The sequence below is a fragment of the Ochotona princeps genome, chromosome 12 (genome assembly GCF_030435755.1).
Source record: "Ochotona princeps isolate mOchPri1 chromosome 12, mOchPri1.hap1, whole genome shotgun sequence".
NCBI lineage: Eukaryota > Metazoa > Chordata > Mammalia > Lagomorpha > Ochotonidae > Ochotona > Ochotona princeps.
The window spans coordinates 603,672-746,694 of record NC_080843.1 but is presented as its reverse complement, the minus strand read 5'-3'; the positions used below and the strand labels follow the sequence as shown (position 1 = coordinate 746,694).

At 57.1% G+C, this 143,023-nt stretch overlaps 2 protein-coding genes across 2 annotated transcripts; one reads left to right on the top strand and one right to left on the bottom strand.

Annotated features, from left to right (window-relative positions):
* The first annotated feature begins 58,201 nt into the window (after positions 1-58,201).
* Positions 58,202-76,439, top strand: SPACA7 (sperm acrosome associated 7). The gene is made up of 5 exons (XM_058670838.1): positions 58,202-58,418; positions 67,989-68,096; positions 68,784-68,858; positions 75,444-75,524; positions 76,375-76,439. Exons 1-5 carry the CDS (start codon positions 58,328-58,330, stop codon positions 76,389-76,391), a joined length of 372 nt encoding a protein of 123 aa, XP_058526821.1. The 5' UTR covers positions 58,202-58,327; the 3' UTR covers positions 76,392-76,439.
* A 1,633-nt stretch (positions 76,440-78,072) lies between these two features.
* On the bottom strand, positions 78,073-125,712 carry TUBGCP3 (tubulin gamma complex component 3). The gene is made up of 22 exons (XM_058670837.1): positions 125,568-125,712; positions 122,286-122,393; positions 118,667-118,734; positions 111,929-112,006; positions 111,077-111,312; positions 109,401-109,573; positions 107,833-107,951; positions 106,153-106,278; positions 103,616-103,684; positions 103,172-103,304; positions 100,790-100,956; positions 92,275-92,385; positions 91,938-92,046; positions 89,916-90,105; positions 87,659-87,794; positions 86,964-87,032; positions 86,170-86,305; positions 83,621-83,709; positions 83,388-83,519; positions 82,313-82,453; positions 81,151-81,267; positions 78,073-78,689 (listed from the first exon to the last, which is right to left on the bottom strand). Exons 1-22 carry the CDS (start codon positions 125,641-125,643, stop codon positions 78,531-78,533), a joined length of 2,742 nt encoding a protein of 913 aa, XP_058526820.1. The 5' UTR covers positions 125,644-125,712; the 3' UTR covers positions 78,073-78,530.
* Between the last annotated feature and the right edge of the window lie 17,311 nt (positions 125,713-143,023).

Genomic DNA, 143,023 nt, shown 5'->3' with positions numbered 1-143,023 from the left:
TGCCAGCAGGACATGTGTCACCCAGTCCCTCTCACTGCCCAGCTGCCAGGGAACACATGGGAAGGCCCTCATAACCACCATGACTCGAGGGGTTCCGAGTTCACTGCTGGGGGTTTGGGGCTGCGGCTCCTTTACCATGGAGAGTAACACCTTGCTGCTATCTGGGCACAGCCATCGTGGGATGGGCACCATCAAGCTAGTAACAGGTGATGACTTTGTTGTAACATCTGGTTTTTGTTCCATAGTTCTGTCCAACATTAACATTACCTTTTTCTTTCTGTTTTCATGGGTTGCTGTTTTCCTATGCCTCCATTTTCAACTTGCCCTCAATGCTTTGCTAAGATGTTTTAAAAATAGGTGGTTAGATTATTTTTGAAGACTCAGTCTGACAATCCGATTTAAATAGGGAAATTTATACCATTCATGTTTAGTGTAGTAAGTGACTGCTTGGCTTGTGCTCCTCTCTTACCTTACGATTACTGCCTGTTCAACTTAGCTCGTTTTGCTTTGTTTTGTCTTCCTCATTCTGTAAAGTCTGACTGAAGAAAGTGCATTCCCTTTTCCCTGTTAACCTGGGATTTCTGCGTGTCTCTGCTTAGTGGTAGCAGTTCCCATCTCTCCCTCTTGTAATTCACTCTCATTTTTCTGTAACTGTTGTGTGAGGGCTGAACTTCAACTTGCTGCATTCCACACCCTTCCACACCCTTCCCTTCACACTAAGCAAATAAGACACACAGCTGGGTTCCTCTGCTCTGCTCCCGCCTTAAGGTAAGTTCAAGCAAACTGGAGTTTTGTTCCCTTTGAAACATGTCGCTGTCTCTTAAAGCACCACAATGTCCTCTTGTTCTGTTTTCATTTCTATCCTGTTGTGGGAGTCAAAGTTAACCACAATCTGCTGTCTTCCCCCATTTCCCTCACTCCAGCTCTCTCTCTCTCGTCATCTTCCGACTGTGGGTAAGGGAGCAGCTGACCAGAGATGACCCGAGACCACAGCCCACTGCCTCAACACAACAGAACTCAGCAGCCGCCATCACGGGCAGCTCTGCAAGTCTCTTCCCACCTCAGCTCGTTGTGCAAACCCACTTACAAATCCTTTGTCCACTGGTCTGAGTGTTCACACACATGCTCATGGGTGTGTGCACACATGTGTGTCACAGGTAAGGAGACTGGTGCAGCCCAGGCACAGGCCTTCACACACGTGCTCATGGGTGTGTGCACACATGTGTGTCACAGGTCAACAGAGGGCTAGTAAAATTGTATAGTCACGCAGACTGCCTGTGCAATAGCTGGGGCTGTTTGACTCACTCTGAATTTGCCTGTTTCTGGTCAGCTCTCGGCTTTGTCCCTGTCACCACACCTGTTGCTGCTCCTACAGCCTCTCGTCCCAGTCTGCCGGTGTGAGGGTTGAGGCATGCCTGTGTTTCACAGCTGACTTGAAATGCCAGATGGGTGAGGAGGAGGAGGAGGTGGACCCCCCAAGGCTGACCCCAAGCCCCTGGACCCTCCAAGGAGACAGGAGGCATTCTGTTTGCACACAGTCAGGGTCCAGCTTGGCTGTCGCCTGGAGGCAGCAGTTCCTCAGGCTGTCTCGGCCATGCCAAGCGCTGTTAGGGGCCAAGGTGGGGATCCCGTGCGGGGTAGGCTGAGCCCTTCTGAAGTCACAGTGCACCCTAGCCTTCCTGCACTCGCCACAAGGTGCCCCCCCCCAGACACCCTCAGCAGCCAGGGCTGGGTCAGTCTGGAGCCAAGAGCCTCTTCCAGGTGTCTCAGCTGGGTGCAGAGGCCCAAGCCCTTTCCTAGGCTTTTAGCAGGGAGCTAGATGGGAAGTGGAACCGCTGGAACTTGAACCTGTGTCTGAATGGAATGTGGGCATGCTCCCAGTGCCTGGATTTCCGAGTGGGGCACGGATCCTGTGTTGGGGCTCAGATTTCTGCGAGGGCAGCTGTCTAGGCGGAAGCACAGGTGCACAGGTGCCCCTGCCTCTGGCTGCCCCATCCCTCCCACCACCCTGCCAGCCTGCTCGGCCTTCCTGGGCTTCGCTTGCCTGTCACCTGTTGTGGGGTTCACATGTAAGGAATCCTCTCCCAAGCCTTGTGCTGGTGCCTAAAGAAGCCATCCGCTCACAGCAGCCAATGCCTCAAGACGCTGGAAACTTCCAGAAGCCACGATGGGAACACTGCCCTACCCCCGCCAGCCCCTACTTACACAGCAGCCAAGGCCAGTCGTGTGCCCACGGGGTCCTCCCAGAGCTGCGAGACACATGGGCCGTAAACTCTGGGCTGCCCTCTCCTTTCAGGGTATTCGGGGTGACCCCGAATGTGACCCCTGCCGCTCCTGCTCGCGCTGGAATCCCTCTCCCCAGGTGAGAGCTCCGTGGAGCACCCACCTGCAAGGCTAGTGGTCTGAAGGCCCACGCAGGCCAGGGCGGCTGCCAGAGCCTGCCTCACCTGCCTTCAGAACCCTCCTTAACCCCCTCCACCTGCTAGAATATTCATCTTTGCCTTGGAAATGGTAGCAGCTCCGTGACTCTGCAGCTTTACAAAACGGGTTTCTATGGTAACCGGAGCCGATACAAAGCCAAAAAGGGGCCTGGAGCCCTGCGCGGCTCAGCCCGGGCTCAGCCCCGCGCAGGGCGCACAAGCCGCGCGCCCTGCTGGAGCCGCGCGCACGGAGCCTCGGCCGCGCCTGCACCTGCCCAGCGGGCGGCCTGCGCCCCGGGCACTCCGGGCACCCCCCTCCGGGCCTCCCCGGAGCCGGCCTCCTGCCACCCGCCGGCTGCACGGGGCTGGCTCTTTCTGGAGTCGCCCCACCCCCCTGGCTGCAGGGGAACGATTCCCCAGCTGTGGCGACAATGGGCTCCCACGGCGCCTTTCTGCTCGGCCGCAGCTGCCGCCAAAGTGGAAACTGGGACGGCCCGTTTCTATGGGCAGGGAGGCCTCCCACGGCTATGGGGCATTTTCTATGCTAAACTGCCGAAGAAGTGACATTTTAAAAGTTTTGACCTTTGTTATTTTTTTTCTCCCCCTGAACCGCGGCATACATTTTTTAAACCTCCTCTGACGGGGCGTCTGTCAGCGACAGCAGCAGCCATTACCGTGATAATAAAATGTTTCGAAATTCGAAAACTCGTTATTGAATCCACCGCACAGATAACCTTTGTCTGGTAACTGATAGTGACGTGCGGCTTGTGGCGGCAGCCGATTGTTCTAGAAGGCAGAGGCTGACGGATCCCGGGCCTGCTTATTTAGGCAACTGAATCGCCGTCCGTGGCGCTCCCTCGCTGAATGAGACATTTGTGATGTGTTAGCCCCTCCCCTGAAAAAGAGCTGGACGCCTTCTCAATTCTGCCATAAACTGTTGGTGCTCAATATTCATACTCAGGTTATTATCATTATTAAAAGTTCTTTGCATCACATACACACAAAAAAGTTGTTTAGGAAATAAATCAGTTTTATATAGCAGCACACTGAGGGGATTTCTGTTTCGCGAGAAGTTGAACTCTTGTTGGAATCCAAACCCGCATTAGCAGCCCCGAGTTTCTACTGAAGACCTTCCAATTAGCGGCATGCCAGCGGGGGAGGGGCGGCTCAGACAAAGCTGGAGAGAAAGGAGGGCCGGGAGCTGTGGGATTGCAACAAAACGGGAGGCGGGAGCAGTGACCACCCCTTGCCAAGGGGCCTCCCGGCTGCTGAGCCCCCAGACCCCGCCCGCTGCCCCCCAGATGTTCCGCAGCACACTTGACCCGACAGCCATGGCGCTCCAAGGCAGCTGGGCCTCCTCCTAGGAGACCTCGAAGCCACTGGGACCTGCCGTGGCAAGAGGCTGGCGCCCAGCTCAGTGGTCAGGCAGCTTGCATCCCATATCGGAAGCCTGAGTTCATGGTGGCTGTGCGTGCTGGCTGTGCGTACTGGCGTGCCACATGGGTGCTGCTCCACTTTTGACCCACCTCCCTGCTAATACACCCAATTACCAGGGAGAGCAGCAGAGCAAAAGGCTCAGGTCTTTGGGCCCCTGTACCCACAAGGGAAACCTGGAAGCAGCTCCTGGCTCCTGACTGCAGATGGGCTCAGCTGTAGCATCGCAACCATCTGGGGAGTGAACCAACAGATGGAAGATCTTCGTCTGTTTACTCCCTCCCTGTCCCTCCCTCTGTAATTCCCTGTATTGCAGCTGCTGTGAGCTGCTAACACAGGGAGGCAAGATCATGAGTGATGGTCACGGCCACAGTACAGGCCCCTCCGACGCCACGCCCCACCTGTCCAGGCCTCCATGCCCATTTGATCCATAGTGACGGCATCAGGACGATGGGGCTGTTGCAGCCGTCTGTGGCCAGCAGGCATGCTGACCATGGGCCTGCCCCTTCCTCAGCTGCCTGCTGGGCTCCTCCTTCCCCCGCCCGCCACAATAACCTGGAGCGCAGGGAACCTCTGCTGCCCACACCCCAAGAGCCACCAGTGGGGTTCCTGGGCAGACAGCAGGCACCAGGAGAGGTCCCTGGGTGTGTAAGGCACCTTCTCCATGGTGAGGTTCCCTGCATGGCTGTGTGCCTTCTGGAAGGTTCTAGAAGTGGATCAGGAGGATGGCAGTGAAGTGCAGTGTCCTGCGGTAGGCTTGGCCTCAAACCACTCCCTAGCTGGTGGCCGCCAGCAGGAGGCTGGGTTTCACCTATGTGTGTGGTCACTTCCCCATCCTCCAGGACCCATTCCCGGGGGAAGGCAGGCCGTCCAGCTGAGGCCACAGGGGCACACTCCAGGGGCCAAACCTGGTGTCATTGCCAGTGTTCCCTGGGGACTTCCCAACCAGGGCCTGCTCAGTCCTGCTGCAGGCAACAACCAGTGAGCGTCTCACCTGCCCAGGCCCACCACAAGGCCGTGTGCAAAGCTGCTGGTCGGCGCAAAGCGGCCCACATCCAGGCTTTGGCTGCACATCCTGGGCTGGAGCTCTTCCCGGAGCCACAGACAATGAGGGACCACACAGACGGGCCCCTTGGCTGACACCCGGCTCACCCCACGCTGCAGGAGCTGCTGGCCCAGCAACGGGCCTGCAGGACGTGGGCCGGCACACAGCTCCTGTGGCAGCTGCTCTCCCCCACGGGGACACGTCACCACCCACGTCTGCCTGCCTGACTCGGGCGTCCTCCCTGGGCCCACTCGAGGCCATTCTGAGTGCATGGCAGCCAGTGGTGTGCACCGAGTCCAGCCACCGGGGGCTGACAGAGGGGACAGAAGTCCAAGAATGTCTGAGTCAGGAGCTAGGACAGGAGCAGGCCCAGGGACAGTCCCCTGCCCTGCCACGTTCCGTCCACCACCAGTCCTCCGGGGGCAGTCCACCCTGAAACCATGGAGAAATGAGATGTGATGGGAGCTCCTGAGATCACACACCCGAGGATCTGCCACTGGCAAACACACTCACCCCCAACTCCCGGGACCCGGGCCACCTGCCCTGCACACAACCATGCGGCCAGCGGAGCGGTGAGCGGCAGGATCTTCCTCACCAGCCACTGCCTGAGGGGCACAGGTGTGCGAGGTGGCAGTGTCTGCCCATACAGCTGCTGTGTCCCCGTGGTGGGCAGAGGGCAGTTCAAAGAACACATTTTACGAACACATACTTACATGAGAGGCGCTTCATCTGCTGGTTCATTCCCCGCAAGCACACGGCAGCCAGGGCTGGCCAAGGCCAAAGGCAGCAGCTCCACCCGGGGCTCCCACAGGCAAGGTGGGCTCCCGCAGCATGCTGAGGCCACAGAGCCGCAGGGCGCCGTGGGGACATCCGCCAGCCTCTTGTGAGCAGGGCTTGCTTTACACCCATGGAGGCAGAGTGACCCCGCCCACAAAGTCCCACCTCCTGCAGCATGTAACCAGCCGTGCCTGCTGTGTGCTAAACACATCCACCAAGACCCTGCCCGACCTGAGCCTGGCAGCCAATACCCATGCCCCGTGCAGACTCCCACTGCCAGTTGAGCGCCTGTGACCATCTCTGGCAGGCAGCGGTGATGGGTGGCCGGGGGACACCTGCCCAGAGGCAGGCTGAATTTGACTGGGAGAGGCTGCCTCGCATGCAGCCACCGGAGCTCAGGAGGCAAGGCAGGGCCCGGGGCAGCGAACCACACTCAGCACCGTGCCATTTAGCATCAGGACGTCCTGTGCTGAAGTGACTGGAGGGTAACTCGCCTCACCCCTCAACCCCACCCCCATACCCCTGGACTGGGCTCTTGGCGCCTCAGGCCATGGTTGCTGGGCTGGGGGCGCTTCACTCCTCATCTCCCAAAACACACACACACACACACAACCTGGAGTGGGCTCTTGGCCCCACAGGCCGTGGGCACTGGGCTGGGGGCAACTCACCCCTAATGCCCTGGAGCTCTTGGTGCTTCAGGCCCTGGCGCAGGGCTGAGGGCTGCGGGCGCCTTCCTTCCCCACAGCGGCCCCCCAGCCTGGCCCCACAGGCCATGGACACTGGGCTGGGGACACCTCATTCCTCATCCCCCATACCCACACACAGTGCAGTGCACCCCTGGCTCACAGGCCCTAGGCACGCAGGGCTGGGGGTGCCTCCCCTCCCCGCAGCGGCCTGGCTGTACATCCCTGAGAGGGCTGCCTTACTGGCTTCCCGCAGACAGCGGGGGGCCCAGGCTTTCCACCCAGATTGCTGCTAAGTGGGTATTATCTCACTTGTCAGAGGAGACTCAAGGGAAGTGGCCCTGCTTGCCTTACATGGCCTCTTGAAGCCCCTGCAGGGACAGCCGGGGCCAGGCGCGCACGGCGGGAGAGCCAGGGGCGCAGGGTCTTGCAGAGAGCTGACGTGGGGACCCTGGGGAGCTGCCGCTGGCCCGTGAGCCAGGCAAGATGAGCAGTGTTCCCTCTCCAGCATGGAAAGCCCTCAGAAGAGAGAGCGGCGTTTCCAGTTCCAACGTGGAAAGCTTACCGATGACGGAGTGCAAACCTCACCTTCCACCTTCCCTGAGCTCTTCCCGCTTCATGACAGCTCTCTCTTCCATGCTCATCTATCCAGATGGCACCCCTTCTCCGCAGCAGGTCCCCGGAAGCTGGAGTCGTCCTGCTTGCAGCTCCCATGCTCCCACCACCCCAGCACCTGCCAAAGGACACAGGCACGCCGCCCACTGAACGCGAGCTCCGCCCCCTCCCTTTGCTGTCCACTTCCTTAGGGGGTATGCACACACACCCCTCTTTTCCTCGGCTCTTCTCTTCCAACACAGGGTGGGGGCGGAGGCAAACATCAGCACTAACTAGGGTCACTGCCTTCCAGCACTTGGCAAGAGAAACAAGCGGTCACCAGTGCTCCAGTGGGGTGAAGGAAACAGCATCAAAGCGAACTACGGACGGGCCACAGGAAGTCTTTGCGTGCTCCGTTCTAGGCTGGCAGGTGTTGCACGGCAGCCAGAGTCCACCCGGGGACCCCATTAGCCCATTGAAGAGAAGGTTGGGTGCCTGCAGCCACACCCTCAGACACCAGCCATGCCCTGCCACCTGGCCACAGTCAATGCCAGAGAGAGAGGGAGAGAGAGACGAAGGGAGAGGGGGAGGGAAGGAGAGAGAGGATGGGGCCCCAAGATCAAGGTGGTGGTGGACCTAGTGTGCCTTGAGGGCCCAGGCTCCGCTCGCAGGGTGGCCGGCTGGTGCCCACTGGAGCGCAGCCCCCATCCTCCTCAAAGGGCACCTGCTACTCACAAAGTATGCCCTCTCTCTCATCCTCCTCCCCAGACACCCCACCCCTCTGTACCCACCCTGGGAGGTACTGGCCACACATGGGCGGCGGCCCTAGGGGCAGCCCCAGTGGAGGTCTGGGGACCCTGCACATGCAGGCCGTGGCCTTAGCGGCAGCCCCAGTGGCCACTCTCGCTCTCTCAGCATCTCCCCAGGAGGACCAGGCTGGAGCTTCAGGGAGGCAGAGGCGGGACACACACAGACACAGGCGCACAGCGCAGCTTGGCTGTGGGGAAGAATGGTCATGTGTGTACATCCCCAGGATGCCCACGTGCACTCACGATCATCCCCTCGCTCACGCCACGTGGGGGTGACCACACCATGCCCACAAGGATGGCCACATCCTTACCTACACCACGCCCATCTCCGCACTCAACACAGGTCATAACCACATCCACAGCTGTGGCCAGACTGTACCATAACCGTGCCCCATGCCCCACCGTGCCCATAGCCCTGCACGCACCTACATGCATGACCACAGAAATACTCAAGGTCACACTCACACCCATGACCATCTCCAGGTGTGCAACAAACCTAGACGCACACTTCCACCCACACCCCTGACTGCCCATACACATACACGTGACTACATGCATGTGCAATTTCACACCTAGACACACGGCTCCACCCACACACATAAGCTCCCTTTTACTCATATCTTCAGTCACATTCTGTGATCACACCCACACTCACTTGTACGCTCACCGTCATATCCGCACGCAAGCTTCTCCCCACACACATGCCTGTACTTTCACACATGTTCACACTCATGGTCACATCCTGATGAGCTCAAGGCCACACCTGTGCTCATGGTTACACTCAGTCTATATCCACACTCATACTTATATTCATATTCATATGTATATCTGTGTCGTAACCGTGTCCATACCCACATCCCGTCCATAACACGTCTAGACCTACCTTGACTCCCTGTCATGCCACATGCACACCCACGTTTGTGCGTCCATATCCACACCCAATCCTCATACAATCTTATTTATACTTATTTATGCTTAAGACATGTATACCTACAGCATGTTTACATCCACACCCACAGCATATCCATGAGCAGGCCATACTTGTGTCTACAGCCATGTTCATACCATATTCATGATACCCTTTTCCATGTTCATATCCCTGTTGACATCCATTTACATGTTCAGATTTACATCCAGGCCCACACCCATGTCCACACCCCTGTTCAATTCATACCCCAAATCATTTACATGTCTACATTTATATGCATGTCCACACACATGCCATGCTACATACATATCACATGCATGCCATGCTTACATCCATGTCCAACACATACTTGGACATACATACCCACATACGTGTCATGTTTATGCCCATGTCCACACATGTGCCTGTGTTTACATGCATGCACACATGTGCCCATGTCCACACCCATGTCCACACATGTGCCTACGCTTACATTCATGTCCACATACATGCCTGGGTTTACAAGCATGTCCACTTGTGTGCCCGTATTTATATCCATGTCACACATGCCCATGTTTGTATCCACACCCACACACATGCCTGTTTACACACATGTCCACACACGTGCCTGGGTTTATAAGCATTACCACACGTGTGCCCGTGTTCACATCCATACACACATGTGCCTTGGCTTACATGCATGCCCACATGTGTGCCATGTTTACACCCATGTCCACATACATGCCAGTGTCTACATCCATGCCTACACACTTGCCCAGCACAGCTAAGGACGTCAAAGGCAGGGACACGCAGGTGCTTGTTTCTGTTACCGTGCGGTAAGCTGCTGAGTCAGGACCCTAAGACCAATGCTGGCTGGCCTCAACAGCCAGAGGGGCCCTCACCCCTAAGAGCATATAACTGGGCAAGCACAGGCTCCCCCACGGGCCCCATGTGCCCCAGCACAGCCATCATAATGGTTGGCAGCCACCTGTAAGCTGAGGGTTCGAGGAAGGACGCACTCTAGGGAAGAAGGAGGGGTCAGCTGCAAGCCACAGGGTCCTACAGCCAACACTGCGAGTGTGCAGCGTGTGGAGAAGGGTCCAGAGGACACCCCATCCAGGTCCAGACCAGGAAGGCCTTCTGAGGCTCACAGAGGAGCCATTGCAATCACCCTGGCCAACATCTAACAAGTCATGCACAGCTACTCCTCCCTCCGACATCACACAGTGTCAGGGTGTAGCCTACACACAGCCACTCCACCATCCACCTGTGTCACACAGTCAGGGTGTAACCTACACACAACTAGTCCTCCCTCCTGCGTCACACAGGGTGTAAGCTACACAGCCGCTCCTCCCTCCTCCATCACACGCACAGTCAGGGTGAAACCTACACACAGCCACTCCTCCCTCCATAGCGGCGGCTTCCTTCTGTCATGCTCTCTGTCCCCACAGGGTTGCCACAGCCAGCTCGCCCCGGCTCAGTCCTCTGGCCTGGTAACTCCCTCTGCACGAGCCAGCAATGGCCAGTGAGGCGGCACGGGCACGGCATCACTGCAGGTGGTCTGGCCAGGTGCACCTGCCATTCCCGACCCTCGGGGTACAGAGGCTGACAGTCCAGTTTTCTGGGCAGAGGCCTGAGGGGCCCTAGAAGCCACAGGCTGTGCCCACGGAGGCCCTGTCCTCAAAGCCAGGCTATCAGAGCCCGGGGCAGCACCACAGGCCTCACCAGCGTGGGGCACAGGTGGGAGTGACTGTGGGGGGAACTGGAAGCCGGTCACTCGCCAAATGCCCGTTCCCCATCTGCCCACGGATAAATGCCGACCCTTGGAAGCAGAGAGGAGTCCCCAGCTGTCGTCCACTTCCAAAGTCACAGCAGCGAAAACCTAGGTGGCTGTTACAAAAGGCTGCCCCCACGTCCCACCTGGGGCTGCCCCCACGTCCCACCCGGGCATCTCCACGCCTGAGCCAATTGCATCAGGCCATGGGACCCCCAGTGCCACACGGACAGCATGCACTGGGGGGAGGCTGACTCACCTGGGGCTGTGACACAGTGAGTTACAGCCTGCCCTCACTCAGCAGCCCTGCCTGCTCCACCTGACAGCTGCAGGGACCCTGACCCCAGGCACTGCCCTCCCACTGACAGGAAGACAGAACTGGCCTGGGACTCCACACGTGATGGGAGGTGGGCACAGCGGCCAGGCTCTGGCTGGGGCCTCCAGCTGGAGGTATGCCACCCAGGACATGCACTTGGGGTGGGAGAAGCTGCTCTCAGAGACAGCCTGGGGCACCTGCTTGGGAGAGGGGATCCCAGAGGGCAGGTGCTCCCAGCCTAGCTGTGCTAGAAAGTGAGGGGAAGGAGGAGCCTGGCAGAGAAGCAAGTAGCATCGACCCCCTCATCCCTAGCCTCACCCAGACAGCCCACCAGGACAGGTGCACCCATGAAGGGCTCCCCAATAGCAAACGGCAGGTGTCCTAGGCACTGGCCCAATCCAGTCCTAGTGTCAACCCCAGGACGAAGGAACTGCCCGCCGCTTTCGGTCTCTGTCACAAGGAAGCCTTGCTGAATCTCCACCCCCCCCCCCCCCGTCCCATTCCCAGAACTTGAGGCTAGCGTGCACCTGGCGCTGTCTAACGACCACCACTCCCAGTCGCAGGAGCCGGAGAAGTGTGCTGCTGTGTAACAGGGGACTCGGCCCATGGAGCCGCCGAGATGACCAGGCTGGGGAGCAGAGGCGTAAACCGGCCCGGCTGGGTCGGCCCGGGGACGGCCTGCCCGAGCCTGCGCCTGCCGTCCGGGGCTGCTGGCCTGATTAGCGGCCGCATTATGCAGGCGAGCGGAGCGCTGATGGCACACGGCAACCCGCTGTGCGGACGCCGATCACAGCTTCTTTTAAGCCCTTTCTCAATTGTCAGCAAAGTATTTTTTAAGGTTAAAAGGTGTAAAATTATTCTGAAAGGCTTTTCTGACCTGTCGCCTATCACCGCAAAGAGCTGCAGCTCATTTTTTTCACTCGCTAAAACCGTATTTTTTGAAATGCAGTAATATTACAAGAATATACTTTATATCAGGAAAATAGTCTCGTGAAATGTTCGCGGTCTTTCTACCTTTCCCCCACAAGCCTGCTTCTCTAGCGACTGCAATATTAACCATTGTTTCATGCTTAGGATCATAATTCCCAATGCGATTTTCCCCTTGGCAAGTCTGCGCGTCGGAGGTGAAATTGAGAGAAATGACCGCTGCTTCCTGCTTGTCTTTCTCTTCCCTTCTAACTATTCCAGATGCTTCAGTGTCAGGCTCGCCCTGTCACAGGAGGACGCATGGCCCTGCACCTGCGCAGGCCGAGCCCGGGCCGGTACCCCTGGGAATGGGGCGTCTGCAAACCCTTGGTCCTCCCGGCCAGCCCTGAGCTGGCCCAGTACACACCTGGACCCTCAGCCTGCACACGTGCACAGGAAATGCACCCCCAAGTGCTGGTCTTGCACCCTGGCCCCCATCTATGGACTCCAGGCCCACAAGGCTAGGGCTTCCTTGCTGGCACCTGGCTCACTTCCGGAGCCATTGCCAGCTGTGCGGCTCTGGGTCACCGGTTCACACCTGGTCTGCCGTTCACTGTGGGAAGATGCAGCAGCGGCCCTTACACTCTCAGCACACACCCTTCTTTACCTGGCTCAGTCGTGCAGGGCTGGGGCACAGGCAGCCCTGGGGGTCAGCTCCTGCTGTGGCCTGCTGTTGGTCAGGCTGTCGTGCCGAAGGTAAAGTTACACCTGCAGCATCAGCATCCCATATGGGCACCGGTTCGTGTCCCGGCTGCTCTACTTTCCATTCAGCTCCCTGCTTGTGGCCCGGGAAAGCTGCAGAGACGACCCCAGGGCTTGGGCCCTGCGCCTACACAGGAGACGTGGAGGAAACCCCGGCTCCAGCCTGGCCCAGCCTGGCCCAGCCTGGCCGTGGCAGCCATCTGGAGAGTGAAGCAGCGGGTGCTTTTGTGTCTGTCTCCTCTGTAACTCCGACTTTCTCAGTCAATCAAAACAAATGCTTGGAGGTGGAGCCCTGGGGGTCCCTAAGCTCAGCCCAGGACAACTGGGCAGTCACATGTCTGTGCTGGTCGCAGGAGGACAGGCAACGGCCACAGTGTTGGCCTTCATGTCTCCTCCCCCTCCTGGGACCCACGTGGCCACATCAGGCCTCATCCACTGGGTCCCTGGGAGGGCCCTGTGCCTCTGGGCCCAGGGCATGCTGGCTCTTGGTCTCCATGGCTCAGGATCACTCTGGGTTCCATGAGATCACACCGGGTCCACATGGACACACAGTGGGGGTCCTTGAAAGTGGCTGACCCCTTTGAGAGGTTACCAGGAAGATCCAGAAACCACAGTGATACCAAAAAAGATTGGGGAAAAGCAGCCAGGGACGGGAAACAGGTACCGGGGGGTCAGAGCAGACACTTTGAGGAGCCTGTGGGGTTAAAAATCCTGCAGAGGCCATGCACGCTTGCTGGTCCCAGACAAACCTCACTGCCCCTGCAGGACCAAGAAGCCCGAGACGGCCTTGGTCCCGAGGCCTGGTTCCTCTCTGCCCATGTCAGCCGTGGCACTGTGGGGACCCTGGAGCCTGGGGACTGTCCTGGCTCCGAGGCCTGGCTCCACCTGCCCATGTCAGCCTTGCAGGCTTCCTGTTAGCCATGGCAGTCAGGTGCTGCAGGGTTTGTGAGCAGCACACCTGTGCCTCCTCTGGCGGGGGTTGGGGGTCCTCCTACACTGCAAGTGTCCTGAGCTCACATAGGTGGATCTTTGCCCAACAGGGCCAGCTCTGCACATTGCACTAGCATGGCTGGCCAAATGCACGCATGGACATGCATGTATGTATCCAACAGTGGTGATGGTCACTTCCACAGCTGACCTCTGGCAACAGTGTCCAGACAGCGCCCTCCAGCAAGTCCCCCACCCCTGCAGACGCCCATGCAGAAGGTAACAGCAGTGCCACTTGCCATGTGCTTCCAGCAGGAGATGCCAGGCTCTGTTTCAGCCCGACAGTTACACTGGAGAAGCCAGCAGCCCACCTGGTGGTGGTGCACAGGGAAGCTCTTGATGTGGACACGAGTGCCACACACCTCTTAGCTCTGGCCGGAGGTGCTGAGGGCACAGCTGTGGTTCCCCGGCCTGCTGAGCGGTCACCAGGACCAGAGTTGGCAGGGTGACCTTGGGAGATAAGAGGCCAGCTCTCCCAGGCTGCACATGCCTCATGTGTCGGTCAGGGAACAAACTGGATTCACTGAGGTCCCTAGGGGGTAGCCAGAGCTCAGCTCCTTGGACATGGCTGCTGCCTTCCAGGTCCGCATCTACAGGAAACCAGAACCAGGAGCAGAGCCAGGCCCTGCGACATGGGACGCGGGACACAGGGCGTGGAGCACGGAGCGTGGGATGTGGAATGTTGGGCTTGGGGCATGGGGCACATGGGCAAGAAGCATGGGACTTGCGGCTTGAGGCGTGGGACGTGAGACGTGGGGTGAGGGGCGTGGGATGTGGGGTGTGGGATGTGGGGCATGAGGCATGGGGAGTGGGACATGGGACATGGGGCGTGAGACGTGGGGTGTGGGACGTGGGACCTGGGACGTGGGGTGTGGGACGTGGGGCATGAGGCGTGGGACGTGGGGCGTGAGAAGTGGGGCGTGAGGTATAGGGAGTAGGACATGGGGCGTGAGACGTGGGGTGTGGGACGTGAGACGTGGGGCACGGGGCGTGGGGCATGAGGCGTGGGACGTGGGATGCAGGGCGTGGGATGTAGGGTGTGATGTGTGGGACGTGAAGCTCAGCTAGTATGCTGGCCACCGTGCTAAGTGTCCTCCTGGGGATGTGAAAGGTTAAATCTCTGTTTTTTGATCCTAAGTTCAATCGTCAGTTTTAAATACAGCAAACATGTAAGCTGTCGTAAATGCACTGGGGCCTGGGTATCCCCAAAGCCATGGCAAGTCCCAGGTTCTCCCTGGAACACCCCCTATAACTCACACCTGTGCACACGGACACCAAGACTGTTTCCACCGAAACACCCTTATTGTTCAATTGTCAGAGGGAAGGCCCCTCATGAGGCCAGGGCAGCGACAGCTCAGCCACCTGCAGCACAGGCTGTGGGTTCCTCCCCTGGCCTTGCAGAGTGACTGTGACCACACGCCAAGAAGGGGGACATGAACCCATCAGGACACCTCCAGCATTGGAGGGGTGGGGGACAGGTGGCGTTGCCCCCAGGCCCTGCAACTCGTGGCTCTACACCACGGCAGGCATACCCCACGGCCCCCATAGCTCAGGGCTCTGCCCCACAGCCATGCAGAGCCCCAAGGCCATCCCCTCCTCCCGCAGCTTATGGCTCTGCCCCATGGCCAAGCCCAGCTTCCTTCCCAGTGGTAGACGCACTTTCTGCATGGGCCATCACTTTGCACCTCCACAGGTTGACAAAGACACACTAACATCAAAAACTCACTGATTCCACGGAGCCAGAGGCAGAGGCTCTGAGGGTGCAATGTGGGACCTGGAGGAGCCCTGTCTGTGCTAGGGACCCCAAGGTTGGGGGACCGTATGTGCATACGTGTGCAAGTGATGCCATGTGTGCGCATGTATGTCTTATGGGGGCAGCAAAGAGAGGTGGGTGACACTCCAGGGCCAGGTACTGCCACACATAGTACAGGAAGGAAGCCCTGCCCAGCACACACCCATGACGAGTGGTCGGGAAACAGGTTCACATGCATTTGACACACTCACAATTAATGGGGTCATGAAAGACACACATACAGAGCCTATAGGCATGGGTCCTAGGGCCCATGGAAGGCACCACACAGACGTACACATATGCTCCACGAGCAGGGTGTGGGGAAGACGCCCCACAGTCACACACGATGGATAGGCTCAGAGAAGAACCACACACAGTCACAGGTGTGAGTAGAAGGAGGGAAACCGACATGCAGGCACAAGTAGCATTACCACGCACAGACACGCATGGTGAGTGCACATCACACACGACATACATGGTACACATGGTATCCACATGAGACACAGCACAATGGCACACACGGTACCCATATGGTATGTGCAAGCATACATGGTACATACATGATGCACGCCACACATATGACACACCACACCATTCACATGGAACATACATGACACGCACAGCACATTGCACACAAACACGGCACACAGCACACATTCATGCTATGCACATGTCATGCACAGTACACACATGGTACCCACATGATACATGGCACACACTCATGGTACACACAGCACACCCAGTGAAGAACCTCAGTATCAAAATCCCAACCATTTGTTCATGGCTCATTGCTACTAAGAAACTGTGTGAGCTTGCAGGCCAAACGGTCTATGTGACCTTTCGTGGCCTATGTGACCTTTAGCACTGATGGGCCCCAATTCTTCTGAATCAAGGCCCACCTAAGTCTGGTTACCTCACAGGTGGCTCCAAGTAATTCAGCGGGTGCGTCCCTTAGTTGCTGGAGGCGTGGGCTGTCCGGCCGAGATAGGTAGGGAATGTGTGCTATTTGCCCTCACCTTGCAGGCTATTGTGGACTGTCCCTATAAAAACCCTATGAATGTGCTGTTCGGGGTCACACTCTGGTAAGGGGTGTCGGTTAGCCAGTTGCCTGCTCTCAACCAAGAACCCAGGCTCAGATGTGCTGTGCTTGAATAAACCATCCTTGTGCACTCGGATCGACTTCAGACTCCTGGGGATTTCTGGGGGTCCCCAAATCTGGGCACAACAAAGGGGGGCTCGTCCAGGATCCCCAAGATCACCAGGACTCCCCTCAAGGAGCATGTGTTGTGAGTCTCACCTCAATTCTTTGCTGGCTAATTGTTTTGTCTTGTTTTTCTTCTCTTTTTCTTTTTGGCTTTTTGTTGTTTTGGTTTCTGTTTTTCTTTTTTTGTACCCAGTAAGGGGGCAGGAAGCTCCCAACGGGTCAAGCGTTTTTTGCCTAAGGGGTGGGCGTGTCCCCTCTGGTTGGTTTTCTTTTATTAGGCCTAAGTTGTTTGTGCTTGTCTTGTCCTTATAGTGTTCTGTGTTGGCAGCTAAAGGTTAAATATTAAATTGGATAGTCGAATTAGGTGCTAAATTTTGATCCGTGAGGGACTGTGAGAGAGCCCCCTGCCTAGAATTAGTTTGAGCCTGTGAGGGCGCCCCTAAATTTTAGTGGGGACAGGGGCAGAAGGTCCCCGCCCCAAACTGAATCTCTAAATGGACAGAGTGGGGACAACGGCCGAGAGTCCCCGGACGTAGTCCCCTGAGAGTGAGGTGTTCCGGAACAAAAGCCAAGAGCTGACATACAGCCTAGGTGGACGCGCTGGTATTGGCTAGTCGGCTGGGATCTCTTAGGTGAGAGCCAGGGGTCCCCAGAAGTGGCGTTCCCAGGGGGCAAGTTAAAGAAACAGGGTCCCTGCCCATGTTCCAAACCTTGGACTCCAGGATTGTAGACCGCGTGTTCGACTAACGGATTATGAGACTGGATAATGGAGATGATTTTAAATTGTTTGGTCTATGTTTTGTTTGTTTCGTGGTGCCATTAATTTTATTGTCGCTGCCTCATTGTATGTGTGTGTATGTGGTTGAGACTAAATGATGAGGTCTCTGTTCTGAAGTGTCTGCTGATTGTGTGTTTGGTCATTATTGCTGGTGTTCTATTGCTTTTGTTAATATTGATGTGCATGTATGGACAAGATGAAATTTCTTTTTAACCCTCTCTCTCCAGTTCTATCTTTGTCTTGACTAGTTGTTATTCTTGTTTTGAATTGGGTGTGTGTGTGACTGAAAGATGAGACTGGACGGGCCATGACTATATGCTATTAAAGTAAATGAATACTTAAATGGTTACAAAGAATGTATATTGATGTTTATGTTCATTGGGCGAAATGTTTCCTAATCATGAAATTGATCCAGATTGTAAATTACTTGTGTTCTTATTTACAAGGAGGTATGTGAGATTTTGTGTGGCAGAAAAACAACAAATTCTTTAAAAATGTATAGTAAAATTGGTCATAATGTGTATATTTTCTGAATGTTTGCCTTTAAAACAATGGAATTGAAGTCTGATTCCTTGTGAAAAACAACAGTGGTTTTTTTTTTTTTAAAGATTTCTTTTCTTTTTATTGGAAAGGCAGATATACAGAGAGGAGAAGAGACAGAGAGGAAGATCTTCCATCCGATGATTCACTCCCCAAGTGGCTGCAACAGCCAGAGCTGTGCCGATCTGAAGCCAGGAGCCAGGAACTTCCTCCAGGTCTCCCACGCAGGTGCAGGGTTCCAAGCCTTGGGCCGTCCTCGACTGCTTTCCCAGGCCACAAGCAGGGAGCTGGATGGGAAGCAGAGCTGGCAGGATTAGAACCGGTGACTATATGGGATCCTGGTGCGTTCAAGGTGAGGCCTTTTAGCAGCTAGGCCACCGAGCCAGGCCCACAACAGTGTTTTAGCATCTCCTTTTAAGTTATTTTCATCTTATTGATAACTAAACCTGCTAACACTAGCTTCAGTAAATTCTTTGGTAATCTCTTGAGACAACAGCCAAGTTGAAGTTTTTCCGGCTCTCTTGACTTCAATAAAACGGAAGCTAATGTGATGCTCCAGCCCTACCAGCCATAGAAAAGGGAGGGGCATGCTTGGAGTCTGCCCTTTGTGAGGAATTTAGGACCTTGTCCTCACTGCGATTCTTATCTGCCCTCATTTGAGGAGGGGAAATTCCCAAATCACCTAGAAGAAGGTTATTTGAAAAACTTCCCATTCCCAGTTTTGAGGCAGGTTTGTGTTAAAATGTGTTTGCACGAATTAGAGAAATGGCTGAAAACTACTTACAGCAATTGCGTTTAAAATTTGATATGCTTTTATTTAGAAAATGCCTTAATTTGGAGTCTTACATGCTTGTTTCAAAATGTAAATCAAGAAAATTAGCAGATGGAAAATGGTTGTAAGCCTGAGGACGTGCTCTTGGTGAGAAGGTTACGGAAGGAGCATTGAGAGGAGCATTGCTTGTAGAATATTCTGTCCCACAGGAGAATGGAAAGGGAAAGCTAGGACAAAATACTTCAAGGTTTAAGCATGTTGAGAAAGAGGTGGGGAAGTCAGAAAAGTTTGAGGAATGCATCTTGTAAGTTTTATATATGATTGGCTATAATTTTTAAGATACTATTACAACATTGTTTAAGTTTTTAACATTAATGCCTAATGTATGCTGACATCAGAATTAATATCTGTTTGCAAAAAGGTTTTGCAGTGTGCACACTAGGGATGGTAGTAAATATCTGAAAATTTTAGAATCTCTAATTTTGAAAGCTGTTAAAAAATTGAAACATTGAACTTTAGACGGTCTCTGTTTGATTGGTGACTTTGTCAAATGTCTATCCTTGTTCCAAACTCTGATTTTATTAAATTCTTTAAAAGTTATGAGATGATTTTATGTGTTAATTCCTGTGTTTAAGGGTATATTTCCCTTCTGGTGACTAAGGAAATATACATTTTGCCTTCCAGCTAGGTAACCTCTTTGATCCTCTACATTGTCTTTGTTAAATGCTCACACTTTAAAAGAGCTGCGTTTTCAAGGGTGTTTTCTGATATGTATTTACTTTGAAATGTTTGTGTGGTCAATTTATAAGTGATAAAAAAAATTTATCTGTTACTGTTTGAATCCGTCTGATTAAATGAATGGATATCATAATGAGGAATCTTTGAACAGACCCTTTCCGGCCTCTTGGTGATCTGGGGCTTTTCCAGATGGGCCCCTTCTCCAAGTCAGAGGAACGTGTGTCAAACGTCTTGTCCTTCATTTGGTAAACTTAATTGTAGGACAAACAACTGATCAGATCTGAAGAAAAAAACTTTTTTAGATTGCAGAAACGACATTGGGAAACCTTGCCAGTGGGGAGCCAGGATTAGTTGCAATCCTGCTGGGAAGGCTCCAGGAATGGTTGATATGAAAACCTACAGGGGGGCCCGGCGGCGTGGCCTAGCGGCTAAAGTCCTCGCCTTGAAAGCCCCGGGATCCCATATGGGCGCCGGTTCTAATCCCGGCAGCTCCACTTCCGATCCAGCTCCCTGCTTGTGGCCTGGGAAAGCAGTTGAGGACGGCCCAAAGCTTTGGGACACTGCACCCGCGTGGGAGACCCGGAAGAGGTTCCTGGTTCCCGGCTTCGGATCGGCGCGTACCGGCCCGTTGCGGCTCACTTGGGGAGTGAAACATCGGATGGAAGATCTTCCTCTCTGTCTCTCCTCCTCTCTGTATATCCGGCTTTCCAATAATAATAAAATCTTTAAAAAAAAAAAAAAAAAAAAAAAAAAAAAGAAAACCTACAGGGGAGGAATTCCTTATCCTCAGGTTTGGATAACAGATCAAAAGGAGGTGCTTTCTCCCCCAGGTGGGGGACAGGGACTAACAGACCAAGGAAAGGCATCTTCGAGAGCAACAAACTGTTAGCTGGTACACTCCCGCTTGCTGTTGATATGTAAACCCTCAAGTCCTCCTCCTCCCTGGTCCCTGACCTCTGCAGTGTCACCAGTCAGGAACGTTAGGCTCCAAGGTCTAAAAGGTACAGGAGTGTGTAAAATCCTGCAGGTGGTCTCACAGTGTGATGTGAAACATAGATGCCTCTACTTGTTTAATGTTTGATAATTCTAAACATAGATACTTTGTTTTTTAGGTTCCAGCAGATCTATTGTATCCATTAAAGTTAAAATTTAATAGTAGCTGCCTGGATAAGAACCAGCGCTCATATGGGATCCAGCCTGTTCAATGCGAGGATTTTAGCCACTAGGTCACTGTGCTGGGCCCTAGAATTACATCTTGCTCTTAGTAACCCGAATTAAAGATGCTTTCAGTTGGAACCTGTAGTTTACTGCTTAACTTCAGCTCTATCTGCAATGGATACAATAGTATCTGTTGGAATACAGAAGATGAAGCATTCATTGTTAGAATTATAAAATATCAGCAAATATAAACATCTATTTACTTCTCACAGCGCACTGTGGAAACACCTGTAGGACTTTTCACACACACTTGTGATGTTTAGGTCTCTAGGCCTTGCTCATTAGGAGAACAATTGTGACTAATAATGCAATAACATCGTTAGATGTCAGTGATATTTTGACATTTGTACCACTAGCATTTGTACCAGGCAGCCCCGCACCCCATCCAGCTCCCTGTTTGTGGCCTAGGAAAGCAGTCGAGGGCGGCCCAAAGCCTTGGGACCCTGCACCCACGTGGAAGACCTGGAAGAAGCTCCTGGCTCCTGGCTTCAGATTGGTGCAGCACTGGCCATTGCAGATACTTTGGGAGTGAATCATCAGACGGAAGATCTTCCTCTCTGTCTCTCCTCCTGTCTGTATATCTGACTTTGAAATAAAAATAAAATAAATCTTTTAAAAAATAAATAAAATAAAATTTAATAGTAAACTATAGGTATGGTTTAATCAGATTACTATGAGCAAGATGTAACTCTAAACAATTGGTAACTTTAAAACACTTGAGAATTTTCAAGTAGCTGTTACGAAAGCTGTTTTGTTTTACAATGTGTTACCTGATATACATGTATATGTTTATGTGGCAAGCTATGCAGTCTATTTTAATTGGCTTCTAGGTGAAAATGTTCATAAATGAGAATTGCTAAGCTAAATCCTCTTTGAAAACTATGTATAAATGCATAATTAGGCTCTTGGGGAGCCATGTCTGTTTCCGTTTTCTCAACAGTTCTGCATGCATTCAAATGGACTTACTGCTCAGGGTACAGTTTCAAAACTGGCCACGGGAACCCAAATCCCCATGAGCTCAATGGAAAACATACAGGTAAATGTATGTAAGTGTGCAATGATAACTCAGATGTCAGGGAATGTTACAATGCTCCAACATGGGAAACGGTTCTTACAGCAGACTCATAGACTGACAATCTTGGGTAGCACTCAGTGGCCTCAGAATCAGCCCAAAGGCATTCTGGTCTGGCAGGAGAGCCAGCAAGAGAGCGGGCATATCAGGTGTGGAATGCCAGGACACTGCTGCGAAGACTGTCCCTCCGTGAAGGACCTCTGCGGTCCACGCCCAGTGCGAAGAAGCAGCCATCGAAGATGGTTGTGCTCTTCTCTCAGTGGAGGAGAGAACTTCCACTTTGTGTGTGGCCTTGTCTAAGAATCCTGGGGGTGTTGCGGACTCAAGAGGCTTCCACAGCCTAAGCATCGTGTGTCAGGAGCCTCAGGTGATCACTGACGTCACACACAAGAGTGCTAATTTGTTAAATCCACTGGAGTCGCTGTGTACTGAGTTCCCATGCAGGACCGTGTCTTCAGAGTCTTAGCAAGATTAATAGTATTAATCTTGCTGTATTTTAGTATATTAAGATTTATCATCTCAGTTTTGGTTATGTTTGAATATTTAACTCCTTTGCTCTGAGCCAATTGTTCAGAAGTTTTGCATACTCCTACAACCAGTAGTCTAACTGGCTCGATTTAGTTATGTGTAGCTTGTAAATAATATTCATTTAGAAATAGGAAGAACTTTAGTTATTATTAAAAATAAAATGGGCAGAATTTTATGTCTCTTGGGATTTACATTAATTGATATGAAAGTTCTTTAACTGCTGTTTAGACATTGGTACGAAGTCTCAATAGGAGTGCAATTGAAGACTAAAGTGTAGTGCCTCTCTGTGGTGTCTTAAATACTCCTGCACTTCACTGCACTTGAATTATATGCTATTAATGTTTATGGACTTTTCCAAGTAATGTCTTGTGGATCTGGAAAGTCTTAATCACAGGAAGAGCTTGGAACCCAGTGGCTCCTGGTGGCCTGTAAGCTGACTGACCTGTGACTGCTCGGCCAGCACCACTGACTAGGTCCCATACAGGGATGTTTGCCAGCTCCCTCTGTAACTTGTATTAGACTTCACTGGGGTAACACACCCTGAGTGCTCTGAAGCACAGCTCGCGCCTTCCTCACTTGTCAAATTGTTTGGGAGGGCATGGGTGGTTTCAGGAGCATCCCACCAGATGCCAGTCACTCAAGTGGGAAGGGGCGGGGGAGGTGAGGGGAAGGGACTGGCGTGGAGAGCAAAGCATTGGATTCTGCGGGAAGAGCTCTTTGCTGGGGAGGAGGACAGGCCGCCCTGGGACGCCAGACTTTCACAAAGTCACAAATTGTCCCTAATAAAGCACAAATTACGTCGGCTGTTGGCAGCAGTGGCAGTTGGTGGCACGTCCTCTTTCCCCGTGTCCCATGTGCAAGCGTGGTCATCAGCCATTTCCCCTCCAAGCAGGGCAGCCACTTAGCATAATGACGAGGTAGAGTCGACAGGAGAGGCCCTGCCTTGCTTGGTCTCAGTGCAGGTGAGCGCTGGGGGCAGCGGGGCAGGAGCCTGCCAGCAGCCCACACCCCGGGCGATACTGCTTAGCAGCCAGCATCAGCACCCCCAGAGGAAGCCCCAACCCCACCGGCTCTCTCCTAGAAGACTCCAAGTCTAGCCCAGGTGTGACAGACGGGGAGAAGCTTGCTTCTCACTGAGGAGGAGGAAAGGTGGGGAGGAAGGAGCGAGGGAGGGGAAGAGATGGCTGCTCAGGGACCAGGGTGGCCATCTGGAGAAACCTGGCGGAAAGCGGGACTTAGTGTGCCTGTCACAGCCTCCTGTGCCGCCCACGGTTACCTGCGCAGCATGGCCAGGGTCACCTGCCACAACTGCCGTGGGACCCCAGGCTTGAGGAGGGTGGCTCTAACCTCTCCCCTTCTGCAGCCCACCCCCACCCTGCCCTGTACCCCTCTGTCATGGGGTCTGAACATGAAGACAGGAGTGCATGGTCCTGCCAGGCCACAGGGTTGGTCCACTGAGGACTCGGCTGCACGCCTGACATGAGCAAAAGGCTAGGCAGGGCCTTGACACTACCACGCGGGCTCGCCTGTCCTAATGCCCAGTGAGGAGGGCAGTTTGGCAGCAGGGAGACAGGCATGGCTGCCCTATACCAGGACTGGGGAAAGTCCCTCTGGTGAGAGATTCCGAATGTCCAACTGAACAGGGCTGTGCCCTTAAGGCCTCATCCTGCAGCCCGCGGGCTGTTCTGCTCTGCTGTCCCTGGCATGCAAGGCCCCTTCAGGTGTCTCCAGCGCCTGGGACTCGTCCGCTCACAGCACTCAGCATCGCAAGCCTTCAGGACATCAGCGCTGGCCGCGGCACACACTGCAGTGGGGGTGGGGGGTGTGCAGCCCACCACCCCCAGAATAGAAGCAACCTCCCCGTGTCCTGATTTGATCTGGAAGTCCACAGCCTCACAGGACAAGTCACAGTCCAGGCCTCTGCACATAGAATCCCAACAGGCAGTGCTGTGTTGGCCTCTGCCAGGGACACAGAGGGAACCTTCTAGAAGTCATTGCTGGTCTCTGTGGCTGGGACAATCTCCGTGGCCACAATGGACAAGATTGTGCTGGTCCAAAACCAGAAACCAGAAACTCCTGGGTCTCCCATCTGGGTGCTGGGGCCCAAGCGTATGGGCCATCCTCCACTGCTTTCCCAGCATATTAGCAGGGAGCTGGGTCAGAAATGGAGCAGCTGGGACTTGAACCGGTACCCACACAGGATGCTGGCTTACCTACAGCACCTCTGCGCTGGCCCGTTTTCTCTTTAAATTGCTGGAGGGGTGGGATTCAAGTGGCATGCGCGAGATGACCATCCGCCCCGTGGGCCCCTTTTACTGGTTCCCCAGCACACACGGGCCTTGCCCCGGAGAACCTGCCGGATGTGCTGTCCCAGCTGGCTGGGCGGCTGGGGGCAGACCCAGCAACAGGTGTCACGCACAGCGCCAGCCCAGGATGTGTGCCGCAGGAGTGGACAAGCAGACTCCAGGTCCCCAGTGACAGAGGGGCCCCTGACCCATGGCTGTGCCAGGCTGTATGGCATGCAGGCAGTGCTGGGCACGCCTGGAATGGGATGCCACATGCCGACTCCAGGGAATTTTTTCCTGATTTTTTTTTTCTGCTAAACACTGCAGTGATGCGAGTCATCTTGAACGGGAGCCATCCAACCCTGTGGGCTCCCCATGTTGCCATGGTGACCCAACCCAAGCCAGCTGGCTCCCCAGGGCCCCTGGGGTGTGTTGTGGCCTGGGGTGTTTCAGCAAGACACCCTCCTGAGGCAGATGGCACAGCACAGCTGCACCCTGCTCCCCAGTGCCCGCCTCAAGGCAGGGGGTGCGAGAGGACTGTAGGCTCCCCAGGGTCCCCAGTGCGGGCTGCCTCAGTGGGCAGGGCAGGGGGCGGTGAGCTGTGGCGTTCATTCAAGGTGGCTCACAAGGTCAGGTGGGATGCTGGTGGGCTCCACCAGTGTGTTCTGGCTATCACCACCTCCCAGGACCACGAGGAATGTACTTCACAGCTGTGATCAAGAGGAACAGGGCCCAGCGCGATGGCTGAGTGGCTAATTCCTCTCCTTGCAAGCACCAGGATCCCATATAGGCATTGGTTTGTGTCCCAGCTGTTCCACTTCCCATCCAGCTCCCTGCTTGTAGCCTGGGAAAGCAGTCGAGGACAGCCCAAAGCCTTGGGACCCTGCACCTGCGTGGGAGACCTGGAGAAAGCTCCTGGCTCCTGGCTTCAGACTAGCCCAGTTCCAGCATTGCAGCCACTTGGGGAGTGAACCAGCAGATGGAAGATCCATCTCTCCTTCTCTAACTTTTTAAAATAAAAATGCATTTTAAAAAAATTATATAAAAAATACTAACCTGTGTCCTCTACAGTATGACTTCCTAGGTGCTGCTGCCACCTACACAATTTTGTTCAGTCCTAACACTTCTGGCTCCAGACCAACGGGTCCCATGAGTCGGAGAAGCTTCTCGGTGTTGGGCAGGGATGGCCCTCTCGGACCTGGCTCAGCGTGTGTGCCCTGCACCTCCCAGGGCATTTGCTGCTCACAGCCCCACATGAACAGTGCTGGAAGGCAGGGTCAGCTCAGTCGTCAGGGACCACGACTGGATCCTGGTGACCGCCCTGGGAGAGAGACAGAGGCCAAACCCTGACGACACACACACTGACTGATTCCCACGAGCTGCCCGTGCATTGGACTGAGCCACGTCCAGGCTTGACAGCACACAAACTGATGCCGTGGGCAGGGCTGATGCCTTGGGCTGGGCTGATACATGGGCAGGGCTGATGCCTTGGGCTGGGCTGATGCTGCGGGCAGGGATGCCTTGGGTGGGGCTGATGCCTTGGGCGGGTCTGATGCCGAGGGCAGGGATGCCTTGGGCAGGGCTGATGCCTTGGGCAGGGCTGAGCCACGGCCAGACCTGACAACATGCAGACTGGCGCCTGTGAGCAGGACAGAACCAACATCGGGTCCCTGAGCCAATGCTCTTCCTCCCATTGGCTGAGTCTGGCATTTCTGCCCACCAGTGCTGACCCGACCAGTGCAGACAGCTGTGTGCGCAGAGCCATATCTGCACAGCGACGTTAGGGTTCTTTTCACAATGTGCCTGTGACACGGCCCTGACATCATTTTGTCAACAATTATTTTTATTAGAAAAGCAAAGTTACAGAGAGACAGAAAGATCTTCCATTACCTGGTTCACTCCCCAAATGGCCACAACAGCCAGAGCTGAGTTGATCAGAAGCCAAGAGCCAGGAGCTTTTTCTGGATCTCAGGCGCAGGTTCCAAAGCCTTGGTCAGTCCTCAGCTGCCCTCCCAGGCCACAGCGGGAGCTGGAAGGGAAGTCGAGCAGCCGGCGCCCACTGGGATGCTGGCGCCGCAGGGAGGGCATTAGTGTACTGCACCGCCGCTCTTTCTAATGAGCGTTTGATAGAATCAGTGTGGCCTGTGTTCAGGACATGCGATGTCTTGCTGGTGACGATATTCGCAATGCCTTCTGGGGTAATTTTGGGTTTCCGTTTGGTCCCGTTGCTGTTCAGAGCTCTGTGGATTGCAGGCAATGTTCTTTGGTCGCTTTGGCGAGACTCTTGTTGAGAACGCATGCTGCCTTTTCCCGGAAAGCCTGCATCCTTGGGGAAGAACATGGCTGAGCTGGTGCTGAGCCTCCGCGGACGGCGTCGTGGGTGCCTGGATGTGTGGCTCTGTCGGGCTAGGAGGGAAGTTGGCCATACTCTCACACACAAGCACTGACGTGTGCGCTGCCCATGTGCGACTTCTCGGCATCCGGTTGACAGCCATGCTCTCTGCTCTGCTTGCACGTGGGTGTGCCCCGGCACCTCCCCCTCGGCAGCCACCACGTGGCCGCTCCTTCTTACCCGCACAGAGCACACGTAGGCACAGGGGGAGGAAGGTAGGACAGCAATGGGGCCAGGAGACGACACGAGCCGTGCGGGATGCAAGCAGATGGGTGAAGGTGGGGACCGAGCCAGCACCAGCCGGGCCGGCCTGTGGCTTGCTCTGTGCGTGTCCGTCGAGGGTGCCGGCCTGTGGCTTGCTCTGTGTGTGTCCGTCGAGGGTGCCGGCCTGTGGCTTGCTCTGTGCGTGTCCATTTTTTTTTATATATATATATTCATTTATTCATTAATTACATTGTATTATATGACACGATTTCATAGGTACTGGGATTCCCCCCACCCCCTTCACCCCAAACCCTTCCCCCATGGTGAATTCCTTCACCTTAATGCATAACCACAGCTCAAGTTCCGTTGAGATTCCCTAATTAAAAGTTCACACCATACAGAGTCCAGCATCCCACTTGTCCAGTTCAAGTTTGACGGCCTCTTAGGGAGGCCCTCTCAGGTTTGAAGGCAGAGCCAGCAGAGCGTCACCTAGATCAATTAGAAGCTCCAATATACCATCAGCAACAGTCCAGGTATGATGAGGCTGGTGCAGAGTCCACTGATTGACATAGTCCGTCTTACAGTTTCCCCTTGTCCAGTTTTCCGCTGGAAGCATATAGCTGAGGTGGTTGATTGATCCATTCCATTTTCCATCTTTTCTTGGTTAATGTTTTGATTCCTCCATTTTCTTCAGGGGAATCCCCTAAAAAAACTTTGAGGCATTCCCAGTCCAGGCTCCTACATGCACTACTAGTAAGCACGGTGCTCGCCACAGTCCATCACTCCGATCAGCTGATGGCTTTAACCCCGGGTTGGTTCTCTTCTGAGCCCCGACCTCCATTGGAACCAATGAGTATCGCAGCTCTCCCCGGCTCTGCCCATCACACTCTCATCCCTCATGTAAACCAGTGGGAGGAGTGCTGGTCGGGTGTTGCATTCCCTACTGGCACAGGCCATTTCACCTTGGCATTTTGTGTTTTGTATTGTTGTGTGTTTTTTTGTTTTTTTTTTTTTAATCGCGACCAAACCCGGCCAGGCCCCCACACAGTTTCAGCACTTGGGCTTGCCAGTGGATGACGTGAACTGACTCAGCCTGCTCTGCCCCAACCCGAGCCAAGTGTATGCCAGTGGGTCACATTCCAAAGCCTCTTCTGGGTTGTTTACCTCCATGCTTCCTGCGTTTATTTGTAGGGTCAGTGTCCTGTCAGAGGAACTGTTCAGATTCCTCCCTCTGACTCCTTCCTGGTGTCGGGCTTCACGCATACCAGCAGGTCCTTCGGCCAGCACTGCTCTTCAATCCATTCTGGTTCCTGCTGTTGAGTTTCAGCCCAGCCACGGCTCGTCCATACCCACGTATAGCTCACACAAGGCTCAGTTGGGGTTGAGGCCTAGCCGAGCCGTCCCGCATCTATCCTGGTCCTCCGGAGCACCAAACTGTGCTGCGGTCTAATCAGGCATGGTGCATCAAGTCCGAATCGATATTTGTGCCAAGGGATCACAACTGTGACCCGACCAGAACTCAGCCCCCTGCGTGTCCATTTTGATAATAGAGCCTCATGAAACAGTTTGGCAGAGTTCCATGGTTTTCGATAGTATGGAATCGCTTGAAAATGTTTCGTAGAATTCAAGGAGCAAGCCATCAGGCCCTGGCCTTTTTTCTGGGAGAGTCTTTCCTGCTGCTTATCTTTGATGGCAGATTTTTAATCCTCACTGCCTGTTACGGGACTGTTCAGATCTTATATATATTACTGATTTAATCTTTGTAGATGATAGGTGATCAATAGCTTGTTCATTTAATGGTGAAGTTTTCCAGTGTGTTCGCGTCCAGTTGTGCATAGTGGGTTTTATGGTTATTCCTGCTCCAATTCTTCTTCTTTTATTTCCTGCTGATTTGGGATTTTATCACTAGAAACGCCACTCTCGGTGCTGCTTTCGCTGTGTCGTACAGGTTCTGATATGCTGTCATTTCATTTTCATTTGTTTCAAAGGTCTTGCAGGGGTGTGTTATTTAATTTCCATATGTCTGTAAATTTTCTATCATTCATCTTATTGCTGATTTGTGGTTTTATTCTTGGTGATATGAAAAGACACATGGTATGATTTCAATCTTTTTAAAGCTGCTGAGACTTGCCTCATGGCCGTATATCTACCCGATCCTAGAAGGCGCAGCGTGGGCTGTGCGGCTGGGTGGTGAGCTCAGTAGGGAGGGCTAATTCTGGAGTGCCGGGGACTGTTTTCTGGACCACTGATGGTGGCGGGTGTTGAAAACTCCTCTTATTATTATCATGCCTGAGCCCATCTCTCCCTTTAGGTCTGGTAATGGCTGCTGTGTATCCTGCAGCTCTCCAATTCAATCCGCAGCTGGGGTGTGCTTCCCTACGGGCCCGGACGAGCTGGCGTCTGTCGAGGGCATTTCGTGACTGTTATCCATGGGGCGTATTTGTCTGTAGCAATCAGCCAGTCAGATCATCACCAGAAAACATTTTCTCCTCTAGCGTGTTCTGGTAGAGGGCTTGCAGAATTCATGTTATTTCCCCCTTAAGTGATGACAAAATTTGCCTGTGAAATAATCAAGGAAGGCCCACAGTTTTCAGATAAAGAAGGTCTTTATTTGGGGACTGGCCACCATGGCACAGCAAGCTAAGCCTCTGTCCGTGGCATTACCACAGGGGCCCAGTTCAAGTCCCCGCTGCTCCACTTCTGCTCCAGCAACCTGCTCATGCTCCTGGGAAAGCAGACAAGTCTCAGGTCCCCGGGCCGCTGCACCTGCGGGAGAGACCTGGGAGAAGCTCCTGGCTCCAGATCAGCTCGGATCTGCCACTGTGGTCATCGGGAGACTGACTGACGTGGAAGACCACCCTCTCTCACTCTTCCTCTCTGTAGCTCTGCCCTTCAAATATAAATGAAATAAACCTTTTTTTTTTTTTTTTTAATTTTACAGCCAATCCATTTGCTTCTTAGGGCAACCAATGTTGCCTTTTTCTGTGGATGCATTTTGGAAATTAGCTGGGCAGCCCAAGCCGTGGCCTTGCAGCTGCTTCTGCTGTTCGCGTCTGGCCCTTTCACTGCGGGAAGTGCGTCTTACCGCCAGCCTTATCCGCTTCCGCTTCTCCGGCAGCTCGCAGACGGCCACATGGATTTTATTTTGTCTCTCAAAGACGAGCGCTTTGGTTCACTGGTTTCCTCTTGTTTTTCTCTTTCACTGTAATTGAGCTGGTCCCTTCTTTTTATTATAATATTCCCTTTATTTACTTTGGGTTTCATTTTCTCTTACGAGTTTCTATATGTAAAATATTCATTGATTTGAGAGCCACATTATTTGGTAATAAAATACTTTATGATGTACATTTCTTAGGCAATGTTTTGCTATAGACTTTCCTCCAAGCTGTGTTTGTGCGCCCCTCACGTGTTAAGGTGACCATTTTCCATTTCCACTCAGCTCATGTTTTCTTCCTTCCTCTCACTTGAGACTTATTCTTTGATCTACGAGTTTTTACAAGTAAGTTCTTTAACTCTCGAATCTTTTAGACTCAGTATTACCATTTTGCAGACAGAATAACATTATTCTGTTAGTGGGGTCTACTTAGTGATCGATAGAGAATGTGTTTTGAATGCTTTCCACATTTTTCGAAGTTAGGAGGGGACTACGCGGACCTGCGTGCTTGGGAAGCGGGTGCTCGGCCGTGCAGCCCTTGGCTCTGTCGGGCGACTCTCCTCGGGCGCCACGCTCGGTGCAGCCCGCTGCATGTCCGCCTTCTCGCCGTGTGTCAGAGAGCTGGCTGGGCATTACATGCTTGCCGAGGCTGCCTGGTTTCTGACCTGTTTCCCTCGGTCCCTGCAGCTCTCCACGTTGGCAAGCAGAAGGAGCTGTCTTCCTGCCTCTCGGTGCCCTGTTCATCTGCTCCATGCCTTCCACTGCCACCCCAGCCCTTTGTCACATTCTTAGGGTGAGTTTCTTTCAGACAACCGGATGAGTCTGCTTCTAACCAAATATAAAATATTTTGTTCTTTTATGTATTTAATTTACACTTAATATAATCTGTGAAGTGCTTTTCAAAATACGTGCCCTGCTGCTTGGGCCGTCCCACAAGGCCTGCTGGGGAGCGGGCGGGCCTGGGGCTGGTTCACACCACAGCTCCCTCAGCGTCTCCTTTGTCCAAGATGGCACCAGGCCGCGCAGCTCGTTCCTCTCGCGATGCCGTCCTAGCGTTTTGTGTTCAGTACACTGGCACTTGATGGAGCTGCGTGGTGGCGTGACCCTGCTATGGGTGTGCCTCACACATGTGCAGCTCAGGAGAATTCAGCCAGGCATGTTGCTAAAGATCATCGGACGATAAACCAGACTTTAGATGTTTCTACAGCTCTCTCCTTCTCTCTTACTTTATGTCCTTCAATATTTAGGAAATATTAAAAATCCAGAAAATCCTCCTCTGAATTAGAATTCAGAGATCTAAATTTGAATTTCATGGCTTAATGGTTATATAAATTAGGGCAATTTAATGCCATCTGGGCCTCAATTCTAAATAGAGATCATACTACATGGTATATGAAATCTCTTCTCTCACACACATCTTATAGAAAATAGAAAAATATTTCAATTCAAAGTGAAAATGTGAATTTCCTTTGAGTTTAAGTAATGCACTTACCTGCAAGCGACACCTCCACCTGCTGGTTCACTTCCCAAATGTCCTCAGTAGCCAGGCTGGGAAGAGGACCAGGATCCCCGTCTCTGCATCCCACAGGGGTGCCAGGGCCCCCCAGCTGTCTCTCCGGGAAGCCCAGTGGGCTCAGAACTCAGCCCCTCGCTGGCATCCAGGCCCACTGCCCTGTCTCTGGCTTCTCGCGGTCAGCCAGCCAGTAGGCTCACGCCGAGCTCCTCCCGACCAGCACTGCACCAGGCGTGTGGTTTCCCCACACTAAGCCTTGAGCAGGCAGGGCCATTCCTTCTGAACAAAGCCACCCAGCACCAGGAACCCTCTGGGCGAGGGCTGCCCAGCACAATGCTGCTGCTCACGGATGGCGAGCCTGGGCAGACACAGCCCACAAGGGCCGCTCATCCCAGCCGGGATCCCTAGGGACGGGTCCAGCACCGACGGGCAGTGGACGTCTGCAGAACGGCAGGCCGCGGCACAGTGGCAGGTCCTTCGCCCGGGACAGCCACGACGCGTGGCACCTGCTAGTCTCTCCTGGCCAGCGGAGCAGCGGGCAGCCTCAGATGTCGCCCATGAGCCCTAAGGAGGGGAGCCGCAGTGTGTGTGAGATGCTGCAAGGGCCTGGGACGCCAGAGCCGGCTCAGAGCGCGTGCAAATACAAAAGGTGACATCGCTCGAGATAATGATGGTGCAATTTCCAGAGCATTATGGAAGAGGCAGGCTCAAGACAAATATTTTTGAACTTGTAATGGAAACATAGCATTTCTTTGACTTACTTCTATGTGTTTTTGAGCGTTAACAGATAGTTCTAGTGGTAATTAACATCTTTGTATATTTGTTGAAAACCACTAACTCCGGGTATTTACAGCAAACGCCTCAGACGTGGATAATAGCACAACTCCATGTTTGCGAACTGACAGCTTTCTCTAAACACAGAGTAGAAATTCAGCAATTATCACTACAGCTGTTTGTTAAAATTTGACAATAGATAAATAATGATGAGAAATCAATCTTTTCATCAAAATTCCAGAGACCCAGGCGGGCGTTCGGCCCAGCAGTGAGGACGCCCTGTGATGCCTGCAGCCCACAGCGAGCGCCTGGCTCCCAGCTCCAGCTTCCAGCTGCTGTGCACACCCTGGGGGGCAGCACGCCCACGTGGGGGGCCTGGATGGAGTTCTGGCTCCCAGGTTTGGGCCAGCTCGGCCCCAGTGCTTGCCAGCATCTGGAGAGTGATCCCGCAGGTGAGAACATCAAATCTCCCGCTCCGTCTGCCTCCCCCTGCCTCTCAGACGCAAGCAGATCTAAAGAGGCAGGCCCATCTTTAGGAGGGTCCTACACAGCCCTGCGTCCAACACAAACCCAGACCCGCAGTCCTGCCCAAGAGCTGCCGCTTGGTACTGCATGCTTCTCTCAACTCACTTTCCTTCTCGGGGTGTCTGTCAGCGCTCAGGAACCATGCCTCAGGAGTCAGGAAGTGCACACGTCACACACGCCATGCCTCAGGGCTCAGGAAGTGCACGTGACACACCGTTAGCCACACAGACACGTCACATGCACACACATCCCTGCTCATCCGTGAGGCCCCAGAGAGTCCCACGCACCCAAGTGCATCACTGTGTTCCCACACTCACCCAGGTAGATACGCCACACGCAACCCACACACCCATGCAGATGTCACACATGTCCTGCCATGGTCTAGGTTTGGGCCAAATATTTGTTTCCTAACTTCTTGCATTTTACTGAAGAAGCACCTTGGGCACAGGCATCAACACGGCTGAAACGAGTGGCCAGGTTTATCCAGGGGATGCGGAATACCGACACATGCGCGCCATGAGCCAGACAGCAAGAGGGTGGGGGAAGAGGCTGCTGGCATCTGTGCTCAGTGGGCCAGCAGGGAAGGGGCGGGCAGAGCCCAGGTGGGCGGAAGGAGAGAGCGCAAATGCCCGACAGAGGCAGCGCCAAAAGAACGACCCTGCTTAGCCCCCGCCTTCAGAGGGCTAGGGGCGTAGCTACGTAACAAGGCAACACACTACGACCCTCAGTCCAGGTAACAGTGGGCACCAACTCCTCGATACAGGGCGGGCAAAATATCACACAGGCCGAGGAGTAGAACTAACTGTGGCTTTGCACTCATGATGTAGAAGTGCCTGCCTGCCTGGGCCATATCGTCCAACACACTAACCCACACAGGCACGTCACACGCGTTCCCACACACTAACCCACACAGGCACGTCACACGCGTTACCACACACTAACCCACACAGGCACGTCACACGCGTTACCACACACTAACCCACGCAGGTACATCACACACGTTCCCACACACTAACCCATGCAGGTACATCACATGCGTTCCCACACACTAACCCACGCAGGCACATCACACGCGTCCCCACACACTAACCCATGCAGGTACGTTGCACGTGTTTCTACACGCATGCAGATATGCCACACATGTTCCTACACACTAACCCATGCAGGTATGTTGCATGTGTTTCTACACACATGCAGGCACATCACACATGCTCACTCACATATTCCACACGTGTTCCCACACACTCACACATGTACCTCCCATGTGCACACACACAGACACAGCAAACCACACTGGTTCGTGTTTAGACCTTAACTTGGTGGAAGCGCAGAGCCAGAGAACTCACCACATTGAGACAGGAAACCTGGGGAGCAGCTGGCCACATACAGACGCCTGCAGGTTGGACACTTCACACGACCTCAGTGAGGTGTGCACAGGTAGCAGGGCTGAGTCAGGGAGGCCGTCGGTGGAGCAGAGCCTGGCCCACAGCCCACAGTCCCCTCCGTTGGCCGTTGCTACAGCATCCGGGTTTCCCCACACAGGCGCCACCCGCATCCTCCCTTCCGGCCCAAGCAGCCCAGCATCAGAGCATCAGGTCAACAGAGCCATTGTGTTTGTCTGTCCCAGCCATGGGCTTCATGAAGACCCTCCACGTCCTGCTGGAGCCTGTGTTACGGATGAAGGTCGTGGACATGCCATCTTTCTGGAACCCCACGAGAGCCAGGGGCAGGGCACAGCCTCTGCCCAGACAGTCCCCTCTGCCCACCCACCATTCCCGTGGTGGCTGTCATTTGGATCTCTGTCCGGGGCATGTGGAAAAATAGGCCAGGGATGAGCCGAGTCACATTTCCTTAGAAAAGCAATCTTCCAAAACTCTGAGTGCACAAGGAGTGTTAAAACTTCAGAGAAATGGAATTCAAAACATGTTTGAAAACCATGTACAATTTTTCATAATACAGATTTCTTTGGAACTTTGGAAGACTCTTGCATGTACACACATACATGCAGGTACATGTATATCATGCATGTAGTGTCTATGTGTGCATTACACGTCAGTGTCTATATGTGATACACGTGTCTAGAAAATGCAGGTTTACGTGCAGGTGTGTATGTTGTATATGTGTGGTATATTACATGCTGCGCACATGTGAAATATTCATGCATATGTGTTTCTTAATGTGTAGGCATGAGTCCTACACACATGTTATGACAAACATGCATGCATGTATGTATATAGAGTGCATACATATGGTTGTTCACATGTGTTTATTGCATCCACATTACATACTTTTATGTCGCATGTATTGTGCATTGTCACATGCATTGCATTTGTGTGTCGTACACTTGTACTTATATGCTGCACACACATGTGTTGTGTATACACACGTGTGCTGTGTGCCCACGTGACATGTGCACCTACAATGTGCAGGATTTGCTCACGTGTGCATGTTACCGTGTTGTGCATGTGTGTGCTTGCTTACATGGCTGTGTGCCTATGCTGGTTACATGACTTTCATATGCATGCATCTCTGTGTGCCTTACATGTACATGCGCACAGGCCACGTACAGGTGTGTGTGTCACAGCACAGCAGCCTCACAGAAGACAAACAGCAGCTTCCGGGCTCCCTGCCCTCCAGAACCAAGGGAGCCCCTGTGGGAGTGACTGCCCCGGCCCAGGCAGCTGCCCACAGCCGGCCTCAGGTCACCCTGAATCCCCAGTGTTGGCTTTTCACCATGTTGGCTGTCCCTTCTGCTCGCCCCAGCACTGTCGGGATCCGCCCCTCTTCAATGTTAACAAAAGGAGTTAGTCTTCCTTGTTATTAAGGGGAACAATTAGAGTGGCCCCCCCTCCTTCTTCCCTTAAAAGGCCAGAAAAAGCACAGGCAGTTAGGTCGCTCTCGGCCCAGGAGATTCACAGCAAACAAAGACCACTTAGAAAGGAGTTGCTTTGAATTCAGGGGATGAGGCCAGACTCTTTCTTCCGGAACATTCTCCACCTGGGTGTATAGCTGTCAGCATTCCAGCTCAGTCCCGGCCTGACCAGCGTTAAGTCGCACTGAGCAGTCAGGAAGCTGGGGGTCTCTCACCATCCCTGGTATGCCTCCCCACACACAGGACGGGACCCTGAGCAGGCTCCCAGGGCTCCTGTGCTGTGGGCGGCCGCCAGGGAGCGTCTCTCCCACCCCGCAGGGCCCAGGCTCATGGGTCCTCTCCCAGGAGAGGAGGCTGTGGTGGTTGTGCTGTGCCACCCACCACCCTGGGCCCATGGCTGTGACCTGATGTGTAGACATGAGCAGTCTGATGAGGTCACGATGCAGCATCGCGGGGGGCACATGTGATAGCGACACGTCCACTCTCCCCAGAGGCCAAGCACTGCTGGCCACCATGAAGCTGGCGGTGTGGGGCTGAGAACTCAGACACGTGGCTCTGGGACAGGAGGGACAGATCACAGACATCACCCCAATCCCCATGAGCCTGGCAACTCACAACAATCTAGCCGCCGTGTGCAGCAGCCAGCGCCTCCCGGCAGGTGAGAACAGCAGGTCAATATGCAAGAAAAACATCCCATCCGGCAAACGGACCTTAGCTTCTGCCTTCAAAAGTGACAACAAGTCTGGTAGATTGGGGTTATTCTGTCCATATGTTCAGCTCCCTGTGAGCAGCCATTGCAATGACGTGCTAAGACCCAGCTCAAACCACATGACCTGGACATGTCAGAAAGTATCAACGTCACGCGGCATGCCAGGGGTCGCGAGTTGCCCGGCACCTCCAGCAGCACTGGGTCGGACGGAGAAACCCTCGAGCCTAAAGGCAAGCAGAATGGAAACAGCCTTCGTGGGCTAGCTTCATGAAGCATGGGCCACCACACCGTGGGGCCACCACACCCATGGGGCCACCACAGCATGGAGCCACCACACCCACAAGGCCACCACACCCACAGGGCCTGCCACACCCACAGGGCCACCACACTCACAGGGCCTGCCACACCCACGGGGCCACCACAGCATGGAGCCACCACACCCATGGGGCCACCACACCCACAGGGCCTGCCACACCCACAGGGCCACCACAGCATGGAGCCACCACACCCACAGGGCCACCACACCGTGGGGTCACCACACCCACAGGGCTACCACACCGTGGGGTCACCACACCCACAGGGCCACCACACCCACGGGGCCACCACAGCATGGAGCCACCACACCCACAGGGCCACCACACCCACAGGGCCACCACACCGTGGGGTCACCACACCAACAGGGCCACCACACCGTGGGGTCACCACACCAACAGGGCCACCACACCGTGGGGTCACCACACTCACAGGGCCACCACACCGTGGGCCACCACGTCCACATTCCCATCTGGCCTGCTGCCCCGCTGGCGTCCCCTGCCCCTGGCTCAGGCCCTGGGTAACAGCCGTGTCCTCACCATACAGCTCTGCTGAAAGGGCTTCACTTGGCAAGTTCAGCCTCCTTGTCAGACCGGCCTGTACCTCCCAGTAAATCCTTCTCCAGGTTTTCGCTTGTAGGACCCTCCTGCCACAGGATGTGGGTCGCACTGCTGAAGCCCGGCCCCCAGTCTTTCCTTCCTGGAGATGTCGGAGTGAAAGCAAAACGGACACGTCCTGCTGTTGAGGCGGCACAGGCACATTATCGCAGCGAGGCTGATTCGGGGCTGCGGTGCCTGCACTCAGCACAGCACGGAAGCAGGCAGGTGCAGAGCCACAGTGGGGAGCTGGCGTCAACAGAGGAGGCCTGGCCTGCGTTCAGACAACAGGGAAGGGGTCACGCCTCAGCTCGCCCACCCAGCCGGGCAGCCCCACCGGCGCTGCTCCAGCCTCAGTGCCAGCTCCTTGGAGGGCGGCAGCAAACGCAGGGGCCACAGCAGCCTTTCATGTGGAGGTCGGGTTGGTGACTGGGGCATGGGAGTTGCGAACACCTTAAAGAGACGTTCATCAAAACGCTGACTGACCTGGGAGCGGAGGAGTCCAGAGGGGCCGGGTCACCCTGCCCAGGTCCTAGGCCCGCCTGCGTGGTGAGTGCCGGGTCCGTGAGCCCTGTGGCCAGTGGGTCCAGAGGAGGCCGGGTCACCCTGCCCAGGTCCTAGGCCTGCCTACATGGTGGGTGCCAGGTCTGTGAGCCCCAGGGTGGAGGGTCCAGCAGGGCCACGTCACCTGGCCCAGGTCCTAGGCCCGCCTGTGTGGTGGGTGCCAGGTCTGTGAGCCCCAGGGTGGAGGGTCCAGCAGGGTTGGCCCCGGCCCTTAGGCCCTGCTGTGAGAACTGGTCCTTCTCAGTGGAGGAGGTGGAGTGGTGGACGGCACGCCTTGCTGCACATGGGGGACACACAGAGCAAGGACAGCTACCCAACGCTGACGGCAAATGTCCGGGCGAATGGAGACTCTAAGGTGGACTATGTCAGCCAGTGGACATTGAAAGTGCTCCCTCGTCTTTGGACTGGCAAGATGGACAACATCTCAGAACTATTGAAATCTCCTGGGCAGAATCCTTGGCGTGTGCACCACACCAGGCCCCTGGGTCGGCATCAGGCGGCCATCCGCCCGGGCACTGGGCAGCTGGGAGGCTGGGTATGGCTTCTCCTCTTAGCTCCCCCCTCCCTCCAGACACAGAAAGAGGAAATAGAAAATTTGGAAACAACGACCATACCCACTTTTCCCTAACCCTTGATCCCCCTACCCTAATCAGCTATGTAAACATCATCTAAAATAAATGTTTTAAATCAATTTTTCAAATGCCTGGCTGATCCTGAGTGCAGACACGCAGGCTGGACAGCCGGACAGCCCGGGACTCGGCACCTCACAGCCTTGGCCACGTAGTCTTTCTGTTGTCCACTTCTGCTTTATTAAATGGAGCATTCAGTCTGTGGCTAGAAAGTAAGTTGTTATTGCTAACATTTAAAAAAAATCTCCTCCTTCCGCACTTCTGCCCTGTTCTCTCTTTAGCTCTCCCCTTCCCTCCGCCCTGCCCCAAGCCCCGTCTCTTCGGGTTCCGTGGCTTCTGGGCAGCTGACGTGGGGGCCAGGGCACATGACACACACAGGGCCACAGCAGCCACAGCTCTCAGCTCACCCTCAGGACACGCTGGACCACTCTGTGCATATTCCAGGGCTCTGCTGTGACGGGCAAATGTGCTGGGGAGGCCACGCTCGGCACAGGCGCCTCAGGAAGCACCCTGAGAGGGAATTCAGACTCAGGCCAGCCAGGCCCCTGGGCAGCATCCACACCTGGCACTGCAGGTTTGCAGCTGCTGCATCCGCAGTAGGGCTATGGGCGCAAAGACGGCCCGGAACACCCCCCTGCCGCTCTCCCCTCTGCCTGACTCAGCCTGGCCTGGGTCTCCCCACCTCCCCCCGCCTGACAGGTGTCACTCCTGACCTTTTCCCGGGACCCCCACCTTGCCACACCCCCAGGAAACAGCAGCTCCATTGACCCTGCCACGCTTCCCGCCTTCCTCCTGGTGTGCAAAGACAGCCTAGGCCACAGCATCCTGGGTGCTGGCTGTCAGCATGCTGTTTGATGCCCGTCACCGGGCAGGAAAAAGAGGAGTCGGACACGCTGGGGATGTGCTGAGGCAGTGAAGGCGTCCAATGTCATCATCCCTTGCTCTCTGGCCATGCAGACTGCCCGGGCAGTGGCTGCCCAAGGTGGAATGCCCAGCCGGGCTGGCTCAGATGCTCCAGCCAGGGCCAGGGCTGAGTGGCCCACAAGGCTGGCCCCTGTAGGAGGGGCATCCTTTGCTGTTCTTGGTCACCCCATCCTGCAACTCACCAGCTAAACCAGCCACTCTCGCTTCTCTTGGCTTCTCCTCACACACAGCTCAGCCAGCGCTTCCCCCGAGTCAGCCGTGTGCCCCTGCCCTGCTGTCAGGAGTAAGTTGTGAGCTTCAAAAGCAAAAAGCTTTTCATGAGGGTCCTTCCACCCCCAGTGTAAGCTCTGAAGTTTGTCTGGAATGGTTTGTGTCACGTGAGCAGGTGTCACGTTCACAGCCCCAGCTGGCGCATGGGTGTGACATGGCACAGACCCCACGTGTGAAGCCGAAGATGCTGCGCCATCATGTTTCTGTTTAAGCATCGAATGGTGGGCTACACACACCAGGAAGGACCCTGAAAACGCTCCTCCCTTTCCCACTGTGTGACAGAACAGGACAAGGCAGCCGCTTTATGCTGCATGTGTTTCCACACAGCTGACCACTAGCCACACATGAGGGACTGCAGCCACAGGGGGAACAAAGACACATCTCATTCTGTTTCCGGGCTCAGAAGACATCACTGCGAGAGAAAGCCCATTTCTCGTGGTCATAGCTGATGTCTCATTACCAGCCACTAAGGAGAGAACAGCACCACAGCCACGGGGACACTGACACACGCGGACAGCACCACAGCCACGGGGACACTGACACACGCGGACAGCACCACAGCCACGGGGACACTGACACACATTGACAGCACCACAGCCACGGGGACACTGGCACACGCGGACAGCACCACAGCCACGGGAACACTAACACACGTGGACAGCACCACAGCCACGGGGACACTGACACACGTGGACAGCACCACAGCCACGGGGACACTGACACACGTGGACAGCACCACAGCCACGGGAACACTGACACACGCGGACAGCACCACAGCCACGGGGACACTGACACACGTGGACAACATTATAGACACAGGGAGGCTACATGGAAGGCAAATCCAGCAAGAACATGACCTTTTGGCAACCGAGATCCACTACAGTGAAGCCCCACAAGAAGAGTGTGGCTTTCCACAGCTCAGCATGGCCACACGGAGAGTGTGACCCTTCCTGCCTCCCATAGGATCTTACAGGGGGTGTTGGCGGTGAGGGAGTCAGAACCTCACCCAGCCAGCACCCACAGACACTCTGACGTCAGTGTATACTGGGAGATACCTGATTCTCCAGCCAGTGACCTGGGGGAGGGGTGGCACACAGCACAGTCCCGTGGAGACCTACAAAGGCAGAATTTGGATGGGAAGGGATGGTGCCTCCACCACAGCCATGGAGCCTCCCCAGTGAGGATGGGAGCAGCAGGGATACCACCCAGGGGCCAGGACCACCAGACAAGGGCGAGCCATGTCCACAGCCAGTCCCAAGGAAATGCATTGGCAGATAGCAGATGGAGAGCTTCCCAGATGGGGATTCAGAATTAAAAAGTACAGTCACCCCAGTATGCCAGCCCCCAGTAAGAAGCTCACCTGACAAGCTCAACAGCAGAACGCAGGGGACGCCCAGTGGGCTCGGCTGGACAAGGAACAACACTGCTCACCTAATCTGACCGGTGGACGGGAACGGGCATCGAGGGCCAGAAGACCTCAACCTGCAGTGTCCTCACGCACTGGCCAGCAGAGTCCTGGGAGCGGAGGAGTGTGGAAATCACACTTGAACAAACGGGAGTTGGGAGTTTTCCAAATCGTCGCCACCCTCCCCTGCACACAATTCAGTGTTGAGAGCCAATAAGCTGAGAAAGGGTGAACCCCAGGAGCTCATCCACCGCCAAGACCAACAGTGTGCCTGCATGCCCACCGTGAGCGAGCTGGGGAGGAAGCCAACCCCATTCTCAACAGTTGCAAACAATAAGCAGACAGCACTCAGGTACCAACCTCATCCAGGGCACACAGGCTCTGCCACAGAAGCCACGAGGCACCACACACTGAGAGACTTTCAGCTTCCATTGTGTGTTGCAAGATTGGGTGTGGAAACATCACGCCACCTGCAGCTCCCGACAGATTCAAGGCCAACTCCATCACGACACCAGTGGACTTTCCCACAGAAATAGGAGGGGGAAAACCTACAACTCACATGAGACCAAAAATTACTAAATACAGCTGTCAACAAGGGGGATGGTGGGGACAAAAAAGGACACAGCAGAGATGCCAAAACCTGACCCCAACAACACAAAACCGGGGTCAGTACAGTGGGTGAAGCCACCGTGTGTAGCACTGGCATCCCAGGCCATGTGGGCGTTGGGCCATGCAGTGGGTAAAGCTACCACGTGCAGCACTGGCATCCCAGGCCATGTGGGCACTGGGCCATGAAGTGGGTAAAGCTACCACGTCCAGCACTGGCATCCCAGGCCATGTATGTGGGCGTTGGGCCATGCAGTGGGTAAAGCTACCACGTGCGGCACTGGCGTCCCAGGCCATGTATGTGGGCGTTGGGCCATGCAGTGGGTAAAGCCACCGTGTGCAGTGCTGGCATCCCAGGCCATGTGGGCATTGGGCCATGCAGTGGGTAAAGCCACCGTGTGTAGTGCTGGCATCCCAGGCCATGTGGGTGCCAGTTCGTATCCCAGCCGCTTCACTTCCCATCCAGCTCTTGTGGTCTGGGAGAGCAGCAGAGGACGGCCCAAAGCCCTGGGACCCTGCACCTTCATGGGAGACCCAGAAGAAGCTCTTGGCTCCTGGCTTTGGATCATCTCAGCTCCAGCTGTTGTGGCAATTTGTGGAGTAAATCAGGGCATGGAAAATCTCTCTCTCTCTCTTTCTGTAATTCTTTCAAGTAAAACAAATAAAATATCCTTTTAAAATCACAAAGCAACAGTAACAAAAGCAGCATGATAGAACATATGCACATAAGGCAACAGAAGGCGACAGTGGGTGAGAAATAAATCCATGGATTTCCAGCCAGTCGGTTTCTGACCAAGTTGGCAAAAACGTACATCATAAAGGAGACAGTCTGGGTTATAACTGGTGCTGGAGAAACTGGATGGCCAGGTAAATAAGGCTGAAATTAGATTCTCCCACTCACCCCTCATTGTGTAAAAAGCCAACACAAAACTGATCGAAGAGCTGTATGTAACACAGGAAGCTACCAAACGGTGAAGCAGGAGCTAGGGTTAGGGCAAAGTGAGAAGACCCACTGCCTGTGCCACCAGCATCCCATGTGGGCACCTGTCCACACCCGCTGCTCCACTTCCCATCAGGCTCCCTGCTTGTGGCCTGGGAAAGCAGCAGAGGATGGCGAAAGGCTCCGGGACTTGCACCCGCGTGGGAGACCCGGAGGAGGCTCCTGGCTCCCGGCTTCAGCCTGGCCTAGCCTCAGCCATGGCAGCAAATTTAGGGAGTGAATTAGTAGAAGAGTTCTCCATCACTCCCCATCTCTCTAACTTTTTCAGATAAATACATCTTATTAGAAGGCAGCGGAAGGGCGGCACTTGCAGGCATCAGTCCAGACAAGGGTGTTTTAGATGAGGCCCAGAGTGGACACACAGGATTACACCAAGGTGAGAAACCGCTGCACAGCCAACAGAGAAGCCTGTGGAACACGGTGCGAGGTCGCCAGTTCTTAGAGCAAGAGGTGAGCGCCCGGAACGTTCAAGCAGCAGAGGCAATCCAACATGAAAAACCCAAATCTAAACGCACAAATGACCTAAAAAGGCTCACCCCATATGCACAAGTGGACGGCAGGTACAGGAAAACCACCAGAGTAGCTAACTCTGAGACAGGCAAATCAAGCGGGACAAAAACAGGGCTCTGTGGAGGGGGGAGCCAGGCCCTGGAGGCCCAGGCCGCGTGCCCTGGCTCAGCCGAGGCAGGAGTGGGAGCTGGGAGGTTCATTCCACCAGAACAATGTCCACAGGCAGTCACTAGCTCAGGGGGGCACCGAGGAGGGCTGCATAGAAGACGCCAAATACAGCGCAGCACCGTGGGCACAGTGGCCTGCACACACACACACTGACATGCAGGTGGGGCGGGCTGGCCTGCAGGCTTCGTGATGCTGTGATGCAGGGCCTTCTGCAGGTGGCACACACAGCATCCCAGCTCATGAGGCCTTTGAGAGACAAGTACTACCAAACTCCTCCTTGCCAACACAACAGTGACTGCTCCCTGTAGGGCTGCGGGGCAGGGGCTGACCTGGTCAGGTCTACAAGGCCTACAGCCCAGCCTCACCTCCACCTCCACACGGCCACACCCTGCGCTCACCTCCACACAGCCACACCCCACGCTCACCTGCACCTCCACACGGCCACACCCCACGCTCACCTCCACCTCCACACGGCCACACCCCACGCTCACCTCCACACGGCCACACCCCACACTCACCTCCACATGGCCACACCCCACACTCACCTCCACATGGCCACACCCCACACTCACCTCCACCTCCACACGGCCACACCCCACGCTCACCTCCACACGGCCACACCCCACACTCACCTGCACCTCCACACAGCCACACCCCACGCTCACCTCCACCTCCACACGGCCACACCCTGCGCTCACCTCCACACGGCCACACCCCACGCTCACCTGCACCTCCACACGGCCACACCCCACGCTCACCTGCACCTCCACAGGGCCACACCCCACGCTCACCTCCACACGGCCACACCCCACGCTCACCTCCACACGGCCACACCCCATACTCACCTGCACCTCCACACGGCCACACCCCACACTCACCTCCACACGGCCACACCCCACGCTCATCCCCAATCCTTGTTATAAGCTCACAGGAAGGCCCTCTCATTCCAGGTGCCCAGGAGGCTAGGAGAGTTCCCCCGGGGTCCCCTCTTGACCGTTCCTGCACATCCCGCCTGCATGGAGCCTGCACTTCCATCCCAAAGCTCTCCTGCCCCCTCCTCTCTGAGGGCTAGGACCCAGCAGGCTACATACCCTGGCCCACACGGCCTCCTGCCCTCTCAGTGGCACAAACTTAGACCCGAGAACAGACTACTTCCTCCTCGCCAGTGCATCTGGCGAGTGCTATGTGGGCGGCTCTCCTGCAGCCTTGGCAATTGGGCATCTCTCTTCAGCCTCTGCGTTCCTCCTGCCACCTCTGCCCATTCACATGACCCAGGGTGCCCAGGGGCCACCTCACAGAGACAGACCCCACGAAGCCTCGGGGCTGTCGCCTGCCAGTCCCACAGCCCCGCCCTGACTTCCTGGAGGCTGAGCTGGCCTACGTGGGACCTGGGGCTCACCCACAGCCCCTAAGGAGCTGACACTCCGTGGAGAAACTGAGTAGGCCAGCCTCCCAGGCCCCAAGTTGTGCATCCAAGACACTGGGGGACTCCAGGTGCAAGGCCACACATCAGCTAGCCCTCACTGCCACTGTCAGCTGCCACTCAGTGAGGCCCGGCTGGGGGACACCCAGCGATGCTCCAAGGTGTACAGGGTGGTCATGGGGGCTGACGCCTGCCTGGGGGACACCCAGCGATACTCCAAGGTGTGCAGGGTGACTGTGGGGCTGAGGCCTGCCTGGGGGACACCCAGCGATACTCCAAGGTGTGCAGGGTGACTGTGGGGCTGAGGCCCGGCTGGGGGACACCCAGCGATGCTCCAAGGTGTACAGGGTGGTCATGGGGGCTGAGGCCTGCCTGGGGGACACCCAGTGATACTCCAAGGTGTGCAGGGTGACTATGGGGGCTGAGGCTGGTGGGGGCTGGGGATCTCTGGGTTTCCTCCTCTGGCTCCACAGCTCAGACCCAGCCTTGGTGTGAAGTCCCTCACACCCATCTCACACACAGAATGGAGCAAATGCGAGTCCTGTTCCCACACACATTAGGCAAATGGAGCTACACACACACCGAGCTACAGCTCCGTGTCAACAGCTCTCCCAGGTGCAGTGACGCGTGGCTGCATCCATGGAGGAAGAACAAACTCCTGCCACGTGTGTGTGTGCCTGTGGGGTTAGAAATCCACACATGTGTGCCTGTGGGGTTAGACATCCACACATGTGTGCCTGTGGGGTTAGACATCCACACACATGTGTGCCTGCAGGGTTAGACATCCACACATGTGTGCCTGCAGGGTTAGACATCCACACATGTGTGCCTGTGGGGTTAGACATCCACACACATGTGTGCCTGCAGGGTTAGACATCCACACATGTGTGCCTGTGGGGTTAGACATCCACACACATGTGTGCCTGCGGGGTTAGACATCCACACATGTGTGCCTGTGGGGTTAGACATCCACACATGTGTGCCTGTGGGGTTAGACATCCACACATGTGTGCCTGTGGGGTTAGACATCCACACACATGTGTGCCTGTGGGGTTAGACATCCACACACATGTGCCTGTGGCGTTAGACATCCACACACATGTGTGCCTGTGGGGTTAGACATCCACACACATGTGTGCCTGTGGGGTTAGACATCCACACACATGTGTGCCTGTGGGGTTAGACATCCACACACATGTGCTTGCAGGGTTAGACATCCACACACATGTGCTTGCAGGGTTAGACATCCACACACGTGTGTGCCTGTGGGGTTAGACATCCACACACATGTGCCTGTGGGGTTAGACATCCACACACATGTGTGCCTGCAGAGTTAGACATCCACACACATGTGTGCCTGCAGGGTTAGACATCCACACATGTGTGCCTGTGGGGTTAGACATCCACACATGTGTGCCTGTGGGGTTAGACATCCACACACGTGTGCCTGTGGGGTTAGACATCCATACACATGTGCCTGTGGGGTTAGACATCCACACACATGTGTGCCTGTAGAGTTAGACATCTACACACGTGTGTGCCTACAGGGCTAGACATCCACATGTGTGTGTGCCTGCAGGGTTAAATGTTCACACACGTCTGTGCCTGTAGGGTTAGATGTCCACACACACGTGTGCCCGCAGGGTCCTTATACCCACACACGTGTGTGCCTACAGGGTTAGACATCCACATGTGTGTGCCCGCAGGGCTAGATATCCACACATGTGTGCCTGCAGGGTTAGACATCCACACACGTGTGTGTCTGCAGGGTTAGACATCCACACACATGTGTGGACACACCTCACGACACACCAAGGCAGGCCCATAGGGTGTAGAGTGGGCTCCTGGGGCAAGCTGTTCGTGGTGTGTCCCACCCACGCTCAGCACCCACGGCCCCCAACTCCTCCTCTCTGGGGTTCCTGGGAGCTACCTGGAGCAGGTGTGTGGTGTGCCCGGGGTCTCCTACACCTCTCAGCCCTACTGAAGCCAAGGCCTTCGAATTCCTGCACCTTCCGCTAAGACAAGACCCATGTCCACCGCGTGTGCCACAGTCTGCAGGGACATCTCTGCTCTCCCGGCTCAGGCCAGTGGCAGGCGAGGCTTCCCTCCTGCAGACACACGGAGCACGTGGGACCTGCAGCCTTGTCACCAGGTGGGAATCTGTCCTGGGTGGCAGCTGCCTCCTGTCCCTGGAATGGTCCCTGTGTATAGTGCCACCTCTGAATTCAAGGGTTTTGGCTTTACTTGCATGAAAGGCAGAGTTACAGGGGACCTTCCACCTGCTGGTTCACTCCCCATATGGCCACCACATTGGCAGGACTGGGCCAGGGCAAAGCCTCGAGTCTCCCCTGTGGGTGCAGTCACCTTTAGAAGAAAAAGCACGGAGAGAGAGCTGAGATCCTGGCCATGGGGGCTGGGGGCTGCAAGCAGGGGCAGTGGGCACTGTGGGAAGGGCAGCACCCAGTGTGAGCACTTGTCCGGGCCTCTGCGGGTGCGTTGGCAGCTGTGTGCCAGGCTACACACCCTGCCTCCTGGAGTGTTCACCCTGGGTCAGGGCCCTCCTGCCTCGTGCCCACATTCACCACCATACCTGAGCAGCCCTCACTAGGCAGGACACTCGGTCCTTCACGTCCACTGGGGTACCCAGCACTCAGGCGAGATTGCTGCCCCTGGCGGGAAGCACCCTCCCCTGCCCTGTGGTTGTAAGTGCATCCCTCAGAGGGGATGGTCTCCCAGGCCGGGGTCTCCACTCACAGCTGAGAGGCAGGCAGTGATGCTGGTCCACAATGCCCATCGCGCCAGGCCCTTCCTCCATCCACCTGGGACGCGGATGGCCCTAGGAAAACAGGAACCCCCCCCAGGCCAAGGGCTGCCACCAGCGGACAGCCGAGGGGCTCCATGCGTGTCGGGCCCACACCCAGCCATCTGCCAACAGAGCTGTGAAGGATCTCTGAGCACAGAGGCGGGGGCTGCAGGCAATTACCTGTGATTGATAGTGCTAAATATGAAACCGCTCGCTTCCGACAGCAGCGGCGCAGGCCCACAGGCGTACTGCCGGTGGGGGAGATGAATGGACCTGCAGACAACCCTGGCAAATTAGGCATATGTTAGCATGAGGTATTGTCGGGATGCAAGCTATAAATTACAGACATATTGTACCGCCACTAATGAACTGAATGACGGGTAATTCGATGCGGAAGGTCCCGGCTTAGCCCTTCTCGGGAACTAGCCCCGGCCAGTGAGGCCAGGCATGCCCAGGTCAGCCCTGGCTGTGCCCTGAAAGAGCAGCTCCCTGAAGGAGCCTGCCTACAGAAGCCCACACGCTGGCGCCAGCAGGTGGCTCTGCGGTTCCGGCTGGTTCTTCCTGCATCCAGTGCTTGGATTGCCAAGTACATGGGAGCATGCTGGCCGGTGTGTGCCGCACCCGCCCTCAAAAGCCACCATGCCCCCTGGCATCCCATGGCTGGAATGGAGAGGAATCGCTTGGCACAAACCAGTGCCCAGGTGTACCCTGTGCCGGGCATCACGGTCACTGTGGGGGTCACAGCACCGAGCTAGGAGCTCTAAAGTCACCCCTGTGTAGCATATTTGGTCTTCTCCAACATGCAGCACCTGCCTACAGCAGGTGCCAGAGAAACGAGCTCCTGTGTCCTTGCGGGGTGCTGCGTTTCCTGGGGAGACCTGGGCACCTGTCCCCATCCGATGTGCCTGCTGACCTGGCCACAGCATCACCACGGACAGAGCCACAAGTCGTGGCCACAGCTGCCTTTCCCACGTTCCAATGATGGCTGCTGACAGACACCAAGTATCATTGCTATGCAGGGACCTGGGACAAGCCCCTCCTGCCCCCAGGCGGGCTGCCTTCCTCCAGGGACGGACCTTGGGCTCTGAGCTGTGGCCACTGGGCCTAGTTGTGGCTGTTGGGTGGGGCTGGCTATGCAGGTGGAGGTGAGGAACACAGGAGGCCCCACCCCTCCCAGTCTCATCTCATCCAGCCAGCCAACAGCCCCCAGTGCAGACTGGGGCTCAGGAAGCAGGTTCCCAGTTCTCTCGGGACAGTCATAGACACAAGCATGACACTCCGATGGCGGGTCAGCCGGGGAGCTGAGCTGTCCCAGAGACTGACCGTGCCTGGCCCGCTGGGGAACCAGAACCACAAGAACTCCCGGAGAAACTCAGGCCTGGCCTGGCCTTAGGACCAGCAGACCAGGACACAGCTGACCCGCAGGACAGCTGGCCACCCTGCGGCTATCTCTGTGGTCCCCTGCTGGGCCCATCCTCACCCAACCTGGTCCCTGCTCACAGCAGGGAATGACCCCCGCTGTCCAGCTGGCCCCCAGGGCAGCTCCAACCTGTGCCCCGCCTACAGCCTGCTGGTACTGCAGCCAGGCTCGGACCGGCCCACCTGCCAAGCCACATCTGCGGGAACATGACACCCGTGACCCTGGTCAGGGGTGCCCGGGGTGGGGGGAGGATGGCTCCCAGGGTGCTGGAGAGGGGGTGTGGCCAGTGCCGAGCTCCAGGTCTCATCCTTACAGAGCCGGCCAGGTGAGCCAGGCGGGAAAGCTAAGGAGAGGTCGGCCAGGACGGGAAGCCCTTTTGCAGACAAAACCTGCCTCAGCCACTCAGGAAGGAATCGCTGATTCTAGCTCCTGGCAGGGCAGGCCCCAGCCTGGTGCTGTCGGCTCCATCCGGGCAGTGGCCTTACGGCAGCGGCAGTCTGAGCTCCGGTGCCCACAGGATCACAGCCTGTTGCCGCGTGAGCTCCTGGGGATCCTTCTCAGGGCACCCCCGGGGTGGCCGCAGCTGTCCTTTTGCTCATGTCGCTGCCCTAGTGCACATGCCATGCTGTGGGGGCCCACAAGAGCTCCGCCCAGATGAGACAATGTGGTCATCTCCGGACTGGACAGAAGCTGTCCACGATAGGGAAGCAAACCAGGCTGCCCAAGCCACTCTGCATAGGTGTCATGGGGGCAGGAGCCCTGCCAAACCCCTCCCCAAGGGTCTCCCTGGGCACTGCTGCGGGAAGGGCCTGAGTGCAGGGTGCCACGATCATTGCCATGCCTGTGTCGGGCCCAGGACCATGGGGGTCACTGCTGTGTCTGCCCATGTCAGACCCAGGACCACGGGGTCACTGCTGTGTCTGCCCATGTCAGACCCAGGACCACGGGGTCACTGCCATGCCTGTGTTGGGCCCAGGACCATTGGGTCACTGCTGTGTCTGCCCATGTCAGGCCCAGGACCACGGGGTCACTGCTGTGTCTGCCCATGTCAGGCCCAGGACCACGGGGTCACTGCCATGCCTGTGTCAGGCCCAGGACCACTGGGTCACTGCTGTGCCTGTGTCAGGCCCAGGACCACGGGGTCACTGCTGTGTCTGCCCGACAATCCTGCCACCCCTGTGTCGGGCCGAGGGGTTTTGGGGATGGGCCTGCTGCCCCACCAGGCCCCTCTCCACACCTGCTCCGCTCCTGCTCCCCAGCAGAGGCTGCCTGGGTCTGAAAGGGGCATCAGCCTCCCAGCTCAGTTTGCAAACATTCACCATCCCACAGGCAGCGGCCAGAAACCCGTGCCCTGCCTATGGGGTGCCCCGACACCCCTGTCATACGGGCATCCCAGTGCACAGGCCCAGGGACCCCGGACTGATGGCAGGATGGTCTTGGTCCAGGCAGGGCACAGGGTGCGACGAAGCAGCAGCAAGGCACCTGAGCGGCAGGTGCACCTGAGCAGAAGAGGTTGGTCAGCAGGGCTTCAACTCCCTGGAGCAGGTGACGAGGCCACGCCACCCACAGGCTGTGCATGGGCCTGCAGCACCACCATCTAGCCAGCAGCATCCGGTCACAGGTGGAAATGAGGACCTACTCAGTGCCAGGGAGGGAGTGGGGCCACTGGGGGGTGCAGCAAGCGTGCCCTGATGGGCTGGCATTCAGGGTGGGGCCAAGGCAGGACACACCATCCTGGGTTGGGCACCAAGCCTGTTGCTAGGCCTCTCCGTGGCTTCTGAGAGCACAGGGGACCTCCTTGTGGCCTGGCCCAGCCACACTCTCCCGTCAGGGCTCTGCGTGTTCACCACCCCCATCAGGAACTCTACAGCCTCATCACACAAAATCCACTCCGTGAGAGCCTGTGGGCACGGGAATCAGAGCAGGAACCCGGGGGGAGGTGCTGGGGCGGGCCACTTTGAGCTCCCATGACCAGCTGTGAGGGTACCCCCACACCCCTCTCCTCCCTTCCCCGGACGAGCCTCGTCCTGGGCCACGAACACACCGTGGTGCAGCCGCCTGCTTACACCCCCACCCCACACCCACTGTAAGGTCCCTGCCTGGCCCTGGCCCTGGCCCCTCCTGCCTCTCCCAGGCACCCAGAGTGGCCGTGAGCAGCTCCCGGGGCCCCTCCCAGCTCGCACCTCTCTGTGGCTGGGGAGAGGCTGCCCCCACCTCACTGACTCAGGTGGAGGCGTTGTTGAGTCAGCGGCCTCTGGGCCAGGCCACTCACAGAGAGCTCAGGTGTGGCCAGGTGCCTCCTGCGCCAAGACCTTCTACTCCGGTCCCTGAGCCTACGAAACAACCCTCTTACGAAAGACCCCAACTGCATCAGTTACTGCCAAGGCAGGTGGGCAGGGCTCCTCTGGCGAGGCCTCGGTCGGCACCCCGGCCTTGGGGAGCGACAGGTGTGCCTCAGCGCAGCTCTGACTCCACCCCACCTCCCCCACCCGCCAGGGCCACGCAAGGCAGGACGTGGGGTGCAGCCCAACATCAGCTCTCAGGGCTGCGACAGTGACGCCGGCCTGCACCCCACTAAGCATATGGCAGGAGTGCGGCCTCGGAATTACACTGTTCTCTTGTTCAACGCTGAGGAAGCTGCCCAGCCCTTCCCGCCCGCTCTCCTAATGGTTTCTCGGCTGAGACCACGCCAGCCACGCCCAGACGTGGCCTTTAGTGCAGCCGTGTCCGTCAGCAGGCAGGGAATCTGTGTCTGCCGAGCTCTGTGCAGAACCCCTCGGCGTTGACCCTCGTGGCCACCTGGAGCCTCGGGCGGCCGTGCACGCCGTGCCAGACGCACTGGCGTCAGGAGCTGGCCCTGAAGCAGATAAGATCCATGAGCGCAATTACAGGTGTGGCCCATTTGGCTCCCAAGAGCCACAAGGTGCCCAAAGAAGAAAATCCACAATCCTGCGTGTTCCACTTTGAGCCAGAGCCCTCCACTGTTTCTGCGGCTTCTGACTCAACCTGCCATGAACTTGGCTTTGTACCTGCCACCCTCCCTCTAACGCACCCTCTACCCCCACCACACCGGGCACTCTGGGAGCTCCTGGGCAGCGCACCTTGGAAGCCGACCAGTCAGCCATCTGTCCCACTTCCCCTGGCCCTGTGCCTTCTGCCCTGCCAACTGCCCAGCTCACCTTGGAAGGCCATTTTCTAAATTAACTGGCTCTCGTGTGCTGACACTGGTGAATTATTAACATGTATCCCTTCCAGCAGGGTTTAATTTTTCAAGGGACACCCCTGCCCCCAATAGCAGAGTATTTCACGCAAAGGACTCTAACGGTATAACTTCAGCCGCCAGAGCCCGTGCCAGGGCCCGGCAGCCACGGGCTGTGTCGCCCTCTGTGGTTGCATCTGAGAACTGCAGGTCCCGCTGCACCTCCACAGGTCAGCCAGTGGCCACCAGTTGCAGAGGCACACTCTGCCCCCAACACCTGCAAGGCACCATCGCCCAGGCCCAGGTCCCAGCTGTGCCTTCTTGGGATTCTGCACTGCGGTAGGAAAGAGCCTGGCCGAAGAACACAGGCAAGCGAGCGCAGGGAAAGGGTGTCGCCTCAACTCAGTCCTCTCATTTATGACAAACTTCAGCTGTAGCCAAGCTGACACCACAGAGACCTTCTAAATGAAACAACCCCGACATGCTGTCCTCAAACCCGACCAAGCCCTTCTCAGACACTCAGACCTGACACGCAGTCCTCAAATCCCCACCAAGCCCTTCTCAGACACTCAGACCCGACACGCTGTCCTCAAATCCCGACCAAGCCCTTCTCAGACACTCAGACCCGACACACAGTCCCCAAATCCCGACCAAGCCCTTCTCAGACACTCAGACCCGACACACAGTCCCCAAATCCCGACCAAGCCCTTCTCAGACACTCAGACCCGGCACGCAGTCCTCAAAACCCGACCAAGCCCTTCTCAGACACTCAGACCCGACACACAGTCCCCAAATCCCGACCAATCCCTACTCAGACCTGACCAATGCCTGCAAGCACCCGCCCAGGCCCGGGGCTGACACTGCACTTGGTAGCTGAAGCCATGGCCTGCAGCAGCAGCATCCTCCAGGAACACCTGTGCAAGTCCCGGCTGCTCCACTGACCCTTGGTGACCTCTTACATGTATGTGTGAGATGTGATGTGTTTGTGTGTGGCATGCATGTGCTGTGTGCACATACGCATGACACATTTGTAAGTGTGTTTATCTGGTGTGTGTGTGTAACGTGACTTGGGGTGTGTGCATGGTCTGTATTGTATGTGATATACGCATGGTGTGTAAGGTATGGATACATGGGAATATGTGACATGTGTACATGTCATATGTTGTGTACATGTGCAGTCAATGTGGGTATGTGACACGTGTGTTGTGTGGCATATACATATGTGTACATGTGCAACACGCTATTGGTATGTGATACACACATTCATGTGTGACAAGTATGCACGTGTGGTATGTCGATATGCACACATGTATGTGGTGTGACATGTAAGCATGTGGGTGTGGTGTGCGACATTTGTGGGTGTACATGTGTGTGACATGTGGTGTGCATGTGTGCTGTGTTGCATGTGTGGGTATACATGTGTGATACGCATGCGTGTTGTGTGATTGTGTGGTATGTACACATGTGTGGTACATGCACGGCGTGGCTAACAAGCAGATTACCATCCCTGTACATGGGGAGTGAACTCTGTTTAATTTGAACCTCGTGTTCTGTGGAAATTAGAATGACCGATCCTAAGCACAGCCCGCGTTCCAGCTCGGCTCTTGCTGCTCCCCGCAAATGGCTTCAGTTCCCAGACACATCACAAGTTGTGTGCAGTTCTCACCAAGTGAAGGGCAGACTGACCATCTGCCAAACACTGAGCACGTGTGCACCACAAGGCCCCTTCCCTGTCAGCCACAGCGTCTGTGAGCACTCGTGCAATCTGCACACTGCTTCCCACCTGTGCACACTGCTGAGCCTTCTCCCAGGGTGTGGAGGCACTGCACTCAGTTGTAGCAGCCTGAGCCCATCCCACTTGCCGGGGCCAGGTGTTGGACAAGTGACCCACCGCCCATGGCATGAAGGCAGGTGGGTGAGGCAGCGCGTGTTAGCTGCCGCTCACACACACTGACACTGCCCCCTTCCCTGGACAGAAGGCAGCCTCATGCCCCCTGCCCACCCCTCACAATCCCACCCAGGAGCTGTCCCAGGCATGGTGTGGCGGTGGGGTAGGCCAGGTGGTGGAATACGAGGAAAGAATGTTTGCCCTCCAAGTCGGCCCACGCCACCGCAGGTGCCACAGCCGGGACATGGGTGAACGGTGTTTTTTGGTCCAAGTCTTCCCTTGGGGACCCTTTTTTATTAGCTGCTAAATTTACCATGACCGTGTTCCATGTTCAACAGGCATCGCCACCTCCTGCTCACAGGTACACACACTCACAGGTACACACACAGGTACACACACGGACGCTCTGAACTTGTCTGAGGTCACACCAGGCTAGCCCATGATGCCCACCTACATACAGGCACTTTTTTTTCCCTATTCAGTGACCAACCAGACAGACCACGGCTCGGGCCCTGAGTCCTAGCTCAGGAGCTTCTGAACACAGAGCTTTCCTAACACTCTGTCTACATGAAAACCAGAACCTTAACAATCCAGACCTTGGCGGGGGGCTCTGGTCAGTCAGCAGGATGGCTGGTCAGCACAGATTCCCCAACCACGGACTGGCCATCGGCCGAGCCCGCTGTGACCCAGGCTGGACCTAGGTGTCTGCCTTCGACGACATCGGCAGAACGACTCTCCGCAAGGGGGGACACGCCAGTGCGCCGTGGGCCTGACACAGCCCGTGGCTCGCAGCATCTCCTTTCAAAGCTTAGTAGAGACGAAGGGAAGGGAGACCGCGACACAGACGGTAGAGACCAGACGAGACAGCGCGCCCCGGACCCCACCCCCGTGCAGCAGTCAGCAAGCCGCAGGCCGTGTCCGGCTAAGTGGATGTGCACACGTGAACACAGCCCCGGGCCTCATTCCACATCCATGGCACACACAGCAAGGCACGGCTCTGAGCTGTCACACACGCCTGTGAGCAGCGGCAACTTAACCACTGTTTATATACATCTCCAATTACATTCCTATAACATCCCCTTTTCCAAAAAAGAACTTCCATTCTAATAGCCAGCATCACATCTGCTTTTAAAACAATGGCTGGTATGTGTTGCCAATTAATGGTCTACAGGGCCCTTCCACCAGAGAAAACAACAGCTACCATGAACTCCTCATGATAGTGGGGAGCCGGCTGACGCTCAGATGTGGTCCAGCAGCCGCTGCTCCTGACGGCTGGGCCTTCTCAACTCAGGGCTCCTGGGCACAGCTGAGCTTATTCTGCGGACATGGAGCCTGGAGCAGCATGTGCCACGGCACAACCCCTCCCGGCCCCAGTGCTCAGCACACAGGAGGACCCAGCCCTACTAACCCCACCAAATAGTATCCAGGGTCACCCCAGCCCAGAATGGAACAGCCCAGGCCAGGAAGTCCTTCTGGAGCCCAGCTAATGGCCACTCACCCAGGAACAGGGCTAGCTGACAGCCACTCACCCGGGAAGAGGGCCAGCTGACAGCCACTCACAGAGGGTCACGGCCAGCTGACGGCCACTCACGGAGGGCCAGGGCCACCTGATGGCCACTCACGGAGGGCAGGGCCAGCTGACGGCCACTCACGGAGGGCAGGGCCAGCTGACGGCCACTCACGGAGGGCAGGGCCAGCTGACGGCCACTCACCGAGGAGAGGGCCAGCTGACGGCCACTCACCGAGGGCAGGGCCAGCTGACAGCCACACACTGAGGGCAGGGCCAGCTGACGGCCACTCATGGAGGGCCAGGGGGCCAGCTGACGGCCACTCACACAGCAGCACACCAGCCCATCCTGCACAGGAGTAGCAAGAAGCCAGAGGAGCCCGGGCTGGCCATGGGGATGAGAAGCAGAACACGTTGCAAGGACAGTGACTGCCACCCGGCCAGTGAGGTTTCCAGCGCCAAGATGTCGCCTGGGGCCACCAGAGGGCAGTAATGAGGTATGTTTGCCCAACTCCAGGGGAAGGACCAGGGCCATAGTCCTGGCAGTACCTGAAAAGAGTGCGGCCGGGCCCTGCTTCCTGACAAGCTGAAGTGAGAACCGAGTCTTACAGCAGCAAGCGTCCAGGATCCGCTCCGGCAGCCCAACCCACTGAGGTGGGACAAGCAAAGAGGGCCGGCAGGTTCCAGGGCGGAGGCTGGGGTGACCTGCTACCACAGACGCTCCCCCAGCCCCGAGCAGCCACCTGGGCACACGCCAGGTCTCCGCCAAGACCCAGCAGCTTCAGGCAGAGAGCAGGAGTCAGTGACGAGGTCATCAGACATGCCCTGTGGTCTCGGAGAATCAGCTGGAGGACAGCTCGCGGGCTCAGCTCAGTGTGGTTGGTGTGGGGTCGCAGGCGATTTCCGTTATGGTGCCAGCCTCAGACAAAAGGACCCCAAAGTCCACATAGAAAGGCAAAGAAACAGTCATTTTTGAGAAGCTAACCTGGGAGAGATTATCACTGTGACACATTTCCTGTCCCGCTCCAGCTCCCTGCTAACGCGGAAGCAGCAGACGGTGCTGGGCCCTGCTCTCAGTGGGAGAAGCCCGTGGCTCCTGCCGGGCCCACTCCGGATCACTGTGGCCTTCTGGGGCGTGAACCAGAGTGTCTCTCAGTGTGTCCCTCTGCTGTAACTGATTTTTCAAGCATTTTTTTTGAGAGAACAGTTGGGGGCGAGGGTGGCAGAGCAGCAGGCTCACTATCCCATGTGTCAGGGTGGGTCCCAGCTCCGTTTCCAACCCACATTCTTACAAGGGTTCCCTGGGAGGCAGCCGACGATGGCCCAGTGCCTGGGCCCTGGGTGCCCACAGACGGCCCAGGTGGAACTCCTGGCTCCCGGCTTCAGCCTGGCCCAGTCCTAGCTGTTGCTGGCCTTTGGGGAGTGACCAGCAGGTGGACAAGCTCTGTTCCTCCCTGTCCCTTGCTGTGCCTTTCAAGGACATGAAAAGTAAATAAACATTTTTTTTAAAAAATACTTCGGTGCAAATTTAACAGCCATGCTAATTGGAGTCTTCAGAAAACTTATTAAAATACATAGAAGAAATTGCGTGAATCTCAAATTTTTATACCAAAGTCAGTGTGTATTTTAATTTCTTCTCTGGAGAGGCAGAGATTGAGCCTGGGGAGCTGGCCCAGGCCCACTGTGCAGGCTGAGCGTCCCACCTCCGGGAGTGGGCAGGGAGCCCCTGGGACACCCCGGTGCCCAAGGCCAAGGCTGCAGGCAGGCTGCTGAGGCTGCGAGAGGTCAGCCTTTGTTCCCTGAGCCACCCGCCTTTGGACGAGCCATCTGCATAATTCAGGACAATCTGCTTCCTAGAGCTCCAACCATTTAAATGTAAATTTCTTCACAGAAACATCTGGAATCATTTTTGCTGGAACGTCTGTGTATCATGACCCGTCTCCTTGACACAAACTTAACCATTGCAAGACCCGGGTGGTCTCCGACCTCCAAGGAGAAAGATGGAGAGGCAGGCTCCGGAAACAGTGAGATGAGGGCACAGCCGTGGGAGTGTGGACAGGGCCCCCAGACGGGGGAGCCAGGAGGAGGAGAGCTCTGGCCAACAGCCCTCATGACCTGGAAATCCCAGGATGGGGGAGACTGGGCCCCAGGGCCACAGGCTCTCCGCCACTGCCCAGCACCTCTCCATGGGCCCCAGGGCTGTGGCCTCTGTGCCACCTGCCCAGGACTTCTCTGCTCTGTAGCTCACCGTGCTGGGCTTGTCCACTGGTGCTCAGAGTGCAGTCCAGTCCCCTGGTCACACACTGAGCAAGCCATGAGGACAGACAGGCACAGACAGCATAGAGGACCTGCCACCTGACAACCTCACAGGCCACATCCTCCCTCCCAGCCACGGACTCTGCTCATGACCTCCACACAGGACAGGGCCCCTCCACACAGTCCAGTTGTCACAGGCACCTGGACAGGGTCCTGGCTCACAGCCCAGTGTGATGTCACAGGTGCCCGGCTCACTTCCTGCCGTGAGGTCACAGACCCTTGCCATTCCGCATATCCTGGAGACCAGACCTGGCGACACTGAAGGCCTTCAGGAGAGGGACCTGCTCCTTGGCCAGCGGGACCATGATGATGACCTGGTTAGGGACCCTGCGGATTGTCTTCCTGCTGTACTGCTGGCGGAATGCAGACTTGCAGCCATTCAACACGACCTCAGGTAAAGCCCGCCGGGTGCCCGGCAGAGTGGAGGTGCCTGGCACCTTTCTCAAGGAGCCTCACTCCCTTCCCTCACCCCGTGGACCGCTCCGTTTCCAAGCTGGGCTCCGCGGGGCAGGCGGCCATTCACTGACCTTAGCTGTTCTCACGGGAGTTTTCCAAGCTGGGCGAGAGTGTCCCTTGTGCAGTCCCAGTGACCGTGTCTGTGGCCACCCCATGTGCCCCCACAATCTCAGGGCACTTCCACATGGCTCGACACTACTCATCATGCGTGCCAGATGTCTTTGCGTACAGGAAGCCCAAGTGTATCAGCCACTCCTTGGTAGCGGATGCCACGGGTTAGAGAAAACCTGAGCTGGGCAGGTCGGGTTCGCGGGGACACCCTGTCTGGAGCTGGGGTTGGGAGGGTGGTCAGACGGCAGAGGCCAAACACCTGGGGTCAGGCCGTGTCTGAGAAGGCCGTGAGGAGGAGGGTTACGCAGCGTGAGGCGTGATGCAGTTCTCCGCAAGTTTAACCAAACGGAATCACTTCAGGCTGCCGCCCCTCGTTTCTGGGGCAGGTGTGGTGGGGTCACGGGCTAAGCCGCCCTTGCAGTGCCCGCACCCTGTAGCCCAGGGCCTGCTCCTCCACTCTTCCCAGCCAGTCCCGCTCATGCACCTGGCAAGATGGCAGCCAGCAGCCGGACTCTCCAGCTCCCTGCTGCCCCCAGGGGAGACCTGGGAGCTCCTGGCTCCTGGCTGCAGCCTGGCCCGAGGTAGATGTCTGGGACGTGAACCGCAGCTGGCAGCTCTCAGGCTCCTGGCCTTTTGCACACATAAACGAACCCTATAGGAAACAGCCTCTCTCTGCCTTGCTCCCCGCCCTGAGCTTCATCCAAGAAGACGAGAGTTACAAACAACACAGGAGGCCCAGCTTGATTCCTCCTGTAAGGGCAGCAGGGGGTATGACTGACCACACGCCTGACCACACACCTGACCACACGACTGACCACACATCTGACCACACACCTGACCACACACACCTGACCACACATCTGACCACACGCCTGACCACACATCTGACCACACGCCTGACCACACGCCTGACCACACATCTGACCACACGCCTGACCACACATCTGACCACACATCTGACCACACGCCTGACCACACGCCTGACCACACATCTGACCACACACCTGACCACACGCATGACCACACACATGACCACATGTCTGATCACACTTCTGGTTTGCGGGAGCTTTTCCTGGTCAACCTGAGGTCAGTGGTTTGCAGCCTCATGGGTCATGCACTCACCCTCAGCCTTCACATGTGGCACCCAAGACCCCAGGCTCTCAGTCCTGTGAGACTTTGCTTCCTTGAGCCTGGCACATCCCAGCCAGTTTGCTGAGCACCGTACTCAGCCCATTGGCCCTGCATGCCCGTGCACCCACCTTCCCATGGGAGCCTCGGAGCCCCACAGCCAAGGCTTCCAGGAGTGCCCAGCTGCCAGGATAGGATTCTCAGAGGACTCATACAAGTCATTTGCACAAATCAGAGTTTCTGAATTCTGGAGCCAAGGGCTGGAGAGAAAACACAAATCTCTCTCTGATTTGAAACATAATACCAAAGTATCATAAGTTTTATGGACTTAAGAGCTGGGCTGGGGGTAGGGTGAGGGAGAGGCGTCTTTGAATCCTGGAACTATTAAGGAGCCGGCAACATTTTCAACAAAACCTTGTGCAGCTCCAGTGCCTGCACCAACCTCCTAGGTCTCCCCAAGCCTCCTGAGTCTCCCCCAGTCTCCCCCAGTCTCCTCGAGTCTCCCACCATCTCCCCCAGTCTCCCAAGTCTCCCCCAGTCTCCCCTAGTCTCCTCGAGTCTCCTCGAGTCTCCATGAGTCTCCCCCAGTCTCCATGAGTCTCCCCCAGTCTCCATGAGTCTCCTTAAGTCTCCCCCAGTCTCCCCAAGTCTCCTCAAGTCTCTCCCAGTCTCCCTGAGTCTCTCCCAGTCTCGAGTCTCCCAGCCAGCTCTCCCCGAGTTTCCCCCAGTCTCCCCGAGTCTCCCCCAGCCTCCCTGAGTCTCCTCCAGTCTCCCCGAGTCTCCTCCAGTCTCCCCGAGTCTCCTCCAGTCTCCCCAAGTCTCCCTGAGTCTCCTCCAGTCTCCCCGAGTCTCCTCCAGTCTCCCCAAGTCTCCCTGAGTCTCCTCCAGTCTCACTGAGTCTCCCCGAATCTCCTCCAGTCTCCCCAAGTCTCCTCCAGTCTCCCTGAGTCTCCTCCAGTCTCCCTGAGACTCCCCGAGTCTCCTCCAGTCTCCCTGAGTCTCCCCAAGTCTCCTCCAGTCTCCCCAAGTTTCCCTGAGTCTCCCCCAGCCTCCCTGAGTCTCCTCCAGTCTCCCCGAGTCTCCTCCAGTCTCCCCGAGTCTCCTCCAGTCTCCCGGAGTCTCCCCGAGTCTCCTCCAGTCTCCCTGAGACTCCCCGAGTCTCCTCCAGTCTCCCTGAGACTCCCCGAGTCTCCTCCAGTCTCCTCCAGCCTCCCTGAGTCTCCTCCAGTCACCCCGAGTCTCCTCCAGTCTCCTCCAGCCTCCTTGAGTCTCCTCCAGTCTCCCCGAGTCTCCTCCAGTCTCCCTGAGTCTCCTCCAGTCTCCTCCAGTCTCCCCAAGTCCCCCGAGTCACCCCCCGTCTCCCCGAGTCTCCGAGCTCTGCATCATCTAGCACCAGCCACTGCATGGACATCGCAGTCCCGCCTTCGATTCTCAACACCCCTGCCCGTGCTCCAGCCCACACCTGTGAGCTGAGCTTGCTGGGAAGCCAGACCCCAAGCTGCTGGGGATTCCTGGAACTGAAGCTGCCAGTCACTGCCTCCAGGGTGACCTCAGGAACCAGCCAAGCATCTGGCCATGGGAGACTTGGAAGGACCATAGCCACTGAGCTGGGGAAGAGCACGCGTTTAGGCAGCCGACAAGCAGAACCAACTACCTGTGACATAACCGAGTTGTGACAAAGATCCCTGTCCCAGGACCTGCTGTGGGCCACAAGGGCATAGAGACTCCGGGCATTCCTCGCGGGCCTGAAATACTCGTGTACTGCCTGCCCATGCTCAAACATGACACAAATGTGACTCAATGCCCCCTTGCCTGGCCACAGCTTCCACGTGGTTCCACAAAGGTGGAAAATTCCACCTCTGTCCCCTCGCCAGGAGAACCAACCACCCCTTGGACACCCCCGGCCTTCTGGAAGCTCCTCAGGGCAGTTGGAGGTCCTGAGAATTTGAACCAAGAAGGCATCAAGCCTGCCAGCTGCTCTGAACATTTAACCAGGCAGGAGCCATGCAACACGGACCTTGATGCCAACTCAACCCCAGAAGCACTCCAGGAAACACCACAGAGCTGGCCAAGTGCACGAGGCCTCAGTTCTCACTGTGCAGGTGGGACACGTCACACAAGGAACTCCGGCACAACAATATCTCACCAGAGACACGGAGCTCAGTCCCTGAGGATGAGGGTGCAGCCAGGGCTCGCCCACAAGGACGGGACAGAAACCCCAGAGCCACGGCTGCCACAGTCACATCCAACCCCAGTGACGAAAGCTGCTGGCTCCACCTGGCCAGACTACACACACTGCTCTTCCTCACCCGCCTCGGTGGAAGCACACTGCTTGGCTGGTGGTCAGCTGGGCCCTGCATGTCCACCAGCACCCTGCTGCCCGCGACCTCCCCTAGCACTGTCCCACAGTGCCCTGCTGCCCACGACCTCCCTAGCACTGTCCCACAGTGCCCTGCTGCCCACAACCTCCCCTAGCACTGTCCCACAGTGCCCTGCTGCCCGCGACCTCCCCTAGCACTGTCCACCAGCACCCTGCTGCCCGCGACCTCCCTAGCACTGTCCCACAGTGCCCTGCTGCCCGCGACCTCCCCTACCACTGTCCCACAGTGCCCTACTGCCCGCGACCTCCCTAACACTGTCCCACAGTGCCCTGCTGCCCACGACCTCCCCTAGTACTGTCCACCAGCACCCTGCTGCCCACGGCCTCCCTAGCACTGTCCCACAGTGCCCTGCTGCCCGCGACCTCCCCTAGCACTGTCCACCAGCACCCTGCTGCCCGCGACCTCCCTAGCACTGTCCACCAGCACCCTGCTGCCCACGACCTCCCCTAGCACTGTCCCACAGTGCCCTGCTGCCCGCGACCTCCCCTAGCACTGTCCCACAGTGCCTTGCTGCCCGCGACCTCCCTAGCACTGTCCACCAGCACCCTGCTGCCCGCGACCTCCCCTAGCACTGTCCCACAGTGCCCTGCTGCCCGCGACCTCCCCTAGTACTGTCCACCAGCACCATGCTGCCCGCGACCTCCCCTAGCACTGTCCACCAGCACCATGCTGCCCGCGACCTCCCCTAGTACTGTCCACCAGCACCCTGCTGCCCGCGACCTCCCCTAGCACTGTCCACCAGCACCATGCTGCCCGCGACCTCCCTAGCACTGTCCCACAGTGCCCTGCTGCCCGCGACCTCCCCTAGCACTGTCCCACAGTGCCCTGCTGCCCGCGACCTCCCCTAGCACTGTCCCACAGTGCCTTGCTGCCCGCGACCTCCCCTAGTACTGTCCCACAGTGCCCTGCTGCCCGCGACCTCCCCTAGTACTGTCCACCAGCACCCTGCTGCCCGCGACCTCCCCTAGTACTGTCCCCACAGTGCCCTGCTGCCCGCGACCTCCCTAGCACTGTCCCACAGTGCCCTGCTGCCCGCGACCTCCCCTAGCACTGTCCCACAGTGCCTTGCTGCCGGCGGCCTGCCCTCACACCGCCCCCACAGTGCCCTGGCTGCCCGCAACCTGCCCTCACACCGCCCCACAGTGTCCTGTTGCCTGCGACCTCCCCACCACTGCCCCCACAGTGGCCTGGCTGCCCGCGACCTCCAAACCACTGCCCCCACAGTGCCCTGGATGCCCGCGACCTCCCCACCACTGCCCCCACAGTGCCCTGGCTGCCCGCGACCTCCCCACCACTGCCCCCACAGTGCCCTGGCTACTCGCAACCTCTCCGTGCAGACCAAAAGTAGGGCAGGGTGAATCCCCGAGCAGGAAGCAGCTCCAGCCTCCTATTGCTTCCCCCTCCCCCGCCCTCAGCTAGCACAGAAACCACAGGCTGAAGCTCGGGACATATTGCTGCTGCCCACAGCGACCCGGGCAGTCCTCTCCCCTGCCCACGGCGACCCACAGTGACCCGGGCAGTCCTCTCCCCTGCCCACGGCGACACTCACAGTGACCCGGGCAGTCCTCTCCCCTGCCCACGGCGACACTCACAGTGACCTGGGCAGGACTGTGCAGCCTGACTGCATCTGAGTCTGGGTGTGACCCATGAACGCAGTGCAAGGGCTGTTTGAGTTTACCCTTGCAGGAGCACTCCATACTGGGGGCATTACCACAGGAGCTGGTCACAGGGCATGGCTCTCTCACCTGACAGCACCTGGCTGACCCCCATGGAATTACTGGGCATCAGACCATAGGGTGTGGTTGTTTCCATGTGTTACAATTATGGGCAATGGGCAATGGGGCATGGCTCTCCCATGTGTGGAATCATGGGACACACCCAGGCATGGGGGCAGGATGGCCATGACATGGTGGTGGCGACAGAGGGAAGTAACCCTAGCTTCTCCTGATCTGTCCTGATGAAGCCCACACAGAGTCCCAGCACCGCACAGGACACAGTCCCAGCACTGCACAGGACACAGAGTCCCAGCACTGCACAGGCCACAGTCCCAGCACTCCACAGGACACAGTCCCAGCACTCCACAGGGCACAGTCCCAGCACTCCACAGGGCACAGTCCCAGCACCGCACAGGACACAGTCCCAGCACCGCACAGGACACAGTCCCAGCACTGCACAGGCCACAGTCCCAGCACTGCACAGCACACAGTCCCAGCACTGCACAGGACACAGTCCCAGAGTCCCAGCACCGCACAGGCCACAGTCCCAGCACCGCACAGGGCACAGTCCCAGCACCGCACAGGACACAATCCCAGCACCGCACAGGCCACAGTCCCAGCACCGCACAGGGCACAGTCCCAGCACCACACAGGGCACAGTCCCAGCACTCAGAGGTGCACAGTCCCAGGACTCAGAGGTGCACAGTCCCAGCACTCCAAAGGGCACAGTCCCAGCACTCAGAGGCGCACAGTCCCAGCACTGCACAGGGCACAGTCCCAGCACTCAGCAGTGGATCCTGCATGCAGGACACACATGGATGAGACAAGGGACGGTCTCACCAAGCCGAGGGCCAGCTCCCGGTGCAAGGCTCGGGGAGAAGAGACAGCAGGAGCAGAGGGTGGCAGCTCCAGGCGACCAGGCTCCGTGCGGCCGCTCCATGTCACAGAACAAACCCTGGCTGCTGCACCTGCTGCTGACTGGCAATCAGGACAGACACGAGGTTATTTTTAACAAAGCGCCCGCACACACAGCTGCCCCGCTCTTGATGCCTCGCTCAGGTCCCGCCCAAGGAGGGCTGTGCCTGCCTGTTCCTCCCCGAGGTAGCTGCTTGGGAAGTGTGGACAGCGCCAGCAGGCCTTTCTCCCCGTTTCCCCACATTGTTCTCCCACCCGAGCAGATGAGCCCATTGCGATGCAGATTGTCGTCTTTAGAGCCATTTGGAAAACGGCTTTGTCCCTGGTTTAGCTGCATCTTCAAATTCTGGGAGCAGAACGCTGTGCGCTCCGGGAGGGAAGGTGCAGAGACCCTGCCCACCCATCTCTGGAGAGGCCAGGCCTGACTTGGCCCCTGGACAGCCTCTGATACAGGAAGTCACATCTGGGTGTGCTGCCCAGGAGGAAGCCAGGCTGGAATGGCAGCTCTTGGCCCATGGCTGCTGGAGCTGCTGGTCAGACGGCCCACACCGTGGACAGGGACAGGCTGGCCACACCCCGTGCATAGGGACAGGCTGGCCACATTCCATGGACGTGGACAGGCTGGCTGGTGCACCCTCAAGACCTCATGCCCATCTGCTCAGGGAACCTGGACTGCCCCTGGGGGATCCCTGCCCACATACAGAGCCACAACATGAAGTCATGTGACACATACCTTTCCCACTCCAAGCCCCCGGCGCTGCTGGGACACACGAGCTGGGACAGGACACCACGGCACCCCAGCCTGTGCACTGGGCACTCGGGGATCACAGCCGGGAGGCCCTAGGCCACAGCCCAGGGCTCCACTGACGCACTTCCCCAGCAGGACACGTGTGAGGACTTGGGCGCCGAGTCCCTGCTGAGAGAGCCCAGCCCCTCATCCCAGGCCCTGGGCTCCCGTGGCCTAGGCAGGAACCCCAAGGCCTCCACGCCGATGACCCCGGGGGTCCCCAGGACCCGTGTCCCTCCTTTGCTCCCTCAGGGCAGCTGGCTGAGCCCAGCATCCCTGGAGCTGGGGCCACCTCCTCTCCATCTCTGGGATCTGCCCCAGATACAAGGTGGCAGGTCTGGGCTCCAAGCACCCAGGTCTGGGGGCAGGGGCCGAAGGTCAGGGCGTCATGGGCTCATCCCCAGGGCCGCCCTGGCATGGGCACCTTCCCCACCCTTGTCCAACTGAGAAAACCAAGGCCGCAGGGGACGTGCTTGGAGCCGTCTCAGGACCCACGGGTGTGACAGGAAAGCAGGCTGGGAGGATCCTGACGAGCCACGTCCTTGGCAGGGGCATCAGAACCATGTCCACATCACAACTCAGCACTCTGCTTCCCCCTAGATCAAGCCACTGAAATGCCGCCCAATGCAAAAACTCAAGACATGCCTGGAGTTTTTGGTGAGGAGCCCCTGGAGTCGGCTCCTTACCAGAGGGGCGGGAGTGTTCTTGGCGGGGGCGGGGGGCGAGTTCCTGCACCTGCTATGTTCCACCAGCGACCCCAGGCTCGGGCGGGGCAGGGCAGCGGTCCCGTGTCACCCTGGCTTCATCGTGTCCCCGTGTGTTTCTCCCAAGACGAGATTCTTGTCCAGGAGATGCTGGAACCCAACAGAACGAAGCTGACTAAAACACAAAGCACGGCCGCGATGCTGTCCACCGTGACGACCAAGGACAAAAGCAAGTCCCATTCGGGCCCACGTTGGTACTGGGCGGCCCTGGGTGGCTGTAGGTGTACCTGGGCATCCCTGGGTGGCCCTGGGCAGTCCTGGTGCAGCAGCCTTGGGCAGCCATAGGAGGCTCTGAGTGTTGCTGAATGTCCCTGGATGGCCACAGGTGTCCCTGGGCTGCTGTGTCCCTGGGCAGCCCTGGGTGGACCTGGGTGGCACAGCCATGAGCACTCAGCTATGCTATCCCAACCATGTCCAAGTCCAGGGCATTCGCAGGACCCAGTTGGACAGCAGGAAGAACAGGGTCGCGTGGGCAGCAGGAGGACAGGACCATATGGGCAGGAAGGACAGGGCAACGTAGACCCATCTGTGTGGTGCCCACGGCGGTGGGGCTATTTATTGTGGGTTCCAGGATGGTCAGGCTGAGGTACAGCTGTCCCCAGCCCCTGCTTCCTGAGGTCCCAGACTGACCCCGACAGCCGCCTGCACCAGGGCCAGGTGGGCAGCAGCACCTCCATGTGGCCCATGTGCAGGAAGCTTGGGCTCCTGGGACACTGCAGACTTTATCACCCCCAGTTCCTGCAATTAGTTCACCCGACATGAGTGGGAGCCCAGGCCTCAGGGTCAGGGCCATCCGGTGCCTGCCTGTCCCCCACGCCATGTTCAGAGAGACAAGGCCAACAGCATCGAGTGGCCTCTGGCAGACAGCAGGCCAAGTGTCAGCAGCTCCTGGGGGCTCACTTGCAAACCACAGTGAACTTCCCCCAGCCCTAGCATACCCTGTAGTCTGGGATGGTCCAGGCTTGGGCCTTCTCAGACCTCCCATGATGCACAAGGGACAATGTACAGGTCAGTGGCCACCTCCCCCAACCCCTGTGCCCTTGTCCCTGTGCCTAGGCTGTGGCCATCGTCATACCCAACATGACTGGGCCAGCAGTGTGTAATGGACACACCTCCCCCTCTTCCACGTGCTGTGTAATGGACACACCTCCCCCTCTTCCACGTGCTGTGTCATGGACACACCTCCCCTCCACGTGCTGTGTAATGGACACACCTCCCCCTCTTCCACGTGCTGTGTAATGGACACACCTCCCCCTCTTCCACGTGCTGTGTAATGGACACACCTCCCCCTCTTCCACGTGCTGTGTAATGGACACACCTCCCCCTCTTCCACGTGCTGTGTAATGGACACACCTCCCCCTCTTCCACGTGCTGTGTAATGGACACACCTCCCCCTCTTCCACGTGCTGTGTAATGGACACACCTCCCCTCCACGTGCTGTGTAATGGACACACCTCCCCTCCACATGCTGTGTAATGGACACACCTCCCCCTCTTCCACGTGCTGTGTAATGGACACACCTCCCCCTCTTCCACGTGCTGTGTAATGGACACACCTCCCCCTCTTCCACGTGCTGTGTCATGGACACACCTCCCCTCCACGTGCTGTGTAATGGACACACCTCCCCCTCTTCCACGTGCTGTGTCATGGACACACCTCCCCTCCACGTGCTGTGTAATGGACACACCTCCCCTCCCCGTTTCTCAGACTCTGCTGTGGAGGAGGGGAGCCAGGCTGACGCATCTGAGACTTACCATGAGCTGCTGGAACACCTGCAGTTCTCCACTGGCAGTGAGGACAAGACTCCCAGCAATGGTATGCCTGGGGACTCAGCCTTCCCCAGGGGCCCAGGCTGCTGGGGCAGGGGAAGGCCCAGCCACCCCCTCCTCTCGCCCACAAAAGGGGCCACAGCAGGCTGCTGAGAGAGCCAGGGTGTTCCCAGGACACCCCCAAGCCCACTGGTGAGCTTGCTGGGAAGACAGCAGTGTGCTAGGCCCAAGGTGTAACTGGAACGCCCACAGGGCAGGGCCCGAGGACCGAGAACTTGCAACGGGAAGTGTGTGTCAGGGGCAGGACACGGGCTGGGCAATGCGCTGGGCGCAGAGCTGATTGAATGCTTGCTCCCAGCCCCTGGCTGCTCTGGGGGCCCAGAACTCTGCATTCGGTCCGACCTCTGGTCTGGCACCGAGGGTGTCCAACACTCGACAAAACACAAACGTGCTTGTGTCTCACACTGAAGGGGCTGTGAGCATGGGGTGGGGCAGTGATTGCGAGTTACTGCAGAGGGATCTCCAGGTAAATCCCCACACTGAGTGACAAGCTCACAAGCAGCCACGTGAACACGTGTGTCCACACTGGGATGATGGGCACGCCGACTTCCCCGCATTCTCAACGAAGACTGGCTGATGCGTGAGAATGTGAGTCCCCATTTTAGAGAAAGGCGAGCCATCCCATGGAGTGGCCAACACGACTTCCCTGTTTTTCCCACGCTCTGCACTGAAGAAGTCAGCACGGACGAGAGCGCCCACACTGGGGTCACTGCGGAGAGCTACCACGAACCACAGCTGTCTTCCACAGGTGAGGGGACCCCGGGTCACAGCCCAGGCACCAAGGCTTTCGCCTGCAGAGGGCAGGCCACAAGCACCTGTCAGGTGCTACAGGGCTTCCATGGCACTCCCACAGCATGTCCAACATGTGCTGGGGACCCTTCGGTGCGAGGCACGTGGTGCCGATCAGCAGGGTTCTCTCAGCACAGCCCCCGTGACATCCACTCCTTACCCCACCTTCCCACTGGCCCCAGTGTCGACTGGCAGGTGTGTGCAACCCTGTATCCAGACAGGCAGTGCTTGGGTCCAGCAGACACATGGCTTCACCCCAATCTCTCAGTTCTGTCTCGGGCACCCTCAGGCTCACCCCACATGGAAGGCCTAGCAGGCGCACAGCTCGGCAGCCTCCAGGACCTCCAGCTCCAGGGCCTGGGAGGAGACGACGGCCTCACTTGAGGTGTCTGCATCAGAAACACTAGCACTTACAAGTCCTTAGCTGCTCTAGGTTAAAGACTCTTGGACGCGACGGAGGAGTAGCGTGAAGCCCCTGGGCCAGGGGCGCAGGTGAAAACACCCTGAGTGGCCAGCTTTGCGGCAGGCCACAGTGAGACTTCAGGGCGTTCCAAAAGGGGGGGACAGTTCAGCTGGCAGTGTTCAGGAGCAGAAGCTGAGGCTGCCCAAGGCCCTAGTGATGCTGTGAGTTCCAAAGGTGTTGCTGCATGACACCCATCCAGGGAAACCTGACACTGCAGCGCGCTGGGTAGAGTTTCATTCAAGAGGCAGACACAGTCACACACAGTCTCACACACAATCACATGCACAGTCACATAAGTCTCACACACAGCCACATACTCAGCCACAGCAACACACAGTCACACAATCACAGAGTCACACACAGCCACACACACACAATCACAGCCTGTCACACAGTCACACACAATCACACACAGTCACACACAGCCACACACACTCACACACAGCCGCACACACACAATCACAGCCTGTCACACAGTCACGCACACTCACACACAGAGTCCCACACGGTCACACACAGTCGGACAGCCACACAGTCACACACAGTCACACGTGCAGACGCGCACAGAAGCAGATGGCGCACATGGTCACAGTAGCCACACACAGCCACACACACTCACACACACAATCACAGCCTGTCAGTCATGCACACTCACACACAGTCGCACAGTCACACACAGAGTCCCACACGGTCACACACAGTCGGACAGCCACACAGTCACACACAGTCACACGTGCAGACGCACACAGAAGCAGATGGTGCACACGGTCACAGTAGCTGGAGCCTGGCGACACTAAATCCAGGAGCTGCCTCCAGGTCTCGCTCCGGGAGCAGGGGTCTCAGCCCTTGAGGCACCGCTTGCTGTCTCTGAGGGTCAAAGCTGAGACAGCCCCCCTCGACTGCTGGCTCACCCCCACAAACACCGTCAACAGCAGGGGCTGCCCAGGGACTCTGCCAGGGTCCTCACAGCCAGGGCCTGCAGCCCCCCAAGCATTAGCTAGAAGGCCGGGCTCAGGAGGGAGTGGGGACTTGGACCCAGGCACCGGGATCCATGACGTGGGTGTTCTCCGTGACATCCAGACCGCAGCCCCAGGCACCCGCCCCGGTGTTGAGTCTGCCAGCGCATCATGCCAAGCCTGAGCAGCTCAACGATGCCGGCATGATGTCGGCATGACGCCGGACCAGCCCAGGAAAGCCGGGGTTGAGGCACACAGAGGGGGACGCACCGTTGGACCGGGCTCCAGCTGATCACCTGCCCTCAGGGACTGCAGCACGTGTCCCAGCTGAGGTCCAGGCGTGGCGGGGGAAGGTGCCATCATGCGGGAAACAGAAGTGACAAGTGGCTGACCAGATGCGGGATGCCCCACGCACTGGAGGTCTTGGTGCTACAGTGGTCACCAGGTTAAAGGTCACGATGATGTGAGAGGCGGGTATGCGACAGAGGGCAGGGAGGTCAGCAGTTGCGGACACGCAAAGCCACAGCATGCCCTGAGAGGACCCGTCGGCCTGAGGAGGGGTTCACGGAGCAGAGGAGGCCACCGGACACAGAAGTGGGGAGGAGACACACAGCGGGGCAGTGGCTGAGGATGCCCCAGGTTCACACTGCAGGAGCAAGATGCTCAGGCAGCAGGCAGGGACAGTGACAGCCATCAAACACAAGTCCCACACGCACGTCATAGTCATGTGTACACACCACACTCATCACACTGCACATACCACATACATCAGTCATGTGTGTACACACACCACACATGCCAGTCATGTGTACACACTACACACACCACACTGCACACACCACACATGCCAGTCGTGTGTGTACACACTACACACCACACTGCACACGCCACACGTCAGTCATGTGTGTACACACTACACACCACACTGCACACGCCACACGTCAGTCATGTGCGTACACACTACACACCACACTGCACACACCCCACATGCACATGCATATACCACTCACTTCACACAATGCACCACACAACATACACACATCCTGCACACACGACTCTCAAGGCATGCTGTATTCCAGTTGCCCAACATTTTATAACAGTGCAGCCTGCAAGCAGCTGGAGGGGAGAACAGAACTTTGCTCAGAAGTGAGCAAGCAGCGCCCACAGCCGAGCGAGTCTGAGGCTGCGGCCAGGAGAACAATGGGGAACGCTAGCCGACGCTGCGCCCCAGAGTTGTCAACTCAGGGAAAACGTCTGACAAACAACAAAGACAAAGTAAGATTCCTCACAAACAAAAGCCCAGAGACCACATTGTTAGCAGATCTGCAAAATTAGAAACACTGAGCTGCGTTTCACAGCCTGAACGGTGATTGCCCAAACAAATGCGAAGTGCAGAGATGGGAGAAATGAAAGGAAATGGCGAATTCTGCCCCGCGCACCACAGCCGCTTGTGAAACCCAACAGGCCCCGCCAAGGAGGCGAGGGAGCACCGAGGGCAGCAGCAGCAGGAGGTACCGGCTCCTGCCCCTGGGGCGGGGATGGCCCCTGCAGCCCTGTCCAGTCCTAAGGCCCGCAGAGGGACGCGGCAACTGGGACCTTCGGAAGGGGGAATGAATGCGGAGCCCCTGAGGCAACAAGCTGGCCCTTTCGCCCCATCACCCCAACTGCCTGTTGCCCCCAGACATCCAGCACGGCTCACCAGGCACCTGGCACTGCTGAGATTGGTGCCTTGGAATTGTGAGAAATAAGCCCACCAGAGACTACCTGTCCACCCAAGGCAAGTGCCAGAGGTCAGCCAGAGTGAGGCTTTCCTCCTGCCCGTCAGGAGAGGCGACAGCGGGCTGCAGACACTAGGCCCCATCCCGCTCCCCAGCAGCTGGGTACGGGGCCAGGGCCGCCCGCCCGCCCGCCCGAGAGACGCCTAGCACGCCCGGAGTGGCCCTTTGCATCCGCCAGCCTATGTCTCTCATTGCGAGTTTGCACTCAAGAGTTGAACGTTCTCTTCGTTAAGAAAGAAAAAATAAAAGCACCTAAAAGCTGTTACAAGTGACTTGTTTGAAAACACTGGTTTAAAGCAACCACCACAGACGCTTGTGGGAGGCATAAAGAGTGACATAAACTGACCCCGACAAGCTGGTGACAGGAAACCTGGGGCTGCCCCGCCTGGAGGCCGGGGCCTGGGCCACACACCCTCTTCGAGTGCCAGTGTACACAGGCAGGCCAGCCCGGGGAGCAAGACCCAGCAACGAGGGCCACAGGCACATGGAAGCACACACATGCACACAGGACACACATGCTCAAAGGCACATGCAGGTACAACAGGACACACAGACACACACAGGACACACACATGCACACAGGACACACAGACACAACAGGACACACAGAGACACACACATGCACACAGGACACATAGACACAACAGGACACACACACATGCACACACAGGACAGAGGCATACACATGCTGAATGAAGGGACAAGAGAAGAGGCACATACGTGCACACAGGACGAGGGACGCAGGGGCCACCCCGGGTCATACAGCATGCAAGTGGGGTGAAGCACCGAGCGGGCCGAGGGGAATCAGCACGTGAGGCACAGTTTCTCAAGACACACAGCGGCATGAGGACGTGCGTCTCCACCACAGCGCTTCAGGACCCAGAGAGGCCACTGTCCACTTGGCATCCCCCAATCGCAGCTGTCATCCGGAAGACTGGCAGGAAGATGTCTGCCGGAAGACGCCATCTGACCGTGGAGGAAGCCAGGCCTTCCCAACCCAGCCTGATCTGCTCTGAGGCCTGGGGGAGTCTGGGGGTGCCACCGCCCGCCCCCCACCAGGCACCATGCTAATGGCTCCGGGGACCCAGGCAAAGGCGTCCTGCGCTGCACATGCCCCCAACCAAGGAGCCAGAATTCACTGAGCACTTAAGCCTAGGAGCCACCGGCTCCTGTGCAAGCCCCGGGAGGACTCGTGGGGTCCATGTGAACACCCTCGCTCACAGCGTGGAGGGGTCAGCATTGGGGATGGGGGGGTGGCTGGCCCCTCCCCAACAAACCCTCAGCTCCTCCTCCTTACCTCAGCTCCCCCTCCTCCTTACCTCAGCTCCCCCTCCTCCTTACCTCAGCTCCTCCTCCTCACCTCAGCTCCCCCTCCTCCTCACCTCAGCTCCTCCTCCTCCTCACCTGAGCTCCCCCTCCTCCTCACCTCAGCTCCCCCTCCTCACCTCAGCTCCCCCTCACCTCAGCTCCCCCTCCTCCTCACCTCAGCTCCCCCTCCTCCTCACCTCAGCTCCCCCTCCTCCTCACCTCAGCTCCCCCTCCTCCTCACCTCAGCTCCCCCTCCTCCTCACCTCAGCTCCCCCTCCTCACCTCAGCTCCCCCTCCTCACCTCAGCTCCCCCTCCTCACCTCAGCTCCTCCTCCTCCTCACCTCAGCTCCCCCTCCTCCTCACCTCAGCTCCTCCTCCTCCTCACCTCAGCTCCCCCTCCTCCTCACCTCAGCTCCTCCTCCTCCTCACCTCAGCTCCCCCTCCTCCTCACCTCAGCTCCCCCTCCTCCTCACCTCAGCTCCCCCTCCTCACCTCAGCTCCTCTACACCCCAGCTCCTCCTCACCCTAACCCATTGCCCTGGGCACAGGTGCTCCCACCCCAATCTGGGCCTGTGGTCTCTACAGAGACCCCACATGCAGCGACAGCCTGGCATCCGAGGGAGCCGTCCGTTTACCATCCATCTACGCCTCGGATCAGCCTCCAACCACAGCACGGACTGTGCGTGCCTGTGTGGCCGGGCTCCGGCGCAGGTGTCCAGGGGGCTGGGTCAGCTGGAGCCTGACAGGGCACGGCCCTGCCTCCGTTGGCTGCTGGGGGTGCTGAAGCCCTGGGTGCCCTGGCTGAAGACACCTCTCCTGCCCCTGTTACCCCATCTTGGGGGCCCTGAGGCCCAGAGCCACATGGAGCCACAGGGGCAGCCATGCAGCAGGAGCGGCTGCTGTCCTCCAGGTCAGCCTTAGCACTGCTGGTGGAGGCTATTCAGGCTCTGGCAGCAGGGGATGCCATGCCCACCCCCCATCAGAGGCGCACAGTTCTACTGCTGGCCACACCCACCTTGCGCCACACAGGGTCACCCCTCAGTGTCCAGCTGTGCAAACAAATTCTCTTCAGCACGCAGCCCCGCTGACTGCAGCAAAGGCATGGTTTCCTGTCACTGTCCCCATAGACAGGACATGGCACTTGCTCTTCACAACAGGGAGGCCCTGCCCTACTGGTTGCTGGGCCTACAGCCTCCTCAGCGCATCAGTAAGCAGGATACCTGCCTGGACCGTTCTGCCAGGCGGCTACGACATGCACGCCGGCTCAGGGACCCTTCCTCCTCACGGCGTCACCATCACGCACGTGCATTCATCGCCAAGTTCTGTCACTGCTGGTTGGGTGGCATCCAGCTGGGTTCCCGGCGTATGAATGACACCGTGGGGCAGCTGCAAGCGCGGACAGAAGAGTTCTACTGCTGATCCATTCCGGAGGAGATTCCTCAGCCAACCCAGGGCCCCAGGACCCCTGCAGCACACCAACTGTCTCCCTACCTCCTTGGCCCACTTGGGCCGTTCCAAACTGCCAGCTCCAACTCCACCTATGGCTTTGGCACTCGCATCCCCAACAAGAGCTCACAGGCTCTACACCCTGTTCTCTCCTCCCCACACCCCCGTTCTCTCCTTTCCCCACACCCCTGTTAACTCCTCCCCACCCCCGTTCTCTCCTTTCCCCACATCCCTGCTAACTCCTCCCCACATCCCTGCTAACTCCTCCCCACCCCCCTTCTCTCCTCCCCACATCCCTGCTAACTCCTCCCCACCCCCTTCTCTCCTCCCCACATCCCTGTTAACTCCTCCCCACCCCCGTTCTCTCCTTTCCCCACACCCCCGTTCTCTCCTCCCCACATCCCTGCTAACTCCTCCCCACACCCGTTCTCTCCTCCCCATACCTGTTAACTCCTCTCCACACCTGTTCTCTCCTCCCCACACCCCCGTTCTCTCAGTGCTCCAGTAGACAGGAGGAGAGGTTTGTTGGACACTGTGGTCTCAGGCCTTCTTTTTTTTCTTTTACTTCACTTTCAACTTTGTCCTTCCACAGAGAAGAAAAATTCAAAAGATGATCCGTACTACAAGCTGTCTGATCTGGACAAAATCCTTCACAACACAGGCCGATCACCAGGTACAGCTGATCAAATTCATGGCAGGGGAGGAGAGGGCCACCGCAGGGCTAGGTATCCACTTGGCGTGGGCAGCAGCTTCCACTCTACAGCTCCTCCCTGGGCCTCGGGCACAGTCACTGACCTTCGAATCCTCACTCCAGCGTCACAGTCATGTCAGCATGGGAGCCCTGTAGCAGGAAGGAGTGCTGGACTGGGGTGCAGTGGGCAAATCCAGGCATCCTTCTAGCCTCTCAGGGGACACTGGTGGTTAATGCTGGTATTGAAGGCCAGGGTGGGACCCCATACACAAGTGTAGGTCACAAACCTGCACATCACACCTGTAATGTCACAGCAGCACGTCGCACACACGCCTGTGACATCACAGCTGCACGCATGCCTGTAACGCCGCAGCTGCACACACACCTGTAATGTCACAGCTGCACACACACCTGTGACGTCACAGCTGCACGCATGCCTGTAACGCCGCAGCTGCATGCATGCCTGTAACGCCGCAGCTGCACACACACCTGTAATGTCACAGCAGCACGTCGCACACACGCCTGTGACGTCACAGCTGCACACACACCTGTGATGTCGCAGCTGCACGCACGCCTGTAACGTCACAGCTGCACGCACACCTGTGATGTCGCAGCTGCACGCACGCCTGTAACATCACAGCTGCAAATCGCACGCATGCCTGGGTCACGTGGAGCTGCAGTCAGCGGTCCCCAGAGCCCACAGGAAATGTGCTGCCAGCATTTTTAATCTGAGCAGCAGGGGCACTGCTTGTCAGGCAGGATGGTCCGGCCTCGTGGGAGCTGTGGGACAACACCCTAGGACATTCATAAGGAATCTTCTTTTCCCAAACAGGAAACACTTTCCAGTGAAGGCGAAAGCAGACTGAGCTGACACAGGGGTTCAAGCAGTGTGACATCGACATCCCCTAGAGCCCAGCACTGCTCAGAACCCTCCCCACCCCTCCTTAGGAATATAACCCACACCCACATGGGCATCCTTAGCCATCCCGAATAAAGGCCACCGTTGATTCACACACTCCCAAAGGGATGTGGTTATTTATGGGACCAGCTGGGGGGGTGTGGGTTTCTGGGTTCTTCGTGTTTTTTAATTACGGGAAACAAGAAGAAGAAACAAAACAAGCAAGGAGACAGGGTGCCAGCATGTTCTGCTTGTCCAGAGCGGGGCATGGGGACACCATGGCACACACGCACGACACAACATTCCCGGGCCCAGCGGTGTGGCCTAGCAGCTAAAGTCCTCGCCTTGAATGCCTCGGGATCCCATATAGGCGCCGGTTCTAATCCCGGCAGCTCCACTTTCCATCCAGCTCCCTGCTTGTGGCCTGGGAAAGCAGTCGAGGACGGCCCAAAGATTTGGGATCGTGCACCCCCGTGGGAGACCTGGAAGAGGTTCCAGGTTCCCGGCTTCGGATCGGCGTGCACCAGCCTGTTGCGGCTCACTTGGGGAGTGAATCATCGGACGGAAGATCTTCCTCTCTGTCTCTCCTCCTCTCTGTATATCTGACTTTGTAATGAAATAAATAAATCTAAAACAAACAAACAAACAAAAAAAAAACAACAGTCCTATAGCATACATAGCATACATGGTCCAGGACACATGGCCTGCATGCAGAGGTATGACAGAGCTGTGACGGGCACATGGGCACACCTAGCAGGACCCTACAGCAGGCACGGCCAGAGCAGCCAGGCCCATCACTCATCACTCCACGGTGTCGTGGCAAACTCAGGTGCCTGTGCTATGGCCACCCACAGCATGGCGGCTGCCTAGGCCCAGGCAGCCCAGCAACCAGGCTAAGGGACTGAACCCCCTCAGTCACAGCCAGCCCCGTGCCCAGGTGGTGCCATGTGCTCCCTGGCTTTCTGTCTGGTGACTGGAGGCAGAGGCACTCAGCTCCTGGGCAGCCTTGAGCGATGTCTGGGTTGTGAAGCCAGAAGCCACAGCTCAGGACACCGCCTCGGAGGCTGAGACAGACGTGGCCTCAGAGGACCGACAGTTGAGAACCCGACGCCACGCAGACCACCCATGGTTTCAGAGGGCCGGAAGACTGTCCCAAAAGCACCGAGTGTGGGACGGCACTGCCCTTGGCCTGACTGCCCTGTTTCGCCAATGGAACCATCCCCGTGCCTCAGCAGACACTCAGTTCCAGCCACCCTCACCTGACCTGGCACAGACCCACGCAAGAAATTACGGGTGCAGCTGGACGATAATTGTGTTTAAGTTCTCAGTTACGCAACATAATAAAAGCAGATTTATGTGGCCCGTGTGACATTTTTACAAAAACAGTTCCCCCAACATCTGGCTGGATGTTAAAAGTGTTTACAATGAAAAAATAGGAAGGAAAGGGACTGCACTCCCAGGTCAGTGTCTGCCAACGTGTCAGGACCTGAACTCACACCCCTCAGCCCTGCTCCCGGCCGGCACCGCCCAGGCTGCACTCTGCAACTCCACCGTGCCCTACACTCCTCACAAGGTCTCTGAAATAGCAAATTAAATATAAAATGTAAACTTTGAAAGAAGACAAAGTAAAAATAAGCATATGTAAGGTACACTAAGATACAAAGGTCCTTATTCAGGTTAATATTTTACAACACTAAAAAACTAAAATAAAATGCTCTCTCAGTTTCTTAGCAAGGACATTTCGTAACAATTTGATTACATTAACAAAGTGTCCTAAAGAAGATGTTAAAAAAATAGCAATGACATCACCATCTTAGCAGGTGAATATTCTATCATCCTAATCTTCTCTAAAAGAAAGAGACTTGGAAAAAGTGACAAACAGGACGTCCAAGCATCACACGTCCCTCACAGACAGTGTGGCAGGCTGCTCAGCTCTGTGGACACACAGTCCACTCCCACGCTGGACACGCTGTGGGAGTGTGGAAGCACACAGGCACAGACCCTGAGCACCTACGGCATGCCAGGCGCCTCAGAACGGATGGGTCCACTGCACGTCCCACGCGCTCAATGCAGCGGCCCTTGCAGGTCCCTCACGTGTGGGAGCTGCGCCGTCCTCTGCTGCCCAGCGACACGCGGAGGCGGGGCTCCCGGGCTTTGTAGTGCTCGTTAAAGTCCAACCGGAAGCTGAGAAACCGGAGGCTTTCATCAGAGCTGGTCGTCAGCAACACCAGGAACTGCTGCACGATGCCCTGAAGGACAGGAACACAGTCAGGTGGTGCCATCCAGACACCTGCCCCGCGGCCCCACACAAGCTGCAGAAAGGCACCCACCAGGCACCCACTGCAGCGTGGCGCCCTGTCAGCAGGTGCCGTCCAGACACCCCCCACGAGGTCCCATACAACAAGCTGCAGAAAAGCACCCACCAGAAACCCACTGCGGCTGGCTCTGCATGTCTGCCAGTGAGGTCTCCTATCCACGAGGCCAGCGCAGTTGTGTCAGGAAGAGTTAATATTCTTTTTTTTTTTTTAAAGATTTATTTTTATTTTTATTACAAAGTCAGATATACTGAGAGGAGGAGAGATAGAGAGGAAGTGGAGCTGCCGGGATTAGAACCAGCGGCCATATGGGATCAAGGCGAGGACCTTAGCCACTAGGCCACGCTGCCGAGCCCAAGAATTAATATTCTTACAAATAGAAGCCATGAACACATTGACCAAAGGGATTTCTGCTTTGTCCCCAAGTTCTACAAGGAAACCAAGAGCAAAGCCACGTACAGAGCTCAGGGCCACAATGACCCAAACTGATTGACTCACAGATAAATAAAAATCCCTATTAAAATGCCAAAGACATTTGTCAAATGACTAGAGGAAAAATACTATTAAAATTTGTACAGGACTCCAGAAGACCCACAAGACAGTCAAAGCAATCTCCAGAAGGACACTTGCGGGGCGGAAGACATCACACCACCTGACTTCTAAACATACTACAAAGCTGAGCAATCAAGACGCAGTCTTGGCACAGAGCAGATACACAGAGCAGCAGGACAGACGAGACCAAAGGCTTAGCAACATGTTCTGGAACACAGACGGTCTGCAGCAGAGGAAACCAGCTGATCAACAGGTGATAATTGGAATATCGTGGCGGCTCTGAACACCTCAAAGGAAACACGCAACTGGGTGGCAAGAGTTTTACATCACTGACCACCAGGAGGTAGCAATCCGAATGACAGAGAACCGCCATCCCCCTTCAGTCCCACTGACCACCAGGAGGTGGCAATCCGAATGACAGAGAGCTGCCGTCCCCCTCCAGTCCCACTGACCGCCAACAAGGAGACCAGACAACAAGGGCTGGCGAGGATGCGGACTCTTGGAAAGAATACAAAGTAGTGTCACTACCGTGGAAAACTAAGGATTCCTCAACAGCTAGGACAGAAACACTAGTGGATGAGGCCACATACCTGGACCCCGACACGCAAGAGGGAGACATGGCTGGAGCTCTGGGGCTTCTGGTGTCAGGCTGGCCCAGCCTGGCCCAGCCCCGGCTCTCATCAACACGTAGATCTGTGGTTCTTTTAGTGTGCCTTTCAAAAAAATCAAGAAATCTAAAACCAGACACCACTTGCAGGTGGACTCAGTAGGAGGCTGGGGGCAGGTGTGTATAGGAGGGTCCACCTGTGTTGAGAGAAGGCTCTGTCCAGGTGATGGAGGACCGCTCTGCAGGACAACTCCGCAGGCATGGACGTCGACCCCTGCTGCGTACTCGGCTGCACTACCAGCCACTGGCACCTTGTGCTGTGGGCACCACTGAGGGGAGAAAAGGCCTTTTGAGGGTAACAAGGCATCCAGAGTGGTGATTTACCACAAAGACAGGGCTGTGGTCTGAGCGACGCTGGGACTGTGCCGATCCAGGCTGGGAAAGACATGGAACCTCCCGCAGAAACGAGCACATGGCCAGTGCCTGGAGTGCACCCTCCTGCCGGGAGGTCACCCAGCTCTGTTTCCCGTGTGTGGAACCTACCACCCCATGTCCAGGTCCCACAGTGTGAACAGCAGCACCACAGGCTCCCTGCATCGGATGGCTTTCACGTCCACTCCTACCTAACCAGGTAATCCCTGCATGCAGCCAAGCCAGTCCTCACTGCCCCTTAGAAAACCTGTGGGAGTAGAGTCACTTAAGAAGGGACAGAGACACACACTGGGCCAGTCGGGGACCTTGGCAAGCTGCCAGCAGCCTCCACAACAGACACGCAACTGTCTGCACACAGCAGCACGGCGTCTAAAGCCAACGTGTCCACAAGTTACCAGCCATGCAGCTGCCTGCACACAGCAGCACGGCATCTAAAGCTTTGGGGGGGAGCTCAATGCTCAGTGTGTCCACAAGTTACCAGACACGAAGACTGCCCTGAGAAACAAATGAAGCAGGAGAGGTCCTGGCTGGTGGGGAGCCGCCCAAGATCCACCTGCACTGGGGCTGGCTGCGGCCTGTGACGGTCAAGGTGCTGTCCACTTGACATGCGGACAAGCACGAGACTGTGGGCTTCCAAATGAGACCAGGACTCCCAGAGCTCCCAGGACCAAGGATACAGCCTACAGCTCGCCCTGGGGATGCCAACATGTTGCCAAGATTGGAAGCAACGGGGCACAAGGGGTGGGCGTCCTTCTGCCTGCTCTGCTGCACTGTGATGTGGACGGTGCTGGCACACAAACGTACCTGGTAGAAATGCGTCAGTATTCGCAACTGTGAGCACATTTTGGGGATGGATTCCTGGAATTCTCGAATCCGCTTGTTCTCCTCCTCCTCCTCCGCTGCCGTGACTCCCCACTGGCCCTGCAAAACCAAGTGCACGCACCAAGCGTCTCAGAGGGAACCCAACCCATACTGCTGTGCTGCCCACCACACCGGGACAAGTTCCACTCAACACGCTCTCTAGCGATGACCCCACAGTACCTCGACAGGAACCCCTGGAGCAGGCAGAGCTGCCGTGCTGACCAGACACAGCACCAGCTATCACAGCACCAGCAACACGCAGTGCATTCCTGGGGCCTATGCATTCCCTGCGCATCTCCAAGGAAAAGAAACCAGATTCCAAGGGCGCGCACCCTCGAGCCGCACCATCCACTAGAGGACCACAGGTCCCAGGATGGGCACCCTCAGGCCTGCCCTCCTTGACCCCTTGAAGCAGCGTACATTTCCCTACCCTCTGGCAGCACCATGTGTCTATGCGTAAGACAATTTCTGCAGTCAGTGCCAGTCTGAGCCTGCTAGCCGGCAGGAGACATTTCACGAAATCATCTATCAAATGCCACAGTGTGTCACGTCGCTTGATTCCTGAACCCTGGCATTTGTCTTTTTCAATCGTTAGGGTTTTTCACCCACATCTTATTTAAGATTTTTCCAGAACTGTTTCCTTCTTCCAGGTTTTGATTACAGCTTCAGGGTGCTTCTGGAATGGGATATGGAAAAGGCTGGTCCCGCCTGGGAGGGCCCAGCTCTCTGACCCTGGCCCCCGGGGCCGCTCTGCAGGACACAGCCACTGTCAGTAGGCAAGCCACCCAGCTACATCTCCAGCAGTTCTGATCAGAACTGGTCCACTGTGGCATGGACAGAAGGTCACACGCCTCTCTCCCTCATGTGAGCTGCCCTTCACAGAGCTTAGCTCCTGTGTGTGCGCACAGCCAGCAGCTCTCAGTCACACGCGCAGCAGCACTGGGCTTGCTCCAGGAAGGACCGCCCACTGGGACCCCTCGATGGCTTCCGCAGGACCATGACACAGCCACAAGCAAGGCTGAGCACGAGGGAGACTGCGGCAAGATGGCCACATGCTGGTATGACCACCTCCTCAACAGACACACCCCCACCGCGAAAGCCAGACCTCCTCCTCTCGCTGCTTCTTCCTCTCCTCGAACTGCAGGCGCCTCTGCAGCTCCTCCAGGGCAGCCCTGCAGATGGCGTCCTGGGCACTCTGTAGCTCAAGGATTTGGTCAAACACGGCTCGGAGCTGGTTCAGAAGGACCTGAGGAGACACGGTCGTCAGAAGGCTGGCCGTGCTGGAACTAGACGACAGCTGCTGAGGTTCGGGGGTGGCTTGTCCAAAGCTAGCGCGAGATGGACTGGCACTCCGGGTCGGGCCCTGCCCATGCGCTGCCTGCGGGACCCCTCCCGTGGGCCTTGTCTCCCTGCCGATTCCACAGCCTCGTGTGTGCTCTGGCCACAGGCCACACACGAGTCCCCCGTCCGGTGAGGTGCCAGGTCCCCAAGGCAATTCCCTCCAAGTTTCACTCCAACCTCAGCCTATGAACCTCTGACCCCAATTCCAAAGCCAGACAGCCCCCCGAGTCAGGAGTGGAACCACTGCAAAGATGAGAGCAAGGGGCAGCACTTCAATCTTTCTAACAGATAGCAAAATCAGACATGGACTATGGAAAAGCAAACTGAACAACACACAAAAATCAAATTCAGCAGGTTTTTAAAGAGCAAATAGCACTGCTTGCAACAGCAACAAGAGTGGCTTAACAGAAACAAAGTGTCCCTATGTAAAAGGCCAGCAAGGCCACTGTCCACATCTCCAGGAGCTCCTCCCAGCAGGCTCAGAGGACGGGCCGACCAAGTCCTCAGCCACAGCCCCTCAGGCGTGTTACAACCACACACACCCAGCAGTCCCAGAGCAGATGCACTGGGGAAGCAGGACCTTCCCTCTGCAGCCTCAGGTCATACACCCATCAGCAACTGGAACGGGCAGACCCGGAAGAAGCTCCTGGCTCCTGGCTTCAGGTCGGCTCAGCTCCGGCCACTGCGGCCACTTGGGCAGTGAACCAGTAGATGGAAGAGCTATCTCTCTGTCTCTCCTCTGTAATTGACTTTCCAATAAAGAAGAAAAACAGAACAGCCTCCTGGGAATACAGGCACAAGCAAAGGCGCCATGTCAGAGAGCACAGCCCAGGCCTTACCCTGGAGTCAGCGTCCAGCAGGCAACGGGAAATGATGGTGTCCAGGAAGACCTCGTGTGCGGCTATGATGTGATCCAGGTCCTGGGCCTGCTGCACCTTGTTCCAGAGTTCATCCCAAGAACATTCCAGCACCTGCAGACGCCAAGAGAGAGGCAGGTCAGGCCCGCCAACCCCCATGGTGGGAGAGCCCAGGACCCAACCCCCAGGCAAGCACAGCCCAGCAGGAGACGCACCTCGAAAGTGATGTAGTACTGCATCTGGTGGGTGAAGTGCACCATCTCGGAGGCCAGGATGTGGCACTGGTGCAACACCCCAGAGAACTCTGTAGGGCCGGAGAGCAGGCTTCAGTCATGATGGGCCCTCAGCCTCCCCCGTCCACTGCTGGCAGCCCAGCACTCTAAGGTGCTGGCTTTATTCGACCCCTTAGCAGGAAAGCACCTCCATCAATCTCCGTGACCCTCAGGCACCCAGGACGTCCCACAACACCATTCTACCATAAAGGACCTGGCAAGGAAGGTTTGAAACAAAAGGCCTCTAGTCATGAGGACAACGCAGACTGAGTGGCATGTGAGCTCTGCTGTGCAGGAACCATGTGCTGCCCCTGCTGCCAGAGGTACAAGAGACCCTGACCTGGACCCTGGGGACAGGAGACAGGAGGGGCAGGTCCTGAGAGGCCCTTACCTGGACCCTGGGGACAGGAGACAGGAGGGGCAGGTCCTGAGAGGCCCTGACCTGGTCCCTGGGGACAGGAGACAGGAGGGGCAGGTCCTGAGAGACCCTGACCTGGTCCCTGGGGACAGGAGACAGGAGGGGCAGGTCCTGAGAGACCCTGACCTTGTCCCTGGGGACAGGAGACAGGAGGGGCAGGTCCTGAGAGACCCTGACCTGGTCCCTGGGGACAGGAGACAGGAGGGGCAGGTCCTGAGAGGCCCTGACCTGGTCCCTGGGGACAGGAGACAGGAGGGGCAGGTCCTGAGAGGCCCTGACCTGGACCCTGGGGACAGGAGACAGGAGGGGCAGGTCCTGAGGGATGGCCTGCTTTATGAACAATTAATCCCAAACGTTACTTAATTAAAATTCAAAGTACATTTGCAATAAGGCAGACTTAGTAACCGGTTGTCCTCAACAACAAGCACGCTGGAGGTCAGGCACCCAGCCCACACCGGAAGGTTGGGGCACAGGCTCTCTCCTCCGATACAGCTTCCTGCTCAGAGGCACCCTCAGCTGCCTGAGCTCTTTGGGACCCTGGCACCCACAGGGCGGCTGGTGCAGTTCCCAGCTCAGGCTGCCGCAGCACCTGGGAAGCACACCAGGACAGAAGACTTCTCACTCTCTTTTCCTGTACTTCTGCTTTCTTTTTTTCACGTAACAAAAATTATTTTTATTTCATTTGAAACATGGGGCAACAAAGATCTCCATCCGCTGGTTCACTCCCCAAGTGACCACAATGTTCGGAGCTGAGCCAATCCAAAGCCAGGAGCCAGGAGTTTCTTTCAGTCTCCCACACGAGTGCAGAGTCCCAAGGACTTGGGCGATTCTCTGCTGCTTTCCCAGGCCACAAGCAGGGAGCTGGGAAACTGGATCAGAAGTGGAGCAGCTGGGACTAGAACCAGCACCCGAATGGGATGCCAGCACCAAAGGTGGAGGATTAGTCTCCTAAGCCCTTGTGCTGATGCTGAAGAACCTAGATGTTTTCTGCCTTTTGTGATTCTGCCTTAATGGCTTGGCTGGGGGCTGTGTGAACTCCAGGCCTGACAGTCTACGGGACACCCGGCAGGACACCTGACAGGTCACGTAGGCAGACCACTCCTCAGGAAGGAGGTACCTGGTGTTTGATAAGATCCACTGCCCTCTAGCTCATCGATTTGTACTTATTGAAAGTTGCTAGTTTCAAACCCACCAATAGAAGCCTGCTAAATCATGACTGTATAATTAATAGCCTGAGATGTATAAGAACAGAGGGCTTTGGCTCTCTCTCCTCCTCTCTCTCTCTCTCTCTCTCCCTTTTGTCTTCCCTGCTGATCTTGCAGCGGCTGCCCCTCCCCCGCCCAGCCATGCTGGGCTGGGGGAGGTGGCTGGGAAACCTAGGTTATCCTAAATAAACCACCTTTATGCCTCAGGACTAACTTCAGACTGATGATTATCTGGGGGTTTCAAAATCCGCCACAACAACGCCTCCCTGTACTTTTCAAATAATTTAAAATCGGCAATTCCAAAAGAAGTATGCATATGGAAACTGAAGTGGAAAAAAAAAACGTTACAGACAGGAATATTTTAAAAGAAAAAAAAAAGAACCTGACTCAGCTTTTGTTCTGAACTGCACTCCCCACCCACGGGCTCCCCACTGCCCGCAGGCCTCACCTGGCAGGGCTCCCTGCTGCCTGCAGGCCCCACCTGGCAGGGCTCCCTGCTGCCTGCAGGTCCCACCCACGGGCTCCCCGCTGCCCGCAGGCCTCACCTGGCAGGGACCCCTGCTGCCTGCAGGTCCCACCCACGGGCTCCCCGCTGCCCGCAGGCCTCACCTGGCAGGGCTCCCCGCTGCCCGCAGGCCTCACCTGGCAGGGCTCCCCGCTGCCTGCAGGCCTCACCTGGCAGGGCTCCCTGCTGCCTGCAGGTCCCACCCACGGGCTCCCCGCTGCCCGCAGGCCTCACCTGGCAGGGCTCCCCGCTGCCCGCAGGCCTCACCTGGCAGGGCTCCCTGCTGTCTGCAGGTCCCACCCACGGGCTCCCCGCTGCCCGCAGGCCTCACCTGGCAGGGCTCCCTGCTGCCCGCAGGCCTCACCTGGCAGGGCCCTCAGGAGCTTGGCGTTGCACATGTGCCCCTTCCGGATGTCGGTGAGGATGTACTCCATGCGCTTGGCTCTCCAGAGGAAGTTAAAAACCCTCAGGTAGTGGCTCATGCATTCTCGAGTGAACACCTGCCGGAAGGAGGACCCGGACTGGTTGGCCTCCACCCCGACACAGCGCTCACAGCCCAGGCACTTCTGCAGAGAACACCAGGACCCAACACAGCACAGCTCGGGCACGCCCACGACCCAGCAAGCTCACAAGGCAAGGCAGGGTTTTACACCAAGTTCCCCACAGGTGCTCCCCAGGCCTGCTGCATCTAGTCACGGCTGCTACTGAGCTGGCAAGCTTCAGGGCAGTGAGAAGGCCTGCTGAGCCTTCAGGCCGTGCCACCTCGGAAGGCCTCCTTTTAGGGCACCTGGCCATGGTATCACCCGAGGAGGAATGGGAGCGGGGATGGGGAAGGTCAGAGCTGCAAGATAAAGACACGGGACACCCACAGAGCCCGGAGTCAGAGAATCTGCAAACTCCTCATGTGAGCATATGCCAAGTGCAAGAGGAGCAGGGTTTGTGGGACCCGGTGCATGTGGCATGGATGTGGGGTACCTGTTCTCCCTCTGCCAGATGCAGATGGAAGGACCACCTGCAGCCTGCATGTCCAGATGTATCCCAGCACTCAGGGAGAACTGCACACAGATGCAGCTCTGGCCCGTCTTCAGAGAGGGTGCCCGGCATTCCCGACCCAGGAGTTCTTACACAAAGCCAACAGCACACACCGCAGTCACCTACAGTGGCTATGGGTCCGTCCACATGGTAGTCCAGGCTGAAGACATCCCAGCCCGTGTCCCCCGGAGACACCTAGACACAAACAGAGACAAGGCTTGGAGCCGATGGTGGGGAACAAGGGCCTCTCCGTACTTAAAGCCCCCCAGAGGTGTAGGTGAGCTTTGTGAGAGCCGGGGACAATCGCCCCTCGACGCGTGTGTCCTCACCAACAGGCACACATGAAGTTCTCTCAGTGGCTGGCAACGGCTCTCCCCCATGGCCCTTACACGTGTCACCGCCACTCACAGCACCCGGAGCACAGCAACCAGAGAGAGCACTTGAGGAAACCAGTATGCTCTGCTGAGGCACGACAGCCTTGTCAGCGTGCCCCTGTCCCAGAGAGCCACCTCCCACCACACGGAAGTGTGTGGAGTCTCTGATGAGCACACAGCATCAATACGTGCCCCCAACACCCCATGCCTTCTGTCGCGCTTACTGAGAGCAGCAGGTGCAGTTTACCAGGCCCGGCAGTGGAGCCTGGGCGAGAGCCTTGCTTGGTTTACCCAGCCGCAGCCCAGTAGTCCTGTGGGCACTAGCTTGGCAGGGAGGAGGCCTGCTCACTGCTCACATGCAGGAATGACGAGGACACGGGCCCCTTGCTGACAAGGAAACGCCACTGGACCCTCCGGCGCGGCTGGTGGCCCAGCGCAGCTGCCTACCTCGAGCAGCCTCACGTCCAGCCGCCTGAGGATCTCGGGGCTGTCAAACTGAGCGTTAGTGGCCCTGACGGCGGTCTCCAGAATCCCAGTCAGGTTATGCTGATACAAGGTCGTAGCCGGGCGGACAAGTTCTGGTCTTCACAAGTAAAGAAACATTACTTACGTCATTAAAAATTCTTTAAAAAAATACTAAAAGTTAGAGTTCAATTCTAGCAGCAGACGAGACAACAGGGACAGCACAGTAACATGAAACAAGAGCCTCCCACTGCACACTCACTGCACACACCAAGCTCTGCAGGCCCAGCACTCATCCACACACAAGTCAACCTCAAGACCTTCAGCACACCCACACGAGCAAAGCTTGCAGACATGAGACTGGCGCGTGGCAGCTTTCCTTGGACTCCAAAGAAAGTCCTCCTTAGCCCCCACTGGACACATGACACTGCTGAGGGTGAGCTGCCCCTTTGTGATCCAGAGCTGGTGGGGTACAGGACATGCCAACCCACAGGGGCATACAAAATGTGTCCAATGCTGGGCAGGCACACTGATGCTGCTCTTGGGTTTATCCTCAGATACTTCATGTTGTAATCGTCCGAATGCAGCACACACAAGGTGATCAGGATGTTCATGCCTGGCTCTCCTCGGCCACACCGACACACAGCACACACTCCACCAGGCACAATCAGAGGTCCTGACTGCCACACTGGCAGGGCACTTGCCTACAAACTTTCCCCCACCCACAGGAAGGAAGTGGTGGGGCACTGGGTCCAACCATAAGCATCTACAATGGCAGAAAAGCACCCGTTCCACGAGCTAACCTGAGGAACGCTGTAACTCAGCTGCTGCTGCCTCAACACTCCAATGTCCTCCACATTCTGAGCCGACTGCAAACCCAACTCAACGACTCAACTGGCTAATCTCTCGAAGCACTGGGATTCCACAAGAGCACCGGTTCACATCTGAGCTGCCCCACTTCCCATCCAGCTCCCTGCTTGTGGCCTGGGAAAGCAGTGGAAGACAGCCCAAAGCCTTGGGACCCTGTGCTCGCAAGGGAGACCCAGAAGAAGTTCCTAACTTTGGATCTGCCCAGGCCTGACCATTGTGGCCATTTGGGGACTGAACAGGTGGACAGAAGATCTTTCTCTGTATCTCTCCTTCTTTCTGTAAATCTGCCTTTCCAATAAAAATAAACTTAAAAAAACAACCCTGGCAACTAGAGGCACACCTCCCAGAGCAGCTCTGCCTGCAGCCGTGGGCCCAGCACCCTCACTCAGCTCCCTGAGGCGTGAGGACCAATGGACTACAGCCACTGCTGCTATGACACTCCAGCAAGATTCCACAGTGTCCTAGAAGGCACATCTCACTGCCTTAAGATCTAAATGGCCACAGAATGAGAAGCTTCCACTTCTAAAAACACCCAAATAAAAGTCCCATGGGCACAGCCCGTGAGCACAGCTGGCTCTGGCACCCAGTGCTGTCTGGGGCCCTTTCCACCTCCATGCCCAGGAGCACAGCTGGCTCTCTGGCACTCAGTGCTGTCTGGGGCCCTTTCCACCTCCATGCCCGGGTGCACAGCTGGCTCTCTGGCACCCAGCCCTGACTGCGGTCCTGTCCACCTCCATGCCAGGTACACAGCTGGCTGTCTGGCACCCAGTGCTGTCTGGGGCCCTGTCCACCTCCATGCCCGGGTGCACAGCTGGCTCTCTGGCACCCAGTGCTGTCTGGGGCCCTTTCCACCTCCATGCCCAGGAGCACAGCTGGCTCTCTGGCACTCAGTGCTGTCTGGGGCCCTTTCCACCTCCATGCCCGGGTGCACAGCTGGCTCTCTGGCACCCCATTCTGGGCAGGAGAGTCCATGAGAAAGCCAAGAAGCAAAGGCAAGGCCGCAGCTGGAACTCAGCCTGAAGCGTGCAGTGTAGCTGCCGGGTCGCCGGGCAGCAGGCCACGGACGGAAGGCCTCTTCCTCTGTCTCTCAACTAAGTACCATCTTTCACACAACAGACTTTGGATTGTGAGCAGACACTTCACATTCCAGTTCCCAAGGCGCCCGAGGTGCCGACAACGAAGGCACCACACGAGCCTGCCATGAGGGTACCAACTTCAGCGATCACTGTAGTCCTGCCTCTGCATCCAGACCTGAGACATGCTCATCTAGAACGACTCGACTCACGCTACCCTGAGGTCGTACATTCTTTGCACTGGACAGTGCCACACTTCCCGGCGCGCAGAGCCCCATCCGCACCACGCCGCCTCTTACTTGAGCAGATCCATCAGGTGTCGCACAAAGTCGCCCTGGCCGAGCAGCAAGTAGCGCCGCACGGCCTGCATGTGGTCCAGCAGGCCGTACTTCCTGCTCAGCACATCCAGGAGGTGCTTGCTGGTCTCAAGGTAGGCGGTATCAATTCTCCCTTGGAATGCGGTCTCCAGCTCTGTGAACAGGTCTGCAGCTGGGAGGGGACACAGCACATACACACTGAGCCACTCTGACTATGAACAGTGGGCACCACAGACAGCACTGCCAACACACTCCAACCCGAGGGGTTCACGGCCACTGGACACGGAGCACACGTAGCTACTGCTTGTCTCCCCCGCTAAGTGAAGAAATCAGTAATAGGCAGCCTGTGCAGTCAGGCCTACGACTGGATCAAGGCCAGGACCTATCCTACATCACACCCTCCATCACACAGGCTGTGGGAGATCAGGGCTGGGACCTATCCTACAGCCACACCCTCCATCACACAGGCTGTGGGAGATCAGGAATAGGACCTACCCTACAGCCACATCCCCATCACACAGGCTATGGGAGATCAGGAATGGGACCTACCCTACAGCCGCACCCTCCATCACACAGGTTATGGGAGATCAGGAATGGGACCTACCCTACAGCCACACCCTCCATCACACAGGCTGTGGGAGATCAGGGCTGGAACCTATCCTACAGCCACATCCCCATCACACAGGCTGTGGGAGATCAGGAATAGGACCTACCCTACAGCCACATCCCCATCACACAGGCTATGGGAGATCAGGAATGGGACCTACCCTACAGCCACACCCTCCATCACACAGGCTGTGGGAGATCAGGGCTGGAACCTATCCTACAGCCATACCTCCATCACACAGGCTGTGGGAGATCAGGGCCGGGACCTATCCTACAGCCACACCCTCCATCACACAGGCTGTGGGAGATTAGGGCCAGGGCCTACACTACAGCCACACCCCCATCACACAGGCTGTGGGAGATCAGGAATGGGACCTACCCTACAGCCACACCGCCCATCACACAGGCTGTGGGAGATCAGGAATGGGACCTACCCTACAGCCACACCACCCATCACACAGGCTGTGGGAGATCGGGCCCAGGCACGCTAGGGAGCTTGCTCGGGCTGACCCGGGCCCTGTGCACGGAGCTCACGTAGGCGTCTCATTGCTGTAGCTCTACAGGGTTTACAACTGGCAGTGTCACTCCTCATCAATCTTCCCCCACATCTTTCCTTGAGCTGAGATTTCCATTCAAGAAAAGGGACTCAGTACTAGCCTCTGTTCCCCCAAGCAGGGACCAGGAGAGCAGAGAGCCTGTGACTGGCCCAGGTCACACGTGCCTCTGTTCCCCCAAGCAGGGACCAGGAGAGAAGAGAGCCTGTGACTGGCCCAGGTCACACGTGCCTCTGTTCCCCCAGGAAAGCACATGCGTAGCACTGCCGCCCTGCTGGGACGGTGAGTCACCGTCAGAAGGAACGCACCTTGTGATGAATCCATATTGTCTTTCCTGTAACCACCACAATGTCACACGCAAACTTAAATTTTGAATGACGCAGGATGACACCACAATATAAGAAACTGAGTAAGGTTAAAAGCTACAGACCTAGAACATCCACAAAATACCCCATGTTCCCAGAGAAAGTGCAGGGTGTGACACCCGGCACAGCCCCCGCCACGCAGGCAGACATGGGCCCAGAGCTTAGTGGACAAAAGAGGTTTTCGACACCTGCTACCTGCTGGAACGTGAGGCCCAACCACCCCCACGTCCTTTATCTTCTCATTTTGGTACACTGTCACACAACAACTGCTTAACTCAAATAAAACCCCTGTTTCACTCACTGCTACAAACTATGTAACTGTGTAGTGCGGTGACAGTCAGCACGTCCCCTGTGTAACTGTGCAGTGACAGTCAGCACGTCCCCTGTGTAACTGTGTAGTGCAGTGACAGTCAGCATGCCCCCCCATGTAACTGTGTAGTATGGTGACAGTCAGCATGTCCCCACCCCATCATACGCACCGTCCTGTGGGGACTCCACAGACTTGGTCACAGCTATCATCTTGGTTGTGGGGGTCTGGTCGTGGCACACTTGGTGTAGAAAGTTTATCGATTTTCCTATCAAGAGCACCTAAACAGGAAACATCCTATGATCACCTGTCCGTGAAATCCAGCATGCAGACATACAGTAGATCCGTGCCTGCAGATACTGGTTCCTCAGATTAGTGCATTAAAAACTGAATACCAACAGCATCCACAGACGGCAAGATACCAAGGCTTTTAATTAACACAGACTTTGTTCAAAAACACGCAATCCCACCCAGCAGTCACACCGCAGGACCACGGTCTCATATCCCACCTTCCTGGATTGATCCATCGTCATGAAGGAGGGAATCATTGATGCCCTCAAGGTGTACTTGTCATGCCACAGCCGATCTGTCTTCACAGCTGGATCTGAGGCTACAAAAAACTGAACACAGAAGAACATCACAACCTCAAAAGGCACTGCCTGGAGCAAGAAGTTCTCCAACAGTAACACTGAGTCTAACTTAGGCTAGACATGTAAACGGGTCTCCTGCCCCGTTCAGCCAAGTCAGAGGCTGTCTGGCCTCTGGCAGTACTCTCCAAGGTACATGTTCTCCTCTGGGCTTCAGCTACCCAGTGTAGACACACTGCCCTCTGCCTGCCGGGCACCTGGTCTAGGGGTGTCCTCCTCCACCTGGACCTCCCTGAATATTCAGCTGGTACCCATGCTCCTCTCTGCCTGCCCCAGGCAGCTCTCCTCGGCAAAGTCCCCACGTCAGGAGCCCTGCTCATCAAGAAGCTCCACTCAGTCACCCTCAGACAGACACAGAAGCACCCAGCACCACATGTGCACATGGTGCAGCAGATGGGACCTGTGCTCACCCCCTGCTGGTGCCCACCCAGAGCTGCCCACAGCACAGCAGCATTGTGTGGCATGCTGAATTGGTCCCAGATCCGAGGCCACTCTCACGTCTCAGGCTCAGGCTGTGATGCCAGAGCTCTCAAGTCTATATTCCTATGTCCAGAACTGCCAAGTCAGGAAACCATAAGCCTTCACAGCCAACCCCAGAGTCCCCAAGCAAACAGGGTGCTAACCAACACTCCCTGTGGCAATACTAGCAAAAAAAAAAAACAAAAAAAACAAAAAAACCATGACCATCTGAAGAAAGCCGAGATGGAAAAGGCTACCACTAAGGCACAGGCCTGACCAACTTGTTTAAAAATAAAACCTTTTACACTGCTTAACTGAAACAACAGGAGGATGTAAAGAATCCCTAACTTCTCTACAACACAAGTGTAACACTGGAACATGGGGACTTGAAGAAATACCAAAAGTAACAATTTCAAAAGGCTACTTTCATTTAAACCGTAGGATAAATTTTCAAGTATCATCCTTACATGAACACCTCTAATGCCTAAGAAAAGGGAATTGGAAAATGACTTACAATGACATTGTCACCAACAAACATGTTCTTAACCATTAGAGACCCTACCAGAGATGACATCACAAAAACCGTTCCTCTCGTCCTCTCCCCGCCAGGTTCCTCTCCCCCCCAGGTTCCTCTCCCCCCCCAGGTTCCTCTCCCCCCCCAGGTTCCCCTCCCCCCCAGGTTCCCCTCCCCCCCAGGTTCCCCTCCCCCACAGGTTCCTCTCCCCCCACAGGTTCCTCTCCCCCCCCAGGTTCCTCTCCCCCCCCCCAGGTTCCTCTCCCCCCCAGGTTCCTCTCTCCCCCAGGTTCCTCTCCCCCCCCAGGTTCCTCTCCCCCCCAGGTTCCTCTCTCCCCCAGGTTCCTCTCTCCCCCAGGTTCCTCTCTCCCCCAGGTTCCTCTCTCCCCCAGGTTCCTCTCCCCCACAGGTTCCTCTCCCCCACAGGTTCCTCTCCCCCACAGGTTCCTCTCTCCCCCAGGTTCCTCTCTCCCCCAGGTTCCTCTCCCCCACAGGTTCCTCTCCCCCCCAGGTTCCTCTCTCCCACAGGTTCCTCTCTCCCCCAGGTTCCTCTCTCCCCCAGGTTCCTCTCCCCCCCAGGTTCCTCTCCCCCACAGGTTCCTCTCCCCCACAGGTTCCTCTCCCCCACAGGTTCCTCTCCCCCACAGGTTCCTCTCCCCCAGGTTCCTCTCTCCCCCAGGTTCCTCTCTCCCCCAGGTTCCTCTCTCCCACAGGTTCCTCTCCCCCACAGGTTCCTCTCTCCCCAAGGTTCCTCTCTCCCCAAGGTTCCTCTCTCCCCAAGGTTCCTCTCTCCCCCCAGGTTCCTCTCCCCCCCAGGTTCCTCTCTCCCCAAGGTTCCTCTCTCCCCCCAGGTTCCTCTCCCCCCCAGGTTCCTCTCCCCCCCAGGTTCCTCTCCCCCCCAGGTTCCTCTCCCCCCCAGGTTCTCCTCTCCTCCAGTAGGGTCCTCCCACAGCAGGGTTCTCTCCCAGCAGGTTCCTCTCCCCCCCCAAGGTTCCTCTCCCCCCCAGGTTCTCCTCTCCTCCAGTAGGGTCCTCCCACAGCAGGGTTCTCTCCCAGCAGGTTCCTCTCCCCCCCCCCCAAGGTTCCTCTCCCCCCCAGGTTCTCCTCTCCTCCAGTAGGGTCCTCCCACAGCAGGGTTCTCTCCCAGCAGGTTCCTCTCTCCCCAGCAGGTGTACACCCATAAGCTACAACAGGAGCATGAAGGGATTGTGGAGATGATTTAAAGACAAATCAAAGTAAATGACACGAAGTAATATTACCTTCCTCAAGAAAAAATAATGTTTAAAATATTTTACATGCTGTGAGACAGACACACAGTAGCAGTCATCCACTCCTGTGAGAACGGAGGGAAATCCATCAAACGACTGACAAACTCTAACTTGTCCTCTACATTATGTGCAGGTGCTTAACCCACTTAGTCGGACACAGACATTCCATACAGGCACCAGTTACAAACCAGCTCCCTGCTCTGCGCCTGGGAGGCCAGCCCTAGAGTGGCCCCTTGTGCCCCCAGCGGGACCTGGATGGAGCTCCTGGCACTAGCCTTGACCTCCCCAGCAGTTGCAGCCATTTGAGAAATGACCAAAGCAGTAGATGAAATCTCCTTTGCTCTCTTAGTCTCTCAGTAACTCTGCCTGCCAGATAGAGGATTTCTGGCATTCACTCCAGAACACAGAATGCAGCCAGCTCTGAGAGAGACAGCAGGCCAAAGAGGCCATCACCACCCACAGGGGCAGAATTTAGACTGGCCTGAGGGCCCACGCTGAGCACCCCCGGGGAGGAGCCCCCACCTGGGACAACCACCTTGGGACCCTAGCCCTGAGGAACCGCCCTGGAGCCCGGGTGCGTCCACCCTGTAGCACCTGCTGGGCTGGCTCTCCCAGCCATTCAGTCTACAGACTAACTGCTGCGATAAACCATGCTTCTGTTACTCACCTACATGCACACCTAGTTTTTACACGTAACACACCAGTTTACCCTGGCAGAGAACAGTACGAGTTCTATCAGTATGAGCCATAGGAAAATTTAATTTCAATCACAAAACCCTGGACAATTCAGTCATCTTGGTAAGTTCTGCAAACAATGCTTTGTCCAGGGCTAAGCTGTGTGCAGTTACCGAACTAGCAAACACCACAGAGCAAACACAAAGGGCTCACCACACTTCAGAAGATAATTAATTCTGTGAAAAATATATAGTTATAGAGGGAAAAAAGCAAGGTCAGAATATAATTGCAATATGCTTTTATTATATTGATGCATTTCCCACTCAAGGTTCTTCAATTTCCACCATTATGTCAAACAGAGAGCTTGAGGGAAAAAAAAAAAAACCCTAATTGTACGTGATTTCTCATTAACTGTTGGACAGATGCCAAGGCCTCATCCTAAAACAGAAATGAAGAGGGTAATTTTCTTAGCGAGCAACTTAGTTTCTAAAAATCGAATCCATTAATATCGGCCACAAAAGATCCCGCCTTCGACTTGCCAATCACACTGAGAGATTTCTGGGAGAGGTCTCCTCCTCAGACACACCTGGAGAAGAGATGGGGCTGCCACCCTGGGCCATGCCAGCTGCCCACCTTGGGGCCTTGTGGCCTGCCCACCCCAGGGCCACATGGGCAGCCATCCCGGGGTCACGCAGGCTGCCACCCCAGGGCCATGTCGATTGCCACCCCAGAGGCCATGAGTGTTACCCACCCTGGGGGAGGGGGCGTGCTGGCTACCCACCCAGGGGACAAGCAGGCTGCCCACCTCAGGGCCGTGCAGGCGGCCTGGGCTGTGCGAGACAAAGGCTCATACGGGGCAAAGCTAAAACACATTTTAGGGAAGCAACAAAAATGCTAAAGCGCCAAGATACATCAAACAAATTACAACACACAGCTGGCCACTCTAACATACACGGGGACTCCAAGTCCATGATGTCAGAATGCACTTTAACATACACAGAACACACAGCAGACCACCTTAACATACCACAGGACCCCATGTCCAACACGGGGATCCTGTGTCCGTGACTGCAGGAGGGTGTGGGGACAGGGAAGCCAGAGACTCCAAGTGTGGGGCTGTGAGCTGCTGGTCCCCGGCTCTGCCAAACAGCAAAGGCTTTTCCACAGGTGTGTCTCAAATCTGGTAGCTGCTATGAGCACTGCGGTAAGCAATAATACCCATTGAACACAGAAATGAAACCACACATCTGACGCCAATCCAGATGCATTTTTAGAAGGAAGTTTTACAAATGGCATACGTAAAATTTACAGTGATAACATCACAACCTAGATCTGAACAAAGCTACCGAGACGCTAAGTGTAAGTGGAAGGAGGTAAAAAATACTCCTCGGGCCCGGCATGGTGGCCCAGTGGCTGAAGTCCTCGCCTTGAACACCCAGGATCCCATGCTGTTCCACTTCCCACTCAGCTGCCAGCTTGTGGCCTGAGAAAGCAGCTGAGGACGGCCCAAAGCCTTAGGACAGCCGCGTGGGAGACCCGGAAAAGGCTCCTGGCTCCTGGCTCCTGGCTGCGGATCAGCTCAGCTCCAGCCGTTGTGGCCGCTTGGGGAGTGAATCAACAGATGGAAGATCTTCCTCTCTGTCTTCTCCTCTCTATATATCTGACTTGCTAACAAAAACAAATAAATCTTAAAAAAAGAAAAAAGAAAAAGGAAAATAGCTGCTTTTAGCATGGGGGGTTAGAGAAAGTGCGCCTGTGACTGACCTTTAGAAAGACACAAGTTTTAGATAGCTTCAAAATGCCGTAATTCAAGCATTCACAGATTGGAAACAAGATCCTTCAAAGTTCTAAATTCACATTTCAAAACAAACTTGGCAAAAGGAACATAGGAAAATGACAACATTCCTTCTGACGCTGGCCCTGTAAACAGGAGTCAGGAGAGACCCGGCCACTGCTGCGCTGACGTGGCAACGGCCGAGGGGAAGCTGTGCCCCCCAAGCACAGCCGCAGCCGGGCAACAGACGCCAGCGCGGCCCAAAGAGAGAACGCAGCCAGCTCCGACAGCCGCACGGCTGGGCGTGGGCCACCTCAGCCAGTGACCCCTGGTGTGAGCACTGTTTTCTGTAAGTGTAAAATGGTGTGAACAAACATAAAGAGCTAAAAAACAATTAAGAGTAAAAGCACAATTACTTATACAAGAGATCCAAATATGTCTGCCTGGGCCCTGTGGCGTGGCCTAGCGGCTAAAGTCCTTGCCTTGAACGCTCCAGGATCCCATATGGGCGCCGGTTCTAATCCCAGCAGCCCCACTTCCTATCCAGCTCCCTGCTTGTGGCCTGAGAAAGCAGTCGAGGATGGCCCAAAGCCTTGGGACCCTGCACCTCTGTGGGAGACCTGGAGGAGGTTCCTGGCTCCTGGCTTCAGATTGGCGCAGCACTGGCTGTGTGGTCACTTGGGGAGTGAATCATCGGATGGAAGATCTTCCTCTCTGTCTCTCCTCCTCTCTATATATTTGACTTTGTAATAAAAATAAATAAAAAATCTTTTAAAAAAATGTCTGCCTAAAATCATGATTCAGTTCTAAGGAAGAAAAGGCAAATCCATAAGAAAATGGACAAATGAGATGACCAGGCAAGCACAAGGAGAAACAGGGAGAGCTGGCCCAAACCCAGGGCCCGCACACTCCAGGTAACGCCGCAAACAGTGCATCCAATTAAGCACACCAAGGGCACAGCAATGAAAACCCAAAGGGGAAGAGGAGCAGGCGGGGTGGTCCTTCGGCGCAGTGCGTGCAGCTAACAAGGCTGGCTGGCCTGGGCCACCATGTGGACGACGGGAAAACACAGCTTCCCACCGGGGCTCCGGTTCCGACCTAACTTCCTAACTATGGTCTGAGAAAATGGCTCAAGTGCTTGGACCCATGGGAGACCCAGATGAGCTCCCGGCTTCAGCCCAGCCCAGTACTGGCCACGGAGGCCATCGGCAAAGTGAGCCAACAGTCTCTGTCCACCCCACTCCCTGGGACTGCAACTTTCAAAGTAAATAAATAAATCTAATAATAAGAACAATAATGAGGTATCTTGGCAAGGGGACCCACAATTAAAGTCAAATACAAACGCCTCTGCACTTCATCCACTCAGCCTGACAGGGAAGACGGTGAGTCAAGGGACGTCCATCACCGGAGGTCACAAGTGGAACTGTCCCACTGTGCCACTCTGTCAGTACTCATCAAAACATCTTAAATTTCGGAGCATTTTAGGATTTTGATTTTCAGATCAGACACATTTAAGATGTGCAGGGTAAACTGGAGTTCCAAAAGCTGAACTAAAAGAATATTCATCCCTCAATACACAATTCCACTTGCCAAGACTGTGTGTGTGTGTAGGAACACAACAGTACACACATTTCAATATCTGTGAGTCAAATCCTATGAACACTAACACCTCTGTTCAGCTTGGAGCTGCTAGCCAAAACTGGCCCACCCTGCAGTGGGAGAAAAAGACTGCCCAGAATGAACTGCACTGCTGTCAGAGCCGGCTGCGACGCAGGGGGCGAGCCGAGCACCCGCACCAACGCGCCCACCCTGGAAAGGCACACACAACTTCATGCACACCCACAGCACAGCCCCTGTCCACACACACATGCACATGCACACCCACAGCACAGCCCCTGTCCACACACACACACACATGCACACCCACAGCACAGCCCCTGTCCACACACACGTGCACACCCACAGCACAGCCCGTCCACATACACGTGCACACCCACAGCACAGCCCCTGTCCACACACACGTGCACACCCACAGCACAGCCCGTCCACACACACGTGCACATCCACAGCACAGCCCCTGTCCACACACGTGCACACCCACAGCACAGCCCCTGTCCACACACACACACGTGCACACCCACAGCACAGCCCCTGTCCACACACACACACACACGTGCACACCCACAGCACAGCCCCCATCCACACACACGTGCACAGCCCGTCCACACACACGTGCACACCCACAGCACAGCCCCTGTCCACACACACATGCACACCCACAGCACAGCCCCTGTCCACACACATACACACGTGCACACCCACAGCACAGCCCCTGTCCACACACACACACGTGCACACCCACAGCACAGCCCCTGTCCACACACATACACACGTGCACACCCACAACATGCCCCTGTTGCTGACACACACAACTGCACTGCACACACGGGCTCAGCCTGGCTGCCTGGCATCCAGTGGTAACTCCCACCAGCACAGTCGAGCGAGTGTGCCAGTGCACTTCCGTCAGTGTCACCTGCAGCGCACCTCCTCACGAGTGCCAGGCCCCTCTTCCCTGACCCCAGGGCCCCCAGCACACGTCACTCATGCCTTCCTATCCTTCAGTCTTTGTAATGGGACTGAGGCAGCCGGAGACTGGCCACCTTTTTCCTACACTGGGCAGATGTTGGGAGCACTGCACGTGTGCCCTGCCCTAAGATGATGCCTGGACCCTACTTCCTCTTGGAGACAGGTTTCAGGAAGTGCCCTGTGATTGGCCCTTTACTGCTTGCCTCAGGCGTGTAAGCTGATTGGAGGATTGAGAGATAGCCAGGGGCCTTGGGGGAGGGGTGAGGAGGTTCTCTGTGTAACGGAAATAACGGACTTAACTGACTTAACTGAAGGCTTCTGGGTAACGGATTTAACGGATAGGAGGGATATATAAGCCAGGGGCTTCTGCCCCAAAGAGGGAACTGAAGGTTGGAATAAAAGTGCCTCTGAAATGCTCTCCAGTATCGGGTGATTTCTTCCGCGGGACGGGAGACACAGATAGGCAGATTCTGCTTTTAGGAGAACTCTGAACATTTCAGTAGGCACATTACCTAGACCCAAAGAACTCATTCCATTCATAGTTGGCACACAGCTAAACAAACTGAATTTATAAAGTAACCACACAATGCAAAACATGTCAAATTCTGTGCCATGAAGCCAACCAGGCTGGGGCCACTGCAGTGGCAGCACAGACTAATCCTCCGCCTGCAAGTGCCACATCCCATATGGACACCAGTTTCCTATAACAGCCGCTTCATTTATGGAGTGAACAGTGGACTGGACACCTCTGTCTCTCCTCTGTAAAAACTGCCCTTTCAAATAAAAAAATAAATCTTTAAAAAAGACAGAGGAGAGGAGGCCAGGGAAGAGAGGGGCGGGCAGGGGAGAAAGAGAACAGGGCTAGCACTCAGGAGACGGAGTCCCCACTCAGCAACTTCCTAACAGACAAGAGGCTGACCTGGCCTCTTGGACCTCCACTGTTCAAACTAGGTCACAATGCTCCACTGCTCCAATACAGCTCTGAAAACTGGCCTGCACAACGGTGCAAAATGTACACGGCACTCCGAGGACGCACGCAGCATCCCTGCCGGGGCAGAAGGAGCAGACAGCCCAGCGAGCTGTGCGCGCGGCCCAGCTCACCTCCTGGTATGCGTCCTCCAGCTCGCCGTCATAGATCCAGCGGTACAGGAAGCTGAGCACGGGGTACGACACAAGGCTGAGGATGTGCTGCACCACGGACCGTGTGTACGGGTCCCCCGTCTTCGTGTAGGCGTGGACAGCAGAGGCCAGTTCACCTCCTTTCCTTCCTGGGGGATGAGGGTAAAACAAAACATAATTTATATGGAGCCAAAACCAATCACTGAACACCTTCCCAGGACAGCACAGCGTCGAATATAGAGCATTTGTGTTCACAAGACACCCAGCACTTTCAGACGAGAGCAGCTGGGGTGCAACAAAGCAAGAGGATCCAGAAAGGCCACTTGGCCCTGCAGAGAACCTGGATCAGCCGGGCCTCCCTCACACCGAGCAGAACCTGGGTCAGCAGGGCCTCCCTCACACCGAGCAGAACCTGGGATCAGCTGGGCCTCCCTCACACCGAGCAGAACCTGGGATCAGCCGGGCCTCCCTCACACCGAGCAGAACCTGGATCAGCCGGGCCTCCCTCACACCGAGCAGAACCTGGGATCAGCCGGGCCTCCCTCACACCGAGCAGAACCTGGATCAGACGGGCCTCCCTCACACCGAGCAGAACCTGGGATCAGCCGGGCCTCCCTCACACCGAGCAGAACCTGGATCAGCCGGGCCTCCCTCACACCGAGCAGAACCTGGGATCAGCCGGGCCTCCCTCACACCGAGCAGAACCTGGGTCAGCCGGGCCTCCCTCACACCGAGCAGAACCTGGATCAGCCGGGCCTCCCTCACACCGAGCAGAACCTGGATCAGCCGGGCCTCCCTCACACCGAGCAGAACCTGGGATCAGCCGGGCCTCCCTCACACCGAGCAGAACCTGGATCAGCCGGGCCTCCCTCACACCGAGCAGAACCTGGATCAGCCGGGCCTCCCTCACACCGAGCAGAACCTGGATCAGCCGGGCCTCCCTCACACCGAGCAGAACCTGGATCAGCCGGGCCTCCCTCACACCGAGCAGAACCTGGGTCAGCAGGGCCTCCCTCACACCGAGCAGAACCTGGGATCAGCCGGGCCTCCCTCACACCGAGCAGAACCTGGGATCAGCCGGGCCTCCCTCACACCGAGCAGAACCTGGATCAGCCGGGCCTCCCTCACACCGAGCAGAACCTGGATCAGCCGGGCCTCCCTCACACCGAGCAGAACCTGGGATCAGCCGGGCCTCCCTCACACCGAGCAGAACCTGGGATCAGCCGGGCCTCCCTCACACCGAGCAGAACCTGGATCAGCCGGGCCTCCCTCACACCGAGCAGAACCTGGATCAGCCGGGCCTCCCTCACACCGAGCAGAACCTGGATCAGCCGGGCCTCCCTCACACCGAGCAGAACCTGGATCAGCCGGGCCTCCCTCACACCGAGCAGAACCTGGGATCAGCCGGGCCTCCCTCACACCGAGCAGAACCTGGATCAGCAGGGCCTCCCTCACACCGAGCAGAACCTGGGTCAGCAGGGCCTCCCTCACACCGAGCAGAACCTGGGATCAGCCGGGTCCCTCCCTCACACCGAGAAAGGTCCAGGATCAGCCGGGTCCCTCCCTCACACCGAGAAAGGTCCAGGATCAGCTGGGTCATCCCTCACATTGAACAAAGTCCTCAGAGCAAACGCACTGGCCGCTCAGTTCGCACTGTCTGCTCCTCTCACACACGAGGAGGCCCATCTGAGCCACTCTTTATGTAGCGATTCACAGATAAAAGCCAAGCTGTGCACTTGCTGTGCTAGAGTGCGTTAGTCTGCAGTCCCACGCTTCACAAACCACCACCAGCTGGGACGTGCCCCTCTCAGGCCGTCCCTGCTGTCCTGAAGAGCGGCGACTCTGGCAACCTAGGCCCCGAGCCCAGCTAGCACAAGGAAACTGTTCAGACACAACGAAAGCCAAAGCACGCAGGCCAGCCTCACCTCCACCAGCCTCACCTCCACGCACATCCAGCAGGCACACGCAGGCCAGCCACACCTCCACCAGCCTCACCTCCACGCACATCCAGCAGGCACACGCAGGCCAGCCTCACCTCCACGCACATCCGGCAGGCACACGCAGGCCAGCCACACCTCCACGCACATCCGGCAGGCACACGCAGGCCAGCCTCACCTCCACGCACATCCAGCAGGCACACGCGAGCAGGCACACGGACCGCGCCTCAGAGATGGAAGCAGAAGGCAAGATGCCAGGAAGGCCACCTGCCTGGAGGCGAAGGAAGCCTAACACCAACCCGAACCTTCCCACCCAGGGGGTCACCCGCCCCGTCAGCACAGGTGACACCCCGCAGGGCACACCCGGCCCCTCAGCTAAGCAAGGCGCTTGCACGGCAGCCAGACACACAGAAGCCCGCAGCAGGACCTTGGCAGTGATCCACGAGGGCGGCGAGCGTCTTCAGCCGGATTCTGGGCTCGTACGTCCACACCAGGAGGCGCCGCAGGGTGAGGCTGCTCTCGTGGCCCGCGTTCACACCCTGATCATCCTCGACCTGCAGCTGCAGGACAGCACAGGTGTCAGAAAGGTGGCTGCATCGGGCCGGTGTCCCCACCCACACCGGGCACCCAGGCAGCGGCCACTCCCACAGAACTGCACGCAGGCCCCGCCAAGAAGCCGGGCTACCTGCACTGCAGGACGCTGCAGCACTCAGCCAACGGCTCAGCGTCCTGCAGTCAGTCAGCAACCAGCTCCTGGACACAAGCCACTGTTCCCGACACTCACACCTCACACAAACAGGGAGCACACTCCATCTCTGTCCATCGCCGCGTGAAGCAACAGCTGGACCAGCCCAGGGTGGCCAGCACTCACCTGTGAGTGCAGCACGGACAGCAGGCGGTAGTACTCCCTCAGCTCCTGGTGCAGGGCAGCACAGAAGCTCTGCGGGGGACAGAGGGCAGTGAGGCCACCGGGCAGAGCCTCCACCCTGCTTGCCCAGCACTCGGCAGCCCAGAGTTGCACCAACTCACAGCCTTCGCCCAAGCCAACCAACCGTGCACCAATGCTCGAATGCCTCAGCCAAGGCACTTCATCACTTGAGGACAAAGCACTGTGCCACACCCGCAGGCACAACCAGCGCACTGTGTCCTCACCTCCTCATACCTCCTGTCCCTGTGTGTCCTCATCTCCTCTCGCCTCCTGTCATGTGTGTCCTCACCTCCTCACACCTCCTGTCATGTGTGTCCTCACCTCCTCTCACCTCCTGTCATGTGTGTCCTCACCTCCTCTCACCTCCTGTCCCTGTGTGTCCTCACCTCTTCATACCTCCTGTCACTGTGTGTCCTCATCTCCTCTCACCTCCTGTCACTGTGTGTCCTCACCTCCTCTCACCTCCTGTCCCTGTGTGTCCTCATCTCCTCTCACCTCCTGTCACTGTGTGTCCTCACCTCCTCTCACACCTCCTGTCCCTGTGTGTCCTCACCTCCTCTCACCTCCTGTCATGTGTGTCCTCACCTCCTCTCACCTCCAGTCCCTGTGTGTCCTCACCTCCTCTCACCTCCTGTCCCTGTGTCCTCACCTCCTCTCACCTCCTGTCACTGTGTGTCCTCACCTCACCTCACCTCATCTCCTGTCACTGTGTGTCCTCACCTCACCTCACCTCATCTCCTGTCATGTGTGTCCTCACCTCACCTCACCTCCTGCCATGTGTGTCCTCACCTCCTCTCACCTCCAGTCCCTGTATGTCCTCACCTCCTCTCACCTGTCATGTGTGTCCTCACCTCCTCACACCTCCTGTCATGTGTGTCCTCACCTCCTCTCACCTCCTGTCCCTGTGTGTCCTCATCTCCTCTCACCTCCTGTCACTGTGTGTCCTCACCTCTTCATACCTCCTGTCCCTGTGTGTCCTCATCTCCTCTCACCTCCTGTCATGTGTGTCCTCACCTCCTCTCACACCTCCTGTCCCTGTGTGTCCTCACCTCCTCTCACCTCCTGTCACGGTGTGTCCTCACCTCCTCTCACCTCCAGTCCCTGTGTGTCCTCACCTCCTCTCACCTCCTGTCCCTGTGTCCTCACCTCCTCTCGCCTCCTGTCCCTGTGTGTCCTCACCTCCTCTCACCTCCTGTCACTGTGTCCTCACCTCACCTCACCTCATCTCCTGTCACTGTGTGTCCTCACCTCACCTCACCTCATCTCCTGTCCCTGTGTGTCCTCACCTCCTCTCACCTCCTGTCCCTGTGTGTCCTCATCTCCTCTCACCTCCAGTCCCTGTGTGTCCTCACCTCCTCTCACCTGTCATGTGTGTCCTCACCTCCTCACACCTCCTGTCATGTGTGTCCTCACCGCCTCTCACTTCCTGTCACTGTGTCCTCACCTCCTCTCACCTCCAGTCCCTGTGTGTCCTCACCTCCTCTCACCTCCTGTCATGTGTGTCCTCATTTCCTCTCATAACCAGTCCTGTCATGTGTGTCCTCACCTCCTCTCACACCTCCTGTCATGTGTGTCCTCACCTCCTCACACCTCCTGTCCCTGTGTCCTCACCTCCTCTCACCTCCTGTCCCTGTGTGTCCTCACCTCCTCACACCTCCTGTCATGTGTGTCCTCACCTCCTCTCACCTCCTGTCACTGTGTGTCCTCACCTCCTCACACCTCCTGTCATGTGTGTCCTCACCTCCTCACACCTCCTGTCCCTGTGTGTCCTCACCTCCTCACACCTCCTGTCCCTGTGTGTCCTCACCTCCTCTCACCTCCTGTCCCTGTGTGTCCTCACCTCCTCTCACCTCCTGTCACGGTGTGTCCTCACCTCCTCTCACCTCCTGTCACTGTGTGTCCTCACCTCCTCTCACACCTCCTGTCACTTTGTGTCCTCACCTCCTCTCACACCTCCTGTCACTGTGTGTCCTCACCTCTTCTCACCTCCAGTCCCTGTGTGTCCTCACCTCCTCTCACCTCCTGTCACGGTGTGTCCTCACCTCTTCTCACCTCCAGTCCCTGTGTGTCCTCACCTCCTCTCACCTCCTGTCCCTGTGTGTCCTCACCTCCTCTCACCTCCTGTCCCTGTGTGTCCTCACCTCCTCTCACCTCCTGTCCCTGTGTGTCCTCACCTCCTCTCACCTCCTGTCCCTGTGTGTCCTCACCTCCTCTCACCTCCTGTCACGGTGTGTCCTCACCTCCTCTCACCTCCTGTCATGTGTGTCCTGATTCATCTCACAGCTCCTGCTCACCTGAGGTTCCACTCTTTATTCTTGCACTTCCCCATCTCTGGCTGCATGTAATGGGATCTGCCAACACCCTCTATGGCACCTGTATCTCAGAGTGACCACAGCTGCTTTGTTTAAAGGTCCTCTCAGTCAGTCAGGGTGAGATGTCCGGTGCCCCAGCCCTCCCGTGTCCAGGGGCAGAGCACGCACCTGACCCACAAGCCCAAAGGAGCGGTCCAGGCTCCTTTGATCTGTGTATTTTCTGATTTTGTTGTGTAGCCATCCCAGCTCAGCCAGTCGCACTGCAGTGTCCCTCAACGATTTATTTAGGTTTGCCTAGAAGTAAACACATTCAGAGTTATAAATTAAATACCAATACCACAATTTTAATTATTTTTCCCAAGTGGTGGTACTTTTAACCACAGAATTCTTAGCTTCAATTCTTGGATGTTACTAGTCAGGAACACAGAATCAGAAGAGTATGCACCAAAGTGGGCATCTGCTTCGTGGTCTCAATGCTGGATGATTCCTTCAATTCCTGGCCCAACTCCCAGCCCCAGCCACCAGTTCTAGCTCCCAGCTCCCGGCGCAAGCTCTCAGCTTTAGCTCCTGGCCCCACTCCCAGCCCCAGCTCCCAGCTCTCACTCAGGGCTACAGCTCCCAGCACCAATTCATAGCTCCATCTTCTGGGCCCAGCTCATGGCTCTAGCTCCTGGCCTCAGCTCCTGGCTTTAGTTCTGAGCCCCAGCTCCCAGTTTTAGTCCTGCGCCCCAGCTCCTGGCCCTAGCCCCCAGCCTCAGATCATGGCCCTAGCCCCCAGCCCCAGCTCCTGGCCCTAGTCCCCAGCCTCAGATCATGGCCCTAGCCCCCAGCCCCAGCTCCTGGCCCTAGTCCCCAGCCCCAGCTCCTGGCCCTAGCCCCCAGCCTCAGATCATGGCCCTAGCCCCCAGCCCCAGCTCCTGGCCCTAGCCCCCAGCCTCAGATCATGGCCCTAGCCCCCAGCCTCAGATCATGGCCCTAGCCCCCAGCCCCAGCTCCTGGCCCTAGCCCCCAGCCTCAGATCATGGCCCCAGATCCTGGAGTGAAACACCAAGTGGGCCTCATGGGAACAAGGGGAGCATCCGAGGCCCCTGAGCTGCAGCTGCCTCAGGCACCTCAGGCCTCACTACTGCAGACCCCAGCCCAAGTTCCACGGGTCAGCCGCATCGTAAGCCCAAGAAAGGAGGCGAGCACCAACCACTCGGGGCCTAGAGTAAAGCTACCCTAACCACACCTGCTCAGAAACACATGAGCCAGCAGGGCCACCTGGATGGTTCGAACCCCAGTGCCACATGAGCCAGCAGGGCCACCTGGCTGGTTCGAACCCCAGTGCCACATGAGCCAGCAGGGCCACCTGGCTGGTTCGAACCCCAACACCACATGAGCCAGCAGGGCCACCTGGCTGGTTCGAACCCCAATGCCATGTTGTAAACTAATAGTAACTGGGCTTAATAGTCTTCACCTTTTTAACTAATTTTTTTTAACTAATTTTTTCAAGATTTTTTTTTTTATTAGAAAGTCAGATATACAAACAGGAGAGACAGAGAAAAATCTTCCGTTCGATGATTCACTCCCCAAGTGGCCACAATGGTTGAAGTTGAACCGATCTGAAGTCAGGAGTCAGGAGCTTCTCCCGGGTCTTCCACACAGGTGCAGCGTCCCAAAGCTCTGAGCCAACCCCGACTGCTTTCCCAGGCCACAAGCAGGGAGCTGGATGGGAAGTGGGGCCTCCAGGACACGAACCAGTATCCATATGGAATCCCGGCACATGCAAGGCAAGGACTTTAGCCACTAGGCTACCACAGCAGGCCGCTTTTTTAAACTATTTTAAACTAGATTTCCGTCACGTACCTTTCCTTCCACTTTGTAACAGTTCTCTGTGTTGCTCATTTTGATGTTCTTCCCATCTATGCCCTGGAAGACGTACAGAATATCTCTCACAAGGGCGGCCTCCGTGACTTCCACAGTCCCTGAAACGCCAAGAACAGTTACTGACAACCACGTTTTATGATAACATGAATCTCTTGCCTCAGATTCTGTTTCCCATGAGCTTTGGCTGAAAGACAGCAAGGACAGAAAGGACGTGCACGTCTCACAGAGGCCTGCACGAGTCTTTAGGAAGGCGAGGTTGGACGTGAGAACCCGACACAGGCAGGTCCCCAAAAGGACACAGGAAACACTGATAGCAAAGTCCCTGGGTGAATGCTCTTGACTGCCAATTAGACCACGCTCCGTCCAGGTGCTGTCCAGGCCTGCAGCCTGAGCCGGAAGACGAGTACCCGCCCGCCTGAGGCCTTCTTGGGCTCTCCGTGCTGTGGGAACCCACTCACAGCTCTTCCTGCACACACCACCGGCCCTGTGGCAGCTGACAGGCACTATCCTGCCCCACTCCACCTGCACATGTCCACACGTTCAAGACATGTCCTGGAGCAGCAACACACAACAGCACTTGGGGAACACATCAGCCCAAGCGCTGGGACACTGCTATGGCCCCAGCCCGTGAGGGTCAGTCCCTAGCCCGTAAGGGCCAGCCCTTAACCTGTGAGGGTCAGTCCCTAGCCCATGAGTCAGCCCCAGTCCATGAGGGTCAGTCCCTGGCCCATGAGGGTCAGCCCCTAGCTGGTGGGGGTCAGCCCCAGCCCATGAGAGTCAGCCCCAGCCTATGGAGGTCAGCCCCTAACCCGTGGGGGTCAGCCCCTAGCCCGCGGGGTCGGTCTCCCACCGCTCTTTCTTCCCCTGAATTTTCTCTCCCATTTCTTTTGGATTAATCACATAAACCTTAAGCCCATTTTATCACTTCAACTGGCTCAGAAGAGCAGTTTCAAGGTGCTGGTTGGAAATTAAGGACAGTATCTGTAAGTTGACATGCCAGTCAAGCATACCACTGTCACACAGGGCACAGCCACAAGAAGGGTGTCCCTGCAATCCACAAGCACAGGGCCACTGCAGCCACCCTGAGGTCCGCAGCCCATGCACCAACAGCTGCACCCACTGCTTATCCCAGGAGCCTCGGGTCTCCCTCTGGACTGCCGGGGAGCTTCCTCCCTGCCCTGCAACTGTGCTAAGCACAGACAGTGTAAACAAGACACATGTAGCCCCTTCCTGGGTCTGGGTCTCGGTGGAGACAAGTGACTAGCTTTGTGCTGAGCGGCAACAGGGGGCCCAGGCAGGCAGGCAGCAGGAGTGTGGGCAGCAGGGTGACGGGGGCAAGGCCAGGCCGGTGGGGGCAGGGGCCGTGAATGGTGGGTGTTCCTCTCAAGAGAGCTCAGGGCCACAGACGAAGCAGCTGGCATCCAGACACGGAGGGCCCTGGCCTCACCGGGAGGTTCCCGTCAGATGTGAGACCTACGCCTCACACAAGGGAGGCCCAGATCCTCAATGTTCAACAGCAAAGCGAGACCAGCAGCACCCTCACTCACCGCTCCCGTCCCCGTCTCTGCGCGGCCTCGGCGTGCTGCGGGAAGCAGAGCTCGGGACGCCTCTGGAGGGAGGGGCCTGAGAAGACGGCTGGTTCGCCGTCAGAGTCCACGCGAGGCGCGAGCCCAGCTGCTGCCGAAGGCAGTCCCCTACTCCAGGGGCCGGCTGGGACTGTCTGCAAGCAGAAAGCAACCATTAGTCTCGAGCGGCCTGGGACACAGCAGCACCCCAGAGATGCTGTCACACCTACAGGCTCCTATTCCACGGCACTGCCCTGGAACCTCCCTACCCCACTTCCAAAGTGCCTACACCAGATGGTCAGCCTTAATCCACGTGTCCAGTGTGGGACGGAAACCTGCGAACCTGTCCAGTGCCTGTCCTCATGGTCTCTGCCCTTTCCAGTGCTCAAGACGAAGAGAAAATGCAGTGCGACTGTGCGGGACATAGATAAACGCACATTCAAGGCCGACAAAGCTTCTTACTGATTCAGGGCAAGCACTTCAGCTGTTCTGAAAACCCGGCAACATGGTGACAGCTGGTTCTCAACAGACACTGACAACTGTGATAAACTCCACTCCAGGGACCGCACCACGCAAAGCTGAGCTGCCGAGCGTCCGTGGCCATGCCATGCAGCTCTCTGGTCTGCACCGAGCCAGACAGGGAGCCCGAGCCCCGACCCACTCCTGCGGCAAGCGAGAAACCAAGGAAAAGCTGAAACCGCCTTGCTTAGCTCATCTTTATTCAGATTTAATTATCTAAAAGGCAGAGTGACAGGCAGGAGAGCGAAACCTTCCACCCAGTGGCTCATTCCGCAAACAGCAACAGCGAGGCCTGGGCCAGGCCAAAGCTGCAAGTCACAGCCCCACCTAGGTCTCCAATGCGGGCGGCAGGGGCCAAGCAGAAAGGGCACCTCCTGCTGCTGTCCCAGGCACGTGAGCAGGGAGCCGGGCAGCAAGCAGGAGCTGGGGCTCCAGTTCATACTCTGATGTGAGAAGCAGAGCTGAGGCGCCATGACAGCGCGAAAAAGACTGACAACAGTCATTGAAAGTATCTTTGAAAACATCTAAGTTTGAGTGAATGGTTCTAAGACTGCTTCAGTTCAAAGCTCGCTCTATAGTTCTGCTCTGTCATGACAAAGATGATTTCAAATTCTATGGAATAAGAAAGCCAGAATATGGGTTTCAGAATCCCTCTGAGAGGCACTGCTGCGAACAGACCACCAGCTCCCCTGGGAGCACAGCCCCTACTGGGAACCCAGTGGAGTACTGCCCACACTCCATCGCGCAAACGTGGAAAACAGCCTCTATTGGGCTGAATCCTTACTCTGCTTTGGGAAAAAATATTCACTTTATAATCACGTATTTCACGTCATTTCCAGGAAGAAACCACAGCACAGCCACAGGCACCTGCCTCTCGTGCAGCAGTGGTCACCAAACACGCCAGCGGCTGCGCCACTGTCACCATCGCTGTGAACTCCCGCAGCCCGCACCAGTGGGGAAAGCCACAGGCAGACAGCACCCTGCGCTCCCCCACCCATCCTCTCTCCACCACACTGCTCCGTCCTCTGTCCTGTCACAGTCCCCGGCCGCGGGGGCCTCCGTCAGTCCTCTCTGCATCATGTCCCTGACCACAGGGGCCCAGCTCTTGAGGACATCTGTCAGGGGTGTAGCAGCATTACCCCGGAAGGAGTGCGTGCGGCACTGGCGTGGGCGTGGCCGTGGGCGCAGGCCCGTTGAAGGTGAACACGCTGAGGCTGCTCACACCGCTGCTGCCCATGCTGCCCGCGCTCGGGGCTGACAGGGGGCCGCGGTCCTGGTAGCTCAGCGGCAGGGTCTGAGGCCTGGCGCAGTAGTAGGGCGTGGAATGGGCATCTCGGGGCAGTGCTTGGGCAAATAACGCAGCATAGTTGGAAACCTGGAAAGGAGCAGACACGCTCTGAGAGAACAGCAGGGGAATGGGGCTTCCCACGGCCAGCACACACACGCTCCTCCTGTAGGGAACCGGGCACGGATTTCACATAAACCGAGCCACGCGTTCACAGCTAGGCCTTTGTCTGAGATGGACCCGAACTGACAAGAGTTCTGGCCCACCTCAGGACCTTCTGAGTCAACAGGCTGAAGCAAGAAGCACAGAATCACCCCCACACCCCAGGAGCTTTACATAGTACACTCTTCCACAATGAACTCCCATAGCTACAAAACTGTACTGCGGGGAAAAAAGAAAGAGAACAAGTAAAAAATTCATAAAACACAAAAAGAACATTTCCAAAACCAACCACTTTTATTTAGTCTAATTCCTACTTAATCACATCAGACTTTAACACAACTCTGAGCAACAGCCTAGGGACTGCACCAGCAGAGTGCCCGTCGACACAAGCAAGCAGAGGATGGCACCCAGGGCCTGTCCCGAGGACACGGCGGCCTAGCAGAGGACGGCCACTGGCCCTTCACGACCATTTGGGCCTGAAGGTGCGCCTGGTTCAAGTCCAGGATGACTGTGCCAGAGGGCAGCGGCTGCACGGAGTGGTTACCTTGCCCGCCTGCTTGCGTGGGTCCTCACTAAGATTCAGCAAGAGGTAGAGTATAGACCACTTGTTTTTCAAAACACCCTGTTTAGAGGAAAAAAAAAACAAAACACACACAAGTTTGGTATTAAAAGAACCATTTTATGCAACAACCACTCCCTTAAATTGCACTTATACCAGGCTCCAATAGCCCGCCCCAAACAGCGCTGTCTCCCCGCGAATAACCCTCATATGTTCCCAAACACATTGATAATAAAGTAAGCGCCATTAGAAAATATACTTTATTTTTTTCTCTCATTTAGCAATGCCTCCTTCAGGTCCAGAACTACAGGGTGATGAAGGAAGAACTGTCACGTGCCAGAGTGACTGTGCTAAGTGTCGCACCGCCCTGAACGCAGGCTGGGCCTGGCAGCAGGCTCAGCATCATGGAGCCAACCCAGAGGTTTCCAAGTAGGAAATCCTGCATCGAACAGTTTCCCTGCAGGCTCCGTGGATCATGCTGTCCCAACTCACACCTGGAACGGCAAAGCTCAAGCAGTGTGGCCTAGAATCCACACAACCTTCCCCAGTGCTGCGTTGACACACACACACACTTGCAGTTACGCTAAACAAACGCTTCGTTCCCGGGGACTCCCCTCAAGAGCCAGCTTGTCAGCCCGAGGTGGACGTGGTTCTGGGGCACACGCCATCCTGCACGCTCACTCAGGTGCCTGCTGGGGCAACCAGCACAAAGAGCCCTTAGCCTCAGGCTGTCCCAGTCGAGCGGCACGTGCGACAGAACAGGAAAGGAACATGGACATGAGCCGAGCAAACGCGTCCATCTGGTAGGAGCCCGAACAGACCAAGGGGCTTGATGCTGCACCAAGAACAGCAGGCTGTAGCCAAGGGACAGGCAGCAGCGGGGAGACGGTCCACCCCGGCTGCAGGGCACTGAGGAAGACCGAGGCCCAGGAAGGATGTGAGGGACTGAAGTGCCCATGTGTCCAGTCATAGCCCTGGATCACTCCCTGCAGCGGGCTCAGCAAGCCGCCCCACAGGACAGCTACTAAGAGCCGAGGCCGACAGAGCGGGACCGACAGGGCCAGGTCCTCCACACTGCACCTCCTGCGACGGGCGCAGCATCTCCCCAGGATGTGAAACACAAGGCAAACCCTGAGGCTCTACGCCAGCCTCAAACCCAGGGTAGAACGTGCCACCAGACCAAACCAAGCAGACACAAGCGACAGCCACTAGAGGACAGTAAACAGCAGGTCCTGGTCTCTGCTGTCACTCACCCAGAGGACACAAGAGAAATGTGGGTTGCAGGGGCAGAGGGGAATGGGCACCAGGACTGTGGGACCGGGAGACCCAGTGACCAGGACTATGGGACCCGGAGACCCAGTGACAAGGACTGTGGGACCCGAGACCCAGTGACCAGGACCATGGGACCCAGAGACCCAGGGCAGGGGCAGAGGGGAATGGGCACCAGGACTGTGGGACCCGAGACCCAGTGACCAGGACCATGGGACCCGGAGACCCAGGGCAGGGGCAGAGGGGAATGGGACCAGGACTGTGGGACCCGAGACCCAGTGACCAGGACTGTGGGACCCGGAGACCCAGTGACAAGGACTGTGGGACCCGAGACCCAGTGACCAGGACCGTGGGACCCAGAGACCCAGTGACCAGGACCATGGGACCCAGAGACCCAGAGACCCAGTGACCAGGACCATGGGACCCAGAGACCCAGTGAACAGGACCATGGGACCCAGAGACCCAGGGCAGGGGCAGAGCGGAATGGGCACCAGGACTGTGGGACCCGAGACCCAGTGACCAGGACCATGGGACCCAGAGACCCAGTGACCAGGACCATGGGACCCAGAGACCCAGTGACCAGGACCATGGGACCCAGAGACCCAGGGCAGGGGCAGAGCGGAATGGGCACCAGGACTGTGGGACCCGGAGACCCAGTGGCAATTCCTCAGGAATTCAGGGATGCTAAGGCATACGGGGAGAGAGAGCTCACCTCCGCCACCAGGGACCCCACGGACACAGAGCTCACCTCCACAACCAGATACCCCACGGACACAGAGCTCACCTCCACAACCAGATACCCCACGGACACAGAGCTCACCTCCGCCACCAGGGACCCCACGGACACAGAGCTCACCTCCACCACCAGATACCCCACAGACACAGAGCTCACCTCCGCCACCAGGGACCCCACGGACACAGAGCTCACCTCTGCCACCAGGGACCCCACGGACACAGAGCTCACCTCCACAACCAGGGACCCCACGGACACAGAGCTCACCTCCACCACCAGATACCCCACAGACACAGAGCTCACCTCCGCCACCAGGGACCCCACGGACACAGAGCTCACCTCCACAACCAGATACCCCACGGACACAGAGCTCACCTCCGCCACCAGGAACCCGGACCCCACGGACACAGAGCTCACCTCCGCCACCAGGGACCCCACGGACACAGAGCTCACCTCCACCACCAGGGACCCCACGGACACAGAGCTCACCTCCACAACCAGATACCCCACGGACACAGAGCTCACCTCCGCCACCAGGGACCCCACGGACACAGAGCTCACCTCCACCACCAGATACCCCACGGACACAGAGCTCACCTCCACAACCAGATACCCCACGGACACAGAGCTCACCTCCGCCACCAGGGACCCCACGGACACAGAGCTCACCTCCACAACCAGATACCCCACAGACACAGAGCTCACCTCCGCCACCAGGGACCCCACGGACACAGAGCTCACCTCTGCCACCAGGGACCCCACGGACACAGAGCTCACCTCCACAACCAGGGACCCCACGGACACAGAGCTCACCTCCACCACCAGATACCCCACAGACACAGAGCTCACCTCCGCCACCAGGGACCCCACGGACACAGAGCTCACCTCCACAACCAGATACCCCACGGACACAGAGCTCACCTCCGCCACCAGGAACCCGGACCCCACGGACACAGAGCTCACCTCCGCCACCAGGGACCCCACGGACACAGAGCTCACCTCCACCACCAGGGACCCCACGGACACAGAGCTCACCTCCACAACCAGATACCCCACGGACACAGAGCTCACCTCCACAACCAGATACCCCACGGACACAGAGCTCACCTCCGCCACCAGGGACCCCACGGACACAGAGCTCACCTCCACAACCAGATACCCCACGGACACAGAGCTCACCTCCACAACCAGATACCCCACGGACACAGAGCTCACCTCCGCCACCAGGGACCCCACGGACACAGAGCTCACCTCCACAACCAGATACCCCACGGACACAGAGCTCACCTCCGCCACCAGGGACCCGGACCCCACGGACACAGAGCTCACCTCTGCTGGGGTCCGTGCAGTGGGTGTGAATAATGCGAAGGTGTGAAGAGAACAGCTCCCCTGCTTGGCAGGGCCCGGGGGAGCTTCCAGCTGTTTGGCAGGGCCTGGCAGATTTCTCTCTGACCACCTTGACACAGTTTCAGCCCTTTTCACATGGACACTCAACCACCCCACTAAGAATTTCGTAATCTACTGAGGCATTGTCTGCCCCTGTGAGATGACTTTTGCAACCAACATGAACTTGAGAGTTAATGTTACTGATAATGTCTTGGTGAGTGGGCCTTTAACTGCACACAGGAGCACAATTAAGCCCATGCTGTTTCTGGACACCTTATTGTGTGCCTACCCATTGCCATAAAATCTGCCCCAGACATTCAGCATGCTTTCTGGGAAATGGCTTGATAAGAATTTTACAAACTAATGGAAATGATGGGAGTATGGGTTAAAACTGCCATGACAAAAAATATAGCTACTGGGACCCTAAAAGCTATCATGTTACTATGACCCTAAAGGTTATCCTGCTAAGGCAAAAAATATAGTTACTGTGACCTTAAGGGTTAGCCTGTCCTTGCAACTCTTTAGAACATAGAAAATATAGTTGCTTCAGCTGCTTTTATAATTTTTTAGCTAGAGGAAATATAGGGTGATTTCATTAACATCATAAAGATATACTTTTGATTATTGTTTGCTCACTTATGAAGTTGTAGAGCCTGCAGTTGTAGAGGAATGTAATGTTTAAAACTTTTGTCTTAGATTTTCATGTTTTTTCTCTCTTGATGTATTTCTCCCATTAAGTGATGGATAAGTTGCAGAATAAGAATTGTAGCAACAGTGTATTACTGCATAAGATGTGTTCTTGGCTGCAACGCTGGAATGGATAATGCCTTGTGAAACAATTTGTAGAATTGTCTTTGGAAACACTCACTTATCCATTGTAGAGTTGAAACTTAAATAGAGTAACTTAGCTCATTGCTAACTGCAATTCTTTCCACCGTTATAACCCTTGCTTTACTTGTTTGGTTAACAGACTGTGTGAGCTTACAGACCTAATGGCCAACTAATGTCAATAACCCCAATCCTCATAAACCAAAGCCCCAGACCTTTTAACTCATACGTAATTCAAGGTAGGGGTCTGGTTGTCACAGGCAGCGCCTAGGTTATAGCCCAGACCTGAGGAGAGCAGATGAAGACGGGCAAGCCAAGATAAGCAAGGAATGTGGAATCCTTCCTCAATCATTTCTCAAGAAGTTGTAAATTGTGCCCCCCTGAAGCTATGTCAAAATGCCCCTAAAAGAAAACTTTGTACTGCTTCTGTATAAATAAAGCGGACAGCTTTCTCGCGGGGTCCACAATGATCAAGGAATCCTAGTGGTCCGTCTCTCCTTTCTTTCTCTCTTCGCGCCTCATCCACGCACCCTTCTCGAGCTCCGGACTCAGCTGGAGCTGGCCTCCGGCACACCTCCGCCACCAGGGACCCCACTGACACAGAGCTCACCTCCACAAACAGGGACCTGACTACAACCCCAGCTCTTTTAGCAAACATACATTAGGACAAACTTCCAAAAATGAACAAAAGTGTGCACACAAAAGCTGGCAAGCAGCATGGTGTCCACAAGGAGGCAGCATTGCTCTCCTGTAAGCAGGGGCCGTGCTCACCCTCAGCACTGAGGAGCCCACAGCAGTGGTCAGAACAGGGCAGCCACTGCAGAGCCAGCCCCTGGGTCCTCGGCCTGGGGGAAAAGGTGAGAAGCGTGGCCTATCAGAGCCCAGGGAGGGCAGGCTGTGGCAAGAGGAGGGTCAGCCTGCAGGATGGGCAGCCACTTCCCAGCCAGCAGGCTCAGCAGTCACCCCAGCCATCCTCTCCCTCAGTGCAGCCAGCTTCACAGCTGTGCCACATGCTGGCCAGAGAGCAGGCAGCCAGGGACAGACACACCACAGTCACCAGGACACAGGCCCAGGGAACCACAGGGAAGGACCAGCACAGGCAGCCAGGGACGGACACACCCCACCCAGCAGGACACAGACCAGGAGAGCCACAGCAAAGGACCAGCGCTTTCAACAGCACCAATTCACTGCCTTCTATGCCAGGCATGAAGACCTGGAAACTCCAAGACCTCCAGCAGACAGAAGTCACTTCAACACAGAGACAGGGCGAGGACCCCAAGGGATCGAGAGGGGCCCCAAAACTGACGGCTCTGGGTCAGCTATTTAACCCACAGCAGCACACAGCCTCCACACAGCACTGGCCCCATCCACGGACGGAGGATCCAGAGGGGACCACCACGTCACCACTCCTCGCCTGGACCCACAAACAGCAATAACCAGCTCCTCACCAGGGCTGCCAGCCCACAGGCACAGGAGCACCAACACCCTTTACCCTTCCAAGGACCAAGTGTTTTCAGCCAAGCAATGGGACTGCTATGATCTATACATATTTCTTTGTTTTGATTAATTCCTGGTGCCCTACTAACACTTCTACTGCTTTCTGTCACACCCCGCCTCAAAGCGAAAACTAACCCGATCAGTTCCGGGCTGGCCACTGCTGGAAACAAACATGGCGAGTCCTACCTACAAACGCATCAAACACCTCTGACCATGTGTCCAACGAAAGGCAAGTCTTAACGCCCAGCAGTCTGAGAAAAGTCACAGCGGAGCTGCGGTCACAGCCAGAGAACCCAGGTGGAGTGGACTCAACTGAGAAGTCAAATGGCCAGCACACCAACCAGCCGCCTTTAAGCCATACTGAGGACTGCCCAGCTCTGGGCCACGGAAGGCCTGTGAGGCCACATGGCCCCGTCCTGCAAGGCAACCCCAGGCACACCTGCAGCTCAGGTTCCCGCCTGATGCCCAGGTCCCTGCTGCCCACTGGGCCCCAGAGGCCCCGAGCCCCCTTCCCGGGCACAGTGTACACTCGGATGCAGGCTTTGCCTGGCTCAGCTTCTCCGCCAAAGGAACAGGAACCTGGGTGAGCTCAGTGCCCTCCTGGCAGCAAGAGGTCACCACGACTCCAGTGACACACGGGCTGGCCGTGTACCCGAGAAAAGCATGAGCTGAGCTAAACCATTGGTTCTCAAGTATCAAGACCCAAACCTGTGCGTTCTGTAGGTCCTCGCTACAACCAGACAAATTAGGACACACTAAACAACGAAGCCACTGGCTGGAGAGGTGCCAGTGAAGAGATACGCACTGGCCAGCAGCCCCATCCTTTGTCAGGGACACTGGGACACGCTCCCCCACCCCGTCCCCTCCACCCTCACCAGTCCCAGGGGTCACTCAGCTAAACCTTGCTTCTGATAGCATTCTCAAGGCAGTGAGCAGTAACTACAATTACGAGCCCCTTCTGATCACGAAGTTTAATGTGACCCCGTTTCTGCCAGTCACCTGCACTGTACCTGAGAGTGAAGTTTCCTGTGGAGCTCCGAAAACAATGCAGCATCGGCTTCCCGGCGCTGTCGAATAACTGATAATCAAACAAGACAGAGGTGCGTTACTCAGAGCCCACGTTAACAGCTCTTTCACCCACAGCCACAGCAATGCTCAAGAGCTGACGTGTGACAAGAGCCAGATAAGGAGTAACCCTGGGCTTTACAGGAATTTAGTCAGGGGCCAGCACAGAGGCCTAACAGGCTAACCCTCTGCTTGCATCAGCATCCCATATGCACACTGGTTCGAGTCCCAGGAGCTCTACTTCCCACCCAGCTCCCGGTAATGTGCCTAGGAAAGCACAAGAGCACAGCTCAAGGCCTTGGACTGCTGTGTCATGTGGGAGACTCAGCAGCTGCTGGCTCCTGGCTTCAGGTCGGCTCAGCTCCGGCCACTGCGGCCACATGGAAGAGAACCAGAGAAAGGAAGATCTCTCAGAAAAATCTTTGAAAAAAAAAAAAAGACTGTGGTCAACTCTTTAAACTTCTCTGACATTTGTAAAACATAGAAATTACTAGTCCAGGATCAAGGAGTTTATGTAAAAATTAAAGTAATGAAAATGATGGGATAATTTAGATTCCACTTACAAAGATCAGTCAACAGTGAGGCGAGTTCTGACTAACAGCACTTACATGTGCAAGTAGAGACTCAGACTGAAATATCCTAGGGAATCCTACATCCAAAGGGCAATAAACAAAATGTGTTTAACTTGCCCTTAAAACTATACATCACAAACATTTGTATTAAGATATAAAGCAGTGTTCTACCTCATTTTAATATAAAATGTACCGTCACTTACTATTTCAAAACAAAGACCAAGTGCTAACAGTTTGATCTAATGATTAAATGCCAGCTTGGGCTGCCCACACCCACACCAGAGCACCTATTCCCACCGCCCTCTGCAAACAGACACCCCGACAAGCAGAGAGAACGGCTCACGGAGCTGGATCCCAGCTACACAACCAAAGCCCTGCCTTGGCATCCCGGCTCTGGGCCTCGGCCTGGCCCGGCCCTGGCTACCACGGGCATCTGGCGAGTGAACCAGCAGGTGCAAGCTCTCTGTAATAAATTAGCTGCTGCAGTGAAGGGGAAGTCCATGAGGGTCCCGCTCTAGACGGGAGAATGCCAATCCTATCGGGGTGCCCCGAAGGAAGAGACAACCATCCACCTTCCCACACACACCACTTGTGCACGGCTGCCTCTCAAAGACAGCCACCTTCGTGGAAAAGGCACCTGTCTACGCGTGAACGCACAGGCCCGTGCTGCCGCCAGCTACAACACAGGCATCGTGGCAGGGTGTCAGCTTGAGGCCCAGCTGCTCTGTTGCTAACCCAACTCCTTGCTAACGTGCTGGGAAAGCGGAAGACAGCCCAAGTCCCGGTGGGAGACCTAGTTCAAGTTCCGGGACCCCCGCTGAGGTGGTCATCTGGGGGCTGGCCCCACAGGTGTAAGATCTCAATCTCGCCATCACAGCCTTTCACCCACTCACTCTGCCCTTCACATAAGTCAACTCTGGGCCAGTACCGCGGTATAGCAGGCTCAGCCTCCACAAGGTGCCAGCATCCCAAAGGGGCACTAGCTGCTGTCTCAGCTGCTCCACTTCCGACCCAGCTCCCTGCTGATAGTCAGGGAAAGCAGCAGAGGATGGCCCAAGTCCACGTGGAGACCTGGAGGAATCTCCTGGCTTCAGACTGGCCTGGGCAGCTCTGACCGCTGTGTCCACGTAGGGAGTGAACCAGCAGACAGAAGACCTCGCTGCCTCTCCTCTCCTGCCTTTCAAATAACTCTTCAAGTAAACCAGCCTTAAGGAAAAAATAAAGCTAACCAGGACTCCTTCTGCTGCCCCTTTTGGGTGGTCTGAATTTATTAAAATTGTGTTGGTCAATCAGCTAGACTTAAACGTGCTATTCCTTGCAGTGACAGAGTCGACACCCTTCACAGTCACCTGGGACAAGACCCTGGACTGACACGCCAGCTGTCTGAGTGACAGGCCAGACCCTGTGCCCCAACCCTAACTACCTTGCAGCTCTTCCTACGTAGAAGGGCAGCGCCGTCTTTCAAACACATTACTGGGGCCAGTGTTGTGGCACAGCACGTTAAGCTGTCACCTGCAACACTGGAAACCCATGAGTACTGGCAGCTCCACTTCAAATCCAGCTCCTGGGAAAGCCGTGGAAAGCCATCCCTGACATCACCATGCGGAGACCCGGCTGGAGTTCTAGGCTTCTGGCTTCGCCTGGCTAGCCCTGCAGTTACAGTCATTAGGGAGTTAACCAGCAAGTGCAAGACTCTCTGTCTCTGCAAATAAAATTTTTTAAATGCATTATATAAAGTTCATACAATAAACGCAATTAAAATCTAATGAAATTTACTATTTTTAAATATTATATAAATACATTCCAAAAAACACAACCATCAGGGCCTAGCATCTTGCTAACTTCTCTGTATCGTTCCAGTTTTAGTGCACGTGCTGCCGAAGCGAGCACTGGCCCAGCGTCTTGGGCAGTATGTGTTAAACCACCGTCTGCAAACCCAGCATCCCAGCCTCCCCACCTTCAGCTCTGCTCCCTGACACCTGTTACAGCACAGGGGGAAAGGCCTGGGTCCTTGCCACTCACACGGGTGATGAGGATGAAGTTTCCGGCTCCGGCCTGGCCCAGCCTGTTCCAGCCTTGGCCATCTGGGCAGTGGCCAGGAAGATAGATGGCTCTCTCACTCTCCCGCTGGCAGACCACCACACACACACACACACACACACACACACACACTGAGCAACACCTCTCCGCAGGTGGGTGTCTCAGACTCACCACTGCTCAGCACACTGCCAACAGGCCAAGGCCACCACGGCCGCCCCTCACCCACGGCCTCAGCACATGGGACGCACCTCCGCACGGTGAAAAGCTCTCGGCAGACGGCCAAGCGCACGGCAGCAGCTAGGGTGGAAGACCACCAAAAGGTCTCTACAAGGGATCACTGCAGTTCACTAGGACACCGAGAAACAAGGCCAAAGCCCACCTCCTGGGGCAGTGCCTGTGCCCGCAGCTCCACAGCACCCAGGGCAGTGCCAGGAGGCCCTCACAGGCACAGTGCCCGCAGCTCCACAGCACCCAGGGCACAGCCAGGAGCTTCGAGGGGAAGGGCCCAACAGCCAGGACACAGCTACCTGCTCTCAGAGCCGGTCCCCTCAAGACACCTCAGGACAACCCTCCTGTAAACGAGGGGTCCCCACTCTGCTGCGTGGGGCGGGGACAGTGGCAGCCAATGGGGTGTTCTGTGCCCTCTGTTCAGACAGCTTGCGTCACAAAGACACCACCACCAGAGAGTGAGGCCTTCCTGTGGCCAGCGCTGTCCAGCAGCATGAGGAACGCACCTCCTGGCCAGGCCCAGCCTTCCCAACTCCCAGAGAGAACTGAGTCCTCCCCGACGGTTATACCCCAAGAACCACACACAGGACCCCAAAACGAGATATCAGTCAGTGGGCTGAGAGCTCCGCATTCTGGGAAACTATTCCCAAGTCTACCTTTCCAAGAACTGAGCCCACACTCCTGGTACACGCGGAACCCCGGCAGGTGTGTGAAGAATACGTACGCTCTTTCTTGATCTTCTCAGCCACAAGAAACTCATCTCTCTCAACAGTTGGGGCAAAGTTGCTGCCAATAACCCGCACAGCAAACTGGAACTGCTGGGCGACATCAGCTGGAAAGTGAACAGAGACGCACGGGTCAGCACCAGCAGCCAGCACTGCCCACCTGCTGCTCCCAGCACAAGAGGGCAGACCGCGTGCCAACACACCTTCCCAAGGTCTAATGAAGAACTGAAGACGCCCAGTCAAAAGAAATGAGTAAATGAACGAAGGAAGCCTTGCCTCAGAGGGGCAGGGAGGGGTCAGCAGAGGGACCCTAAAAGAAAAAAACGTGACTGATGATTGGAAAGAAGGGAGCCTACTCAGCGCCAGCCAACAGGACCAGGAGAGCAGAGTCCGCAGGGGGCATCCGGACAGAGGTGGAGAGCAGAGCCCAGCGGGACCCCCCTGGCAGGACATGGACGGCAGAGCCCCAGGACACATCCTGACAGGGTAGGAGAGCAGAGCCCACGGTACCTGTCCAGGACACGAAGAGCAGAGCCCCCAGGACAGGACAGAGCGAACAACCAAGGACACCTCCCATGGCAAGAATGTGCACCTTAACATAGAGCACCGCTCTGTTTCCCTGCCTTCAAACACATGATTACACTGAGAATACAGGTCTGAAAACAAAGTAAGGGATAGGGCTCCGGCACAGTGGCCTAGCAGCTAAAGTCCTCGCCTTGCATGCACTGGGATGCCACATGGTCGCTGGTTCTAATCCCAGCAGCCCCGCTTCCCATCCAGCTCCCTGCTTGTGGCCTGAGAAAGCAGTCGAGGACGGCCCAAAGCCTTGGGACCCTGCACCCATGTGGGAGACCCTGAAGAAGTTCCTGGCTTCGGACCAGCTCACTCTGGCCGTTGTGGCTGCTTGGGGAGTGAATCATCGACTGGAAGATCTTCCTCTCTGTCTCTCCTCCTCTCTGTATATCTTCCCTTCCAATAAAAAACCTTTAAAAAAGAAAAAAAAAGAAAGAAAAAGAAAAGGATAGCCTACCAGGACCAAAGAGAACAAGGCAGACACGCGTCCCACCAGCAGGCAAAGCCTGGGTGCTGACCGTGGGACTGGTCTGGGGGAACACACCCTGGGTTACAAATGGTGATGGGGAGGACCCCAATGCAGCTCCCACAGTAGAGCCAAGAGGGATGCCCCACACCCCTCAGGACACAGGTGCCCACAAAGTGGGGATGCAGAACTGGCCACACGTGTGCAGGAAACACCCGGGGCCTCAACCCATGCCCACGCTGACCCCTACCCTGGCAAGCGAAGGGAAGTCAGCAGACCGTAAGGAGGCAGAGCAGCCGGCCATGCAACAGGGCCGAAGAACAAGCGGAGCGGCCAGCCAGAGAACACAGCCGCCCCGAGAGTGGAGGGCCTGCACACAGCCCCAGCCACTGCTCCCCACGGAAGCTCTGCTCCAACAGGCCCCTACCAAACCAAGAGGGGAGCAGGCCGGGGGCCCCAGACTCATTCACTCCCTCTCTCAGGCTGGGCACCCCAAGTGTTCCCTCTGCAGGGGGATGCAAACCTCCCCTCTTCCTGGGTTACAGGCAAGCAGCAGGAAGCAATACTTCAGGACCAGGCCCGGCGGGCAGGAGTGAGGCACACTCAGACACACCCACCCTCACATGTTCACATACACACGCACACACTCACATACTGTTTCCCACCGCAGAAATAACCAACAGGCAGTGGAGTACGATGTGCTCCAGCTGCTGGCACGGGAGCCCTCACAGGGCCCGGGGCCTGACTGGGGGTGGGGGGACCCCCACTCCATCAGCTACGGCACAGGACCCCTCACAGGGCCCGGGGCCTGACTGGGGGTGGGGGGACCCCCACTCCATCAGCTACGGCACAGGACCCCTCACAGGGCCCGGGGCCTGACTGGGGGTGGGGGGACCCCCACTCCATCAGCTCTGAAACCACAAATTCCGATACTGTGTAACATTAGAATACTTTCAGACCTCAGCGCCTCTTCCATTATTACACTGTTCAATCAGGGACATGACACATGAAGCGCATCACTAGAAAATGAGCAAATAATGAACCAGCGTCCCAGGAAATTACCAGCTACAACCCACTAATGAACACTCCAATACCAAATGTGATAAGGAGAGCAGTTACTGCTGCTACTTCGCCCATCAAATTAGAATAAACAAGCACAACAGGCGTGGTTAAGCTCCCACCTGCAGCACCAGTATCCCATGTGGGCACCGGTTCGAATCCCGGCAGCTCAACTCCCCACCCAGCTCCCTGCTGTGGCCTAGGAAAGCAGTGCAGCCCGGCTCAGTGCTCTGGCCAGTTGGACCTCGGGTGGGCAGCAGGTGCACAGCTGGATCCCCCTAGAACAGCGTCTGCACTGATGCTCGCGGCAAGCACCACGGGAGGGCAACACTGCTGACCATAGGCCAGCGCCGGGGACCCTCAGCTCACGGGAGCGCAGGGAGCGCGCGGCCAGCCCGGGGAGCGCTCGCCAACTGTGAGCAGACCCAGCCCAGGAGCCCCGCTTAGAGGGCGCAGCACCTGCACGCCCGGGAGAGGCGGACAGACCCCGCACATGCAGGGAGAGGCGGACAGACCCCGCACGTGCAGGGAGAGGCGGACAGACCCCACAAGCCCGGGAGAGGCGGAGAGACCCCGCACGTGCAGGGAGAGGCGGACAGACCCCGCACGTGCAGGGAGAGGCGGACAGACCCCACACGCCCGGGAGAGGCGGACAGACCCCGCACATGCAGGGAGAGGCGGACAGACCCCGCACATGCAGGGAGAGGCGGACAGACCCCACACGCCCGGGAGAGGCGGACAGACCCCGCACATGCAGGGAGAGGCGGACAGACCCCGCACATGCAGGGAGAGGCGGACAGACCCCGCACGTGCAGGGAGAGGCGGACAGACCCCACACGCCCGGGAGAGGCGGACAGACCCCGCACGTGCAGGGAGAGGCGGACAGACCCCACACGCCCGGGAGAGGCGGACAGACCCCGCACATGCAGGGAGAGGCGGACAGACCCCGCACATGCAGGGAGAGGCGGACAGACCCCGCACATGCAGGGAGAGGCGGACAGACCCCGCACATGCAGGGAGAGGCGGACAGACCCCGCACGTGCAGGGAGAGGTGGATAGACACCGCGCGCCCGGGAGAGGCGCGTGTCTCCCCGCGCCCCGCGCACAGCAGCCCGGGGTCCCCGGTCGCTCCCTGCGCACCCCGGGCGCCCCCGCTGCCCGCGCCCCACGGGACCCGGCGCACCCTCGCTGCGGCCCAGGATCCGGCAGCACAGGTTCTGCAGCAGCACGTTGGGCGACTTGTGGTCCGGCGCGGCCATGTCGGTTCCCGCTCCCCGGCTACGCGCCGGCAGCCGCCGCCATGTTCGCGTCTCCCACACTGCACCGCTCTTCCGGGCGCTGCCGGCGTGCGCCCGCCTAACACGCCCGCCACATCCGGCGGTCGCCGCGCCGGCCGGAAGGGTTCCGGGCCCCGCGGGCCTCAGACGCCAGGGCTGCAGCGTGCGGCTGGACGTGAGGCTCAACGTGAGGCCGACCCCGCGGCCCCCGCCCTGATGCTGGCCGTGGCGTCATGGGGGGGCTGTGATGTCATCAGAGGCCGTGACGTGAGCAGCAGCCTCCCACGCGTAGCAGCGGGCACACAGCTTAGAGCCCTGTCCTCGCGGACTGCAAGTGTGTGTGGTGAGCTCTGGTCAGCCCTCCCAGCTGGCCAGCCATGACCCCTGATCAGGTCACCCGGGAAGCCAGGGCGCCCCGTTCTATGCCGGGCTTGGCTTGGCCAAGGTCAAAGGGAAGCAGCAGGTAGGTGACCCCTGCCCCCGCAGGGACACCTCGAGAAAGGTCCTGGCTCAGCTTGGGCCTTGGTGGCCTTTGGGGAGTGAGCCAGCAGTGGAACGGCTCTCTGCAACTCTGCCTTTCAAATTAAGGTCAGTCATGCATTCGTAAATAGCACAGCTCTGCAGGAGGCCGCAAGGAAAGGCCCAGGGAAGTGGGATGTGGGGGCTCCACAGCCTCAGGTGGACAGACCACACACACACCTCCATACATACACCACGCAGCCCATGCACATCCCACACACTCTGCCCACACTACCTTCCCCGTCCTATGGCTACACAGATTTGCTCCCAGAGTGTGCACCTGCCTGCTCCTTTGGGGTCCCAATGAGGAGCCAAACAGGAAACAGTCACAGCACCCGGGTTGGCATCCTGCTTGGTCCGAGGGACGAAGCCCAGGAGATGCAAGGTGGTCAGCGAGGGCCCAGTTAGCCAGACTACAGTGCCCAGGGTCACCGGTGAGATTCAATCCAGTGTCATGGGGTGGCGACACTCAGTGTCAGTGGACTGGGACCATGTGAGGACGGGCCTCAGGCTGTCCCCTGAAGGGGACAGAGCCAGTCGGCCTCCCAGGACCAGGCCAGCCTTCCAGTGCTTCCCCTGGGTCTGGAGCCAGTCCTGCCCCCAGTGTACCTGCGAGCCCCCAGCCTGGTGAGCCAGCTCCTTACAAGGGGTCTCCCTCACACGTATGCACACACGTGCACAGAGTGGGAGCTTCCCACACATGCTTCCTGGAAAGGCCCACAGAGGTGAGAGGATGGCTACAGCTGTGAGGGTGTTTCTTTTCACTTTACTCGAAAGAGAGCTCCACGCACAGGCTCACCGTCCCCACCCCCGGCCACTGCCCACAATGGACAGGAGAGAGAGCTGTCTGCTGGTAACTCCCCAAATGGCCATCACAGTTGGAGCTGGGAAGGAAGCTTCACTGGGGTCTCCCACGCGGTGCAGGGTCCCAAGCACCTGGGCCGTCCTCCACTGCTTTCCCAGGCCACAAGCAGGGAGCTGGTTGGGAGGTGGAGCAGCTGGGACGGGAACCAGCACCTGTATGGGATGCCAGTGCTTGCAAGATGAGAATTTAACCATTGAGCCATCATGCTGGGCCTAGAATTTTTTTTTCTTCTAAACATGTATTAACTTATTTGAAAAGCAGTTAGAATCTACCGTTCAGTGGTTGACTCCCCAAATGGCCACTGCAGCTGAGGCTGGGCCAGGCCAAAGCCAACAGCCAGGAGCTTCACTGAGGCCTCCCATGCGGGGGCAGGTCCCAAGTATCTGAGCCATCCTCCTCTGCTTTCCCAGGCCACCAGCAGGGAGCTGGAGCAGAGGTGGAGCAGCCAGGACTTGAACCAGTGGCCATACTGGATACCGTTGCAGAGGGCAGCTTAACCTGTTTGTTAAGCCACCCACTCTAATTTTACAACTTTAAGTGAAAGTTAGTTGTTTAACAACAACAGAAACATCTGATAAAGAGAATTTCAGGAGCTGTGGTGTGGTTGGTGAAACCACTGCCTGTGGTACCAGCATCACATGTTGGCACCGGCTCAGATCCCGGCGGCCCCGCCTGCACGCAGCTCCCTGCTTGTGGCCTGGGAAAGCAGCAGAGGAAGGCCCAAGGCCTTGGGTCCCTGCACCCTGTGTGAGACCTGCAAGAAGCTCCTGGCTTCAGTGTGGCCATTTTGGGGAGCAGACAAGTGCGCGGAAGCTCTCTGTGTGTAACTCTTCTTTTCAAATAAATACATAGTAAGTCAATATTTCAAGGCATTTCGTTTTGACTTGTGATGAGTTCTTGCTCTGAGTGTTGCCTGGGGGTTACCATCCAGCAGATGATCGAATTTGAGGAAGTGGAAACTGATTCAACTTATTTGCCAGTTTGTGTCCTGTGTTCCCCCCCAGGCATGGACAGGGCGCTGCAGGGCGGAGCAGGTCTGGGTGAGGCCCCGCAGGCATGGACAGGGCGCTGCAGGGCGGAGCTGCCCACAAACCTGACCTGGAGTTAGAGAGCAGGGAGAGAACACACACACACACACACAGGTAGCGCACGTGAGCTTACATTTAGCTCCCCATCCTCTCTTCCTCAGCTGTGTGCTCCCGGTTTTTGCTGCTCTGAGTGAGGGCCTCTTGGTGCCCAGCTCCTGGCCCTGCAAGCGCCTTGTGGCCTCTGTCCTCCCACCTCACGCAGAGCCCTCTGCTGCCCCCTGCCAGCCACAAGGTGCAGGCGCAGATGCCGGTCCTGCCTGGAACACTATGGGAGGGATGGAGGTTTCCTGGGCTCCTCAGTGTAACTGGAACACACCCGCCTTTCAGGAGACGGGAAGGCCAACCGGTCCCTCTCCTCCTCTCTCACCAGGCACCTGCAGGAGCCTCACAGGTCACTCACAACACAACTCAGACCTGGGCGCCCAGGGGGAATGGCTCCCCTCCTGTAGCTGCAAGCACAGCATTCCTGGAGAGCCTGGATTGGGGCTGCAGTCCCTCTGGACACCACCTGCCAGATCCCAGGATGAGGGCATAGCTGTGATGGCTGGATTGGGGCTGCAGTCCCTCTGGACACCACCTGCCAGATCCCAGGACGAGGGCATAGCTGTGATGGCTGGATTGGGGCTGCAGTCTCTCTGGACACCACCTGCCAGATCCCAGGACGAGGGCGTAGCTGTGATGGCTGGATTGGCAGGTGACCGGTGCCTGTGAGGGACCCCGAGACTAACAGGGAACCCTGTGACTGACAGGTACCCTGTGTCTGACAGGGACTCCGTGACTGAGAGTGGACCCCCGTGACTGTGACCAGGGACCCAGTGACTGACAGGGACCCATGAGTGCGAGTGGACCCTGTGAGCAGGGACCCAGAGTGACCAAGGACTCCATGACTGACAGGGGACCCTGTGACTGACTGGCACGTGTGTGGGCCCAACCCCTGCCTGCCTCAGCTGACTTAGGAATGCACAAAACCTTTGTGGAGCTCTCTCTGGACCAGGCCAGCTAGAATCAGAGCTGGATGCTGCGAAGCCCAAGGCCACATGGGTGTGTCCCTGCACCTGCAGCCCAGGAGCCTCAGGAAGGGCCGTGGACAGGAACCAGGGGCCCGCACTTCGGCTGGGGCTCTGCCTACAGCACTCCCCACCCCCAGTGTCCCTCACCCCCCACTACAGCTGCGTTAGACCTACCCAAGCTCACAATGGGGAGACTCGGGGCTCGGGGCCACACTCCAGGTGAGTGAGCAGGGGACGGAGTGGGGACCCCTGGCCGCAGCCCTCTGCCTACTCTCTGAGCAGCTGAGCTCCTGAGTGACAGGGATGGTCACTCAGGAGTGTGACTGCGCGGGGACACCCTGGCCTTGCAGCAGCCATGCTCGGCTCATAGCCACCCAAGGACAGCCTTTGCTCCCCAGCTCGGCCTTGTGCTCGCTGTCCTCCTGGAGCCAGCTGCAGGGCCCTGGGGGACAGCACGCCCCGCCCGGCCGTGTCTCAGGGGGGGGTTCCCCACACCTGGAATCAAAACCACGTGACTCCCTGTGTGTCTCACCTGTGACACTGGCGTGTGCGCAGGATGGAGTCCCCTGTGACACCTACTGATAGGACTGCTGAGCACACGGGAGGCACAGCATTGCCGGATGGCTCCTCCTGAAACAGTGACCCAGACCCTCCCCAACCCCAGGCAAACGCACCGAGCTTTCCGTGAGTCCACCTTCAGCCCAGGGCCAAAGACCAGCTGGGTCGGCCTGAAGGACATCTGGTGGCTCCGCCCGGGTCTCTGGCACCAGTGGCCAGGCCCGCGCACCTGAGCTGTCGCCAGTGCCTCCCAGGGCCTGCAAGCAGGAAGCAGCCAGGACTTAGAGCCGCACTGCAGCACGGGAGGCTGGCATCACAGACAGCGGCCAACCCCACACGCCTGTGCCTGTGGCAGCCCTCCTGTCTGACCAGCTCTCAGCCCGTGCTCTAGTGTGCTACCACTGTGACTCCTCAGCTTCAATTCATGTACTTAACGGGTACATGACTTTCCAAGATCTTCCCATTCTTTAAAAAGATCTATTTTTTTTAAATTACAAAGTCAGATATACAGAGAGGAGAAGAGACAGAGAGGAAGATGTTCCGTCCGATAATTCACTCCCCAAGTGAGCCCAACGGCCGGTGCTGTGCCAATCCGAAGCCAGGAGCCAGGAACTTCCTCCACATCTCCCACAGAGGTGCAGGATCCCAAAGCATTGGGCTGTCCTTGACTGCTTTCCCAGGCCGCAGGCAGGGAGCTGGATGGGAAGTGGAGCTGCCGGGATTAGAACCGGTGCCCAGATGGGATCCTGGTGCGTTCAAGGCGAGGACTTTAGGCGCTAGGCCACGCCACCGGGCCCCAAGATCTTCCCATTTTTAAAAAACTGTTTCTTATTTGAACGATGGAGTGACAAACAGAGAAAGATCTTCTGATCTCTGGCCGGCCCTCCAGACGTGGGGGGTCAGCCCCACAGCTGGGGCTGTGTCAGGCAGAAGCCAAGAGTCTGGGACGCCGCCGGGTCCCCCACGTGGGAGGCAGGGAGCAAGCCCTTGAGCCGTTGGCCCTGCGGCCTCCCAGCATATGCACTGGGAGGAAGCTGGGAGTGGGGAGAGGAGCTGGGCTGCCCCAGGCCCTCTGATGGGGCGGAGTGTCCCCACGGGGGTTGACCTCTGTACCCAGCACTACCCTGGCAGCATCTGTGAGTTTGAAAAACCGTGTTCAAACCATCCTCCTGCCAACTGATTTTTCAGTTAATCAGCAAAATTACAAATACACATTAAAAATAAATGTGATAATAAGAGTACACTGAGAAATCAGGAAGCCACAAGAAATGCTTAATGGGTAAACCTCTGGCTCCTTGCACCCTCGGAGCTGGCTGCTGGCCGTGTTCCCAGGCACACCAGAGTGGCTGCGGGAGGGTCGGGGTGGCCCTGGGGTGGTTCTGAGGCCGTCAGAGGCCCTGCCCTTGGAGGACGCCACGATCCGTGTGCGGGACTCCGGTTAGTCCGGAGAGAAGGTTGTTCCCGCAGCCTGCACTTGGCTTCCTGTTCTAGGTGCAGGCCCCCGCCTGCACCTGCCATGTCTAGGGCTCTGGCTACAGCCATGTGTGCCATTTGGACTTCCTGCCGCCACAGCCACGTGCCGAATCCACCCTCTTCCACAGCAACCAAGAGCCAATGGCCTCTCACTGGCACACCTGCCCCGCCTGCCACGCTCCCGATGTCCCTGCCACCTCCCCACCCACTGTCCACCCTGTTCACCCAGCGGCTCGCTCGTCCAGCCTGTGGACATGTAGCAGCTCATCATCCTGGTCTCTGCCAGTCTGTGTGATCAGCATGGCATGGGGGCAGTGCTGTGAGTGGGTCTCATTACCACCACAGGCACCTGTCTTTGATCTTTGGTCACCTTCGTGTCTGATGGAGGGAAGACAGCTAAGACGCATCCTGGAGTCAGGATTCCGGCTCTGGTGGAGGCTGAGGCCAGCAGCCCCCTTATCCCAGGCCTGGTAACCTCACAGTTACTTGGTTGTGGGTACTACTGCCCCCCACCCCGGGAGTCCAGTGTTAAAATCTTGACTTGGGGCCAGCATGGTGAAATAGTGGGCTAAGCTTCTGCCTGTAATGCCAGTATCCCACTTGGGCACCAGCTCAAGTCCCAGCTGCTCCACTTCCCATCCAGCTCCCTGTTGGTGGCCTGAGAAAACAGTGGAGGACAGCCCAAGGTCTTGAGACCCTGCACCCGTGTGGGAGACCCAGAAGAAGCTCCTGGCTTTGGGTTGGTGGCTCAGCTCTGGCTGTTGGGCTTTTGGGAATGAGCCAGCGGATGGAAGAGCTCTCTCCCTGCAATTCTGCCTCTCAAATAAACAATTTTTTTTTTAATGATAATGCTGTGACAGGTGTTGGATTCACCCACGTGTTTGCACTCGGGGATGGGTGTGGCTGTGCAGCTGCCCGGGAAGGATGTCCCCACACAGCAGTCCCCAGGCGAGGAGGGACAGTCCAGCTCTCAGCCCCTCCACCTGCAGGGGATGGGGATGCCCAGGGAGACTCTGATACAGGAAAAAATTGGATGAGAAATAACCCTGTACCGGGCACAGCTATGCGGGAGGGAAGACACAGCTCCACGAGATGTGACATCCGAATCCTGGCATGCGTGGATGCTGCCGGCTCTGCCCCAGCCTCAGTCACGGGCAGCAGCTCCCTGCATGGCCAGCTGCCTCTCACACCTTGGCCTAGCCCAACGGCAGACATGGTGGCTGTGCAGGATCACCTGGAGCCACTTAGCCAGGGCGCCCACTGCAGAGGCTGCTGGCTCCCGCACGCTGCCTGAGCAGGTCAGAGGCCTGCAGGTTCCCCCAGCCTGGCCTGGAAGGTGTGGCTTCGTCTCAGTCCAGCGACTGAGCCATGTTGGGCGTGTGCATTCGGTTGCACAGCAGTGCTCACTAGGGACTCTGCACCCAGACCTGGCCCTGGGCAGACAGCAGGACAGCGGGCCTCCTGGGAGGCAGTTGCACCAGTAGTCATGTCCAAGGGATGGAGGCGTCCTGGCAGCCGCACCTGCTCAGGGCCTTTCTACCTGGGTGCTGGCAGTGTGGGGAAAGGCAGCTCAGTGGTGCAGAAGAGAGCTCAGTCTGTGCACACAGATCTGCCTTCAGTTAATAGAAGCCCCATGAGCTGAGCCCTAGGGCCCGTGTTCAGGCCTACTGCTAAATAAATGCACTCTAAGGCTTCGCTTTTATGTGAAACACACGCTTACAGGAGAGAAAGAGCGGGAAATGCACAGAGAGCTCTTCCATCCCCTGGTTCACTCCCAGATGGTCACATCAACCAAGACTGGGCCAGCATGAGGTCAGACGCTTCATGCAGCTCTCCCACGTGAGTGCAGGGGGGCCAGATACTTGGGTCATCTTCAGCCACTTCCCCAGGTGCAGAAGCAGGGAGCTAGGTAGGAGGTGAGGCAGCAGAAATTGAACAGGCATACATACGGGATGCCAGCACCACGGGCGGCAGCTTGCACGCTGCACCACAGCACTGATCCCTCGTGCTTCGGTGACCAGGATGCTGGCTCTACCCCTGAGTGCCCTGCCATCCCTCAGCAGCCTGCTGGGCCCTGGCACGGCTGCATGTCCCCTGCTATATATACAATGCACCAGCACCCTTCCAAGCAAGACTGGTGTGGTGAGCGGCTGCTGGCTCAGGCCATCTCCATCCCTGCAGCACCAGCTCCTTCCGGCTTCAGCTGGAGCGAGGAGAAAATGGTGCCCTGATAGGAAATCAATAGAGGGCCGGACGGAGCTCCTCGGATCAGGTTTCCAGGCGGGAATGCCGTAATTCCTCAGGGGCCTGCCGCCCTGCCAACAATAGATTCCAAAGTGCAATTTTGGCAGAATAAATAAAACATTGGTTTAGAAAATGGTATTTTTGCAATGATCTCATAGGACACAACACTGGAAAACAAGGACAAAGCCCCCATGGGACCAGGCTGCCATGTAGGAGCCCCCGAAAGAAGGCAAAGATGGAGGGGGCAAAGTGCCATTGTGTGCCTGCTAGGCGCGGGCACTGTGCACAAATCACCTTCGAGGCGAGCCCACTGGGTCCTGCCACTCACTGCAGCAGCAAGAGCCCCAGACAGGGACCCCAGCAGCGTGGAACGGGATGGGGCTGTGCCAGGGCGCAGCCAGGGGTGTGGGAAGGACACGAGGGTCTATAGGGAATGTGAGGGGAAGGGACACATGGTGGCAAGCTCCTTCTGGGAGGACTCAGAGGAGACTGAGATGCTGCCCTGAGCCGGAGGACAGGCGTGGGGCGCAGGGCAGGGGCAGAGGGTGCTGTTCCACCTCCCAGGTGCCGTCAAGGGGACTCACAATCGCAGAGGAATAGGGGGCTGGTCATTAGCCCAGCGGCAGCTAAGATGGCAGCGTGGGAGCACCAGCAGCTCCAGCTGCCCACTCTGCACCCAGGGAGGCAGCGGTGACAGCCGGCGCCTGGGCTCCTGTCCCCAGCGTGGGAGCCCAGGCACACTGTCCCTCTCAGTGCTGGCCTGGCCCAGCCCCGGCCTCTCCAAGTGTTTGCAGAGTGAACCCACTGATGCGAGTGCCTGCCTTTCTTTGTGTGCCTCTCGAGACAGAAACATTTTTTAGAAAGGAAAGGAACAGATGGGAAGAACTCAAATTTTGGGTGCACAGGTGGCCACACTGGAAAGCGGACATGCTCCACGCACCAGGATCGGCCGGCCTTCAGCCCTTCCCAGAGGCAATGCTGCACGGGGGAGATGCCGCAGGAGACGACTCAGTCCTGGGCAGGGGCCTGCGTGGAGTCCCAGCTCCCTTCCCAACCACATGTTCCTCATTTCCAGGCTGCGTGGGAGTCCCGTGGGCATCTGGTGGGGACCGGGCATTGGCGGGAGACTGATTCATGGAGAGGCGTTGTTAAGCTGGAGGTGAGGCAGCAGTTTGGACTGACACAGCACCATGACGCTGGTGGCAGCTGCTGCAGGAGGCAACCCCGGCCTGGCAGGTGCAGACACCATGTCGGTCCAACAAACCAGAGCAACCTGGCACACACAGGGTCCTGCCAGAGGACCCCAGCAGCTTCCGGCTTGTCCCTGGGGGGACTCACTCTGAGTTCAAAGAGCCTCAGCCCTCCAGGGTCTCAGCAATCACCTGGTTTGGGAACAAATGGCGGATGCGGTGGAGCCTCTGCGTGTTTCTGCAGCAGCATCCGTGTGTTCTGTGTGACAAGCAGTGAACAGCAAACAGCACATGCGCATGTCTACGCGATGAGCCTGTGTGCATACTCCTGAAAGGCTGGCCCCAAGGCCCACCTAGGCTTTGCAGACAGGACCACACTGCTGCAGGAAGCCCAACGTGCAGCCAGCTGTGGGCTTGGTGGCCCCCCAGGGCTGGGCCAGCCGCAGCCACACTGAGAGCCAACGCAGTGGCACCAGGAAGCTGTGCCACGGAATGCAGGCGGAAGTGGCCCACAGGTCCAGAACATGGTGTGTCTGTGTGATGTGTACGTCTGTCTCCGTGGGTGTGCACATGTGTAAAAGTGGCCCACAGTTCTGGAACCTGGTGTGAATCTGTGATCGTGTACATATGTGTGCACATGTGTTTATGTGTGGACATGTTTATGCATATGTGCTTGTGCGTGTGTGTCCGTGTGCATACATGTTTGTGATACACGCATCTATGTATGTGTCCATGTGTTTATGTGCACCCCTGCACGCACGTGTATTTTCCAAGTTGCTCCTTCACGTGTTTTTAAGGTTTTTCTTTAGCATTTATTTGACAGACAGACCGAGATGGAGATCCCCATCAGCTGGTTCACTGCCCAGACAGCCACCATGGCTGGGCTGGGCCAGGCCAGGGACCAGGAGCCAGGAGCCTCCTCCAGGTCTCCCACGCAGGTGCAGGGGCCCAAGGCTTTGAGCCGCCCTCGACTGCTTTCCCTGCACATAAGCAGAGCTGGATGGGAAGTGCAGCAGCCGGAATATAATCCAGAGCCCACATGGCATGTCGGGGCTGCAGGTGGGGGTCTTACTGTGCCAATATGAGAGCCCCTGACTTAACTCCTCACAGCCCTCACCCAGCTCTGAGGCCACCGCAGCCTGCTCCCCAGACATGCCTCTTCAACTGTTGCTCTTGGCAAACTCAGGCCTGAGCCTTTGCCCGTCATTTTACAAAAGCCCTCTCCAGGCAGCGAGCTGACCGAGTGCCCTCTGGACCGTCCTGGCTTCCCTGTGTGCCTCCCGCGGTTGGCCACCGGGAGCTGCGGGCACAGATGGATCCCTGCTGCGTTCCCACGTCCTTCCTGGCCAGGCCAGGCAGTGCTCTGTGGACGCTTCTGTCAGCCACAGCTACTCGGGTTCCATTTCATCTGCCCGGCCTGGCCACCGCAGGCCCTGACCTCCAAGCCGGGCTGTCTACACCCTCCCGTCCTGCCCTCTACCCTCTGCCCTGTACTGTCCTTCCTCTGCTCTGCCACATTGGAGTCCCCCAGCACCGCAGCACAGACCTGGCCACCACAGGGTCCCCTCCAGCCTGTCCTTCCCAAGCCCTGGCAGTGGGCTGACATGTGCCTAATGGCTCCTCCCCTTCCCTGGCAAGGAAAGCAGAGTCCAGCTGGAGCTGTGCCATGAGGAGGGGGCTGTGCTGGGCCCCTGGACCTGATGAAGTGAATGAACACAGCACTAAGATGCAGGGAAGGTTTCTCGGGAATGAAGACTATTTAACTGACCACCTAAGTGGGGCAGTAGACGGGTGGCCCATGAACTTGAGCCCACCTAAGGGAGGGCGTGGATGGGTGGCCCATGGGCTGTGGGCTATTGTAACTCCTGTGCCTTCCACCAGCACAGGCCTGGGCAGTGTAACCCGCCCCTCACGGGCAAGGTACATGTTAAGCTCTCTGTGTGTGGCCAAGACCCTGAGCTCGGCCGGGGTGACCGAGGCAGAGGGCAGGTGCAGGTGTGAGCCCGGCCCTTGGCCCTGTTGCCTCCTGCCCCGGCCTGGAGGGTACCACCAACTCACCCCCTGGGAGGCCTGGACAGCTCCACGTTCCCCTGGGAACTGGAACAGTGCAGTCGGGCCGCAGCAGCCCATCTCCTTGGTGAGCTTGGCTGAGACAGCCTCGGGCTGCCGCAACATGCTCCCTGCACTGCAGTCCTACACGAGAGGCATTCCTCGGCTCTGAAATCTGGAGGCTGGGGAGGCCCAGCTGCAGCCCGGGCCCTGGAGCGTGGAGAGGCAGAGCGTGCTGAAGCGAGCCCAGCCCCGCCCTGGCCTCCTCGGAGCAGCACTGGTCTGTTCCCTAGAGGGGAGCCCCATGTGTTAACCACACGCAGCACCGTCACTGCGGGCTGGGTTCCCAGCGCCTGAAATGGGGACGCACACAGCAGAGATTGTGACCAGGCTGGGCTGGGCACAGGGGTCAGGCAGACATCCCAGTCCCAAGTATCCCCACTGCTTCGTGAGGAGTGTCCGCGACCCACAGTGTCCCCGTTGTCTCTGCCCTTGCCCATCCTAGCCCAGGTGCCTGGGCAGCCATGAGCAACCCTGAAGTGTTGAGGGATGCCCTCACCCCCAGGCCATACCTACCCCTGGCCTGGCTTCCTGGCTGCTACAGCGGGGGCAGGGCGGCTTTGGACCTTCCCTGCTGCCCCCACCCGCAACACCCTTGCAGCACGCAGAACTGCCTGGGCATGCTCAGCAGGCAGCACGAACGCGTGTGTGATGACCAGAGGGGAAACGCCTGGCACAGAGGAACAGAAGCTACTCCAGGTCCAGCTGCTCGGTGTGGGGCAGGCGAGCAGGAAGATGGAGCGCTGAATCCAACAGCGTGGACCAGACGTTTGCAGGAAGCCGACTGCTGTGAAGGGAGTGAAGCCCCTGCCTATAACACCGGCATCCCATAGGAGTGCCGGTTCAAATCCTGGCTGCCCAGTTTCTTCCTGTTCGTCCGCTTGGAAAAGAGCAGAAGACAGTCCTGGCACGTGGGCACTGCACCCACATGGGCACCTGGATGAAGGTCTTCAATCCTGACTCTGGCTTGGCATGACCCTGGTCATTGCAGCCAGTCCTTCCCGCACCTGCTGTGCGCACACGCACACATATGTGCCAGCTCACGTGGAAGCAGCAGCCCTGCCTTTAGCCTCCAAGTGAACGCTGTGCGCCTGCAGGCCATCCCAGCTGTAGGGAGCTCGGAAGAGCGAGGCCTACGGCTCAGGAACTTGCACCGCCACGGAGCTATGGCATTCTCTAACTCATTACTCCTCCTGTCTGCAAAGCAAGAGGACTGTGTCACCCACACAGCCCAGGTCCCTGCCCTTTCCAAACGCCCCGTGTTACACAGCCCAGGTCCCTGCCCTTTCCAGACACCCCGTGTCTACACTGCCTAGCCTCCCTGGGTGCCCATGTCTACACACCAGGCCTCTGTCCACACACACACTGAGGTTAGAAGTGAACTGGTTACAGGGCATCTAGACATGGGCAGAGCTCCTGTGTGGACAGGCAGCTTCCTGGGGCTGGGGGCTGTGCAGGCAGCAGAAGGCAGCATGGAATGCCTGTGGTGGCCTCGGCCCGCCAACCACAGCCACTTCCACAAGGCAGACACGGTTGCCCTCCACAAGGGCAAAAGGAATTGTCCCCTTGTCCCCAGCACAGAAGTCAGGAAAGCCATGGCTTTATGGGGGCTTCCCTGGCAGTGGACAGGTGCCTCAGGGGTGTGCCTAGGAAGCTGCAGGGAGGGGCATGGGGCACCCAATGGTCAGGCTCCTTGGGAGGGTTTGGAGCAACCTTGGCCCCTCAGATGGCTGTGATGACATTGTCACCTCTCACAGCTCTGCAGCTGGGCAGCCAAGGTCACGGGCAGCCAACTCCATCTGTGGTCAGGCCCTGCTTCCTTGTGGTATCCTCACAGAGAGGAGAGAGATGGAGAGGGAGGGAGACAGGTACAGAGAGGAAGGGAGAGAAACAGAGAGAGGGAGGGAGAGAGGGGAGGAGAGAGAGGAGGCAGAGGGAGAGAGGGAGAGGAGGGAGAGTGAGGGGGAGAGATATGGAGGGAGAGAGGGAGGGAGAGTGAGAGAGAGGGGGAGTAAGACCACAAGAATGCGATCCATCAGGTTCCAATTTCTCTGCTTATAGAGACACTAACCCCACCGTGCGGCCCCCAGCTCTAACACTAAACCCAGGGACAGGACCGCTGCCTGTAGGTGCTGGGCTGCACCAGAGTCCCCATCCTGCCTGAGGGATGCCCCCAGCCAGGCCGGTGGCTCCTCCCGGCCCTGGGTGTCCACAGCAGAGAGGACGCTGAGCATCAGGCCTCCTTCCCAAGAGGCAGTGCTGGGAGCAGGGCCCAGGGTGGCTGTGGGGGCCCAGGTGCCTCCATGAGAAGGCTCCGAGTGAGGTCGAGAGACCTGTGGTGACTGTGGTATCCCAGCTCCAGGCCCGTGAGCAGCAGCGTCTGCCCAGCCCATTCTCTGTCTGTTCAGTGGCCTGAGTGCCACAAGGTGGGACCACAGCCAGGGCCACACGCCGCTGACCAGGGCCATGGGAGACTCTGCGGCCTCCAGGGCTTCCGGGAGTGACATGTGGCTGGGTGGGCAGGACACACCCATGAACATTCCTCCAGGAGACTCATCAGAACCGAGGGACACACATCAAAGTGGACCCGCTTGGGGACAGCAGATACAGGCCACCCCCCTCCTACCACCTGCAACATAAGTGCCTGGGAGGGCAAAGGGGTCCGGGGACACTGCTCCCGGCTGTAAACAAGTGTCGTCGGCCTTGCCAGAAGGTGTGTTTGCTAAGCTGCAGACCCAGCCCGGCCAGCGGCTCCCAGCCCTTGTCTGCCGACTCTCCGCTCCAGGGAACAGCCACTCTACCTCTCCTGGGATTGGCTTCAGCAGCCGCTTTGTGAGGCTGGCAACCTGGGACGTTCGGACAGGGAAGGGCCAAAGGGCTCTGTAAAACGCGACGGGCCTGAGAGCTGCTGAATCGCGTTTCCACTTGGGGCTGAAATGAAATAAAAGCACAAGATTAGCAACGATGGTTACCGTGGGTGGCTACCGAGGTGGGCAGAGTTTGTGTGGATGCAGCTATAGAGCTGGCGCGTCGCCAGGGCAACGGCTCCCTGGCGGACCAATGCTGCACTGGGGCGGGCATTTCCTCTCCTAACAAGAGCTAGACCTGCACCTGCTCCAGGGTTGGCTCCCGCGTGCTTCTTCGCGCGCCTTTTCGTCCCCCCAGCTCCCCGCTCTCTGTTTCTCCATCGCTCGGAGCAAAGGCTCGGGAACAGACTTCCCTCCAAAAAAGGCCTCTTGTCAACAGTTGGCCGAGCTTTTTTCTTTTCTTGGTGGTCGGCAAACCTTATAAATGTCCTCCAGAAAAAGCATGCACAGATATGGATGAAAAGAAAGGTATTTCAAGGAAATGGAAATGATACAGAGGTGTCAAGATATGGACCAACGAGGGCATGCAGGCGAACCTGTTTCAACCCCGGACCTCTGCCCCTTCCTAGACATCATCACAGCCATGGTCGGCACAACTGACCAAAACCAAACACGGCCAGACAGGGAAGAAACGGGGACTCTCGCATCTACTGGGACAACGAAAGCTCCCGCAGCTCCAGCGGGCGCCCCGTGGGAACAGCACCTTGTCAGTGAGGCTGCTTGTGCATCCCCGGCAGGGCTGTTCCTGCGTCTAAGCGAGGCGTGTGCCCACGCGAGGCTGTTCCTGCGCCTAAGCGAGGCGTGTGCCCGCGCGAGGCTGCTCGTGCACCCACCCAACTGGGACATACTAAGCCTTCCCAATCGAGGGTAGAAGACTGCACTGATACCTGCCCGGCCTGGGTCCCACTGAATGCACACTCAGGCCTGACTGAGACCTTGGGGCGAAGGCTGGGAGGGTGGCAGAACAAGGGCGGGGCTGGGGAGGTAGGCAAAGCAGGTCCGGGCCTAGCTCCCTGCAGTGTGTGTGTGGAGGACCAGCACTGGGCAGTACGTGGGGGCGGGAGCAGGGTCTGTGTTGTTAACAGCCCCAGGCGGGCATGCGCCCTCCCCAGGGTCCTCTCTGGCATGCAGCAAGCAGGCAGGCAGACCCTGACCAGTGTCAGCTTGTACAACCCCAGGGGGAAGTCTGTCCCCCAGGAGCCCCTGAGTCTGCCAGGGTCTCACACAGCAGCCGTGCGCACCAAGGCCCGTGTCAGGGCTTCTCACAGATAACCAAAGTGCACGAGGCATCCCCAGGTGAGTCAAGCATTTAAGAACCCAGGTCAGCGTTGTGGTGTTCTGCACTAAGCCTCTGCCCACATCTGGCATCCGTTGCAGGCACTGGTTCTACTCCTGGCTGCTCCACTCCTGATTGGCTCTCCGCTCATGCTGCTGGGGAAGCAGCAGCAGGTGGCCCGAGGCCTTGGGCATGCGCCCCTGTGGGAGCCCTGGATGCAGGTCCTGGCTCCTGGGTGTGGCCTGGCCTAGCTCCAGCCATGTGGTTGTTTGGGGAGTGAAGCAGCAGACACAAGATCTCTGTTCCCCTCCACGCTGCAACTCAGTCTATCAAATGCATTCTTAAAAACATTTTTTTAGAAAAGGAATTTAAGAAATCACAACAGTTTTTACATGTGCTCATTAAGCAATAAGAAAGATTTTTTCCAAAGCAAGGAGTACCTTTTGAGAACTCCAGTGCGAGTGGAAATGATGGGCCAGCCTCTGGCAAACAGTTAACTCGGTAGCCGCGTTTGTAAGAGTGGAAACACTGCGACCAGGCAATGGGTGCCAGGAATGCGGCGTGCTGAGCAGAAAAACATCTGTATTATTCACAACAGTCCCAGACAAGCAGGGCCGAGGCTATACTCGTCTCAACAGACGCAGACATCTTTGCTGACAAAACTGTACCACCATTCTTGATCAAAGCTCCCAGGACTGAAGAGTAGGAGGAAGATTTTCAATCTGAAAATGATAACTTGCGGACTAGCTGCAGGGAGCCTGTGGCAGTTGGAGAGCAGGAACCCGGGCAGGGCAGGTCCTGACAGGAAGTGGACGGAGCTGGCTGCTCAGCCTGTATCCCCGCCAGGTGCCCCAGACAGCAGGGATTGGGGTCTGAGCTCACAGCGCGAACAGCAGGGTCCTCCAGCTTCCGGAACCTCCTTCTCATGGCCGCACAGGGTTACCCATGCCTCTGCAGAGGACCATGACCCCAGTTAGCAGCAGGGCCTGGAGCGTGGGAAGACAGCACCGTAACCCACAAGAGGGACAATCACAGATCCTACGGCTGCGGCCACCCCAAAGTCTGGCAGGACGCCCATGGGAAAAAGACACCCCCACCACACACCTGCTCAGAGCCTGCTAAAGGACCACGAATGATCTTCCGTGCTATTGTTTTTAAAATTTGTTTATTTTTATTGGAAATTCTATAGAGAGAAGGAGGTACAGAGAAAGAGCTTTCATCTGCTGGTTCACTCCCCAAGTGACCACAATGGCCAGAGCTGTGCCGCTCCGAAACCAGGAGCCAGGAACTCCCTCTGGCTCTCCCACATGGGTGCAGGGTCCCAAGGCTTTGGGCCGTCCTCCACTGCCTTCCCAGGCCACAAGCAGGGAGCTGGATGGGAAGTGGAGCAGCTGGGACACGAACCACACCTGTAAGGGAACTGCACCTGTACAGGTGGTGGCTGTGCCAACGTATCAGCCACCTTCTAATGTATAATTTACAATGGAATCCCGTAACACCTTCAAATAATTTTCTTAAAAAGACCGGAAAACAGAAAAGTAACGAGAAGTATGCGTGACGCACTCCATCCCTGAGAACGCTCAGTGTGGTCACTAGAGAGGTGAGCAGGCAGCGGCCACCAGAGGGAGCCGAGGAGCACAGCCCGCAGTAGCCGGCTGGGGGGACACTGTGAGTAGACCAGGCAGGCAGAGAGCACAGGGCTGTGGGAGGGAACAAGACAAAAAACAAGACAGGAGAGGCAGACGTAACAGACATCCTGCACAGGAGGGAGGGCTCTGCCTGTGACATCACACACACGTCACCCACAGGAGGGCTCTGCCTGTGACATCACACACACGTCACCCACAGGAGGGCTCTTGCTGTCATCACACACACGTGAAACCCTCATGTTCAGTTTCCCCAGAAGAGACACAGCCCACCGTGATTGGTCAGGACAATCTATCCACTGTAACAGGGACCCACTCAGATCTTGCAGACCTGGAGCCCTTGGTGGGCGGGGCCGTCTTTGACTGTCATGCCAGTGAGCCAATGGCCGATGAGAAGTTTGCAGGTGACACTGCAGCCTCCCAAAGCGCAGCATGAGGCTGTTGGAAAGGCAGATTCCGTCTGGGTTAGCCTGGCGTAAGCATCTGCCCTGACCTTCTGGCTCACACAGCATTAAAT

What these genes read in the sequence shown, in the direction of transcription:
- SPACA7 (XM_058670838.1), top strand. Translation starts at nt 58,328, where the DNA reads ATGATGATGACCTGGTTAGGGACCCTGCGGATTGTCTTCCTGCTGTAC. An exon ending in GCCATTCAACACGACCTCAG is followed by an intron (nt 58,419 to 67,988) that starts GTAAAGCCCGCC and finishes CCCGTTTCTCAG; the next exon opens with ACTCTGCTGTGGAGGAGGGG. An exon ending in GGACAAGACTCCCAGCAATG is followed by an intron (nt 68,097 to 68,783) that starts GTATGCCTGGGG and finishes TCTGCACTGAAG; the next exon opens with AAGTCAGCACGGACGAGAGC.
- TUBGCP3 (XM_058670837.1), bottom strand. Translation starts at nt 125,643, where the DNA reads ATGGCCGCGCCGGACCACAAGTCGCCCAACGTGCTGCTGCAGAACCTG. An exon ending in TGGACGTGAGGCTGCTCGAG is followed by an intron (nt 87,033 to 87,658) that starts GTAGGCAGCTGC and finishes GTTTGTGTCTAG; the next exon opens with GTGTCTCCGGGGGACACGGG. An exon ending in TACTGACGCATTTCTACCAG is followed by an intron (nt 78,690 to 81,150) that starts GTACGTTTGTGT and finishes CCTGTCCTTCAG; the next exon opens with GGCATCGTGCAGCAGTTCCT.